The sequence below is a fragment of the Diadema antillarum genome, unplaced genomic scaffold (genome assembly GCF_040938485.1).
Source record: "Diadema antillarum isolate AM-2024a unplaced genomic scaffold, OU_Dant_1.0 seq00000507_RagTag, whole genome shotgun sequence".
NCBI classification, from domain to species: Eukaryota; Metazoa; Echinodermata; class Echinoidea; order Diadematoida; family Diadematidae; genus Diadema; species Diadema antillarum.
In genome coordinates this window covers 114,867-224,510 of record NW_027271462.1, presented here as the reverse complement: position 1 = coordinate 224,510, position 109,644 = coordinate 114,867, and the positions used below count along the sequence as shown (strand labels likewise).

General features: G+C 38.8%; 3 protein-coding genes across 3 annotated transcripts; 1 reads left to right on the top strand and 2 right to left on the bottom strand.

Annotated features, from left to right (window-relative positions):
* Window positions 1–8,972: 8,972 nt before the first annotated feature.
* Window positions 8,973–38,313, top strand: LOC139733990 (ribosome biogenesis protein BMS1 homolog). The gene is made up of 25 exons (XM_071644797.1): window positions 8,973–9,161; window positions 10,321–10,511; window positions 11,303–11,382; window positions 12,174–12,362; window positions 13,136–13,278; window positions 13,757–13,878; window positions 14,621–14,820; window positions 15,528–15,887; window positions 16,487–16,546; window positions 17,479–17,550; window positions 17,866–18,178; window positions 19,176–19,277; window positions 19,747–19,916; window positions 20,615–20,696; window positions 21,430–21,716; window positions 22,761–22,847; window positions 23,498–23,599; window positions 24,273–24,453; window positions 25,149–25,207; window positions 30,281–30,403; window positions 31,025–31,172; window positions 31,963–32,138; window positions 33,452–33,634; window positions 34,742–34,840; window positions 38,215–38,313. The coding sequence occupies exons 1-25, from the start codon at window positions 8,986–8,988 to the stop codon at window positions 38,311–38,313; spliced, it is 3,804 nt and encodes a 1,267-aa protein (XP_071500898.1). The 5' UTR covers window positions 8,973–8,985.
* A 9,307-nt stretch (window positions 38,314–47,620) lies between these two features.
* Window positions 47,621–50,565, bottom strand: LOC139734032 (uncharacterized). The gene is made up of 2 exons (XM_071644839.1): window positions 50,381–50,565; window positions 47,621–48,895 (listed from the first exon to the last, which is right to left on the bottom strand). Exon 2 carries the CDS (start codon window positions 48,814–48,816, stop codon window positions 47,725–47,727), a length of 1,092 nt encoding a protein of 363 aa, XP_071500940.1. The 5' UTR covers window positions 48,817–48,895; window positions 50,381–50,565; the 3' UTR covers window positions 47,621–47,724.
* Window positions 50,566–55,473: 4,908 nt separating this feature from the next.
* On the bottom strand, window positions 55,474–70,864 carry LOC139733989 (mesenchyme-specific cell surface glycoprotein-like). Its single transcript, XM_071644796.1, has 11 exons — window positions 70,636–70,864; window positions 67,329–67,547; window positions 66,191–66,392; window positions 65,039–65,183; window positions 63,684–63,804; window positions 62,364–62,540; window positions 61,471–61,536; window positions 59,256–59,509; window positions 57,604–57,818; window positions 56,327–56,448; window positions 55,474–55,562 (listed from the first exon to the last, which is right to left on the bottom strand). Exons 1-11 carry the CDS (start codon window positions 70,850–70,852, stop codon window positions 55,474–55,476), a joined length of 1,827 nt encoding a protein of 608 aa, XP_071500897.1. The 5' UTR covers window positions 70,853–70,864.
* Between the last annotated feature and the right edge of the window lie 38,780 nt (window positions 70,865–109,644).

Genomic DNA, 109,644 nt, shown 5'->3' with positions numbered 1-109,644 from the left:
ACCCCCCTTATAGCATAAATTTAAAAAAGGAGGGGGTAAGAAGCACCGGCCCCTGCCACCTCCCCCCTCCTCCCCCCCCCCAAAAAAAAAAGAAAAAAGAAAAGAAAAAAACATATTTACGTTTCCATATTCATATAATTCTTAAAGGGTTGGTGAGGTTTCGGTTGAGATGGGGCTTCAGGCTATCAACGTGGGGTTGTTTTTTATGATGATGATTATGATATATCGAGAAAAAGAGAAACCTCTTATGAAATATGAAAGAGCAAAAGAGGAATTCAGAGTTTCTTTGATGAAAATCGGCTTTGAAATGGCTGATCGTATAGCCAAAATAAAGCGATCCTCGTAAAAGTTGGGACCCACCTTTTATTCGGATCGCTTTGTTTTACTTTGTTTTTGGATACCTCCGCCATTTCAAAACCGATTTTCATCAAACAAACTTTAATAGAATTCCTCTTTGAATTGTATGCTCTTTAACATTTTATAAAGTGGTTTATGAGTATCTTGCAAAAAGTTAAAAGCTGACTCCTAAACTCAAGCAATACAATACCATCCCTTTACTTTTGCTTTTACTGTTATTTATGTGTATGTCTCTCTATTACTCTCTACTGTACTGTTCTAAAGGAAGCATATGATAATTGCGCTTTGTGCGCTCTCTTATCATGACCGACGAGATGTCATATCTCCTCACGTCATGACTAAAAAGAAAAAAAAAATCCCAGGAGGCAAACACACACACACACACACACACACACACACACACACACACACACACACATAGACATACACACACTAAGAAGTCAGAAAATAAATGAATCGCAAGGAAACCCTTCGATCTATAGAGCGCTCCAAACAATATTCTTCCCATGGAAGCAGGGGTGAGCTAGAGAGCGTTGACTCATGGCCCAACCAGGTGCACTAATTTCACCTGGACCCCCCCCCCCACCCACCCACCCACACACGCACACACACACACACACACACATTACACTTAAAAGAAGAAATCCACCTCAAATCCATAAAAATAAATAAACCTCAAAAGAAAGAGAAAAATATTCCTTACAGAACGATAAGAAATGACAATCGGATGGCAAACGAGAAAGATGTGACATTAATCTTATGGAATTTCACATTTTTATGAAAAATATTTTCTTGACCAGTCCTTATGAATATTCAAATGAGCGAGTTGATGATGTCATACCGTCAGAATTGTTCATGTATGCTATATTATATGAAATTCGTAAAAATTGTCATTTTTAGCTAATACAAGTAAGAGCATTTTCTCATACCAAAATATATCAGAGTTAAAATTTTTTGTTCTTTTATAATTTGGGTGGTTTTAAGGCAACCTTGACATCTATACGACTGAAATATGAGATTTTTGTCATTTCTGTATAATAGCAAGTGAATAAAAAATTATGAGAGCATGACATTTTCAACTTGCTCATTTGAATATTAATAAGGACTGGTCAAGAAATGTTTTCCGAAAAAATGTGAAATTTCAAAATGTGATATTTTCCTTATTTCTCATCCGATTTTTGTCATTTTTGTATCGTTCTGTAGGGAATATTTTTTCTCTTTCTTTTGAAGTTTATTCATTTTAGGGGTGGATTTCCTCTTTAAGAAAGCTCCGCGACCCCTGGGCCATAAATACATGCCGTAAAATGTACCATCATTGTTACCATTGCAGTCTGAGCTGCATGGACATGGTCCACATTGGTTTAATAAGTGTACCGCTGCATTTCTCTCTTTTTTTTTATTTACGGATTTTAGTTTTCATATCAAAGCCTAATGATTCTAAATGTTATACTTGTCATTAACTCTTGGATTTGGATCTTTTAATGATGTATTGTTATACGATGTATTTGAGTAATTTCGCTGTTACTGCATGAATTTCTGGTGTTTTAATAGTCATATGCCTTTTGCCACGTTTGCTGTGCTGAATAAACAAATGAAACATGTTTCAGTGTTCGATCGTATTTTGTGTATGCGTGGCAGAACATTTAAATCTCCGGACGCACAAAACGAAATCACTTGACAACTGCATTATATGTAGGCATGTTTTTATTCATAGATGAATGGGAATATAGAATTATTACAAATATGCGATTCAGTTTGAAAAGAATTTAATTACATATGTGCTAAGAAAATGTCCTGCATGACAGTTATTAGGAAGAACTATTTTCAGATACAAATATCACTTACTATCTCTCTTTTTTTCTCTCTCTTACTGTCACACACACATACACACACGCACACACACGCACACACATAGATATGTATATATGTTATATATACATATATATATATATACATATCGCGTGTTATTTACATAAGATAAAGCTATAAATACCTCTTTAATTTTAAAGGTTATCTCTTTAACTTTATCCGAACTCTTAAAAGCTATTTTGTTTTAGTTCTGACCAAAATGCCAACAGGATGTTAAGGTTATCGTTTCATCTATACATCACTCAGGGCAAAGGAAATCAACAACTTCGTGCAACTACCAGGATAATTTGCATTTGATTCAATCAATTTCTGTACACGGAGCAGAAATACGAGAAAAAAAATGTACGCTAGAGGTACAACAATGCAGCAGTAATAACTGGCAAGTCAGAATTCATCGTGTCAGTTTGCATATACTCAGCTGATATTCATACAATCTAAGCCGCCCTTCAGTCTTTTTCCAGTTTAGTTCAGCTTTGTAGTTAAGTGCTACTTGCATGTGACAGCAGTCCAATACAGTTGTGTTATAGGGGTAAATTCTTGTCCAGCCATAGATTATTACTGACTTGACAAGTCCATCACATACCATTATAGCAATGTAACATAAAAAAAATGTCCACAAGACACATGTTTATATCAAAATGTAATGCATTATGATGTAGTAAAGACGTGATGCATAATATCTTGAACAACTTTGTTGATCTTAAAGATACCCAGTGCCAAATTTGAAAAAAAAAAACCGATCCTGTGCTTTTGTATGATTATGTACATCATCGACATAATTATCTTTTTTTTAAGTTATATTAATTTCTTCTTTCACGTGTTATTATATGAGACAAAGTGAACACATTGATGTTTGAATCATAACATGTAATAAACAACACATAATAATCAATAATTGAACCATGACAACTGCAGTTGGAATTACCATTTTTAAAGTTTGTAGATATAACCTATAATAGAAACAACCCAAAAGTATGATTGTAATGCTGAACATGACATTCAATTTCATTTATTTATTTCCATATCCAAATGATACAAAATTATTGCTACGTAATCATGATAATAATGCGTGGGGAAAAAATGAAACTCTCACAGATCTCATTGACCTTTACGTGGGAACAATCTTTTGATACATGATGCGTATTATACACTGACATGATAAGCGTGAACAATAAAAGGAACACTAATCTCTTCAAATTGCAAACACCACTTTCTGATGGAAGGCCTATTATGTTGCATACAGATACAGGGGCAATGCATGGCAACATAATTCTAAAGGAGAACGCAACAAGAAAAAAAAAAGGCTGCTTTATTTATCAAAGTATGTATGGTCAACTCTCGCTTTCTTATATAGGAGTTAAATTGTGGAACGCTCTGAAAAAAAAAAAAACAACGTATAGGGGAAATCAATACCAGGAAATCTTTCCGAAGAAAACCAGCAAAACACATTGACTGTATACACAAGGTACTACAAAAATCGTTAACGTTAGAAAAACATTTTGATAGATATTTATGTAACAAGCCTAGTGAAAAAGGACCCACACTTACTTGCATTTGTGATTTTTCTTGATTATTTTAGCTACCTCATTGTGTACATTATTACCATCAATCATATGTTAAATGAAGCTCTCTTTTGACAAGCAAGTTTAGATTACCGATTCATTTATTCATCATGATTTGATATGTTTATTAGATTGTTTAGACGGTTAAGTGTGCTGTGTATTAATGTTGATGTTAACACAAAAGTGTAGTGTTGAAATACAATCATGTGTTCAAATTTTCTTATGTTATGTTGTTGCCATGAATAGATAAACTCAAACAAATAAACTCAAATAAACTCAAGTGACGGAAGTCCAGAGAGGTTAAGAAAACCTCTTTAGGAAAATCTCACTTTTTGCGCATCACGCTTCGCTCTCGGAGGCAGCCACAGCGGCTTCGTGAAATCATATCGTCGTGACGTTTCTAGAGGGCGTACACAATATTATTCGTTATCGTACTCGGCACTGCCAGCGCTAATGTATTTTTTGATTCTCGCCGTGTGTTTTCTGTTCGACACATTCGACTGAAGGGCCGTGGTGTAAATTAGTTGTTTGTATCGAGCACCTGCACAGCTGTTCTGGGCTGAACTGACATAAATTCATTCCCGAGGGTTAAAAAGGAGGAGAAGCGACTTAAATTCGGGAGGGGAAAAGGGTCAGGAAGGACAAGCAGGGTGCGAAATAGAAACAAATTACCTTTATTTAGTGTACCCGACGATACTGTCGACAACACTTCTTTCAGTTGCTTTCGATGATAAAAAGAGATTCTCCGGGTTTTTTTTCTTTTCTTTTCAAAGTGTTGCTATATGTAAATGGGGCACGTACATTACATTAGCCAGAATACTAACCTCAATTCCCGACAAATTAAATTGATTTGATGTACCGAAGTTATTACACACAAGTTCTTTCAGTTCACAGTCGTTGATATAACAGTTATTCACATTACACTCTAAAAAAAAAAAGTCTGCACGTCATTCATTCGGGTGGCTGCTTCTAAATAAGTGGGTGCATACATTACGTTAGTCATATCATTGACCTCATTCCAAAAACAAATTTATTTGATTTTATTTGATTTATCATAGTGCATCAATAATAGATTCTTTCAGTTCACATTTCTTGATATTAGAAATGCTCACTTTTTTCTTCAAAACTGTTTTCTTCCCATTCATTCAGATAAATGCATCTGAATGAATGGAGTGCAGCCATTTTACACAGTGACTGGCAGAAGTATTGGCCTCATTTTAAATCAAATTATCAACAATGTATAACAGACAAGCTCTTTCCGCTCGCGTTCCTTCATTGAGAGCTTCTTAGATTTTTCTTTAAAGTGCATCTGAAGACAACTGGAATTTGAGTTCAGTCATTACGATAGACCTATGACAGACAGATATGACAGTCCTCATTGTTTTTAATCGAAGGGAGACGGGAATTAATTAATTAATTAATTAATTAATTAATTCATTCATTCATTCATTCATTCATTCATTCATTTGTTCATTCATTCATTCGTTCATTCATTCATTTGTTCGTTCGTTCGTTAAATTCATTATTCATTCATTCATTCATTTATTAATTTATTTATTCATTTATTAATTTATGTATTTATTTATTCATTCATTCATTCATTCATTCATTCATTCATTCATTCATTCATTCATTCATTCATTCATTCATTCATACATTCGTACATGTACATTCATTCATCCAACTAAACTCTCATTTTTATTTGACTTGTTTTCCTTCTTCAGTACCGAATCATTGCAATGAAAATTAATATTAAATTTATGACAATTCATGTAGGGCCTATATGGGGCGGGGTACAGTCATGATGTTATGGCACAAAAAAGCACAGCTCTTAAATTGGGCACCTCTAGTCACAATAATTATATAAAGTACAACACGTGTGCACATAAGCAACAAAAACGACAACAAAAAGCCAGAAGTGGAGATTTACCCTCCCCCACCCCGCTTAACTTTCGAGGAGATGTGATATTCTATACACAAAAAAGAAGGAATGAATAAAAATCAAGTGATAGCTGCATGGGTCCATTTTGAAGATTTAGAAAGGGCAGGGCGTGCAATCGCTGGAAATAATTAAATTATAACAGTATGATACTCCAACCGTCAAAGCCGGCACTAGCGGGAATGCACGTACACCCTCCTTCATTTATATACTAGCCTCCGGCCATTTTGACTTTGTCCTCCTTATGAATTGCTACTGTGATCATCAAGATCATTATTATCAGAACCATCATCCTTATCAAACTATCCACCAGGAATGTTCTTCACCATGCCCTGCGAATGGTGAAAACATCGTACAATGCGAGGATGAAAACAAGGATCGATGCATGGCGAGGTCTGTACATAATGTTTACCTATTTTATAGATAGGCCTTACACAATACACGTACACTACATCCCCCACACTTCCCTGAGTATATCATACCTTTGTTGTTACAGTTTTGATGGAAACCAAAATTGATTAGGACCTACTTCATTAGGCTAGATAACTGAATTTCAAGCCTGAAAATGCAAAAATCCGCAGTCCCTCGTGTTGAAGATGGTATATGCCCCTCCCACATCCTCCCTTGCTCGATTTCCTGAATAGGGTCCAACTGCTTTTTATTTTGCTTACTCTTTTGACAGAAACAACAATTCAATATCTTACCCAAAGTGTGCACTATTATCTCTGAATTTCAGGTCTGAATAAGCAAAATCTCTCTGGTAATAAGAAGCAGCATATCCTCCCTCCCACACTGTTTTCCTGCATAATTCCTGAATGTGAATGTTTCTTGCTTTTTTGACGGAAACAACTCAAATCGAATCCATCTATATCACCAAAAGTGTGCATCAGACCTCTGAATTTCTAGTCTGAAAATGAAAAAAACTCTGCCGAATGGGAGAGGGTGTATGCCTAGATGTCCCTCCCACACCCTCCCCCTGCCCGTTTCCCTGAATACTTCTTTACATTTCTTACTCTTTTGATAGAAACATTTGACTATCTGACCAAAGTGTGCGCTCCTGTATCTCGGGGATGATTGTTTTAATTGACTGAATGCAAGAAAATTAATGAATCCCAAAGAAATACAAAAAAAAAAAAATCTTCTACATATTTTGTTTTAATATACAGAAATGAAAATCCATACCATCTTATTTATTCATTTCATTTCATTTCATTTTTGCACGTAGGGGGCCTACACATCACGCGCGTGTGTGTATCATGGACTTGTATTCGTGCTATAGGCCTAGTGTTACCAATGACTGTGATGATCGACTATCGCCGATCATCACCCCCCCCCCCCCCACACACACACACACTCCTCGGATTTGTTGGTACGAAATGTATTCATGAATGCACAAAATACCCATTCGCAGTCCACTAAGCTAGTGACCGAGAGGGGGAGGGGCAGAAGCATGGGATGGAGGTGGGAAATTGTATTCCTACCTCCCTGGGGAGAAGTCTTCACCTTTCATTTCGTTTCGTTTTGTTTTACAATGTATTTTGTTCAAGCAGACTCTGCTCGCCTGCAAGGGGATTTCGTTCGAACCCCTCCCCCTCCCCTCCCCTCGGAATCCCCTGCCCCCTCCCCATTCAATCCTTGCCAGTTGCACTCTCTCGCTCGTTGTACAAGTAGATCCTCGTTAGGTACCCTAGTTGATGGCCTATCAAACACGCACACATTGTACACACAAGCGACACACACACACGTGTACTTTTTGTCGGCGATCGATCAGTGATGTAGCAAGCACAGTTTATAATTATCGTTGCCAGTTGCACGTGGGACATGTTACGCGACGTATTAAGGGAGTTGAGTGTTTGAGATCAAAGTAAGTTGAGCAGTTACTGTTATGCATTTGAATGTGTCTTGTCTGCAGATCTGTCTCACCTGTTTTTCGTCAATTATTTGCCCTTTCAGTTGAAATATCGCAAATGCGAACGGCGCCGCGCTGCTGCATGCTGCACTGACTGTTTACGTTGTCCAGAGAGGCCTCTGAACAGACCCATATACTTACATCTGTGTCAGGGTCGAATAGACCATTCGAAAAACTATGTCCATGGCGGCATCAGCCCATGCTATTTTCTATAGCTAATTTATATGTAACCGTTAGACGTACGATGTATGACCGATGTAATAAAGACTGGAGAGTGTACACAGCAGGCTACGCAGTCACGCACGCAGTGGAAAGCATCAGTTCAGTTTGATTAACAAGATAGCATAGCACTTATTATTGGAATATTAGCAGTAGAAGTCTAACGCTAGAGCTTCTAGATGATTTTGGTGTACGCGTACGGTTTGTAACACTGCCACGGCACTGGTTATAAATGACTATGACATCTATGTAGAGTCTAATGTTACACAGATAGAAATGTTTGCAGTGTTTGCACATCAATCAACATGCATGTCATTCACAGTCTCACACACAGGCCCTGCAATTATGATCCCTTACTTGTTGATCATACCTAACGTTAGCAGTCAGCATTCTGCATTAAACATATTCACAGAGCAGAGCAGAGGCGGGACTCTTTGTCTTCACTTCTTGTTGAAAATGTGCTGTGCCTCTGTGTCATTTTTATGGCTAATTGATATAAATTTAAATGTATGTACAAATGTTTGTTTTTTGTTGTTTTTTCATGTAGACCAAGGAGTTATCTAGGTCTTCCACCATAATGCAATCCAAAATTCAACCACCGACTACATGCAATACCTGCTAGGCCTACATTGTTCTTTTGCTTGCGGTCAGATTTTGGTTTTGGAAGTCGAACCTTGATGTAGGTTTTTTAGTCTTTATTATTATCATACAAACTCTGATTTAAGTCACGATTTCCTTCACAAGAGTTCAGTTTTGCTCCTGTTTTGAATAACAGATATTTTGTTTCAATTTTAATGCATTAGTGTGTTCTACAGTGTGATTAAAGTCACAAGAAAACCTCCTTTACCTAGGATCCCATTGACCACTCTTTCCCATTTCTCTGCAGCTGTGCATTTTGCTTGTATGCACAGTGAGAAAATGTGATGGAGTGTGTATACCCAATATAATAGATGCATCGTGTTTATGTATTTACAATATATATTTTTTGTGTGATTGTAATGCTACATTATGTAATAGTGTCTCATTCTTGATGGACAGTGGCTGAGGAACACGCTAATTAATGCTCTTCATTTGCAGAGGGGGAGCAGCAGATTTTCTTTTGAACAGTGTAGGAGCTTGAAGCTTGAGACATGGCGGACGAAGGCACGGCTCCCCACCGGACACACAGGGAACGCCAGGCGGGTCGCAAGTTCGAGAAGAAGAAGGCGAGGACCAAACCCCAGGATGAAAACTTGACAGCCAAGCAGCGTAACCCCCGGGCGTTTGCCATTCAGTCGGTCAACAAGATGGCCAGAAAAGTGCGGAGGTATGTCAAGAAATGCAAGAACACCAGTTTATTCTGTAATCTATTATTCTTGCAATGAATATGTTCTGAGGGTCTATACATGTAGGCCTTTAAACATCCATAAAAATTCCCTGATCACTACCAAAATTTAATCATCTGTTCTTTGTGACATTGTCAACTTTCCCTGCAAGTTTCATCCAAATCTGTCCACAGCTTTTTGAGTTATTTTGCACACAGACAAACAAACAAACAAACAGACCAACAAACAAACAAACCAACACTGATGAAAATATAACCTCCTACCTTGGCAGAGGTAATGAATAGAGTTTATGTAATCTCCCTAATCCCTTTTGGGTCACCATGGCCTTCCTGTTGGACTGAGGCACATTGCGACACCTAAGTTGACTGGCTCGCTTTACACGAGGTGTACTAGTAGTTGGGATGAATTACCGAGTGCTGATGATATGGTTGTGCAGCTTAGAGTAAGATTCACACAGAGTTAGCAGGGCATATAATTGATGCCTCATAGATGTGCACCGACACTGGTAAGGGAATGGTGTCCATTGGGCTCAGCATTCCGTATGAAAGTTGAAGAAGTAGACGGGTTGGATCTGTAGAATGCTGCAGAAACTAGGTAATCATACAGTCAACCTTGCCTAAATCAAATCTATTTGGACTGAAGAAATAGCTTCGACCTAGAGAAAATTTGACTTATGAGGGATAAAAATCGATAGAATATATAGAGAAGAGGACTAGAAAAAAATCTTGACTTACGTGATTATTCAACTTATGCAAGGTCAACTTAAGCAAGGTTTACTGTACTTAGATCATGTCTCATATTTTGCCATTTAGAATTATGATAAATAAAGAATCAGAGCCATTAATGCACATGGATATCCAGGATTAAACTACTAAAAAAGGAACCAGCAAATTATCATTGTCAGGATATTGAGAGGTATCTGATGACAGGTGAGCCTGATTTAGGCAAACAGATCAAAACATTTCATCCTCACAGCTTCAAAATGCTTGCCACTATAGATTTGCTCTCGCAAGCCTATTTCCAAAGCAAATTTCTTTCTCTATATTGGAGAATGCTTGTGACCTGCATGGTTAAAAGTCAGTGTGAGCATTTACTGTAAGAGTGAAGATGTACTTTGTACTTGATCTGTGCCCATCACAGAACTCTGGACATCAAGGAGAAGAAGCACCACATTCCAGTGGTAGACCGCACCCCTCTGGAGCCACCGCCCATCGTTGTGGCTGTCGTTGGTCCTCCAAAGGTCGGAAAGACCACCCTCATAAGGTGTCTGGTCAAGAACTTCACCCACCAGAACTTGGGCACCATCAATGGCCCAGTCACCATTGTTTCTGGTAAGAAACCATCTCTCATATGCTATTGCATCATTATTAACCTGTTGAGGACGGGCTGATTTTGCCACAGCACGCATTTCCCATAGACCCCTGCCCGAGTATGCTCGGGACGCGTCCTCAACAGGTTAGGTATAATTCTGTTTATTATTTGTGTTGTTACTACTACTACTACTACTACTGCTGCTGCTGCTGCTGCTGCTGCTACTATTACTACAGTAACTACTACTTCTACTGCTACTACTACTACTACTGCTACTGCTGCTACTACTACTACTACTACTACTACTACTACTACTACTACAACTACTACTACTACTACTGCTGCTGCTGCTGCTACTACTATTACTACAGTAACTACTACTTCTACTGCTACTACTACTACTACTGCTACTACTACTACTACTACTACTACTGCTACCACTACTACTACTACTACTACTACTACCACCACCACTACTACTACTACTACTACTACTACTACTACTACTACTACTACTACTACTACTACTACTAGTACTACTAGTACTACTGCTACTACTACTCTTACTTTTTTGACTACTGCAATGTATTATATCTTTTATTTCATTGATTGGCATGTAGGAAAGGATCACCTACTGTACATGCCACTGGAACAAATTAATTTCTTTTCTATGTGCTGATGTTATCAGAATGCTGTCCTCATCTCCGTCCTTGGCTTAGGCACTATGAAGATTGTTGTGATTGTTAAAAGTTTAATCTTACACTGTGATTCACATCTCTTGGATATTTGTTCCCTTTTTTTCCCATCACAGGCAAAAAGAGGCGCCTTACTCTTATTGAGTGCAATAATGACATCAACAGCATGATCGATATCGCCAAAGTTGCTGATCTGGTGAGTTACAAGTACAGGGAATCATTTTATTTCTCAAAATTTGTTAAGCAGTTTTGATCAATGGGAAGTTCTGTACAGTCCTTTGGAACAAACCTGCTACACACAAGAAATTTTGTATGGCAGTCATATAAAAGATGCATAGCAAATTGCGATATGAAAGCAGGAAAATTACTGAGTATTCCCTGCAGTACTGCTCTGGGTGTCTTATTGATTTGCATAGATGCACAATGCTGGTAGATTGAATAGAGTATGACTTGTTGCATTTTTGTATTTGAAAAGTGGCTAGTGTTCATTGCATGTTTTAGAGCTCAGATTTGAGTGGACTGAAGCATATTTCAACCCTGATGACATTGCTTGTGGCAAAAAAAAATGAAGTTTTACTAAAATATATATTTTTTTCCCTCTGGCCCAGGAGACGAATGTTGTCAGAAGTTTGCGTACAATGAATACTCTTTTCCCAGTCCCTACAATGATTTTCCTCATGTAAGAGGCATAAATTGTAGGCAAGAGTAGAAGCAAGTGTGTAGCCTTTTTCATATTTGAGAGACTGGGGAAGGTTACAATAAGTGCAGATCTCATAGTGACACCTTCAAAGTTTCATATCTGATTGTTTTGTGCCTTGCCCTCTACTGATGTAGTGCTAGAATTATGATCCTGTTATGGGAATTTGTGTCCTGATTTAGCAATGAATGTCACTTGTGGTGGACTTTTCATCCTAGACAGGTATGCTGCCATTCAACCCTCTATTCTCCCATTTTTTGTTTTCTCCCACCTCGCCCATTTCATTTTAGGCCCTGCTGCTGGTTGACGCCAGCTTTGGGTTTGAGATGGAGACCTTTGAGTTCTTGAACGTTGCCCAGGTGCACGGCTTCCCCCGCATCATGGGTGTCTTGACCCACCTGGACATGATGAAGGACAACAAGGCGCTGAAGAAGACAAAGAAGAGACTCAAACACCGGTTCTGGACTGAGGTCTACCAGGTGGGTGGGGTCATATCTATAACCTGTTCTTTGAGCAAAATAAAAACAATGTCAAATAGGACTGAATGACATTAACCCTTTATGTGTTACGTTTGCACACCCAACTCAGTCGACGGCATGCCTAGTTTGCATATTCTGCTCAAATACACAAATTCGCCCAAACTGATCGATAAATCACGCAGCTTGATTTTATGTGGTAATTGACTAACAAACAGTGTTCCTTACTGGATTTGTGAGCAAATTCCACATTTCTGTCATTGTTTTGTATGCACAAGTCATACCTCTGCTGTATTGTAGCTTCTCATCATTAGAAAGAAAAAAAAATCAGGGATTTGTCATACAATTCACATCAAACCAAAGCTTGGCATTTCTCAACAACTTTGCTTATCACATGTCCAGGGTAACACAAATCTAGAAAAGTTGCATAGATTTGAAAAACACAATGAAAAACCATAATTCTCACAGCAAAGATTCTTCTAAGTTTGTATCACTGATTGACCTAGTGTCCTGAATTCCTCAAAAATTTTGCAAGTTGCTCAAAATGACTGTACATCTGTTCATGCAGTGTTTAATGACACTGAAATGATTATTCACATTACATAATCATAGGCTGCATGATAGCCACCTTACTGTCCCTCTCAGCACCTTAAAGTATGTAATAAAGCAAAAAAGACATCTCTCAAACTACAAGAGTCGTATTTCATATGGGAAGCCAGCAAAAGGAAATCCCACAAACTTACTCAAGAGAGATAATCATCATTTTCATTCTCTAGGGAGCCAAGCTGTTCTACTTGTCGGGAATGGTCCACGGTGACTACCAGAGGAGAGAAGTCCACAACCTGGGTCGCTTCATCTCTGTGATGAAGTTCAGACCCCTCGTCTGGAGGAACACACATCCCTACATTATCGCTGACAGGTGAGCTGCCATTTTTGATCGGTTGTTTGATTGCTATTTATTTGTATATTTGGGTTGACTCAACCCTCTGTACTTTCTGACAAATGTTGGATCAGAATATATGTTTGAAAGACATTGCAGTACAGTTGTCATGATGTCGTGCAAACCTCAATGGAAAGGACAGACAAGATTTGTTTATCCACACTAAATATCATGTTTAGTCGCTCTGAAAATAATTTGATGTCATGAGACTGTGTTTTAGGCACCTAGAACTTCAGTGTTAATTCATTGAAGACACATCCCAAAGTAATGTGGAATAAACAAACGAGAAATACTGAAACACAACCAGAAGTAATTGGGTGAGGGAGAAAGCAAAAGTGGGAGAAAAATAGCTGAGAGAAAAACAAATCAAAGTGGTGTCATGTTATAAGTTTATAAAATATGAAAGTAACTGATACAATTTCTTCCTTTCATGCTGTGCCCTTTCTTTGTCATGCAGAATGGAAGACCTGACCAGTCCCGAACTCATCAGACAGAATCCCAAATGTGACCGCAATGTCGCCCTCTATGGTTACATGCGAGGAATCCCACTCAGGCAGAATAGCTCCGTTCACATTCCAGGTAGGACTAGGGATACTGGATTCTTGTTTGCAGTCAATAATGCCAATTACAAGTTTAACCACTTGATTTGGTGCTGTTTCCAATGGATGATTGGAAAAGATAATTGAATGCCAATTTTTGAAAATAATTTGTGCAATAATTTTGTCTGTCTCTTTCTATCTTTCTGATGTTTTCAGATTCAATTCAATTCAGTTCAATTCAGTTCAGTTCAATTCAATTCAATTGAAACTTTATTTTCACTTTTTCAACGTGCAAAAAAAAAAGAGAGAAAACCTTGTAAAATGTATTCACTGGTACTCCAGTAGAAAATACAAGAACCTAACGCAAACTTTATTTTCATCGTTGTTCTGAAATTTGATATTGAGGAATATGAATTTGTTTTGAGATGAACAGAGAAATCACGCATGCACCAGCATCCCAACTACACAGGAGGTGTGTTTATACGTGTATGCATATGCAGTATAGACATAATTTCAAACACACACGCAACACACTCACACACACACATATACCCAGATCACGCTCAATGTAGGCATACTATATAAAAGGTTTTCAGAACAAAGTTTTGATTACTGTCAAGTAAAGATTTTAACAAAATCCATGTCTTATGAGAATTCATATACAAAAATTATCTAAATTTCTCTTTTCATCATTAAAATTGCCTCCTTCATGTTTACAAGTCATTTCATTGTGATGTTACTTCTACTATGTCTGCTTTTTAATTTTTTTTTTTTTTTTTTAGGATGTGGTGACTTCGGATTGAAGGATGTTTCCTTTCTGCCTGACCCTTGCCCCCTGCCGAACAAAGAGAAGAAACGCTCCTTGAATGAGAAGGAGCGACTCATCTATGCACCCATGTCTGGAGTCGGCGGGATCGTCTATGACAAAGATGTTGTCTACGTGGAGTTGGGCAGCCACAAGCCACATAGTCAGAACGTTGAGGTATGATGTTCTCCATGACTTGTACATCTACTTGCTGGAATATTGTATTCATCATTTGTAACTAGAAGCTAATGACTCACTTGAAGGAATGCAAGATGATTGTTGCATACACGGTAGTTAGCATTTTTTTCTCACTGCAATGTAAAAGTAAAAATAATCTTGCTGTACCAGCATATTTCATTGCGTTTTATCAATCGTTGACTTATGTACCTTCTTATACACAAACAAGTAGAACTGTAGGATGATTTGTATTCTATGTCTTCTCTTATTTATTGTTTACTTATTGCTACTTTCAGTAACCCATTTCATTGGCATAGATATCACTCATGTATGATGCACACATGGAGGTTCAAGTTCAAGTTCAAGTTCAAGTTATTATATTTTTCTCCATCTCAACATAATCAATAACATATACCCAGAATACACATGAAAGTAAAGAAATATCAACGCAAGCTATCTATAAAAAAAAGGGGTACATTATATTTTTGATGGGAATTGCAGAAATTTCTATTTTGGTGATCAAAAATTAGAGGATGGAGACAGGGTACCCCTTGAATATTGAAGCTTGTAAATTGTGGGTCTCGCCACATTTGTGCTGCTGCAATGCCATGCTTATTTGCTAGTCTGTAGATAGTACTACATTTTAAGTTGTTCGTACCACAGTTTTATTATTTCTTTTTATTATTTTTCTTTTCAACTAATGACAGGATGAGGATCAATCCACCAACGAGTTGGTCTCCAGTCTGATCGGCACCCAGAAGACTCTGGACACCAAGATGGCTGCCAGCAAGCTGGCCCTCTTTGCTGACTCCAAGCCGGTGTCCTCCGAAGAGGTCGCCATGGATACCAACTTTGCCCTACCGGAGGAGGAGCGCATCACCGCGGAGGACGGGAGGGTGAGGAGGAAAGCTGTTCTTGGAGGAGGAGAGGAAGAGGGAGAGGATGATGATGAGGAAGATGGAGATGAAGAGGAGGAAGAGGAGGAGGAGGAGGAGGAGGATGATGGTGACAGCTTTGAAGACGATGATGAAGAGAATGAGGAGAAAGAAGAAGAAAGTAAATTTAAGGTAAGCCATCAATTTGTCATTGAAATCAATCTCATGATGAGATGTAATTCCTTGTTTTACAGAATGCCCCAAAGTTTCCTATTTCTAGTGTTAGTGTACTGTACTGGTATTCATAATAGTATGAAATGCCCAGAGTGTGTATTTTGCAATTTATGGTGTTTTAAGAGGGATCTAGCAAGAGGTATAAGATACACTCATGACTTGATTTCTGGAATGTACATATACATACAACATGTAATTGTGTAAACAGCTTATCCTGTCTTTAAATCAGAGCTCACTTTCATATGCGCAGTGACAATGCAAAATGACATGGAAAAAGATATTTGGCTCTTCTAGTGTAGCTGTCAAAAAATGGATATTATTTACTGCTGCTTGATTTCTCTTGTCTGCAAATATAACACTGTGATAAAAGGGAAATCTTATGAAGTGAAGGAGTTGTCATTTCACTGTATTTCAGTTTTTGATTTAAATGGATTGAATGCAGTGTCAATGGTCAAGTTTCATTTAGAATGAAATAAACCTTCCAACTGATGTAGTGATTTTGTTTGTATTTTTGATACATTGTGTCTTTGTCATGTTTATTTGTGTGTGCATATCAGCATCAGAAGATCTCCCTACACAGTACTGGAATGGAACAGAGGACTAAAAAGGCAAAAATGGTATGGTAGTATTAATGTCACAATGATGTTACATTGTACGTGTATGTGAAAAATGTGTGTACAATATCAGCAGTAGATATGGAGGGAACAAGAGTATCACTCTTCTGACTCAAAATTCCTTCAAAATTCTAATGTTTCCTAAAAAGCTGATATGTTCATATTTATGCGCTTGATCTCGGTTTAAAGGCATAATTTACAATTTGCAGATGTAACAAAAAGCCAGCATTAGTGTTTTAAGATATATGTAGTTCTAAAATGTGAGTTCGGGATAGAAACAACCACTGTAAAAATTTGAATCCGTATAATCGATGTTAAGTATTGTTAAATACACAAAAAGTGAACAATAGTTATAATAAAAATGTTTCCTGACTAAACCATCTACAGTTATGGTTTAATGAGAAAAATACTTATATCTCCTTAAATATATTTGGATTTATTGTGAAAATTTTATACGGTAGGATGTTTTGTGATACAACAGACCTACACATATGCATCAAATGTCATATCTTGAACATTTTTAAAATCACTGCTCCCAAAGGTAAACAGGACCTGTAAGGTACAACCAACTGTAGCATAGTGAAATGCATTTTGCATCAATGAGTTGTACTTTTAAGCCAAATATGTGCAGACATGCCCTTTAACAATGCATTGTCTTAGTTTGCACTAATTCATTTAACCAGTATTTCTGTTTTGTGATATACAATATGTTGTTCAAATTCCACACATTCTAGTTTACAATGTTATCACTGTTCTGAACCATATTTTGTAATTTGTCAATGTTAGAATGGAGGTACAGCCTGTAGTGACTGAAAGGTTAACTCTTTGCGTGCTTTGAGTGCTGATTGTCACAGAAAAACCCCATAGCATTGTACACACTGTCCAAAATCCCTGGTACAGAGAGGGTTAATAATTTTATTCATTTTGTTATGCAGGATGTGGAAGATCTTGCCTTTGCAGACAGTGATGATGAACTGGAAAGAGAAGATGTGATTTCTACAAAGAAAGTGAGAACTAAAAATGCTTTAGCAACAAAGTCATCACTTCAGCATAGCAACAGGACAAAAGCTGGCAGTGATGGTGATGATGATGAAGACAGTGATGATTATGATGATGATGATGACGACGATGATGAAGAGGAGGAGGAGGAAGAAGAGGAGGAGGAAGAAGAGGGGGAGGAACATTTAAGCAACAGGAGAGGCAATCAGGTGAAAATGAGCAGTGCTGAGGACAAGAGGACTAAAACTGTAATCTCAAAGACCATCCCAAAAGGAAATGATAACCTCGCATTACCGAGAGACTCCAACCGTTTATCTGAAGAGATGGGAGACCAAAGAACTAAGAAAGGAAAGTCTGTGCAGGGAAAGGGAAAGGAAGGTGACAGCACTCGGTTCTTGGAGAATGACTTTTCTGACGAGTCCAGCGACGACGATGATGAGGAGGTGGAGAAAAGAGACCAGAGCAAAGATGAGTTTGAAGAAAGAGAAGAAGACAGCGATGAGGAGGAGGACACAGAAGATGAGGAGGATGAGGAGGATGATGAGGATGATGAGGATGATGAGGGAGATGATGAGGGAGATGATAAAGAAGGAGATGATGATGATGAGTCTGACACCAAAGAGGAAGATGAGGAAGGTAAATATATTGTATGTATCTTTGTATGATTTTGACAGGAAAAATAGTGATAAAAGCTTGTTTTAACATCTAAATGTTATTGATCCTTTACCCAGTTTTTATCCTTATGAAAAAAAAAAAAATTGTTTCTCTAAGAATGAAATCTTTTTTTGAGAAAAGTGTGCATTGCATTTTAGATAGCTGATACCAGTGTGTGATTGCAACCCGTAGTGAGGTGGCGGAGAAAATAGTTCTCAGGCCACAAAGCTGGCATTGGCATGGGCATGGACGGAAAGACTGCATACAATATTCTTACCCCATATCTACCTCTCATTTCATCAAATTTATGCTTTTATAATAATAATAATAATTGATATGATTTATATAGCGCCAAATCCACTCTGCAGAGTGCTCGTGTGCCCCATATTGTAGTGAATCTTGGAATTATCAGAGAACCGGAGTTGGATGAGCGTAGAGATCTAGCAGGGATGTAATTATGGAGTAAGTTTATGTTTATATAGCATGAGAGAGTATCCTGCAAAGCAAAATTGGGCCAAAAACTTCGGAATGTGTTGAAAGTCATGGTGAAAGCTGAAAATTTCACTAAGTCTTGTACGTCTAAAATGCAGATTTAACAGCAGAATTCAGCACTTATGATGCGTAGATGATGATTTTAGGACAGTTTGGTAATAAGGTACAGAACAGATATTTTAGGGGTCAAAGGGTATACTGTATGACTTACAAGAAGACTACACTCCAGACACTATATTCTACTAGGTTCTAAAATTGTCTGGTTCTCTTTGATTATAATGTGTTGTCATTGTGAATGTGGTCAAAGATTTCATGTCTATCGCTACTCTTTGTATTCTGTTGCAGAGACAGATGTATAGATTTAAAAATTGCCTTCTTTGATCTTACTTGTATTGTCTTCTGGAGTATGGTGACATATGGTGTGTCTAATTTAGTGGGAAGTATTTTGCTAGTGGTTTTACAAGTGTTATCTTTCCCTTGGGTATAGGTCACCTCAAGTGGAAAGAAAATCTCGCCCAGAAGGCTGCGCAGGCCTTCCTGAGACAGCAGTCACAGACGCCCAACCTCCGTAGACTGGTGTATGGGAATGGTGAGTGCTTCTCAGCTACAAAATGTATAGGCAGAAAGAAAGGGGTGGTGGGAGGGCATGAGAAGGAAGAGATGAGCTAACTACAATGTACAATAGGTCGGTAGCATGTGTAGTTTTAGATGGTAGGACTAGTCGGGCTTTTGTCGTGATGTTATCCCTTTGGGTTAGAGGCAAACACTCTGACCCTTGACAGTGGACTTTGAATCAAGGTACCTTGTTGCAAGACAGTCATAACTCCACATTTGAAAGATCCCCCATCATGTGACATTATAATAATATGACATCTCAGTGTTGCTATCTGTCAGATGATAAAACTATTGATGTATACTATCATAGCAGAATTGTTATCCTGTGGTTTGAAAGTATGTCCTAGGAATATCAAGGAAAGCCTTCTGTGAGAAAAGTGCAAGAAATGAAAGTAAAAAATATATCTTTCTACACGTAAATTACAAAGAATTTTTCTCTGTAGTGGCTGAGGCGGCATCTTCTGATGATGAAGAAGGAGAGGAACTCGGAGGACTCTTCTCTGTTGCCAAGACGACCGCAGACTCGCGGAAGAAGAAGCTACGGAAAGGGATGAATGACCTGGACAGTTCAGCCTTCCCCATAGAGGTAGTACGGGACTGGACTTCGCAGGAAGTAAGTCGTAGAAGGAGAGAGTAGTTTAAAAAGAAAAAAAATACTAGTCGATCAATGCCAGTAAAATTATGCAAGTGATAATAAGGTTCTAAAATCCTAAAAAATTTTGTTTCTACAATTGGTATTATCCATCACATTGACATGTAATTTAGATTAGGCAATCAAAACGTTACCTCAAAAAGATCCTTGTAACTTGTGTTGGAATCTACGTACATTTCCTTTTGATATAAGAATTGAGTCGCAAAACTTGCAGTTGTAATATTCACATCAAATTTTAGGGGATTTTAATGACTTTTTAGGGGAGTTGTAGTTGATGTTATTGTTGATAGCAGGTATTTAATACCTAATCTTATGTATGGACATTTATTCTGTTCATAAAGTTTGGACACTTCATAATGAATACTGTAAAACGAGGAATGTTCGCGTGCATTTTAATTTCGCGAATTTTGCGAGCGCCAACATTTGCGAAATTAAAATGCGCGCGAAAGTGGCAATTCGCGAAAATTTCATGCTGCGAGAAAGGCCGACGGCTCCATTTCGCGAAATTTTCATGCCGCGAATATATCATGTTTTACAGTAAACTTGAACTACTTTCTGGTGAAGTAAAGCTATATATTCGATGCTGCTGGAATAGTTTGAAACCAATAAAATAGTATGCTTTCTCCCTTATCTTTGTTTGTTGCCCAATCTTTGTTCAGATAAAGAATCTCATCGCAGACTGTTTTGTGACTGGAAAATGGGAGGAGGGAGAAGACGCAAAGACTCTCCTTGATCAAGATGGTAAGGATGTCACCTGTAGAGGGCAGTATTTCATGAAAGCTCATGATAATTTTGCCTGCAAAATGAATCTATCTTTCAAAGATTTAATGTGTAGAATTTCCTTGCTTAGATGCTGTTTTGAAACTGCTTTTCAACTTAGGAAGTTGCACTTGGGTCTAAAAAAAGATCTGAACTTTTTTGTCCTTGATAAAAAAAAAAAAAAAAAATCTTGAAGTAGCTACAAAGTCTCAAAGCCAGCTATTTTGTGTATGTGTGACTAATTAATATTGTATTTAAGTTCAATAAATGACAAGCATTGTCACATTTGGATATATGTATGTTCACTTAGCAAATGTAGAAACATCTTCATCTCAAGAGATTAGTGTACTATTTTTTTTTTTTTGCAAATGAATGAAAGTTCCTCTTTGAAAGCACTTCAGTCTTGTTTAGGGAACCATGTCAAGAGGCTTACAATGTGATTGCCCAGTACAATGATGTACATCTTGCAAATCACATTTGTTAAGATTCTTGGGAGTGTTTGATTTTCTCATCTCAAAATTCTGAATTTGTAAAGTTGAGCAGTGCCCATATGATTAACAATTTTGAATGTAAACTTTTCAAGAAACAATGTGTATTCAGCACTGTCATTTTGTGTTTTTCTTGGTATGCCAAATAATCCAGATCAAACTGCCAGCATGGTTTATAAATGGCAAAGTACAGAAATTAACCATTCAGTTTTGCTCCACTGTCACAGATGAGCTGTACGGTGACTTTGAGGACCTGGAGACCGGTGAAGTCCACAAGGGGAATCCTGCATCAACAGTCGATGATTCCGATGTCGACGAGAGCAGCGACGAGGGGAACGACGACGACAATGAAGTGGTGGAGGAGAAGAAGAAGGCCAAGCGAGACATGACCTTGGCAGAGAAACGAGCCGAGAAGAAGCGCAAACTGAAGGAGCTGTTTGACGCCGACTACGACAACAAAGGCGGCGAGACGTACTTTGACGAACTAAAGGAGGAGATGAATCAACAGGCACAGGTGAGGAATCTTTATTTTGACCGTGTGCTGGTGCCTGCAGAATGGTTTTGATAGTTATTCATTAGACAATAGAAACTTTGTAAGATTATGTTCCATGATTTTGTTTTGTCCATATATCTGGGTTCTTATAAATAAGCCAAGGAAGGAAAAACAAAAACAGAAAACAAAAACAATCTGTATATGACCTAAAGCTTTATTCTCCATCAGGGATATATGTGAGTTGAGAGAGAGGGTGGTCTCTTGAAGCTGTTCTGTTTGCTTACAGATTATGAAATGTATGCTGCCAGGAAATCCTATCAATAAAAGCTTGATCTTGAAGGAATCTCCTCTTGTAAACCTAGATTTGAGTGTGTGTTATTGATCACACATCACAGCTTTCAAATTTGTTTGTTTTAGTTCTCCACTTGTACACAAGAATGAAATCATTACAACAAAATCATCAATTTTCACATCAAAATGTTAACATTAGTACTTTAAAGATATAGGTATGATTGAATGTATGAAAATTTCATTGTATCTGAAGGTGTACAGGATGTAGAGTTTGTGTAGTCCTTGTTAGCAGCTAACAGATCTATAGACTACATATTTGGACGACCAAATGAAGTGAGATATATATGTACTACAGCGAATTTGACGTTTCACTTCTTGTTGTTTATTCTGCCATTGTTGTTGTTCACTTACATTTCAGCAACAGGGGGTGCTAGACCATAGCGGTGATCTACTACATTACACAGGTGAAGGAGACTGTTATCGATAGATAATTTGCTTGACTGCAATAACAGCCTCTGAATGAACATCTAATAATTTTCCCTTACTTTCAATTGAGGGAGCCTGAAGCTTTGATATTTTCTCTAAGATGTCAAGTTCTTTGCTCTCACTCCCATGAATGATAATCAATATGAAGTGAATTGAACACTTTGTATCTTATCTGTCTGTCTCTCTTTCTCTTTACTGTCTTCACGTCCTTCTACTTACCAAATTTTTGTGACTTAAAGGGAAAGTTCCCCCCACCCAACTAATCAGATTTTTCTCTGACTTCACCAGTTAAACCGGAGTGAATTTGCTGACATGGACGACGAAATTCGCACACAGTACGAGGGCTTCAGGGCGGGCATGTATGTTAGGGTGGAGGTAAGTTTATACAAAAAAGAGAAGAAAAGTGAAATTAATGATAAGAAGATTGATTAATGGTAAGGGAAAGTGCACTGAATGAGAATGATCATCTTTAACAGGAGTCATTTAAAGGAATGAAATGGGTCAGAAATATTTAAGTAAAACTGGGCAAATGGTTCAAGAGGGAAGAGAATGAGGCTATGTGAACACTCCAACAATGTCATAGTTCCAATTTGTACATCGCTATGGGTGTCATGTATCATGCGCTTTGAGTATGTCACTAATTGAAGATATACATGTATTTCAAGATGAAACCCATCTACATTGTACTGTCAGATTTATGAGATTGCTTGCTTCTCAATTCCTCTAAGATCAAGTTATTAGTCTTGGAGTTTGGGGGGTCAAGCAACATCTAGCAGAAGATGAAAGAGTGTCCCATTCTTACCTTGACATAAAAGAAATTTGAAACCTGTGTGAAGCCTTTGATTTTTCCATCTTGCACAGTTCATTTAGCTGGAATATAAAATGTTAAGATTGACAAATATTTGATATTAGTTCAGCTTACCTTTATGTGCAATTTAAGAGAGGATTTTCAGAGATGTACAGATGCTTGCTATGAATGATTATTTGACCAAAGTGTACTCTTGCATGTATTTCCCTTTGCATAGATTTCCAGCATGCCCTGTGAATTTGTGACGAACTTTGACCCGACGTATCCCATCATCCTCGGCGGTCTGCTGAACAGCGAGGAGGCAGTGGGCTACGTACAGGTGAGATGATAGTCCCCCACTTGACACTGTCATCATCTCTGGTATCTGTACTGTGGAGGATGTCAATGGTACTTTGAGGAAGTAGGAGAACTTGTGTTAGTGTATTCCCAAGAGTCTTCGAGACATGGACCTCACAGGTGTATTACATCAAGCTACGTACTATTTATACCACAAAATATGAATAACCACTTTTGAGCCTTTTTTAGATGAAATGTTTTTCTTGTGGAATAATTCTTGAGAATTGTGAATTTCATCATCTACTGTATACGCCATATATTTCGCGAGTTTAAATTTTCGCGAATATGGACTTCCCAACAATTTCGCGAGTGGTGAAATTCGCGATCGTGGAGTCCCGTACTAAACGGAGAAGTGGACACGCATACGTCACATTCACATCGGGATCAGAGTCAATATTTTCGCGTGTCTTTAATTTCGCGAATGGCACCTGACTCGCGAAATTCGCGAAAATAAAAACCTCGCGAAATATTCGGCGTATACAGTATATAATTATAACATTCTTATTATGTCTCTCTATTTCCTTAGTCGCTGCTCTCTTATGACTCTGCTTCTTATGTTAACAACTTCTTTCAATCAGTGTTTCTTTTTGTCTGTCTGTCTGTCTGTTTGTCTGTTTGTCTGCTCATCTGCATGTTTCTGTATCTGTTCCTTTCAGATGCGAGTGAAGAAGCACCGGTGGTATTCCAGAATCCTGAAGACAAGGGACCCCCTCATCTTCTCGGTGGGGTGGCGCCGCTTCCAGACGATCCCTCTCTACTCCATCCAGGACCACAACGGGCGGAACCGGCTCCTGAAGTACACTCCTGAGCACATGCACTGCCAGGCCATCATTTGGGGTAAGTAGAGCAGGAGGGGGTGGGTAAAGGGGCATTGTATGTGTAGGATGAGGGCAGTGTGCACATCTTATCTGAAATATGCACTGATGCCCAAAAAGACATTAGAATTAGTCAAAGTAAATTCACATCTGCAGATCTATCCATGCTTGATTAAAACAGCACGGAGGACCAATCATAGCTGGAGTGGTAGCAAATGTGTCTATAAAAGGCATATGGTGTGATGTGCTATATGTGAGATAGCCATCTTGATGACATGGCCATGACATGAATTTTTACTAAATTCTCTGATGTCGTGGAAGCAAAGTGACAAAAATAAGTGTGTGTTTTTATTTTTATTTTTTAATTTGTGGGTTCAGCTAAGTGTTAAAATGTATCTTGAGTTTACTGTGCACTTTTTAGAGTTCAAACATGTTAATAGAAATGATGTGACAATGATATTGTATGTGGGACAAGGGAAGGTTGAGGTTGTTTTGCCATTTTTGTGATAGGATTCATTAAATGTTCTTATTTTGTCATTTAAATTGTATGATATAAAACCTTTATGGAGGTCATTGCTCTGAGACATTTTTTCCCCTCTTTGTTTTAATACACATATAGGTTGGCAACATTTGCTGAGATAATTTTCAGAATTTCATTGTTGTTGTTTAATAATTTAATAAAGCTGAGTTGTGATTGGTTTTATGATCATTTTCCAGGTCCAATCACACCACAAGGGACGGGTGTGTTGGCTGTACAGTCTGTTTCTGGGAGGATGGTAAGAATACTGAATTTTGTTAAATTTTGCCTTACGGTACATTTTAAACAAATCAGAAGGCAGCAATGCCTCCTCATTGTACATATGTATAATGTACATGTATGTTGTCTACTCTGGAGCCGAGAGCTGGAGCGGTGTGCCGCAGCACGGGTCGCCCGGCAGGGCCGCGGCTAACTTTGCATGGGCAGTGCTTTAGTATTGGCACAGGTCCGATTACTTTACACCCTTGTTAAACCATGGGGAAGTGAATGTGAACGATATTTGAGCAGTGATTGATTCCAGTTTACCATACCGTGGCTTGAAATGCGTGTAGAGGTGTAATTCTGATTTACCCGTGCCCGTAACTTTCCCCCTACTTTCCGCTTTGAAAACTCAGCAGCTTCATCCATACCCAGGGCTCGTACGTGTCAGGGAATTTCTGGAAAATCAGGGAATTCAAAAATACTTTTTCCAGAAGCAAAAAGTCAGGGAAAGTCAGGGAATCCATCTATTTCTTTGGAAAGTCAGGGAAAATCATTTTTTCGAGGTATTTGTTAAAATGGTATTTGATTTCTATTATCAACAGAGGAAAAATAGTTTGTCAAATTTGTGGTTTCTCGTATTAAGACCGTTTTCGTAATAAACTCCACGCAGATACTGTGTCTATTGCGCGTCCTTCATGTGCGGTGCACGTGTACTTGTGTGTATGACTATCGACTTGCAGAGGTGCCGTGGTGCCTTTGTGTAGGTGCCTTTGTGCACACATACATGTATGTGTGACATGAGTGCTGCTGGTGATGTGATTGGCATTAATTGCGTGCATGATCGAAGCGTCAGTCATCTAATAACACATATGTATGATTACTTTTGGATCGAGATAGTGCTTTGATTTTGATATAAAATTTGAATTAAAGCATTTTACCACAGAATATTGACAACACAATCATTTCAATGTAAATAATTTTGCATCATATGCCACTCATGTACACGTGTTCTTATTAAAGAACCTCTCAAAAAAAAAAACCTCTCTCGTGTCTACTTAGCTTACTCGACGGACGATATCGCAACCTCGTGGTTGCTTATTTCCAAAGGCGCAATTATCGCAAGTCCGCATTTAGGCTGTGCATGCGAGCTCTAGCTAGCTTGCGCTACTTTGCTGCAGTGCGACCGGCCTATCTCTTGGTTGTTTTCCGCAAGTCTGCCTTTTTCGCGAGATACGCGTGAGTGGCGTGATATTTGTAAACAAAAACTGGTGTCTCGTGATTTTGACAGTGATTTATTACACAATAAAATCTTATTCGACTTAGGCACAGTGAATTCAATGGTTTTTCCGTAAAAGTGTTCTTGGAATTTCATCGACTTAGGCGAGTATTCGACTTACAAAATTCGACTTGTGAGTGAATTATACACGTAAGTCAATGGGGAAAAATCTGGACTTTTTAAAATCATCGACTTGCGCGATTATTCGACATATGCGACGTCGACTTAGGTGAGTTTAACTGTATATTTTTAGCTCACCTGAGCCAAAGGCTCAAGTGAGCTATTGCGATCGCCCTTCGTCCGGCGTCCGTCGTGCGTCGTGCGTCGTGCGTCGTCCGTCGTCCGTCGTCCGTCGTCCGTCGTCCGTCGTCCGTCGTGCGTCGTGCGTAAACTTTTTACATTTTCATCTTCTTCTTGAAAACCCCAAGACCGATTTTTTTCAAACTTGGCAGGTAGCACCCCTAGGGGGTTAGGAACTCAATTTGTTAAAATGGGCACCATGCCCCACCCAGGGGGCCCCCAGGGGGGCCCAAACCCCCCAAAATTAAGGAATCTGTAAAAATCTTCTTCTCTAGAACCAGAAGTGATAGAGCTAAGTTAATACTATGAGTTAGTACATTGATGACTGTAGTTTCAAGTTTGTTCATGGCAGAATCAGGGGTGCCCCCCTTGGGACCCAGGGGAGGGGGGTGGGGAAGGGTTCTAATGGGGCCTAAATTGTACATTTTCATCTTCTTCTTGAGAACCCCATGACCCATTTTCACCAAACTTGGCAGGTAGCATCCCTAGGGGGTAAGGAACTCAATTTGTTAAAATGGGCACCATGCCCCACCTAGGGGGCCCCCAGGGGGCCCAAACCCCCCAAAATTAAGGAATCCGCAAAAATCTTCTTCTCTAGAACCAGAAGTGATAGAGCTAAGTTAATACTATGAGTTAGTACATTGATGACTGTAGTTTCAAGTTTGTTCATGGCAGAATCAGGGGTGCCCCCCTTGGGACCCAGGGGAGGGGGTGAGGAGGGGTCCTAATGGGGCCTAAATTGTACATTTTTATCTTCTTCTTGAAAACCCCATGACCCATTTTCACCAAACTTGGCAGGTAGCATCCCTAGGGGGTTAGGATCTCAATTTGTTAAAATGGGCACCATGCCCAACCCAGGGGGCCCCCAGGGGTCCCAAACCCCCCAAATGAAGGAATCTTTATAAATCTTCTCTAGAATCAGAAGTTATAGAGCTGAGATAATATTATGAGTGAGTACATTAGTGACTGTAGTTTCAAGTTTGTTCATAGGAGATCCAGGGGTGCCCCTCTTGGGTAGGGGGGGGGGGGGGGGGGGTGGTTGGAAGGGTCCAAATGGGGGCCTGAATTGTACATTTTCATCTTCTTCCTGAAAACCTCATGATGGATTTTTGTCAAACTTGGCAGGTAGCATCCCTAGGGGGTTAGAAACTCAATTTGTTAAAATGGGCACCATGCCCCACCTAGGGGGCCCCCAGGGGGCCCAAACCCCCCAAACTTAAGGAATCCGCAAAAATCTTCTTCTCTAGAACCAGAAGTGATAGAGCTAAGTTAATACTATGAGTTAGTACATTGATGACTGTAGTTTCAAGTTTGTTCATGGCAGAATCAGGGGTGCCCCCCCTTGGGACCCAGGGGAGGGGGTGAGGAGGGGTCCTAATGGGGCCTAAATTGTACATTTTTATCTTCTTCTTGAAAACCCCATGACCCATTTTCACCAAACTTGGCAGGTAGCATCCCTAGGGGGTTAGGAACTCAATTTGTTAAAATGGGCACCATGCCCCACCCAGGGGGCCCCCAGGGGGGCCCAAACCCCCCAAAATTAAGAATCTGTAAAAATCTTCTTCTCTAGAACCAGAAGTGATAGAGCTAAGTTAATACTATGAGTTAGTACATTGATGACTGTAGTTTCAAGTTTGTTCATGGCAGAATCAGGGGTGCCCCCCTTGGGACCCAGGGGAGGGGGGTGGGGAAGGGTTCTAATGGGGCCTAAATTGTACATTTTCATCTTCTTCTTGAGAACCCCATGACCCATTTTCACCAAACTTGGCAGGTAGCATCCCTAGGGGGTTAGGAACTCAATTTGTTAAAATGGGCACCATGCCCCACCTAGGGGGCCCCCAGGGGGCCCAAACCCCCCAAATGAAGGAATCTTTATAAATCTTCTCTAGAATCAGAAGTTATAGAGCTGAGATAATATTATGAGTGAGTACATTAGTGACTGTAGTTTCAAGTTTGTTCATAGGAGATCCAGGGGTGCCCCTCTTGGGTAGGGGGGGGGGGGGGGTGGTTGGAAGGGTCCAAATGGGGGCCTGAATTGTACATTTTCATCTTCTTCCTGAAAACCTCATGATGGATTTTTGTCAAACTTGGCAGGTAGCATCCCTAGGGGGTTAGAAACTCAATTTGTTAAAATGGGCACCATGCCCCACCTAGGGGGCCCCCAGGGGGCCCAAACCCCCAAACTTAAGGAATCCGCAAAAATCTTCTTCTCTAGAACCAGAAGTGATAGAGCTAAGTTAATACTATGAGTTAGTACATTGATGACTGTAGTTTCAAGTTTGTTCATGGCAGAATCAGGGGTGCCCCCCCTTGGGACCCAGGGGAGGGGGTGAGGAGGGGTCCTAATGGGGCCTAAATTGTACATTTTTATCTTCTTCTTGAAAACCCCATGACCCATTTTCACCAAACTTGGCAGGTAGCATCCCTAGGGGGTTAGGATCTCAATTTGTTAAAATGGGCACCATGCCCAACCCAGGGGGCCCCCAGGGGTCCCAAACCCCCCAAATGAAGGAATCTTTATAAATCTTCTCTAGAATCAGAAGTTATAGAGCTGAGATAATATTATGAGTGAGTACATTAGTGACTGTAGTTTCAAGTTTGTTCATAGGAGATCCAGGGGTGCCCCTCTTGGGTAGGGGGGGGGGGGGGGTGGTTGGAAGGGTCCAAATGGGGGCCTGAATTGTACATTTTCATCTTCTTCCTGAAAACCTCATGATGGATTTTTGTCAAACTTGGCAGGTAGCATCCCTAGGGGGTCAGGATCTCAATTTATCAAAATGGGCACCATGCCCCACCCAGAGGGCCCCAGGGGGCCCCAATCCCCCCAAATTAAGGAATCTTAAAAAAATTGGGCCCTTATTGTACATTTTCATCTTCTACTTGAGAATGCCTGGTCAAATTTTAATTTAGATTAGTGACTGCGTGAAAGGTGAACTTGCGATACTCAGGTGAGCGCTAGACCCGCGGGTCTCTTGTTGAAGTTGTGTTCCAAAAGATCAGTTAGGTGTTATGTATACAAAAAGGGGGACAGTAATCATATTCTCACTACTTTCAAAACATATTTTGACACCAAACAGCTTCTCTGACTTAAACCCATTGAAGACAAACTGATTTTACCATAACACACATTTTCCATAGACACCTATCTGAGTATACTGGGGACTTGTCTTCAATGGATTATAAATGACTTTGATGAGGTTTGATGACAAATCAGCATATAACTGAAATCAATGATACTGTCAACCTTTGAATTACATTCTTTACAAGTGATATAGTGGAAAGAAAGTACTGTAGAAGTTGTTTATTTTGCATACAGATATTTTCTGGAATGACGAGGTCATAGAAATTTTTTGCGAGATGTTTTCGCAATATCACACTGATGCTATGGTTCACTCTGCTGCTTTGGCTGTACATGACTATAATTTCACATGTTGTTAAATTCACGAAAATTAAACCCTTGCAAAAATAGCAGCTTTTACAGCAACACTCAGTGAGACCATTCAAAGTGAAATGTTTAATTGATCTCCTCTGTAGCCTGGATTCAGGATAGCGGCAACTGGAGTGATTTTGGACCTGGACAAGTCCATCAGTATCGTCAAGAAACTCAAGCTGACTGGCACACCGCTGAAGATACACAAGAACACTGCTTTCATTCAGGTGAGTTCTGGAACTGCAAAAGATTTAGAGGGATGATACTTGGTAGCAAATTTGGGTCAAATTCACAACTTTTTCTAGATTATTGAAGAAAAGGGATATGTAAAAAAGGGATACGTAATAAAAAGGATATGTTACCATGATTGCAGTCACTTTAGAAACATTTCATTGGTTACAATCTATCATGGTTTTTAGAGTTATTGTAGTTTGCAAGTTTTCCAAAGTGGTTTACATGCAAAGGGTAAAGCTTAGACAATTATCTGTCACAAAATTCAGCTACCTTCTCTTGATAATTGATATATAATGTGTGGTTGTAAGCGTGGTTGTAAGTCTGTACTATTATTTGTGAATGTCACTTGTAAACAGTTAAATTAAAGTTATGTGTTGTTTGAATTAAAGTTGTCATTCACTTCTGTTATGTCTTATTCTTTGAGCATTTGAATGTGAAGTATTATCATAGTTTTTGTTAGTTTTGTATCTAATGTACTTTGCAGTGTTCCAACGATTTGAAGGCAAGCTTGCTACAATCATTGCTTACGATAGCCTAGGGCCCTTTACATCTGTTTTCAATAGATTTGTCTGACAGAGGTTTATTTACCTGAGTTACATGGTTACTCTTTATAGGGAATGTTCAACTCGGCTCTCGAGGTGGTGAAGTTTGAAGGTGCATCCATTCGGACAGTCAGCGGAATCCGCGGTCAGATCAAGAAGCCCCTCAAATCACCACCAGGTGCCTTCAGGGCCACATTTGAAGACAAGATTCTCAGAAGTGGTGAGACTCTTAGGAATTAAGTTTTGCTGATGACAGCAAATCCCATGAAAATGTACAACATTTATAATGTGTAAATCTGCTTCTATACTTTGCATAGAATTGTAGGTCCCTTATTTGGGGGCTTTACAGTGGTAGTACTGAAAAGGGTACCCTGCGTACAGACAACCGTCTTTAAAGGTGCTTGGTCCCCGTGTTTTAGTCAAATGCGTACGCAGGCGCACGGCGCAAGTTTCCTATAGAGACCTACGCTATCGACTCCTCTTTAGCGCTTACGCTTTGGCCCACTTCCCCGAGTCCGAAGAAGTCTGATTCACTGTAGTCAGTGGTCGGATCACAGTTCGGCTCATTATTCGGCTGAGGGAGATGACAGCTTTAGCAAACTTCTTTTGTGATGTCATAATAACAAGCATATATACACACACCCTGGCATTACTACAGACTGCGCGATGCGCAGAGAAGACAACGAAGGCAATGTTACTTAGCAACAGCTACGCACTTTACTCTTGATGACAGCTCAACTTCGGTAATCTTCGTATCAATGCTAACGGTGATCGGCAGTATCATCAACAGCGCCCTCTACACTACCGGAACTATGCACCTTTAACCCATTGAAGACTAATCCTGGGTATACTCAAGCAGGTGTCTGTGGTAACATGTGTTATCACAAAATCTGCTTGTCCTCTATGGTTAATTATCATTATTACTCTCTTTTTTTTCCCCCAGGGCTAAAGTATTGTGTAATTTCCATGTTTGTTTTCTGGTGTCGAACTTCTCCCACCCCACCTTGCAGATATCATCTTTGTCCGCACGTGGTACCAAGTGGCAGTGCCAAAGTTCTACAATCCAGTCACCACACTGCTCCTGCCACTGGAAGAGAAGGGCCAGTGGGCCGGCATGCGGACTGTGGGGCAGCTCAGGCACGACGCCAACCTCCCGGTGCCCCGCCAGAAGGACTCGGAATACAAGGTGAGACAGAATAGGGAGTGTTGTTAAAAGTATGCCTTCATGTGAGATGATTTGGTTTACACTTTTTAATAAAGTTTTACATCTTGTAAACTTCAAGACTTTCATTTTTTGTGCCTCTGCCACAAAGCGTCGCTGGAGATATTGTTATTTTGGTTTTTGGAGAATGGATAATGGAAACATTTCAGTCATGTAACTCAGTTTAATTTACAAGAGTCTTGAATCAAAACTAGTCTGAAGGCTCTAACCAATCACAATTGAAGTAGAGGAAAAGTGAAATAAAGCAAACCAGTATCATGTTTGTGCTGCACCCTCTGAGCATAGGAAAATAGATTCAACAATTATACTCAATGATTATATTGGAGAATTCAGGTAATTTTATGAAAGCTACCAAGGCAAATCAACTGATCCATCCCACGATTCAGATAAAAGAAGAAAGATAGTTTTATTGTTTAGGCACCAATGTGATAATGAATATTTTCCCTTATTAGCATAGTCATTACAGATGGTATCAGTGACCCTGATTGGTCCTGTGTGCTTAAATCTCCCTATTGTGTATAAATGTTAACATGTTTTAGCTACTGATCTTGTCTGTACGCTGGTCATATGATATTTGCAAAATGAATGAGGTGATCTTACACACCTACATTCAACATACTGAGCTCAAGTGTGGTCACACTTTTGGTGTCAACTTCTGCATTTCTGGTTAATATGTGGAGTTGCTGTGCAACAAGCATGGGCAGAGCATTATATTACATCTAGTTTTCCCCTCTTTACCATGACTAAAATATTGTCACTTCACAAGAGAAATGCCTTCTCAGAGGTTATAGCTTCATATTTCTTTTCCCAACATGTAACAATTGCCAAGAAAATCTACAAAACTATGGTAGTTTGGAGATAAAGAAAGTACTCCATGTTTTGCGTGTATGATCAAATGGAGCTCGTGCTGTGCATCCCCACAGCGTTGTCGATATATTGTTACAGAAATTGAATAGTGCCACCACTGTTTTAGTTTTTACAGTTATGTGTGATAGGGAGAATTACTGTATACGCCAAATATTTCGCGAGGTTGTTATTTTTGCGAATTTTGCGAGTTAGGTGCTATTCTGGAAATTAAAAACACACGAAAATATTGACTCTGATCCCGATGTGGACGTGACGTACGCGTGTACATTTCTCCTTCCAGTACAGGACTCCACGAATGCGAAATTTACCACTTGTGAAATCGTCGGGAATTCCTGATTCGCGAAATTTAGACTCGAGAAATATATGGCGTATTCAGTGTTCTGTTTTAAATGTTTGTTTGCTTCATCTAGACGATTGAGAGGAAGACAAGGCGCTTCAATCGGCTGGTGGTCCCCAAGGGATTGCAAAAAGAGCTACCCTTCAAGGAGAGATGTAAGCAGGTGGGACTCAAGAAGACCATCAGGAGGGGTAAACAGGGCAAAACTTCGATACGAGGGGCGCGGGCCGTGATCAGGGAGCCCCATGAACGGAAGGTCAGTATGGGGCTATGGCAGGGGGGCTGTTTGTTGAGGGCAGAGATGTTGTAAAGCACCTCACTCATTTGGGAAACTGAGGATAGCAATCTTTGTGATCCATTTTTGCTTCATTCCCTTTCGCAGACCTCCCAACCATTCTAAATTTGAATGAAAGAAGCTAGATTTTAACCATTCTAAGCTCTTTTTTTTCAGTAGGATATTGATATTTTTCTTGATGATTTGACTACACACTCCTATGGGAACTACTCTTTCTTTCCCGGTTTTGAGCCAAATCATCCCTATTTTTCAGACAGAAAAATTAGGATTTCTGCTTTTGCTCAATTATTCAATTTTCAATTTTTGGAAAAACTTCCGTAAATAATCATGTCTCAATATCAAAATGACTCAATATATCAACTTTTTATCATGCAGCAGCACTATTTTGTAGTGGATATGGCCTCAGTCTGTTGATATTCTGCCTTCAAATCCTAGCCCAAGCATTCATCCCTCTACAAGATTTTTTTTCCCACCATGTCTCGTTTGAACTAGGTATGAATATGGAGGTCTTTGGCAAAACTCAGATCAGTCATAGCAGAGCTATTTTGGTAGAGAAATGTTGATACTGAAGAGGATACTGTAAAAGTGAAAATTTTCATGCTGTGGAAATTTTTGTGCATTTCGTGCAAGCAGAAGCTAGCACGAAAATTTCTAGAAGCACAGAAATAATTCTATTTGTCGCAGTATTGTATATTTGATACCACTGAGTAATGTCTTGAATCTGTGGAATTATAAACACACAAAATTTGTGTTCCTCAGTCTACTGCACGTAATTTGTTGTGTGAAAGTATAACAGTACCTGTCTTTATAATGAAACCATTTTGATTTTGCCTATTATCAGTACACAAGTCATTTAAGACAACATTTTGTACCTGGGTTTCGGGATTGCTCCCTAGTTGAGTCCGATTTAGATAGCTAGTACAGATAATTCCTTCTTTCCCCCTAAATACCACAGATGAAAGAAGTGAGAAGATGTGTATTATAAGAAAAAAAATGTGTGGAGTAATATTGATCATCCAGATCTTCAGGGTTCTCATGCTTCTCACCACTCTTGTTCCCTTCTCACAGGTTGTGGAGCTGATGAATCAACTGGGCACACTGTACAAGGAAAAGCAGAGAAGGGAACGACAGGCCATGGTGTCCAGAGTGGAAGTGCACAGGAAAAAGGTGTGTTGGACTTTTTCGCTATTTTTCTTGAAGTTTGTTTGGGTTTCTTTTTCTTTGTCAGTGGATATAGTGTCATTGGAGTGGTCAAGGTGCTTGTGTGTTATAATGCATGGAAATGAAGAGTTTAATTGCAGAACGAGTGAACTCCATTCTTGGTAATTTTGGATATTTACAATTAAAGTTGCTAAAAAGCATATAGAAAGATGTGGAATACTTGTAGTCATAACTTTCAACTGCTACAAGCCAGTACGCGGAACACTACCATAGTACAACACTGTACAATCCACAGGGACAACTTGGCCCCGCCGTCAAAGCGGGGCCGAATTTTCCCCGAGTCCAAGTTAGCCTGACCCAGATTGGGAAGTTTCTGAGATGCAAACCTTTTTAGTTAATATTTCACATTTTTGTTGTTACCCAAATAATATTTGTCCCCGCCGAACGAGTTCGAGCAGGGGACTATGAAACGGGCTCCGTACGTGTGTGTGTCCGTCCGTGTGTCCGTCCGTCCGTCCGTGTGTCCGTCCGTGTGTGCGTCCGTGTGTGATCAAAATGTTCAAAATGCTACTCCTTCGCCATTTCTAACCCGATTATGATTCTGTTTGCTTTATATGATAGCACTACATGGGAGCTTTGAAACTTCTATACAGAATTTCAATTGTGACCTTTGACCTTGACCTTTGACCTATATTGTACATTTTGCTTCAAAATGCTACTCCTTCGCCATTTCTAACCCGATTTTGATTCTGTTTGCTTTATATGATGGCACTAGGTGAGGGCTTCAAAACTTCTACACAGAATTTTGACCTTTGACTTCTTTGACCTTTGACCTTGATTTTTGACCTATATTGTACATTTTGCTACAAAATGCTACTCCTTCGCCATTTGTAACCCGATTTCAATTCCGTTTGCTTTAAGTGATGGCACTAGGTGAGGGCTTCAAAACTTCTACACAGAATTTTGACCTTTGACTTCTTTGACCTTTGACCTTGATTTTTTTACCTATATTGTACATTGGCTACAAAATGCTACTCCTTCGCCATTTCTAACCCGATTTCGATTCCGTTTGCTTTATGTGATGGCACTAGGTGAGGGCTTCAAAACTTCTACATAGAATTTTGACCTTTGACTTCTTTTACCTTTGACCTTCATCTTTTTACCTATATTGTACATTTTGCTACTAAATGCTACTTCCGGCGGGGACATATATTACGCACAGCGTAATTTCTACTTTTCCTTGTTTGAGCAAAATTTGACAGTTCTGCTGGGGTACAAGAACTGTGTTTACCTTTAACCCTATTCTAACTGGGCTATTTGAAACCAAGTTTTTACAGGGGGGTCAATATGACCCCCCCTTCAGATCTCGGCCGCCGATCGCGTGATCGCCGCAACATTTTGCCTGCAGATAGAGCCGGATGTCAACTACAAGATTACATGGTCATACAAAAGAAAAATATTGGCTTTCTATTTTTAGTAAATTAATTATGCAAATTTATGCATGAAATCATATTTTCATCTATAATTCCATTAAAATGACTGAAGGATCCCTAGATTTTTGTGTCAGAGTTCCTCAAGACACATTGGACAATTTTCTTGTAAAAAAATAGCGAGATCAAAATCAATTTCTTTTAATTTTTATTGTTTTGTTAATTTCTTATGTATTTTACTATTTTTTCGACCTCTTGTTTTCTATTGTTTTTTTGCCAAAATTTGTTGCAGGCACTTTTTCAAGCTTATCTACATTAGAATTGATTAATTTCAATGGTTAAAAGTTGAAATAATCTAATTTATATCAATTTAACAAAAAAAAAAAACACAATTTGCATTGGATTTGCACACGATATCATGAATTTGAGCCGTTTTTGGGATGACATGCATATGCAAAACATTGCGTAACTTCAGAACAGTGTACCCGGACGTCGCAATTTTGGTCTCAAAATATGCGGGAGACTTCAATGAAAAAAGTCATGAAATGGCGCGGCAAAATCTTTGCGCGTTGCGGAATCGTGGCACGAAATGTCGAGGGGGGGGGGTCAATTTGACCCCCCCCCCCCCCCCCCCCCCCCCCCCCCAGTTGGAATAGGGTTAAGACCAAAGAGATTTTCCGCAGTGACTGCTAGAGTGCGGAGTCTTCATACGCCCTGTACTATTGTTGTGTGAGCGCAAGGAGCACTGGATGGCAATGAAGCGGTAGGCTCACCCCTCGTGCTAACACGCTAGCAAACGAGCAACCGAGGAGCAGCCAAAATCAAGTGCGTACTCGCGTAAAAGTTCAGAAGTTCGCGTAATACGCGCTGTAGAAATGTATACTTAGTACACAAAGTCCGCCATTGTTAAGTGGAACAATGGCGGCCCCCATGAAATCACTGACTCCATTGTAGAGTCCGCCTCTGGTGGTGGGGAGGAGAAAAATCTCTTTGGTTAAGACTTGGTAGTGTGGGGAAACATGGGTGGCCCAATTGATGCAAACTTCATTCACTGCCCACCAAGGTATGTTTGAAAATCATGAATAGCGCCCATAAGCCATGTATCAGCGAATATGTTCATCGAAACATTCACTCGTCAGTAACGATCGACTCCATTCAAGATTCTTCGGCTGTGTGTGTACATACATAGAGATCTGCAATTAAACTGTACACGATTCGTTATGGGAATTCTCAGATATATTCGAGCCAGGCCAGCCTTCCCACTCCATGGTAGCCCCATTCTACCGAGTCCAGGGGAAATTCAGTTCAAATATAAGTTAGTCTGATAAAAAGAGTAAAATCTTATGAGTTCAATGGGAAAAATTGAATGAAATCGGATGAAAAATAAGGAAGTTATGACATTTTGAAGTTTTGCTGTTTTCTGCAAAACAGTTCTTGTACAGTGGATATGAATATGCAAATTAGTGAGCTAATCATGTCATAACCTCACAGTTTTCCATTGATCCTGTACAAGAAATGATGCAAAATCAATGTTTCTGTCATTGAAAGCTGAAACATTATCTTATTCCTGATTGAATAACTTCAGAATAGTGAACAATTGGATATACAAGGATTTGAGCCTCGGGCATAATTATGTTCAAATGAACAACTGGAAATTTCAAAATTTTATGAACGAGCTCCATGGCAAGTTGTGAGGGTATAACATGCTCACTTTGCCATTTGCATACTCATATTGACCGTTCAAAATCTGTTTCCTGAAAAATTAGCGAATCTTCAAAATGTCATAACTTCCTTATTTTTCACCCGATTTTGATAAAACTTTTACCGTTGAACTTGCAATAATTTAGTGATACTCTTTCTTATCAGACTAACTTACGTTTGGACTGGATTTACCCTTTAAGTGCTATGAGCAGAAGCTGTGACTATTATTTCTATTCACTCATCTTACAGATGTCTGTCATGGAAGCCCAGAGGCAAGAAAGGCAGAAGAAGGCGAAGCGAGAAGTCTACAAACTCATGGGTCAGATGCAGAAGAAGAAGAGCAAGTGAAACTAGATATAAAAATCTATCCCACGATTGTGCCTTTAAAAATGCTGTCTCTGCTTGCATTGAAAGAGCAACCTACAGGAGACAAAGATGTTTGACAGTGCATCAACTCCCAACAAAAGCTGCTTGCATCTAACTTGAGAACAGAGAATTTCAAACATTCTTTTGTGTGCTTTTTGTCTGGTATCAATAGATGTCCCTGACATTCTGTTTACACGTGGAGTTTGCTTTAACTGTGGACTTTGCATGTTTGTTATTCCAGCGCATGACAAAGGTTAAGGGCATATTGTAAATCACAATTCGATGCAAGTATTCTGTGTAAAGTTATTTTTGAGAATCCACATACATGACAGACAAATGGGTTCAGAGTTTGCCTACAAAATAAAGGTATAGACTACTGTAAAACAAGAAATTTTCGCGTACATTTTAATTTCGCGAACTTTGCGAGCGCCAAAATTCGCGAAATTAAAACGCACGCGAAAGTTTTTGTCTACACTACATGCATTGAACACCAGTGGCAATTCGCGAAAATTTCATGCCACGAAAAGGGTTGTCAGCTCCAATTCGCGAAAATTTCATGCCGCGAATATATCATGTTTTACAGTATGTTTGTGGGAAACGTCTAGACTTCTACTTCTTGTCCCAATAGATACGTAATTGCTAAGATCTATTCAAATTGATCCAACAATAATTCCTTTGTATAAGTATGACATTCTCGTTAGGATGCAGTGACTTTGTATTAATGATGACTACAAGGTAATTACAGGAGTTGAAGTTAAATGGAAGAAGTTATACAAGGCTGTAGAACAACTTCAGAAGAAAGAAAAAAATCTTAGAACTGGTTCTCTGATGAATTTCAAATCCCATTTTCTCATAAAGCTTGTCTAGATCTACCTGTTTTGTTAAACATGTACTCTCAGTTGTTGTTTTTTGTTGATTCATTTAGTTTGTCATTTTTGTTTTATCTTATAGATATCTTGTACATGTCAGAGCGATTGAGAAGCACATTGTCACCAAATGCTTCTATTGTCCCTACTGGTTTTTGTCGCAAGTCTTCCAAAGTGCAATTTGTGGCGCCACACATGCAAAGGGTGTTTTTTGAACACTTTGGATAAATAATATAAAAACATGAAGACATGACTGTGCACAAGTCAAACTGATGAATCCACCTAAGGAGGCCATGAATTGTGCTATGGTTGCAACTCTCCCCAGAAAAGTCGTATCTTAGAGTTGCAATTATTTTTTACAAAATAATTGTATGTTCAAAACCGTGTGCTTGATGTGTTGTAAACATGATGTGATATGGTACAGACATGATAGTTTTCCACCCATCTGCAGCAATAACTTAATTTTTTTTTTTTTTTTAGAATCAGAGCCCAACTGCATGAATATGTATGTTTTCACTCTGGCATAAGAAGCAAATAAGAGGACGCGACAAAATCAAAAAGGAATGAATGAATGAATGCATGAATGAATGAATGAATGAATGAATGAATGATGAATGAATGAATGAATGAATGAATGAATGAATGAATGAAGAATGAATGAATGAATGAATGAATGAATGATGAATGAATGAATGAATGCATGAATGAATGAATGAATGCATGAATGAATGAATGAAGAATGAATGAAGGAAGGAAGGAAGGAAGGAAGGAAGGAAGGAAGGAAGGAAGGAAGGAAGGAAGGAAGGAAGGAAGGAAGGAAGGACAATATTTCTGATTCCCCGGTATTGATTAATTTGCATTTCAAAATGATGCCTACATATATTACACAGTAGGGGTTCAGTGTAGTGTAGTGGATACGATTACTTTCAGTGGAGGTCTTGAGTTCTAAGCCCCTTGAGTGGTTTTGTCTGTGGTTGAAGTGGTTTTTAAACAGAAAATCTGTCTTGAGTTGGGTTTAAAAGTGGTTACTCAACAATGCCAGGGTGTTGATGATGGCAGGGCCCTCTGGTAGAGCAGTGGCAACGCTGAAGAGACCTCCTTGAGAGGATATGATTATGATTGTCGTCAGTAGTGGGGGGGGGGGGTGAGCTCCCCTTTCATTTTGTTTCTTTTTTTGTAATTTTGCTTGTCAGCTGATGAAACTCAGAAGCGGCACCTTTGCTTTGTGCCCCCCCCCCCCCCCCTTACAGAATTCCTGGATCTGCCCCTGGTCATACTCATTATCATTAGGATGCAGAAGAATGAAATCTGATGGTAGAGATTGCTTGTCATCAAGCGTGGTCATCGCTTTGTAATGTACAGTTCTCGGAACTAATAAAATGAGAGGTTCAAATATGTAAGATATCACAAAGACATTATAGTTTTGCTATTGATGTGAGCTGTGACAATATGTGAATAGTGAATTTTCAGAAACCTGTTTGTTTGTATGATGCCTGTATGCAGGGCTCCACACTAACTTTTCTTTTTGGTGGCCCGATCGGGTCACCAAAATCATTGATATTTATTTTTCGGTGGCCCGAAAGTAAAATCTGGTGGCCAAAAAAAATCAAGAAAAACATAAGAAAAACTAAATAGGGCCTACTAAACATAGAAAAATAGATATTAAGCGTTACTGAAGTGATACAGGTACCCATGTCTAAAATAAATGAATAGAAAATTCAATCATCTTAACGTTATTCTGAGTTCTAAGATTTAGCAAATTTAATTCAAGCACCGTATGGAGCTGAATCTTACCGTTATTCTTTTCCAAAATGAAAAGAAAACATCCAACATTATTTTAGCATCTTACGGAGCCGATTGTTCATTTCCATAAGGAAAGGCAAACATCCATTTTTTTTTTTTTGCTGGCCTGATTGGGCCACCAAAAAATCGTCATTTCTGAAATTTTGGTGGCCCGGAGTGCATTTTTGGTGGCCCTGGGCCACCGGGCCACCATTAGTGTCGAGCCCTGCTGTATGCATGGTAGATGGTTTCATTTAGTGCTGTTTAAACTATTAATGTCACTGCCCGATGTTCCAGGGTGAATCCAAAGTGTAACAACATAGTTCATGGATGACTAGGCCCCTATGATTTTTTTTTTCCGTATCCTGTAGAGTAGTGACACCCTGAAGAATACTCCTTGAGCGTCATACATGTATCTTTTGCATTGATGTTATCCTTTTATTGATTGATTTCGTGATTTCATCACATACATTTTGCGTATAGAACCTTTGGGGGAGGTTGCAAAGGTCATTGACCTGGCAAGGCTGCTCCCGATAAAATACAAGAATGTCACGGTTATGTCGAAAAGTGAAACAAAACTTAACAAAACAATGCAAAGAAAATGACTTGATATATACCAGCAGTTATGATACATTATATCTATAGACTGATTGCAGGAAGACTTGATTACAAGTAAATACACTGTAAATGTACAATATGTTATGCAGGGTTGATGTTTTATCTTGAATGTAGACAGAGAATCACGTCCTTAATAGGTTTTGGGAGACTTTTCTCATTACAAAATGTGCTAGGTCTTCATGCCACATAGGGCATTGCAAAAACTTGTAATCAAAGAACAGTACAGTATTTGTAGCTCTTAATTCTCCACCTATCTTGTACATTCATCTTTTCTATACTTTGCAAAGTCAGGTTCAAGAGAGGATGATATCATACGTACATATTTCTAAACAAATACGTGAAACAAGTAGTTTGACTTATCAATATACCCTATTTCTTTTTTTAAGATTAAAGGGATCTATAGTTTTGGTCGAGACCTAATTTCAGGTTTCTAACATTTTCTTTTTGGTGAGATAATTAAATGAGAAACCTCTTACGAAATATGAAAGAGCATGTAATTCTATGAGGAATTCAATGTTTATTTGATGGAAATTGGTTTTGAAACGGCTGAGATATCCAAAAAAGAGCGATTCTGATAAAGTATGGGATCCGCACTTTATTACGATTGCTTTGTTTTACTTTGTTTTTGGATGTTTCAGTCATTCCAAACCCGATTTTCATCAAATAAACTTTGAATTCTTCTTAAAATGGTATATTCTGCACTATGTCATAAGTGTTTTCTTCTTATCTCGCAAAAAGTTAAAAGCCCAATTCTCACCTCCATCAATACTATACCATCCCTTTAAGCTACCTAAACAAAGGGATAGAATACGACTACGAACATTGATTTGTAGTAATCTTTTATTGCACACTTTTGACGAATTAAAAGGCAGTTATGAATTTAACACGATGCACAGTTCACCCCCAAACAAAGTCACATTACATCCCAACATGTAAGGTGTAGATCCTATCTACTTGGCGAGATCAAAGATTGTCAAGTCTAAGTAAAGTTCTTAAAGGTAGGGAATCCCATTTGCATGCCTTAAATGAAGAGTTGTATAAATACAGTGGTATGTTGAAGAGAGTATCATTTTAGAAACTTCCATAAAGTATTGAAAGTGGAAGGTAACATTTAGTACATTTTTATTGACCGTTAGATTTTGAATTGAATTTTTTTCGGGGCTCACCGTAAATTCCAGTACATTGCTAGGCTACCTTTGCAGACCCATGCACTGCATGTGTGTCCATCATGTATATTTTGTGAAGAAAGTTCATCAAAACTTACAAACATTTCTATATACATTCTTCTTCTCTTCTTCTGATTAAGTCTGCCTCCTTCAATAGACTGAAGATTCTTGCAGACTGGTGCTATTTACATTATAATACAATTTATTTACAGATATATACAAGCACATAGAAAATTTGACGAAAATACTAGCCACTGTGATCAACCGTTAGACGGTTTCGAAATGATCCCACAGATGGCGCTGAAACAATTTCTGACGACAGGGAATTCCAGTTCCTTACAGTTCTTGGGAAGAACGAATGGCGATGCGATTCAGTTCTCGAATATGGTACCTGATAGGAGTGTGGTTGCGAGGCTCTCGTTAACTGAGTAGCCTGTTTGATGATATAGTCCTGTGCTGAAAGAGGAGTGAGATTATTGTGTATTTTGTACATCATAATTAGCCTGTCATTTTCTCTGCGCTGTTCCAGAGTGGTCCAATTAAGTTCTTGTAGCATTTTGGTGACACTCGAGGTGTTATGGTAGCGATTTAAAGTAAATCGCGCAGCTCTTCTCTGGACCATTTCCACTTGGTGGATTAGATTCTTGGTAGATGGGTCCCAAACTGTGGAAGCATACTCAACAATTGGTCGAACCAACGTTTTGTAAGCTGTGGCTTTAACATCAGAAGATTTTATGTGAAGATTGCGTTTTAGAAATGCAAGCACGTTATTGGCTTTATTGACAGTATTGTTGATGTGTTGGGTCCACTTCAAATCAGAAGTGATGGTTACACCCAAGTACTTCACGGATTCAACAGATTCAAGAGGGGCGTTATTTAGATGATACACGTGTTGCACCTTACTTCTTTTCCTGGATATTGTCAAAACCTTACACTTATCTGTGTTCAAATCCATTATCCATTTTTTCGCCCAGTCACCAATTTTGTTTAGGTCCTCTTGAAGATTTTGCGTATGATGTTGATTGTCGATGGTCATGTAAGAAATTGCATCATCGGCAAAAAGGCGAACCTTTGACGCGAGACCATCAGGCAAGTCATTGATGTAAAGTAGAAAGAGGCAAGGCCCAAGAACCGACCCCTGAGGCACTCCAGATCCTACCGCTACTGAAGAAGATTTAATACCATCCAAAACGACCCTCTGACTTCTTCCATTGAGAAAACTTTGAATCCATTTCAGATTTTTCCCCCTGATACCGTAGTAATCCAGTTTACGTAAAAGCCGCTCATGCCCAACCTTGTCAAAAGCTTTTGAAAAATCCATGACTATAACATCCGTTTGACGTCCTGCATCCAAGTTCCTATGTAAATCGCTTGTGAAACCAAGTAATTGTTGTTCACATGACATGTTCTTACGGAAGCCATATTGCTGGGGAAAAATGATGTTATTTTCGTCCCCGTGCTTCATAATTTTGCTGGCTAAAACGTGCTCCATTAGTTTACAGCAAATACATGTCAGCGAAATGGGGCGGTAGTTTACAGGAGTAGATCGATTACCTTTCTTGTAGACTGGTACAACATTTGCTTCACGCCAATCATTTGGTATTTCACTTAATTCATATGACAACCGGAATATATTGCAAAGAATTGGAGCCAGAATTTTTGCCAGCTGCTTCAAGACTCGTGGAGTTATACCATCCGGTCCAGGGGCCTTACATGTCTTCAAACCACAAAGCAACTTCTCTACACCCTTTGATGTAAACAAAATATCCTCCATTTCTTCAAAGTCTGCGGTTTCCGGTAGTAAGTCATTCGGTATGGGAGTTTCCTTGGTGAAAACACTTTTGAACTGTTGGTTCAATGCTTCAGCTTTTGCAATTGGATCAGTGATCGTAATACCATCACTTTTCAGTTCTCTTATTCCTGTATTATCAGTTCTGTTGTGTTTGATGAAGCCCCAAAATCTCTTCATACTCTCAAATTCTGTGGTATCTTCATCGATAGAAAAAAGAGATTCCACATAATTCCAATAAGCCCTCCTTAGCTCCTGTTGCAGTGATTTCTTAACTGCTTTCAACTCTTCCTCCAATTGAAAAGGGACTACCCCGTGGTTTCTCAATTTCATGTTCCGACTTTTTTTGTTCAACCTATCTCTCCTTTTGATCAACCTTTTAATCTTGTTTGAAATCCAAGGACTATATGTCATTCTTTTTGGATGTCATCTTATGTGGAACAAACTCTGTCATTCCCTTCTCTATTCCATTCTTGAACATAACCCAAGCCTCATTCACTGAGCAAAAGTCAAGCTTATCTTCAATTTCCTTGCCTACACCTTGCATGAAATCAGCAAATTTCTCCCAATCCGCTTTGCTGTAGATGTTAATTTTCCTTCTTACTAGCTTCTGGCGAGTTGGACAACCAGCAATCGTGAGAATTGGGCAATCATGATCTGAAATGCCTGGTACAACTGAGACATCAGTGACTAACGTTGGATTATTTACTAGGAATAGATCAAGGACGTTTTCTTTCCTGGTTGTTTCCGTAACTACCTGCGTTAACCCATGGTCATCAAGCATAGAACCAAAAGCATGATGAAGCGCTGGGTGATGACATGCTTTCACCTGTCTTGTTTCCCAATCCCATCCAGGTAGGTTAAAATCACCTCCTATGACTACCATATGATCGCGATTCAATTTACAAAGGGATCGTTGAAGCTCTGCAAGACTCTCTTCGTCATTTTCATGAGGCCTGTAGTACGCAGCTATATGTAGAGTCTTAGTTCCCGCCATATTTAATTTACACCAGAGAATTTCACAATCTGTTTCAAGTTCAATTTCTCTTGTAGCTAGAAGTTCTCTCTTAGTAGCAATAAATACTCCACCATGAGGGTCATTAGGTCTATCTCTTCTCTCAATATGATACTGATCAGTTGGGAATACCTCATTATTATTGACTGATGACGATAACCATGATTCAGTACCAATGACAACTTCTGGATCATGTATTTGCATCAGGAGATGGCGCGAATACTTTGGCAGTTGACATTGAGGATCTTAATGGATCGGAAGTTAGATTTCCTAGGTCTTACAACTTTTCTACTGGGTGAAGACATATGAAGTGGTGAACCAATATCACTCTGTGTGAATGACGTATTATTGACATCATATGCATTTTCTTCCTCCTCTTCTGAGCCCGAGTCGAGAGCATCAAAAGTGTTATCGTCAGACGAAAATCCCAAGATATCGCTACCAATCCCTGACGTCATACTCATTCCAATGTTATGCATTCCGCACTTATTGCAAATCCATATAACGGAGCTATTCCCTAAATCTATATATTCATGGTAGTTTAGATTAATACAATGCGGATGAAACCATAACTGGCAATTTCCCTCACACTGGATACCTCCTGTTTTCCCTGTAACTCCTTTTCCACATACGCCACATACATCTTTAACTTTCCCCATAACTGCTAGTCTAGATATGAATAGGCCTATAGAATTCTACATGAAGAGAATATAGAAAGATCTTACTTGATGCATCCTGGCTTGACATGTGATGCAATGTTGATATGAATCTACAAACCACAAATCCCTCTATCTAGTAAATACAACCGATGAAATCCAATCGTTGCCACACACTCTATATGTTATTTCATCAGCTCTTATACTTTTAGATTTGTGTTTATAGAAAAAAAATACAGAAGACTGCAACAAATAGGCTTAAGTGTGGCTGACACAGAACTACTGAGTAGTTGAGTTTTGTGCATTATTCAAATTGTAGATAACTGTTGACTTCCAAATTTCTCAGCAGTGGCCTAAACAAGTCCCCTGAGGTTCATATTTAATGTTTTGCTGCATTTTGGGAGGTCGGTAAAAGGTATCCCCTACCTTTAAGGTGGGATGTGATTAAACTTTTTCGTAGCAGCAATTGCCTTGCGTTTTTTCACACATATAACATCAAATTTTGTTCATTCCACGTTGATTTTTCATCAGTCACAGCATCTACGGATTTCACGAATGATTTATCGAAATTGATTTTACAATTGTTTGTACGTAGGCCCTGCATCAAATTCCTTAAGAGTTTACACTGCCTAAAAAAGCATATTTTTCCTCAAAAATATATCAAGCTCCCACTGGCCCTAAAGCAATCATTAATTAAACAAAAGTACATATTTGAAAATTAACAAGGATCAATAGCGTCACTGTGGACGCATGAAATATGCTACCATTATATCTGCAAAGACAATTATAAGAAACTCGCAAATTGCAAATTATTCGCACACGTATATATTACTGTCCATGTGAAAGTGGCATCCACATTTGAAATGACGTGATAAAGATGATACACGTGTACTAAGGGCATCGCATTCAAGTGTGACATAAAAATGCTTAAAACAATGACGGTTTCTTCATGAGCGACGAGCCCACAGCAGGGTCACAATGCTGTACAAAATTGTCCATGGATTCATCGCCATTCCAGGTTTACTGCCTTTCTCGTACCCTTCTTCCGACCAAACCAGAGGACATCACCTTTAGTTGAAACAACAACACTGCGGAATCCTCTCTTACCAGCACAGCTTCTTTTCTATCGTCATCTGCCCGTGGGATGGTTTCCCCGCTACAGTGGTTTCGGCTCAGTCGATTGACTCTTTCCGGAGACGCCCAGCCCCACCACCTGTCCTTCATTGGCTCTTCAGTGGAGATGCTTTATACTTGCACTTAGTTTAGTTCGTGTTATTCTGCACCCAATTTCTCGTGATACGCGACATCACCAATGTACGACAATACTCTACAAAGAGGAATGTACTGTAGCGGAAGAAGAAGAAGAAGAAGAGGAGGAGGAGGAGAGAAGAAGAAGAAGATGGAGGAGATGAGAAGAGAAGAGAAAAAGAAGAACTGGATGGCCTACTGAACAGTAATGAGTTAAACTATAATACACAAAGAGAGAGAGAGAGAGGAAAGATTAGAAGTAATTTGCCAAGTCATCAAGATCCATCTCCTCCATGATAACTTCTCGATTCTGATAATCATTGTACGGGTCATATTGATCAACGTGGCGTGATGGTTGATTAGCACGTATGTCCTCACCAGTCTCATTTTCCCGCCAGTCATAGCCGGCGGCGTCATCATAGTGGGACTCGTCGACCCGTCCGCTACCAGCTCGTACGGATTCCTCGTGCGGGACGTTCGCATAAAGAGTCTCAGAAGCCGGTATTTCTTGGTATACTGAATTCGCAATGTCTTCGTTGTCGGCGAGTTGAGGTTGTTGGTCGTTGTTGTCTTCATGCTCCTCCTCGTCCGAGATGGCATTCCCGGATAACTTCTGCAGCTCCGTGAGGATATCGTCCTGGTCCGCCACCGGCTTATCGTCTGGGCGTTTGAGTGCTGCAATGGCGGCGGCGTTCCAGTCTTCTGCAATGCTGCCCTCTTCGTCGCTCCGGATGAACCCAAAGTTGTGGATTCCCGCGTCGTCTTTCTTCGCCAAGTCCGCCTGCCCATCGTCGCTTTCATCCAGGGCGTCCAGGGAGAAGGTTCGCTTCTCCGCCCGGGGCCAAATGAACTCGATGATCCTCGCAACAAGGAGGGCGAATACGAGCCAGAGTGTGCAGACAACAGCAAATTGAGACTTAGTAGTCCATGGGTCGTACAGTGTCAAAATGTCGGTACAGTTTTCAAACAAAATGTATAACTCTGTAGTTTCGTTCGTGATGATGAGCATAGTTTCGTTCATGATGGGTATAATGCAGCTCTCATAGCGCGTCCAAGGCTCAGTGTCCTTGACTGTATAACTGTTCGCAGTACCGTTCACTTCTACTGTCTCAAGCAATGTCCTGAAGGAACCTACAGTGTAGGTGGAGATGTTGAAACCAGCGGGTTCTCCCTCATCGCCGTCCTCCAAGTAGTCCCAGGCCCACTCGAGGGTGAAGGTGGTCGTACCGATGTTAGTGACATTGAGTTCCGAGATAAGATAGAAGGCTGTCACAGAGGATGAGTTGAATAGAAGGCACATGCTGACAAAGACCCCGACACACAGGATGCCGTTGAGGGACGACATCTTGAGATCGAACTTAGCGGCTGCCGTCCAAAAATTGTTTCTTTAATATCAGGACCCCTATTTCTTGAATCCGTGAGACCTACAGATAATAAGGACAAAACAGTATCACCAGTGATTGTATGATTTCCCATGTTTTCCCTTATTAAACTCTGTGTACAACAGGCTCTAGTATGATAGGACTCTGGTTGCTAGATTATTCAGGACTGCCGGTACAGTAAAGGATTGACTTTAATGTCAAGGATTCTCTGCAATAGATCTATTCTTGTCCGATATCATCGAAAATAGAAATTCAGGGTAGGCACCCTATACACTTAAGTTCAAGGCACCAATGAGGGACTTAAAATGTGTGTGTGTGTGTGTGTGTGTGTGTGTGTGTGTGTGTGTGTGTTTTGTAAATTCCCGTGTGTCATTGGTCTATAAGGTGTCTTCTGATAAATGTTTCATGATCGTGCCAAATCTTTTATGCTACTATTTATGCCTGTGTGGCTTACATGTCTTAACCTTGTTATGGCGTCTGCTTAGGACTACTCACTGCTACTCATGAACTACCCCCTATTTCTATAAAAACACAGAAAACCTACTTTGGAAGAACAATTATATAAGCCCAACGCCCAAGTCGTACCATCAAGGTATGGTGGATATGTGTGACTGAGAAAGAAGTATTGGTAGAAATAATTAACCTAATGATACTTTGATAATCATATAATTATGTGAAATATGTTTCTGTAATTTGAGTCATTGCGCACCGCAAATTTCCTGGCCTAATGAATTGCTGCCGCAAGGCTGAATAAGGTCAAACATCAATTATTTGAAGCAATGGACTGACAATCAAGCTCCCTTTCCGTGTCCCACCTCAATTTACAACATCAATTGTGACTAGACATCTGTGCGTTATTCCAAGAAAATCCGATTTGCGTTTGATCATGGCGCAGCCCCATTTATTCTTGAAGTTGGATGGTGTAACATCCGCTGATCTCTACACCATAATCTACAGCGCCAAAGAGTGTAGACAATGGTCGAGATTAGGGTCTGTAACAGTCCGCATTAAAGGACAATACGTTGTCGCCATTTTTGTCTGGTGAGCTCTGATCAGGTGTTAGAGACGGAGGTATTAATAGTTAAGAACAGATCATGTTTCCGAGAAATTTCTCGTCGTTCTTCATTCCATACTTAGTTCCTGATAGCTGTGCTGTCGATAGACATAATGATACGACAGTGGTTGATTTCATGTCATCTGACGTAAAACAAACACAAAAATATTAAAAAACAACAACCCTGGAATGACGTACATACAATGTGAACAACGGTCAAATCTGCTAGAAGACAGACATCTAACGGCGTTGCTGGTAGAGATAAATGGTAATTGATAATCTCTTGACAACTTTTCGAGCTTGGTTCGAGTTACCCTCCCCTCCCCCCCCCCCCCACACACACACACACACGCACACGCCAAACCCTTTCGAAAACAAGTCGACTGTCCATCAACGAAACGAGTATGGATTGAAATCGTTAATAATTTGTTACAGCATCTGAAAATATTGAGGTCATATCAATCTTGCCTTACCAGATGTCACCTCCAGCTCGTCGACATTGCTCAGAGAAGCGCTGTATCACAATATTGTTCCCTTTATTATATTGTCTCTTCTGTGAGAAACAGAAAATTAAAAGAAACGTGTGAAGGCAGAGAAGGCTGTAGGTTTGTATTGCAACGCTCACTTGAATAACTCCACCTTGAATACCAAAGCATTTTGTGCGTGCGCAATGGAAGATACTGTAGACTAATGTCTAATTACTCTTCGAACGAAACCGGACACGCAGTTTATATTCTGTTTGCATAATGCCGTACGGCTTGTCCAAGGTTCAAGATATGACAAGATAACAGTATTATCTTAGGTCAGAGTTTATCGCACAGGACCGCAAACATTATTGTGTCTATACCTGACAAATATGGAAATGAGCTGATCGATTGCCGAGAAGTCGTTTCAATTAGTTTAGGGTAATACAGATATCCGGGGACAGATATCAGAGATAGATGCTTGCAAAGCTTGTACGCCATCACGTGAAAATTACACCGGGAATAAAGGGGGAAGTCCCAAAGAAAGGAATGCCTCTTTTATCATCAACCATAATTCACTGAGACAACAAATCTATTCCTTCGCGGCATGATCCTTAAATAAGGTCGGCAGGAAATCTCTTTCTCATCTTTCCCTTGTAAATTCATATCAACTTGTTGTCTTTAAACAATCCATTCGTGTCTTGCTATTATATTGATGTTTTCAAAGTGTACGAGGAGCCTCAGAGAGAGAGAGAGAAAAAAAAAACCACAACAACAACAAGAGGTAGCATAGCCGGAATATTCTCAACTGCATCCCCCTCCAAAAAAACAACAACAACAAGAAACAAACAAAAAGAACAAAAACGAGAGCCTCGTCTTTGAGTTAACCTGTTCCATACTGAATTCTGAAATCCCCATAGACAAGCCACCAGGTTCCCGTATGGAACGGGTTAACTCGATTAGATTTGCGGTAATACCGCACGTTTTCGCTATACCTTCATAGGGAACGTTTACATATCAGTGTTTTACGCTGATCTTCAAGGGGGCCTCTTCGAATAGTCAACGGGATCATGTCACCGAGAAGACGACATGTCGAGACCAGTGAACCAGCCCACTGATCTCTGTTGGAGGTATCTGAATATCTCATTGGAACATTTGCGCTGTACAAGAAAGTGAAGCCGTGGTGGCGCCGCCGTCTGTTAAATACCAGGCACACAACTCTACAGTATGCCCCCCCCCCCCCCTCCCCAATACCATCGGATTCTTGCATTAGTAACTTCAGTGTGATTGACTGTCTGTATGCTCTTTCAGGGTCTAAAAATATAACGTCATCTTACCTACATTTTGCAGAAAACCCCATTCAATTTGGTTAAGTGGTCACAGAGAAATGTGAATCGTTATGAAGCATGTCGTTGATGTGATTCTTCCAAGTTTACCACTTGGATGCTCTTGGAACTGCATACAAATGTCTGAACAGTGATTCCTGACATGCTCTGCAAAAGTCCTCATTTCTCTTTGACCACTGAAGCAAATTGAATGGGATTTTCTGTAAGATGTGGGTAATAAGTCATAGTTTCGTACCCTGAAATTGGATTTGGATTGATTCTCTATTTTTAAAGTTATCATTGTGGAGGGTTCCGTTGTATTTTTTTTTTTTGTGGGGGGGGGGGGGGAGGGACATACGGTTTGGGGATTTGCATGTATACACGCATTTTCCAGTAGAGACTGTCACCGTCATGTGATGACTCGAGTGCGGTGCGCGTGGTAAGATGGCGGCGCCGTGGCTTCAAAGCGGCTGTAACAGTGTAAGGGCCTGTGGGATATCCAGATACATTTGTACCTCCTTTAGAGATCAGTGAACCGGCCGGTTTTGGGTCTGAGAAGCCGAGGAGTCTGAACAGTCTGAACTCTCGACTGTTTGACTTCTCGGGTCAAAGAAGGCAAGAAGGCGAGAAGGGAGACCTTACCAACTCGACCTTCACCCTTGATAGGGATCATTAAGCCGCCAGGCGAGATGAGATCTCGTCTTCTTGCCTTTAATTTTCGTTACTGCAGGGGGCGTTGTGTGTTGTTCAGCCTTGAAAAGAATGTCCGGTATTAAGAACACCGAATTTCGTCGATTTCGTTCGGTCCGTTGGTTTATTCCTATTTCTCCCTCTGTAGGGTGTATCCATCAGGGAGATTTAAGATCTCTCTTCCACCTCCCTGGTGTATCCTAAATGTATATGTATCATGAACGCTCTGGTCGGCATTACCACCTGATCACAACCGCGACAACGGCTGATAACAAACTAGTGAGGGGTAAAGCTTATTGTCCCTAATAATGTTTTATTGGCCGTTGCAAAGATTTCGAAATGAAGTGCATAATTGTTAATGTACTATCATTACCGTCTTTGTTAATACAGTATTTCCATTTTTTCTCTGTCATTAATCAGATGTTTTGATTGTCTAAAATCATTATTTTCTCAAAATGGGTGTTTCGGTCTGTATACCAACCAAAGGCAAATACTTTTCCCCCAAATATGTATTATTTCTATTGTATGTATCTGAATTATCGGGTGTGTTATTTACGGTAGACACCTAACCGAGACAAACTGATGCCAGTGCGCGCGCACACACACACACACACACACACACACATACACACACATTTACATACATTATTTATGTGTACGTATGAAAGTTTGATTGCAAAATGGGCTAAGCATTACTTCTAAGCATTTTAAAGTAAGTCCATCATCAGATAGAGCAAAACGAAACCTTGGTAACTCACTTGTCACATAAAAAGGAATATTCTTGAAGTTATGATTGAGAATATATGGCCTACAATAATTATTTTCTTATCATTTCCTTTGTTTTTTTAGCAGCTTTAATTGCAAACATCTGAACTTGACAAGAATAGAGTCAATTAATTTTGCCATCGAACTCTGCACACTCGCACACACACACACGTCATAAACATATATTACTATATAACAATATATATATATATTATACATATATATATATATACATACATATATATATATATTGTATCTGTTCATATACTGTATATAGATATATGATATATATAACATATATACAAATACATATTTGTATATATGCATATTAATTCGTAAACATGTTCACGTTGTCATGTTTATTTAACCACATTTGCTGACATCACGGACAACATGGACGGCTTTGGGCTAAGAATTGATTTTTGGTCTCTTTTGGCTTGCGTTCTTTGGGTGTCTTTTATTACAATGTCCAATCTTATTACCAATCATACAATTCTATCATGTGCACAAATAGGACAAATATATACAAGTGGGTTAAATCACGAAATTTTTACTCATCAAGCCCAACCGCATTTATACCGGCCTTCATACATGAAAATCATAATTACTTTGCCGCGCATATCAATACCATGGTAGCAATGCCAACAGCATGATGATATAACAATAACAAAAGGAGAAATTAGTACTCTTATCATTGAGAAAATGATATCTTAATCTACGTGTAAACAACGGTTATTACCTATTGCACAAAATAATGGTCAAAGGCTTGCCAAGGAACTCTCTTCATTCCGATGAGAGGGTTTATGGTTAATATTTTTGGTACAAGCTAATAATGTGCATACAGCACTCAGTTCTTAGTAACAAGACCCAACTAAACTAAGACTTGTAGGAAGTTACGAGCTTTAGTTCAATATTTACGAATAAAAAAAATAAAAGGCGGGATATATCGCTTTATTGGCTGAATCACACCTATGATATGAAATGAAATGAAATGAAAGAAAATCATCATTTCATTTTGATTCATTTCATTTCGGTTCATATCATAAGTGCAGTTCAGCCAAAAATCTTTTCGCAGAGTTCCTCCCATACATTTGCAATAGAATGCAAAACCAACTTTGCAGTTTACATCGCAGGTATACTCTAAGTCTTTTTGGCACAGCAACGCGTTCATTCAATGTTCAGCGTCTCTGTATCTATCCCCACATAACCACATGACACTCGTCACTGTAATTCTCATTTTGCACATTTTCTTGCTTTTTTGGAAGAAAAATGCATAAAACGATACATCAATTCTTATCAATTTGAGATACTTGAGACTGAAACTGCTGAACACAAAGAAAATAATTAGAATATATGTGATGAATTTGATTACATCTTCAAAAATATTTCTGGTCATGTGAGGTCAGTGCAGTGTCATTGAAAAAATTTATCTATTTTGTTTATGTTTAATCATTTCGGCACCTTCGTGTCTGCCACTCCGACAAACAATAAAAACAACATGTTGCGATCAACAAAGAGAGAAAGAGAGAGAACCCATACAACAGAAGTTGTTTTGCTATTCGTACATTCGTCTATATTTGTATTCTATGTTAATTGTGATAGAAATTGTTGCATTTAGTTAACATTGTACATCTGTTATGTTTTCAACAATATTTTCAAAACTCCTTTGAGAATCTTTGCAGCGTTAACAAAGGAGGGACTTCTATGATCCAATGCAGAAAATTGAACAGCATTCTTTTAAACCAAGTTTAAAATCACACGCGATTTTGATCAACAACATAATCAATAGGATTATTGATCACATCATAACCCTAAGAGCACTTAGGGCTCCGCATTGTCGATTTGGTTTTTGATTAGTTTCACTTCCTCTAGATATGTTTGAAAGATTTTAAATGTTAATCAAATTAATTTAGATAATTAAAAGGTACACTGTAATTTCATAAATTTCCCTAATTCCTATCGAATTTTGATCAAATCTTTATTGCTGCACTGATCTGATTTTATTCTTTATTTGCACAATAACTTTCGGATGGACCAGATTTTCCCTTTAAGAGAAAGCCAGCCCTTTACATTTCATTGATTATGGTCACCACACAGAGCGATTCTATTTTAATTCGACAATACTTTTCTCGGGCGAAGAGTATTGTCAAGCCAATAGAAGACGTTGTTCAGGAATAAGGGAGGACCCTGAACTGAAATCGAGCCATGGAATGGTGCATGTTGCTCCCTCGGTAAGTTCTGGGGAACAGATAATCTCCAATTTCTTTTCTCAAGGAATCGTAGTTTAGCATGCAGATTCGCAAAATGTTGCGTCCGAAGTGACTAGCGAAGCAACACCGCCACCATCGTCAGAAAAGTGAAAACAACAAACGTAGATGGCGCCGTCTGTACTCCTTGGCCTCTTCCGTCACCTGTAAAAGCAACACAAAGACAGACAAAGTTCGAATAAAACAAACTAATACTCCGTATTACAATGACTTATTCATTTGCTCTTGTTTCAAGAACTTTTATTTAGTTAGAATAATATCATGTATATATTATTGACCCTGTCCTCCACTGCTAGAATCAAACAGAAGCAAGTTGATATCTCATGGATAATGGCATAAGTCCTAATTTCAGTAATTCATGCAGTAGTAATATGTTGGGAATGTCTCTCAGAATAGTTCACAGGCAATGTAGACTCGGGTAAAACACGCCAGATTGGCCAACAATGTGTAATGTATTACACGCTCTAAGTTGAGTTTTCGACACTTTTGTCAGCAGTTTTCGTCGTATAACTGCAAACGAAATGTTGCAGCTGATTTACTGATTGCTCTTCATCGATGTAAATACACACTGATTATTTAGTGTTTTAGTCGTTTCCGTGATGAAACTCAGGGGAATACATACTAGGGCTGGACTCGAACCAGAATCCTCCTGACTGCCTATACAGGTCTGAGGTGTCATATTCTCAAAACATTACCGACCTTCTGTCTGATAGCCAATTATGGTTCTGATCCATTATAGCAGCGGGTACTACGTATTTATTCAAATACAGGTGTAATGATTCTTGCACCGAGTTGTTTTATTACAACTGATTGACAAAATGCCCATTATCTTAAATCATGAATAAAAGATAATTTCGCCGCAAGGAAACTGTCTAATTCTGACCATCAGAGGGCAGCACACTACTTACCATGCTGAGTAGAATTCGCGTCTCCATCTGTTGATGACTTGACATTGTAAAGAGAGATGGTGCCACTAGCGGCCCCTCCTACCATAAGTCTGGCTGGCTTTCCGTTGGCAGCAGGTATGAATCTGGGACGTGCAAAGGTCAAATCAATGCAATTTCACTCGATCTCATCTTTTCTGCTTTACTTGTAACTTAATTAATGACCATCGAACTTTAGCAGATCAGGTATAGAAGTAATATCATGTTTGAGATTCTGTACAACTATCCCCTTTACAATCAGAATATTGATATCCAATTTATCATATGTTCTTTTGTTGTTGTTTTATTAACCTTTTTTTTGAGGAGGATGGGGGACCTTCTTTGGGAAGAAAAATACCAATCAAACAAAACATGAATTAGACGTAAGCAGCCTAACACATGAAAATATCATATAGAAAACTGCATTTTTTTTTTCAGCACAGACACAGTTCAACTTTCTTCCATTGGAGCAAAGAATTCCTAAAGGGTCCAGTTAGCTCTTCTCGTTCAGTCAAAGAATTCAGACGATTTATTATTTAAAAAAAAAGATACTACGTGTAGATTGTCAAAAGAGATGAATGTATCACACATGAGCATCCCAAACTCTGAAAGACTTCAGGTTTAAAGAGAAAAGAGCGCGCGCACACACACACACACACACACACACACACAAACAGGCACTCAAACAAACAAACAAATTACACTGCAAAAAGTCTCTGGTGCTAAATAGAAACTCTAATCTGGTGTTAATTTCCGGTGCTCATTTATCGTGTTAGATTAACACCTTTCGCGGTGTCATTTAGAAATATATTTTTGTTTTGATAGTTTCATAGTTACTATTCTTCTTGTTGATTTTTAACTTCAACAAAAGATGATCAAGAATTTTCCGATAAAGTGATTGAATTTTGAAATGAAGGTGTGAACACATTTACACCACAGTAACACCAGTTTGTGTGGTTCCCTATTGAAGCTGGACGGGTGTTATATCATTGACAATAACACAAGCAATATCAAATCAACACCATGCAGTGTCATTGTTGAATTTACATCATTGTCAAAAATATCTCCAGCTGCAGTGTCAATTTAACACCACGAAGTACCAGGTGAACACTTTTCAACACCATCACAACCAAGACAACATACTAGTATTACTTTCTTCACCTGTAGGTGTGGTCATCTTTTGATACTTGATCGGTTTTAGATTTAACATCCATGGTGTTAATTCTAACACCGATGCTTTTGCAGTTTAACGAGGAACTTACTCGATGTCCTTGGGATCCAGATCCCCGAGTCGGCGCTCCCTGAAGAGTTTTTCGAAGGTCCGATTCGTCCAGCCGTGCTTGTTGAGGGATTCAAAGCTGGCCTGCCCGTTCTCATTTACCTTGTAAATAGCGATCACCGAGGCGCGGTCGACCCCGACAAAGAGCACGGTCTCTCCGCCGATCGTACCGACCTCAATGGTCTCACATTCCGGTCCCTGTCGAGAATTCACAAATGCACCTTCGTTACCAACTTCAGCAGCAACAACAGTAATATGGTAAGACGAGCATTTACAGATATAGTAATAATAACAGTTTTCATAATAATCAGTCAAAATCATGTCATGGGAATCGAGATAATGAATGCTATTCACGTTTTCTCTGTTTTTTGGCAATCATGATAATGACGACGACGACGATGATGATGATAATAATAATGATAATAATATTAATAATAATAATAATAATAATAATGATCGATAATAACAATAATAAGCAGAATACGAATAACGATAATAATGATATCAATAATAACAACAAAAATACTAATAACATTCTTGTTTTAACACCTCTCCACATTTTTATTATATTACAACATCTTTATAGTGTGGATTTCTTTTTTAAATAATTGCATACATAGCTGCATTTATTTTATTAATGATCCTTAGGGGTAGAATTTGTTGATCTGAATGCCTACAGGCAATAGTAGATGTGTTTACTTTTGTATGCCCTGACCCACATGTTGCCAGCATCTTCACCTATCATTCTTTTTTTTGTTACATGTATTGTGCAGAGTATGCTTTAGTTAGTATGCTCACTCTAGCTTTTGTCTTATGTTTGCATTGTTTATGATATGTGTTTGCTCTTCATCTGGTCGAATGAATAAATCAATAAACACATGAATAGGTAGATACTCGAGTAGATAGATAGATGGTCGAATAAATAAATCGATAAACGCATCAATAGTTAGATAGGTAGATAGATAGATAAATAGATGAATAAATGAATAGATATATAGATAGATAAATAGATAGATAAATAAATGAATAAATACATGAATGAATGAATGAATGAATAAATAGATAAATAAATAATTAAATAAATAAATAAATAAATAAATAAATAAATAGATAAATGAATAAATGATCTATTCCAAATCAAAGGAGACATTCTCGCAAGCATTTCATATTTTGAGGGCCGCATAAGGCTTGTCCTCGCATGGGAAAAAAAAAAGTTCAACTAGAGACATGGAGAGAGACATTGTTGACAAAAGCATGACTCTCAGATGCTCTCAGACAACAGTTTAAAGACAGCGGCTGCCATGATACTTCTGAGGAGTTACAATTCAGAACACATCAACCCATTTTACAACTTGATTATTCGTCTTGTCATGCTTGTAAAGCGTCGCAGAATATCATCGGATATAGCATCCATATCGTCATGATTATTATCAAAGTTCGAATCCTTAACCGTGAGGCTGAAGTGCTCAGTTCCACCAGCCCACGACGCCTCGGCTTGGTAGATGGTAGGCCGAGGATTATTTAGAGCGGTTACAATTCTTGACGGGAGGAATTCCCGGAGAAATTATGATATACAGGAACATGAACAGAAAGAGAAGCAAATTCAAATCAACAATTACTTATGAAATGACTCACCCTATTATCCGATCTCTTGTCGACGAGGTCACTCGGTAATTCCCTGTCCTCCTCATCTGGATACGTTTCCGAGTTGAAGACCTTCGGGAAATACTTCATCACTTTGTGCTCGATGTCGTCGCCGCTGTCGTAAACGCGCACAAAGTCGCTGGTTCGTATGATGGAAAACCCGCGTCCTCCGAAGAAGAAAAGTTCTTCGATCTTGCCCGGCTCCGTTTCGCTAAGTCCGTCCGTCACGCTAAACTCCAAGCGCCCTGCAAAACGTTGCATGAAACCGCATTATGACGCTAAACTCACATGGAGTATACTGCATAATTTTTATTGAAAACTCTTTTCCATTCTTCAGCGTTCGGTTATTTTTTATTCACAGATGTCACTGTAAAGAGTCGTGTAGGCGATCTAGTTGAACTTTGTGAAAATTGTCACAGAGTCAGTCCTCTAAGTTTGACAATACAGTAACATAATCATGATCAAGGAAATGGGGTACGCATTTTTCTTCAATTTGTCTCCCACTGTAGAAATGGAATTTGTAAGATCGCATCTGCTGATCTACATTTTTAACAAACATGTCGGGAAAAAGGAACCAGCGGGAATTAAACCAGCTATCTATACTGTTTTCCGGGTAGCGACACTACCACCAGGCTATCCCTGGTTGCTAGCAGTGACACGATTAACTTCAAACAAACACCCAAGCTCTGATATTCCAACATTGTTATGTTAAGTAGTCTAAGTCGGACAAGGCGTGTTAAATAAATGAAAGCAAGTGATTACTAAATGATTCCTTTTTCTCCGACATGTTTTTTTAAGAATGTAGATCAATTTCAATTTCAATTTTATTTTCCTATTTATTTTCTCGATGGAAAATACATGATATATAACAAAATATAATGATACAGAATGTCCAGCTTGGATATATACATAAAGAAATGTATGTAGATTAGTAGCAAAAGAATGTAGATCAGTAGTTGCGATCTTACAAATTAAATTTTTACAGAGGGAGACAAACTGAAGAAAATCATACCCCATTTCTTCATCTCTGTACTTACTAATCTCTTGCATTCATGGTCAAGGATGTTTTGTAGATGACTTCAAATATGTGACTTGCTGTGCGGGAAAGAAACTGTAATCTTATTTCTGTGCTTACTGAAAGTCAACAAGGGACTTCAAAGTCTGTCAGACACTTGTCAAAAGGAGACAGCTAGGCCTATGCAAGATTATAATCGTCTGCATCAGAAAAGCTGAAGTGTATTGCACATGCCATAAATCGGAAAATCGACGTTACCATGGTTACTGTTGTCATTTCAAGGATTGCGTCCTTTAAGAGTCAACGGTTGCCCGGACGAAAATATGACATTTATTATTACCAGGTAGACGACATAAATTATTCTTATGGAGAGAAAGACAATGAATGAGCGAGTAAGAGGGAGAGAGGGGGGAAGAGGGATATATTTCCTTGCGGTACTTGATTACATGCATCTATTTGAACAGCTAGGCAAATATTGGCAAAATGAGATCAGCGCTGGAACGGGAATACTCATGTTATGATTTTCCGAGACTCGGCAGAAATAGGCCTATGTGATTTAGAGCCGAGGGTAATGTCGAACACAGGTTAGCTCAAGGGCAGTGAATATTTACCAAGTTAGATCATTGCTATAAATAACATGAACACTTGCGGCAGTTGAATAGTTAGTCATTTGTTTTAATAAACGTTTGAGAGTGCTTACTAAAGTAATGTCGAATATTTTAAATTCTTCTCCGTTCTCTGCCCCAATTTCTCCCTTTTCTTCTTGATAATCTTCTCCACTCTCATTGTCGTGCGATCCGAGACTCACGCCACGAGTGGGCCATCTGTAGCTGATCATGTATCTTTTTGTATTATAATTTGCACCATGATTGAAATCGTAAAGTGGAATCGTGGAAGTATCGTGATGATCGTATGCAGATCTTATTAGATCTTGAGGTCAGTTATGGCAATCGTGTTGATCGTCGACAATTTGAATACTGTAAATCTTTTCAACGATCAACGAGATTACCACGATTTACCTCAATATCTGACAAGATCTGATACGATCACCACGATCACTCTACGTTCCAGACCACGATTTCGAGTGACACAGACTGTGATAGACATAGATAAGAAAATTCCACGATCAGCTACTGCTGGCCAATCGTTCAGTACGAAGTGGATGGTAAGAGAGTGGAAAGGAGGTGTTACCTAGCTCGGAATCGGTGGTAAGGGCTCGGCGGAGGCTTTCGGGGACGGTGCTTGCCAACTTGCCATCTGATGGAGAAACAACAAAACCCTGGCTATAAACATATGTTAAAAATGTGTGCTGTAAAGACGTATTTGAGACGCCATTCTAAATTTTGAACTGTACAGGCCCTTGCAGGTTTTATACGAAGAGTTTGGCTGCAAAGTGCTTAGGTGCCGTTTGTAACTATTTAAAAGTAAGTCCATAATCATATCTTTCCAGTGACACGTCAGCAATATTTCTGAAGTTATGAGTAGAAATATCTCATACTTTCTTATCATTCTCTTCCTTTATCAGTTTCAAAGGCCAACATCTCAAATTAACGCGAATGGAACTCAGTCGTTTTGCTATCAAATTGTTTATTTGTATACATACAGTTATCATTACACCAATATCTGTGCATTATTAGTGTTCTGAGACTTTTGAAAATTATCTGTTCAGTCCCACGTGGGTGAGCACACGTTAAGACAAAATGGTAAATTTTCAAACGTCACAAGAGTCCTTTATGTGGGTCTGTGATACATTAAGTTTCCGCTGAATGTTTAAGTGCTGGGAATGGCTATGTATTCAACCCTCTTATGACGGCAAAATTCATTCAGTTTTTCGAAATAATTGACATCGGATATTTTTACCAACATGTACCAACACATAATTTTCATCATTTTCACTAATATCATCATCATCATTATCGCAATTATTGATAGGATTAATGTACATATGTTATTGATCTTTTTGTCATTGCTATTATCCTCCTTCTCGTTATCATAATTCTCAGTATCTGTATACACATGCCATTCCTTTTCATAGACCAAAAAGGACTAACGGGTTTAAGGAAGAAAAGAATGCAAGCACCAACCTCTGTGAATGTACCGGCCTCTGTCGGCGTCGCCCCAGTATGAGTTGTCGAAGCGGTAGTCGAGGTCGCTGCCTTCGTCAGCAGTCGCTAAATAGCCAACGCCGTTGATCTCGAAGTATTTGATGGCGTCGGGCATGTAAAAGCTCTTGATGTCGTACCCTGTCTGAAACGCTATCGCTAAAAGAATTTTGGGGAAAAATACAAGTCACCTTTCAGTGACAATTCATTTATCTCCCTATTTCATTTGCTCTTACGACTCAGTCGGGTTTTGATTATTCATTACATTGCATAAACAAATAAGAACTAAAATATAGCAATGCCGTAATTCAAGCGGCTTATAGTCGCACAAAATCTTTTAGAATAATGACGGTACGAAGTCTTTTCTTGGTTTCTTTCGTATGATGATCCCGAATATCACTGCTTTTAGCAGAGTCAACTAATCTGCAAATTCGACACTTAAAAGGAACTACTCTTATTGGAAGCTAAGTCATAACTCCATCATACAATGTGGTTATAGTAAATATAAATCAATTTGATATTGGGGTGATCATACTCATGTGAATGGAGAACACCAACTGAAACAAGGTCTCTAGCCTCGACAGTATATTCATGGTATTTGTGACAAGATCCATTCAATTGAATTTAATTCAATTCAAATGTATCTGCTCGCTCAGTACTCTGAACAAAACGGATGATATTTTGGCAAATGAGTGTTCTTGTTTTCGGAATGTTCTAGAAATGTGTTAGAATGCTTTAACCCTTCTTGGCTGGTCAATTTGTTTTCACCGAAGGTTCACATCACGAGCTCGGCAGCATCGTGTAATACAACCTACGAGTCATACTGCCCACGAGTCATACTGCCAACGAGTCATACAACCCACGAGTCATACAGCCCACGAGTCATACAACCCATGAGTCATACTGCCCACGCGTCATGCAGCCCACGAGTGATAAAGCTCACGCGTCATGCTGCAGCCAACAAGCCAGACAGTTAATCGTGAACAAGGCCAACGAGCCCGAAACGAAGTAAAACTGGCTCCCAAACTACACGGTGCACAAGTTAGACACTATGCAAATAAGGTCCAAGTGCTCGACGTTTAATGCATAATGGGTTTAACCCTTTTCGTGCCAATGAATCAAATGTGCACGAATTTGACACACAGACCTAACATGAACAGGTATATTATGATGTAGCTCGCAGAGGGTTAGTTTAAGTAGAGTCGAGCTCTTGGGCCTTTTGGATGACTCCTCATCTTATAATCGATAACAATGACGAGCAGTACGTCACAATGCTTTTGTTTTGCTTGTTTGGTTTCTTACCATCGTCTCTGTCGCTGGGATCCAGCTCCAGGTTCATCCATTCTTTGACACCAAGGGGGACAATCTCGGTGAAGAATTCCCTTCCTTCCGCCAGGTCGAGAATCGCGATAGCGTTGTTTTCCTGTCAAAAATGTATGGAAGCAAGGTCTTTCGAATTCAAATGTTGTTTTCTGTGTGTGTATGTGTGTGTGTGTGTGTGCGTGTGTGTGTGTGTGTGTGTATGTGTGTGTGTGTATGTATGTATTTAGTATGTACACTCGCATGACTTAAACTAGTGATAGCTTAAAGAGGCACTGTCATGAATGGTGTAAAAAAAGTTTTATTAGCCACCTGTTTCAAAGAGCTGATAATTATGAAAATGGAAGAACTTCCCTAAACCATTCATAATTCTCATGCCCTTGTTTTACTACAGACAATGCTTGATTTCACTCAAAGTTGCAGCCATTCTCATCAAAACTAGAACCCATGCAACAGGATGACAAAGTGCTCAACATTGACGTAAATAAGTACCCAGTTAATCAGTGTTTCAGTAGTAGCCCTGATTTAAAAAAAGAAAAAGAAATCATGGGCATGTGTATGCTGGATTCGAACCGACGACCTCCTGATCACAGGTCAGGCATCTTATCCACTGGGCCACCGAGCTTCCGCTCAACAGCCAGTTCTAATCCTTTACTAGCATGCAGCAGGTAGTAATTTTTGTCGATTTAGGGCAATTCGTCAATCAGTTGAAATCGCAAGAATTGATTAATTTGAATAACTAGAACCTTAATAGGAGATTCTTGTCTTACATTCACGAAGAAAAGCAGTGTAGATAGAAAATAGTCCTGCCGGGGAATACAGTCAAAATCAGTTTATCCCCTCCATGTGCAAAGTGCCTGCCATTCATAAAATCCAGTTTGCGTGCAATTGTGGCAACTATGATGTAATATAACAGGCATATCCTCTTGTTGCCATTGATGACAACCTTTGAACATGAAGGTGGAAATCCTCTCTAGTTTTGATATCAAGTTATGATCAGGGGCCTGGTTCATAAAACTTGTTATCAGTGACAACTGCCACATTTCTATGACAAATTTGCTCTCAGCCAATCAGATGCAAGGATTTCAGTAGCTTGTCACATCTATGACAACTTGTCACTGATGACAAGTTTTATGAAACGGGCCCCAGGACTGAAGTGTATATTAGTGGACGGGTATTCTATCGGTATATAATTAGTGTTGGCCCTGGTGGGACACGATTTTCATGACCGGAGCATCCGGTTGCCTGGGATCAGCCTGCCTCTGGCGTCAGGTGTGGCAACCAAATGGGATCAGGGGTAAATCTTTACCTCATGCTACTCTATGGAAGAACTATACCTGTAGGTTGACGTAAGCCACATTGGCGGTCGGGTTGATGGCGATGTACTCTGGTTCAACACTCTCGGCCAGGGTCTGGGTCGTCATGTTGTTGTAATGACCGTTGTACGGGAAACGCACTCCGAGGTCAGCGTACTTTTGACGCCTGTGAGTGTATCATGGAGAATAGTAAGATACATACGAAATTAGAGATCGATACACACTAACGCACACTCACACACACACACACACACACACACACACACACACACACACACGTACCAGTATATGCACATTGACCTGCACGCATATAGATAGACACAGTTCAATTACTGGAAGTATAAACACAACTTTCGAACATTCAGGTATTTCATTCATCAAGGCTCCAACAGTTACACAGCTTGGATTAAGTTTTAAAGGGATGGTGCAGTATTGGTAGAGATGAGAATTTGGCTTTTAACTTTTTGCGAGATACCAAGAAAACACTTATGATATAGTACAGAGCATACCATTTTAAGAGGAATTCAAAGTTTATTTAATGAAAATCAGATTTGGAATGACTGAAACATCCAAAAACAAATTAAAACAAAGCGATCGTAATAAAGCGTGGGTCCCACACTTTATTAGAATCGCTCTTTTTTTGGATATGTCAGCCATTTCAAAACCAATTTTCATCAAATAAAAGTTGAAATCCTCATGGAATTACATGCTCTTTCATGTTTCATAAGAAGTTTCTCATTATCTCACCAAACAAAAAATGTTAGAAATTAGGTCTCAACCAAAACTATACGATCCCTTTAAACTTGGCGACCCGTGTTTGAAGATGTATTCCCTATCAAAGTCAAGAATCTGCCTATGATAATAGTCTCCTCAACTTCTGTTGCACTTAGATTTGCAGCATGTGTTTCTTGAATAGCAGGGACGTGACATCCAAAGTTTTTTTTTTTGACGTAAAACGAAAACAGCTCGTCTTTAATCTGTATTATTAAGGAAAACAGTTTTGTACATTAAATCAATAATTTACTCGTTTCCATGAATTTGTTTGCACTGTTCAAATGTTACTAAATAAATTTCTTTAATTGACTTTGTGTTGTATTCTTGAAAGAAAAGAGGCAAGCAGAAATAGAATCACATCAAATCAAGCCAATCAAAAAGTTTCACGCGGAAGCTTACTTCCGGTTGTAATCCGTGAAGTTGACAGACTTGACGCCGAACGCCGGTGGATCGCTCTCGTACGAGACGCTGATGATGGACACCCGACCTTCCGGGTTGAGGAAAAACTTTTCCGTGGCATCATCACCGGCAGTCCCCTCATCGGCCGTGAGGATTTTACTGCAATCCGGTGTGAAAGTTACCATTTCCGGGTGGCTGTTCACTGGGGGAAAAAACCAGAACAATGCCGTTATATTATGATCCTATTTAGGCCTACTAAATAAGGCTGTGACTATCTCTATGGCGAGTAACAATGTTCTCTTATTGGAATCGCCTCAGGCATTATCCCACCAACACCAGGGGTCTGTATCATAAAGATTGAGCGTAGGTTGCGATCAATCGCAAATTGCGTTCACAAACAACTTTGCGATTGATCGCAAAGCTGCAGGACTATTACTCTTAGTATCGAACTTATGCTCGATTCACTGAGTTACGCTCAATAAATCGAGAGTAAGATCAATCTCAATTCTATGAAACAGGCCCTAGATGTTCATACAAACCCCTGCGTCAAGAGGGTGCCATGACATTTGCTCTAGGGACAATATTGCTCCCATGAAATATCTGCACGTTTTTAAAGGCAAACATAGATTCTGCTCACAAACATAACCCTCACCCTAGTCCTAATCATCACAGTAAACTAATCCTAACGCTCTATTACAACCCTAAAGCGATCCCTAGGTCCTTAGAGAAAAGAAGACCGGAGTAATTGTCGCAGGAGATGTTGAGATCTTGTTCTTCTTGTAGAAAGGCGCATGCGCAGCGCAAGTTTACGAGCAGGGATTCTTTGCTAGAGTATTAGAAATTCACTCCAGGGGCCCGTTGCATAAAACTCCAACCGGATTTTTTTCCGGTTGAAATCACAAAATTCCGGTTGGAAGCTCCCAACCAGAGTTTTTATGCAACGGATTTTACCTTCTTAGGTTAGCAACCTTAAAAATTTCAGGTTGGGCAAATACCAACCTGAATTTTTTAAGGTTGTTAAAAAAGTTTTATGCAACGGGACCCAGAACTTCCATCGATTTTAACATATGCTTCCAATTACTTTTAATTCACTCTTGATTTCCTAAATGAGGTAAAATTGGACGCTAATGGTATATACCTGTTGTCTCAAAGAGCCTCTCGAACTTGTCGTTCATCCGGTCATATTTCTGGTAAACGTACAGAGACCCGGGATCCTGCGAATCCGATCCCCGAAGGACGTATGCGACGAGTTGGCCGCAGTGAGCGATGTCGTTGGCGCTGTGGGGGAGCAGGTGTTTGTAGATGATCTCGGGTTGCGTTTCTTCCGTGAAATCGATGATGTGGAGGTAATCGTCACCTAGAAAACAGCAATGATGATGATAATTGTGACAACGATGATGATAACGGTAACGAGAACGTGTTGGTATCAAAACTATTACCTTTATATGGTCGTGAGCAACATACAAAGTGCGTATACCGAGATTTCTACCAACGGCACGACCAGTGGCGCGCAAGTTTTGTTCAAAGCATTTAAAAAGTGCCACAGCAACAGCAATCTCCTTAAAATTGAATGTGGAATACTGAATACAGATAATCGTGGAATAATGATATTATTTTGATCAATCACTTGTTTTAACGGTACTAAATTACTTTGTTTATTTGACTTTGTGTTACATTATGATACACTTATGTTTGAAAAATAAAATAAAATTAATCAATCAATCAGTTAATCAAGCAACAGAACAAGCATGGTGAGAAAACGGTTGTGATTAAAAACTCTGATAACTGTTTGCAATGATGACAAAACTGCTCTGAACTTAGTTCATTCTCATTTTGATAGTTTGTCATTACAGGGCCCAATCAAAAGTTATGGGCATTGAAAGCTACAAAGTGTTTTGCGATCGATTTCAAGCAGATCGACATTTAAAGGGGCATTCCAGACAATTTTCATAAGTTCACATCATGTAGTACATAAATCAACAGCTCCATGTATAGATTAGTGGAATTTATTGTGGGTCTTGAGCAGAGAAAAAATACTTTGAAAAACCTTTAAGAAATTACACTGAACAAGGATGATGACATAGGAGGCTCACATATTTCAGAAATGTAGCAGTGTAATTCCATTACAATACCACTTGCTTGCGAGTTCACCTGTGTATAATCTATGCATGCCTTCTTCCTTTGTGCTGCTACCTTGAGCTCCAACTCATGCATTCTTATTGTGACTCTGCCATGTCATCATCCTTGATCATTGCAATTTGTTATAAATTTCGAAAATATTCTTATTCTTCATCCCGATTATCATAAATTCTGAAACCCTGTCCTCAGTATAACTAATCTATAGTTGTTCAAATGTAAAAATCTAAAAATCATCCGGAGGTTTCCTTTAACCTTGTGAGCCCGCAGCTCTGAGTGCCCATTGGTACTGAAAAATCCAGTAGCGCTATGCACACTTAATGTCCGTAGCATACAGGCTTAATGTATCGTACATGCTACGTTATTATACTATGCCATTGCATTTCTGTGAGCATGATAATGAATATCACTTTCAAGAATTTCTTGATACTATCAGTACGATTATACTGATGATAATAATGATCTCTATACTCGTCAGTAAACCACTGACACTATTGCCATTTTTACGTCGGTGTTGCCATTGTTTCGTCATGATAATGGAGTGGCTGCGTAATAGGACCACGATTCCATTTGACCCTGCACTTGATATCTATGATTGAATTTTGTACATTTGGACGGTGACTTGCCTGCTCTGGCAACGAACTTAGGCCGAACCGATGATTGAAGTGCACTGTATGGCAATGTGTTGTATAAACAAACGATCACACCAATTAGCATACAGGCTGGTATACTGCTGCTTATATCAGAAACATATTCCCAAATCAATCTCACTTATCTGTATTTTCCTCAGTTTATGCGTCTGTGTGTTGTCATAAAAAAGAGATGAAATACATTTAATTTTGTTCATGTGATACACGTTATCCGATCTCCAAGTATGAGCCACCTGTGTACTCTTTATAGTTTACGATGTGCCGCTTACATTATCAGTTTGTCACTATAGAATGAAATAATAACAATGTTTATTTTGTTTTGTTGAAAATGAAAGAAATTTGAATTTGAATTTGAATGTGAAATATAATGTGTTTGCACTCTCACAGTGATATGTAGCTTCCATGATCCAGGCTTGACGAAATAGGTGAATTGAGCAATGCATGAACTTCTCTTGCCATGGTTACCATGGTTACCACGGTTACCAGGACTACTATTTCCACCCTGGGAGGAAACACAGAAATTGGTGCAAACTTCCCTGTCTAATTCCAACGGAAGGAAGAACACTCCGTTTGTAGGCCAGCAGATCAGTTGCAGATAACAAGATATATCTTTGTTAGTATTGTGCTGTTCGTATTGTTTAATGAATTGTGTATTGCTTTTGGGTGCCGCATTGTTTGCCGAGGACACATGCAACTCCTATACGAGTCAAGTTAATATCATTGTCTTTGGAATATAAAAGACCCGGGCCCTGTTTCATAAAGCTGTTCGTAAAGTTACGAACAACTTTCGAGCGACTGGTGATCTGGTTCTGATGTGCTATACTTATCAGAATTTCCATAATAATATTGAGCACAAGAACTGATCACCAGTCGCTCGTAAGTTTTTCTTACCTTTACGAACAGCTTTATGAAACTGATACCCCCCGGGCCTTGTTTCATAAAGCTGTTCGTAAAGTTACGTATGACTTTACGAAAGACTGTAGTATGAGGTGTCAATATGTGTGCCCATTTCTTTCCCTTATGTTTTAACAAAGTACGACTGTATGTCGATATTTCATCTCCATTGGGGCAAATATACATTTTCAACTAAAAAAAAGTGTCTTTAACATGTAAAAATAATCATTATCATCTGCAAACTTCAACTTTAGCTATTGAAATTAGCAATAATTAGGAAACCCACTTGGATTGTCGTTCGTAAAGTCGTGAGTAACTTTACAAACAGCTTTGTGAAACAGGGCCCTGGTAGTGTGGGAAATCATGGGTTGTGCGATCTGCATTAGCTACCAACCGGGTTACATACGAAAACAACAAATAAACATAGATAAAACATACACACAGATATCGGAAGAGGAAGCAACGCTGGCTCGTAACTGGGTTAACCAATCACGCTCCCGCAAAGAACCCCCATTTCAAGGGTTTCGACCAATAGGGAGCATTATGTTGCTCAGGACTTTCTTTCTCATACACACACTCTCTCTCGAACACACATTATATCCTCCATGTATTGTTGTTGTTGTTGTTATTGTTGTTGGTATTTTGATTTTTAAGGCGCGTGTCATTCATTTGATCGTAAATGGGGGTAGCCTTTTGTCAATGCCCTGTCTTGACAAAAGGCTAAAATGGGGAGGGGGGGGGGGGGGGATGAAGGCGTGATCTTACCGACTACGTAGGCCAGCGCATCCTCGGCATCGTAGGCGAACTGCTCCATCGAGTCTGAGTCGATCTTGACCTTTGGTTGGTTCAAGTAGGAGTAAGGCACGTAGATAGATGATACCTGTTCCAAGTAGAGGTAGGCCTCAGAGACAGCCGCCATCGCCAGAGCTGCCCCGATGATCGCCGCCACCAACACTGACATATTTCTAATCGTAGGTTGCATTGTGGGCGAGAATTCTGGGAAGGACACCAAGTACATAAATCTATTAATATTTCATTTTTTTTTTAGTTCACTACATCATTTCATTCATTCTTAGTTTTATTTATTTATTTATTTATATATTTATTTATTTATCTATATATTTATTTATTCATTCATTTATTTATCTATCTATCTATTCATTTATTTATCTATTTATTTATTTATTTATTTATTCATTTATTTATTTATCTATTTATTTATTCATCGTTGTTTATTTATTTATAATTCATTTATTCATTTCTTCATTCATTCAAGTATTCATTTCTTCATTCGTTCATTCATCCATTTATCTATTGTTCCATTAATATATCAGTTTAAGTCGAGTATTCTAGTAAGCCACTATATCTTTGCATCAGTCTTAAAATCATTCTGTGTGGTTAATCATTATTGTTGCACACTGAAAAGAGAAAGACAAGATACCATGCAGAGAGCAAGGTGAAAGGCGGACATACAGACTTAATTAGACGATGACAAGGGACGCACCAAAGCAACGTAAAACAAAAACAAAACAAAACACGCACACTACAAATTTATTAGCTCGCACTTTGCTGGACTTGAAGTCAAGAAATCTCATAAAATCATTTCTTTCATTGCCGTTAATTAGAACAAATAAATGATATGCTATACATACATGCACTTCATGAAGAGAACTTTGTTATCGTAGTGTACAAGAAGGTAATATATCTATATATGCCATTAGTGAATTCACACGTACACGAATTAGCGAGATACAGATCTCGAGATTTCAAGAGGGATCGTCATCCCGCTATTTTGTACATGTGAATGCGGCTATACTATAGTCGTGTTTGCCGAGGCGCGCTCTAAGTACAGCGCTACGCGCATGGTGACCTAACGCACAACCGAAATATCGTCAAATGTGAGGACGCTCATACACAGTAGCCCTTTTTACACTTGCGTTTCTTAACCCCGGACTTTCTCTGACCCAGGACTATCGTTAGTCCCGTACCAATTTTTTCAGCTAAGCCCCCCCCCCCCCCCTTAGCCCCACCGTTGGTACGGGACTAAGCAAAAATTTACAAGTGTAAAAAGCCCTATAGTGTGGACGAGTGGCAGTAAAACAGCGGCGAAAGCAGCAACAACTACAACACACAAACAAACAAACAGACGACATAAGACATCTCCGAACTGCCTCTGATGAACAAGACCTAGACTGAAACCAGGGGAAGTGACTCTGTCAATGCCTTGGATTTAATCACTGGTTTGTGACGCGAACAATAAATTTTGGTTTTATAGTTGGACCACCTGATCGTCTGGCCATGTTCACGCGTGGGTGGAAGATTTTAACATGTGGGTGATATTAGTCAACCAGCGAGTTTGATGCCTGGATAGTCATTTCATCCCATCTAACCACATGATATCAGCAGTCTCTAATGAAATAGAACAAGCAGGTAGACGCCAAGTGTAATGATGAGGTTTGATAAATCTCTAATTCAATATCACAACTAAAACCCAATGGTTTGTGGTGATGATTGTGGCGGTGGTGGGAATAGTTTTATGTGTGTGTGTGTGTGTGTGGGGTGGGGGGTGGAGTGGGGAAGGGGGTGGTATAAATCATAACAACCCGTATAATCGTCTGCCAGGATTCATTTTCTATCGATCAGGGGTTAACGTTGGGCAGTGAGTTGGCTCAGTCGGCAGCGCGTCTGCTTCACGACCCTATACATGTATATATCATATTATAAAGAAATATCAAAATTCAACATTTTCACCCTAAAGATCGAAAAATTCCAGAGGGCTCCTACTCTAATATTGTTTAATAGTCTTAAAGGAATCCGTATGCCAAATTTGATACTTTTATCCGTCGTGTAACGGTAATTTCACTAAGCGACCTGAATAAAGGACCCGGGTTCGAACCCGAGTCTGGACTGAGCAATGTTGTGTGTAAACATACCGTCCCCTGCAGCAAGAGGCAAAACACTCTGTCCATCGGATAGGACATAAAATAGAGGTCCCGTGTATGAGAGAGTCACAGCTCATGCACGTAAAAGATCCCGCTTCATTCATTCATCGCAAAGAGCAGGGTGTTCAGCCAAGGAGGTAAATTTTCCTCCTTGGTTCAGCTGTGTTTAACCCGGTGAAGTGGTCCCATTACCTCACATCCTACTGGACCCCATGCATTTGCCATGGAAGACAAGCTTAGCATATCTGAATATGGCTATCCAGCCATCTTCTAGCTCAGATGGACATGAACAAACAACCTAGGCCTACATGTATGACTAAGTCCGGATACCGCAAAGGTTTTGATGGTTATTGTCAGTCAAACATTTTGAATGTCTGGCGACAGGTGCTTTCCTTTGTTTATGTTCCTTTGCTTTATTCTTTGTTAGTTTGATTATGTAATATGGTGGTGAGATAGCAAAACAAATAAAATGATAAGATGTAATCCAAAGAATACAAAATGAAATGCAATTTCAATGAAACGTCACTATGCTGACCACTGCAGGGCGATGCCCCTGTGTATGAGTGTAATCAACCTTTAGGTCACAGAAATTAAATTTCTTTGACCTATATTATGTGGACAGCTGCAAATGAATAGTAATACAGGTAATCTTAAATTTGACTCTTGTCAACCAGTGCAGGTGAAAGTATTATCGAAATTAAAGAGATACGATACAGCGATCGAGGGTGTGATGACGATTTAACGCTGATCCTACACATATGAAGAGTTTTTATTGCAAAAGGGCCTAAATTCACTTAGCTAATTTTTTATAGTAAATCCAGGGTTTTTTTTTTTAAAGTATTGACACAATTCTATTTTCCGTTAAAGCTGTCAGGTGGTTCTTCTTCTTTTTAAAGAACCATCACCAGAGATAACAAAAATGTCAATAAAAAACAACTTGCAGATGACTTGAATCTTATATGACTTAGTCATATCAATTATCATTATTGTAATCATTTTCCAACATCACTATCTTTATTCATCATAATCATTATTGTCATCATCATCATCATCATTACCGTCATCATCATCATCATCATCATCTTTGACATGAATGACGTAAAACATCCTGACACAGAGTATTCTGCTCAGCTGGTTTTGTGTTGATTTCGAGTGGTCTGCAAAGCTAATGATGGCTTCGCTTTAGCCACTCAGGATACATAGAATTTAATATGGTTATAGGCCCTTTGGCAAGAAAAGCGTTTTGGACTTAAACCCTTTTGAAAGAAAATATGAATTTGATATCAATTTTTCAACAAACTTCCCGAAACCTTTAGGAGTTGGACTATGGCCAGTTTGATGCACATGGTGAATGTCTACTCGGCATACAAAAAAAAACAAAACAAACAAACAAACAAAACACAAGAAGCAAAAAAAACAAAACAAAAAAAACAAACAAAAACAAAAAACAAAACTACCACATTATTGAAAACTGATTCAGGCCCTTTTGTAGGTGATTTCTTCACATAATAATTTTATAAATCCCATAAAAGGTTAAACAAAAATTGAAAGGTACAAAGCACATACGTGGCATCGAGTAATATATAATAATAAATGTTAAAGGAATTGAAAACAGTTAGAAATATTATTATCATGTGATTAAAAAAAGAAGAAACAAATCTTACCTGAGACCTGTTTTTCACCAGAACTACTGTGCACTGTTCATCAACCTGTCGCAGCAAACGCCTGAAGTGACAGCGTCTGCAGCTGTCAGAGCTGTCATGTTATATGGTTTTCAGCGACTAAAATGAGACAAGACCGGATATTAGGCAAGCAATCGAAACCAGGGTATGCAGTGACTTCCGATCCTAACGACTTGTGGTGGGTTGACTTGGGTCATCAACGCAAGATGGTAGCTGATTGTTGAGTTGAGTCAAGCAATTGACATTGGTGCACGCTTTTGTTTTGTTTGTTTGATTCTTGTCTTCTTCAATAGTAAAAGTGAGATCATACAATTTTGATAACCAACAAAGTTATTATTGTAGTGTAACCCCTCAGGTGATAATGCACTTTCGATTTTACTGCGCTTTACCACTTCCTGGTATTAGGCCTATAAATTAGATTGTGACGTTTAAAACAAAAACACAAACGGCGCTTTGTTTTGGTTGAATATCAATATAAATTCTTGACAAAACTTGAAAAAAAAACACGAAACAGACAGACAAACTTTCAGAACCCAGTGAGCATTTATATCATCCATGACTAATATCGCAACTCTCGTTACTCAAAACTTTTGTTAATATCAAATCTGGTAAAAACAACACAATATGACGAGAGATTTTGAATAACACAACTGGGTACCAACAAGGAGAGTTTATAGGGCCGCAAAGGTCAAAATTGTCAATGATCTATATAATAGAAACAAATGATAAAGTTCTTTTTATTATTTCAATTACAGCAAGTCATCCAATACATCAAGTATCATACACTGTCATAGGAGTTATGTGTTTCTTAAACTTCACCTTAGTTCACTCTTTCTGAGAACAACAACAAACAAACAACAACAAAAACAACAACAAACAAAAACAAACAACAAATAACAACAAATAACAAACAACAACAACAACAACAACAACAACAACAAAAGACCTCCGTCCAGAAATCATCCATGTCCTTTGAAGATCATTGAGCATATATATAGTGCTGATGCTTTATGTTTGCACAGACAACGAACTTGGATTCCTTCATATACAGACTGGGACCAAAAAAAAAAATATTCAATTTGCGCCGTTCAGATTTTGATTCATTAAAACACTATAGCGGAAATCTATTTTGTTTGTTTGTGTTTGATTTCTCACTTTCCAACCTTCCAATCATGATTCGTCACTTTATACATGCCATGAATTAATGTGAGGGCGTTCATTTGTCTATATGCTCTTACTCATTAATCTGTGAATTGTATAAAGTCATAGAGATATAGCCTTTTCCCATATTTCGTTAGCTACGTCATTAATTTTAGTTGTATGCCTTTTCAGTGGAGGGACTGAATCAATTGCAATAAAGTTTCTGTCATGTGGTCTTGATAAAAGTTTGGACCCACCTATTTGTTACGAACACAATAAACTTTGAATTCCTCCTTTGTTTTAGGCTGCATGATACAACTTCGGACAATGCATTTCCCCTCTCTTATCTGTGAATGAGGACAGTGCACGATTGGTACCACAACTGAAATACGGAAAAAAAAAAAAGAAAAGATACAATTGTAATACCATTGTATAGTCAATGTCGTTAGTCATCGATAATGCCTTCATCATGTTCATGTATTGGTTGTCCGTTAAATGCTCAGAATCGTGTCTCGATGAGGTTTCCGGTAGAGTAATGGTGTAGGTGGTAAGCAGCGCGATTTAAGCATAGGTCCTATAACAAAATGTCATAAGTCATTTAAACGGTTCATGGTTAACGGCCGAGAAAGAATGTGAGTAAAATCACAACTTCATTGTTTACGTTTTGTTCAGGTACAGATTTCAGGGGACCCAGAATCATCTTGTTGTATCTCTTTCCTTTGAAATGCTAATGAGACTGTGGCTGAGACGTGAGTGTGTATGTTTGTGTTTGTGTTCGTGTTTGCGTGTGCATGGGGTGTGTGTGTGTGTGTGTGTGAGGAGGCGGGGTTGTTGTCGGGGCAACGCCGGCTCAAGGAGGGCAAATTTCAGATGTCTTTTTTTCTGTTTGTTTTCAACAGTGTAGCAGGATGTGTGTGTGTGTGTGTGTGTGTGTGTGTGTGTGTGTGTGTGTGTGTTTTATATTTTAAAACATTTCTCTTTCACGGCAGAAGAAACTTTAAGTATAAACTCGAAGTTCATATCGACGTATATATAGGCTATCAGAAGAGTCAGTGTATTGATTTCTAAAGATAAAGATGAAGTTGAGGGATATGGACAAAATGCTGATTAAAGAAGACTTATCCCTGTAGAGAAGATGCTTACAGGATCAAAATCGTACCAGAAAGATTGCCAAGTTTGGGTATCATGCCTACGTGTAACGATCAGTCTGTTGTCTTTATGACGAGATTTTTTTTTTCACGTGATAAGATGTAGGGCTTAGTTTGAAAAAAAAAATCTCATGTGTATTCCCAAAAGTATGGAAATTTACCAGGATGTAAAAGATCAAAATAACACACAATCAATCAAACAAACAAAAGAAGTATTGGCACTCCAATAGCTGCCAAGGTAAACACTGTTCTTGTTTCCCTGAACAAAGACTTACACCTCTACTTTGAAACACAATGTATGTTCTTATGTACACGTAATTTCAATTATTCATGTAAGTCCTATCTATAAACTCTCCTTTGTATTTTGATGAGAATATTGTAGTCGATTAACCATAATGATTTTATTTCTTCAAATCAAGATCAAAACAAGGTGATGAAACCCAAACTGAAACGAAAGAATTCGGATATTCTTAAGCGGTGTTTTTTCTCTACTTGAATACTTCAAGGCGTTAGTGTGATTCATCAATAAATTACTGTTATGATAAGTAGATAAAAATGGTCGGATTTATCTTATTTTTAACCAAACGACTTGATACGAGACAAACCTGGTGGAGACAGGTGGAAAAAAAAACAATCATTGCCTTAGGATACAGAGATGTGATGTAAAAGTAGACGTTCGTTTTCATGGGAACGGCTCGAGTGTTGGCATTGGACTTGTTTGCATTTCGTCAGAGTTAAAAGTGGATATCGAGCAGGGTGAAGGGTAAACGTATATAACGCGCATTTTTTTTTGCACTTTTTCGAAGTATTACTGTTTCTACCATTCGTGTTGAAGATCAGGACTTGATAACGTTCATCTACTGTGGCTCTCAGAAGGTAAGTCTTGCTAATTGCTAACAGAGAGGGTTGGGAGAGACGACAAAAAGTATCTGGTTCTGTCTTGAAATGATTATGTTACTGTACTGAAATGATTACCGAACTGCTGCTTTATTCTTTTATAAAAATGATAATTTTGATGATATTGTTATAATACTATACTGCCACCGATAGTGATACTTACACTTAAGTAATGGTAATACAGGGGCGAATCCAGGAATTCTGTAAAAGGGGGGGGGGGCGCAAATAATATCTCTGGTGCTGCTTCCGGGTTTCATTTCATTTTTTTCTTTTTATTTCTTTTGTTTTTGGCGAAAAATAAAGGGGTGGGGCGTGCGCCGGATGCGTCCCCCTCTGGATCCGCCACTGTAATAGAAACATTATTGTTACATCTCATTTTCTATTGCAGCACCAGTAGTGCTATAGCATCAATCATTCATTATCATGATTACCCATGACTACATTGTTATGAGGTTCCACTCTCAGCACTGAAGTCAAATGAGGACGTAGGTGGGGTATAGCATCATTTAACCCCCTCCCAAAAATGAGCAAAAGGATGCACCGATATAGGCCTATATTTGACTTCGAGAATTTCTCGTTCAAGTGTACATAGACATTAATGATACTGGATTGCAGTGTGTGATGAAAAAATGACATAGGCTTCATCCATTTAATCATATCCTTATAACCATGTGAACGTATTTTATGATATCTTTGTTCGTACATGTTGACGTAATGTCGTCATCATGCTGACTGTCCTTGTTACTCTTCTAAGTCCAAACAGAGATAAAGTAGTGTACCATTAAGATATTTTTCTATACCCGCAAAGTATTTTGATGTAAGATTGACGCACAGAGAGTATGCTGTGGGTTAAAATATGATTTCGTTTATTATTTCCTTAAAAGGAAAATTGAGGAAAATCTTATATCATTCCTGCAAATATAAAAAGAATTGCACGAGTAAATATCATTTGAATTTTTCCACACGTGTAACTCAATTATATAATAATTTTATGAATGTTCAATAGCATATAAATATCAAACAACACCGCCAACAATTCGTCATATTACATTGCTCGACGCAACATACACACACACATACATAATAATAATAATAATAATATATATATATATATATATATATATATATATATATATAATTTACTCTAAACATGAAAAGAAGCTAATTTACTATTGTGTTTAAATTTTCAATGTTTTTTTTTTTCTCTAAGGATATCATATAAGCAATTCGGCCACGAGTACATACTCGATGCCTTTCGATACTGTTAGTGCACTTTGCATGCAATAGTCATTACCAAATAAATATCTATTTTGTTAGGCATATTGCCCTGCCTTGAATACGAGTTGCCAATTTGATGATTCGTTCTGACGCGCCACCTGTCATATTAAAAGTCGTCTCGGCTCATCCACTGTGGGCTGTCACTTCCTTCCTCTGTATCATCGTGAAATTACCTTAGCTCGGTTTCTATTGACTTGTCTTTATTACGTCACGGTCATCAGTGAAATCTCTCACTTAATAGGGTCTATCATAATATATAAGCGGTGCATGATCTCTATGATGCACTATACTGGATTGCATTGCACTCCCACTAAAGCCCACGTGCAGGGTTTTTTTTTTTTCACCGAGGTCTTAGGGTGAGTCAGGACTATAACGAAGGGAGTTTTAGCTCTAGAATGGCCAATGGCGGCGCTCTTACGTAGTAGCGAATAAAGTTCATTTACGCCATTGACTACCCATGAAAGTAGGCCTACTCGTGGCTACAATGCACGGACGTGTGATAAAACAAAAATAACAGAATAAAACAAAACAAAAAAGTAAATATCACTTGATAATAATCCATCCAATCATGAGATACGAAGTATATTATGTACATCGTCATCAATGCATGCACTACTCACTCTACAAAAATATTGGGCTTGTCACTTTCATTTGATGTAACAGTTCTCCTCAGTGAATGACACTTGTGCTTCCCACCCCCACCCCCCCCCCCCCAAAAAAAAAAGATAAAGAAAAAAAAAAGAAATCCTGACGATTCGGATATGACACCTTATGTGCTCACTTTTTATGGATGTGAGTGTAAAAAGGTAAGACTGAATGAACTTAAATCAAATCAAAGATATCATGTCACATAATACGAAAAAGGAGATCCGGTTACCCTGAGAGTAGAGACACGTCAGAATGACGTCTATTTCACGTCAGCGCTGTCGTAAGAAAGACGTCGTAAACTGTCGACAGAAATACGTTACTTTGCTCAAATGGAAGACGTAAAAAAGTCATATTTAGACGTCAGAAAGGTGTCGTAATATGTCGTCTTAACGACGTAAATGAATACAGATAATGGACGTCATTTAAAAGTCTTAGACTGACATCAAAATGTCTTGTCTTTGCTCAAATGGAAGACGTAAAAAAGACGTCTAGGTGGTCGTACAAAGACGCCTTAATCATGTTCAAGTTCAAGTTTCAAATTTATTTTCCACATCTCATAAAAAGAAAAATGAAATCAATGTGATTTCATGTGAGCATAACAAAAATGAACACACAATCAATAACAAAATAACGCACATGTATAAAAATCAGAGTTTGTGACTCGGGATATGTGGCGAGTGTGGAGGGGAACAGCAATAGGCCATTGACCTTTCGAGGCCGAACCCCATAGACAAAAAATGAAAAAAGAGAGTCATTTAAAATAATGATATCATAATTAACAGTTATCAATTAAAGCATTACAGAATAATTAACAACAAGCACATAAAACAATTACAAGTACTAAATGCACTTACAGAGGACAAAATAAGACACAAATTACAAAACAAAAACGGTCTACAAAACGGGACATTATGTAGCACTAAGCCAGATCGGACTACACATCTATACAATAATTTGAAATAAGCTGTAACTTATATTTTCTTCTGAATGATGCAAGAGATGGACTTTGTTTTAAATCAATGTTTAAACTGTTCCACAATTTTGGACCTAAAAATCTTATACTACTTCTTGATATCTTATATCGGTAAAATGGAACGTACATATTGCACGAATTTCGGGTTTCATAAAAATTTATAGATCTATTAAATGCAAAGTAAGAGCTGAAAATTTGAGGTAAATAACCTTTAGAGTGTTTATACATAAAACTGGCTACTTGAATCAAATAAACATCATTTACTTTGAGCATATTCAACTTCTTAAAAAGAAAATCAGTAGATGTTAAAAAAGCTGAATTCGTTATAACACGGATTGCACGCTTTTGCAAAATATATACTCTGTTCAATAAATACATTGCACATTTCCCCCATGCACAAATACAATATGAAATATGTGGTAATATCATAGTATTATATAAATTCACTAAAATGCGCAGTGGTAAAAAACTTTTCATCCTATTCAAAACACCAATAACTTTAGATATTTTACAAGATATATCATTGATGTGATATTTCCAACTCAAATGCTCATCAACTATGACACCTAAAAATTTAACATTCTGAGCCTCTGTTATTCTATTTTCAAACAACATTATATTCAATGAACTAGTATCTATTTTGACATTGTTTGGTCTGAATACCATATAAACAGTTTTTTCGTAATTTATTGTAAGTTTATTGACTATAAACCAATCACACACCTTCTTTAGTTCAGTATTCAACAATGCTGTCATATCATGTATATTTTTGCCAGATAAAAATAAATTGGTGTCATCTGCAAACATAATTGGGTTTAAAATATCACTCACAAAACACAGATCATTTACATATATCAGAAAAAGCAATGGTCCTAATACAGAACCTTGAGGAACACCAACATTTATAAAATTATATTTCGAGTAATGATTATCAATAAATACATATTGTTGTCTGTCTGTTAAATAACTTTCAAACCACTGTAAAACATTTCCCCTGATTCCATAATGATACATCTTCTTTAAAAGAATCGAAATATTAATAGAATCAAAAGCCTTTGATAAATCTAAAAACAAACCCAGAATTATTTTCTTTTCTTCAAATGCTGTAGATACATTATTAACAAACTCTAAAAGTGCCATATCTGTACTAAAACCTTCTCTAAAACCAAATTGTTTATTATACAAAATATTGTTTTTATCTAAAAAAGCTGTCAATCTCTTATGAACAAGTTTTTCAAATATTTTAGAAAAAACTGACAAAATTGAAATAGGTCTATAATTTGAACATGAATATTTATCTCCCTTTTTATATACGGGTATCACTTTTGCTAATTTTAAATCTGTGGGATATATACCTTGTTCAACTGAAGTATTAAAAATATGTGACAAGGGAAAAGAGATAAGATGGGCACATCGTTTTAAAACAGAAGAATCAACGCCATCATGGCCAGGAGATTTGTTTGCACTTAAACTCATAATAACAGATACAATATCTCCTTCACTAATTGGTGTAAAAAACATAGATTGAGAAAAATTATCTTTCATATAATGTGAGAAATCTTTATCTAAAGAAGAATGCGGCAGATTATTCATTAACTTAGTTCCAACACTACTGAAATAATCATTAAATGTATCAGCAATACTTTTCTTATCATCAATTGCTACACCATTATGCTCAATGTAATCACAACTATCTTTCTTACAATTCTTATTCAACAAATTATTGATTACTCTCCATGTACCTTTTAAATCACTCTTCACTTTGTCAAAGACATTTTGATAATAGGCACGTTTAGCTGCACGGATCATATTGTTAACAGTATTTCTATATTGCTTGTAAATGTGTTTACGATATTGAGTGGGATTTTTCAAATATTTTTTATACAATATATACTTTTTATGACACATCTTTTTCAGTTCTTTAGTAAACCAAGTTTGACAATTATTATTTTTCTTAATATTTACTTTTTTAAAAACAAAACATTCATTATACGTATCTAAAAATGTGCGCATAAAATATTCATATTTCTCATCAACCGTAGGAACTTCCACAAGATTATCCCATTTAACAGACTGTAACAAACCAAGAAATTTCACTATATTTACCTCATTAATAACTCTTCTGTATATATGCTTATCATCATCGTTATATACTCGACTACCATTATACACAATAAAAGGAGATAAGTGATCACTGACATCTGAAATGATGTTTAGGTTACTACTTGAAAGACAAAATATCACGTTAGAATAATGTCATAAACATGTCGTTTACTTGTCAATTTACGACCTTTTTTCCTGTATTGAGAAAAAAGACGTCATAAAGACGTGATTTTCACTGAAACAAACAAAGAAAAAAGACGTCAGTTTCACGTCGTTTTTAAGAGCCCAGATACATTAATCACTATGTTAAGTACAAGATTTAACAAAGGTGTGGGCATCTTCAGATACAATCCTACGAATCTAACCGTCTACTCCTAAAATCCTAAATCCTATTCCTATGCCTATTTGCCTACCACCTATTCTTATAGTTTGAACTGAACATGGTTCTCGGGATTACGTAATGGTATCAAGGTACACGGCGTGAAGTTAGCATCGCTCTTCCCGCCTCCCCGCCTGTCTAGACTTACAGATCTTTGGTATTTGGTTAATGGCTTTTTCCTCGGTGACACAATCAAAGGTTTACAGCATTTATCTTCGTGTTCAATCCCACAAATAGTGCGCTAACTGATTAACGTTGTGGGGCAGGATAAATATACATAATTAACATAAACTGTTATGCGCAGTTTTCTACACATAACATCCGTGCGTGATTTTTTGCGTTACATTAAAAGCATAACGATCATGTTTGATGATTATAACTATTCACCATGCATGTGAAATCACCTCTTCTAATGTAACAGTGAAAAACAACATGCTTACTTCTGCAAATATCATGTCATATATAAGTTTGTTCGTAGAAACAATAAAATAGCCAAACCGATTAATATTGATATGCAATGATTTATTATCTACACTTTATTAGTATTTTCTCCAAATATTGACCATGTTCTTTTAAACAGTCTTTTGCAATGTTTGCTTTCCCCAGAAAGCAATTAACGCGTTGCAGAATAATGAGAACGAGGACCTCAAGCAAATGATAGCACACCTGACGAATTATTTTTGAATGCTAATTTAAACGAGTGTGCCACATTGTAGGTCCCTATGTGTGTGTGTGTGTGTGTGTGTGTGTGTGTGTGTGTGTGTGTGTGTGTTTAACCCACGCCGATGAAAATCGGCAGGGGGTTATGTAAAGAGTTCCGTATGTTTGTTTGTTTGTGTTTGTTTGTTTGTTTGTGTACAAGATAACAAGAGAACGGGTGAACGGATTTGCATCAAATGTTCACGGAATTTTTGGATAGTGAAGGAAAGAATCGACTAGATTTTGGTGGTAATCGGTTGACCTCTGCAAATTCTGTGTGACCGTGTAGTTTTGACCCCATAGTATAGTATTGATGGGGTGACCACTCCGAACATTTTCCAGTTTCTAACTTTGCACATTTACCGCTACCATACGAAAACAGAACTCCCAGACAACGGACTTCGCTGCTCAATCCCTTACAAAAAGTCCTGTGTACTCCTGTGGTAATTACCACAGGACAGTACCAAAGGACAGAACCACAGGACAGTACCACAAGAGAGTACCACAGGACAGTACCACAGGAGTTGTCCTGTGGTATTTTGGGACGTACCACAGGGCAGTACCACAGGGCAGTACTACAGGAGAGTACCACAGGACAGTACCAAAGGACAGAACCACAGGACAGTACCAAAGGACAGAACCACAGGACAGTACCACAAGAGGGTACCACAGGGCAGTACCACAGGAGTTGTCCTGTGGTATTTTGGGACGTACCACAGGGCAGTACCACAGGGCAGTACTACAGGAGAGTACCACAGGACAGTACCACATGACAGTGCCACAGGAGAGTGACCACAGGAGAGTATCACAGGACCAGTACCACAGAACAGTACCACCGAACTGTTCCTGTGGTATTTTGGGACATTACCACAGGACAGTACCACAGGAACAGTCCTGTGGTATTTTGGGACATTACCACATGACAGTACGACAGGTCATTACCACACAGCATTCCCGCAGGGCAGTACCACACAGCAGTACCATGGTACCACAGGAGAGTACCACACAGGATGGATCGAGAAAAAAAATCTGGGAGAATCAATAGTCACATATCCAGGAATATTTGTGATAGGCGAGTGATGGATTTCAGGACAAACATGGCCCTACTTAATTAACCTGTCCTACTCCTAACAGAACCTCAAACAGCAGTCTCATATGGCCTAGTGTCATTCTAGTCCTATATAGATCTATATAGTCATCCTATTCCTAGTAAGATTACACTTTCATAACATATTTATGATGTTGGGAATAACGTAACATTATTAGACAATCTTTAGTAGAGTTCAAAGTAAGTCCCATCATTAATACTTTAAAATCTAGATTGCTTATTTTTATGAATATTCATGAGCTATGTAAAAATTTGTACCACAGGAGTACCACAGAAGTACCACATGAAGTATCACATGCTTTACATCAGCACTTTCACTTAATAGGTAATACTGTAGGAGTATAGGACAGATTAAGTAATGATGGAAAATCAATTGCTATAATTCACAGCATAACTCATCTATCAATCAATTGAGGAATATGTGGTGCTTTTGTTTTTGTTTTTGTTTTTTATTATTTCCGTTGGTTCTGCCTTCAGATTTTTCTGTGTGGTACTCCTGTGTGGTATTGCTGTGTGCTATTCTCCTGATGTGATAGTCTTGTGGTATAAAATGTCAAGAAAAAAACCTACCAAGAATATCCTGTGGTATTTTTCTGTGGTACTTTCTATTGTAGGCCTATATGTGTGCTTTTGCCTCGTGGTATTGTTGTGTGGTATTGCTATGTGGTACTACTGTGTGATACTATGCTGTGTGGTACTTCTGTGTGGAACAGTACCATAGGATCTTCCTATGGTATTTTGGGACATATACCACCGGACTACCACAGGAAATATCACACAGCAGTTACTGCTGTGGTAATGTCCTGTGGTTCTGTCCTGTGGTAATGCTGTGTGGTACGTGTTATACTTTCCTATGATAACGTGTGGTACTACCCTGTGGTAGTAGTGTGTGGTAATGACCTGTGATACTGTCCCAAATTACCACAGGACAGTTCCTGTGGTACCCCTAACAAAATTGTCCTGTGGTACTCCCTGTGGTACTTGTCGGTACCACACAATGTACCACACAAAACCAATGTTACCACAGGAACTGTGTGGCACTGTATTACAGGCTCTTGTGGTACTCCCTGTGGTACTTGTCGGTATCACACAATGTACCACACAAATATATGTTACCACAGGAACTGTGAAGTACTGTGTCACAGGCTCGTGTGGTACTCCCTGTGGTACTTGTCAGTACCACACATGTACAACACAAACATGATTATGTCAACACGGGCATGGATGGGTGGTACAGGACGTGGATGGTATTTTAGGACGTACCACAGGACAGTACCATAGGACAGTACCACAGGGCATTACCACAGGACATTACCACATGACAGTACCACAGGACATTACCACAGGACTTCACCACAGGACAGTACCACAGGTCCAGTACCAAAGGACAGCACCATAGGAACTGTCCTGTGGTATTTTGGGACATTACCACAGGACAGTACAACAGGTATTGTCCTGTGGTATTTAAGGACGTACCACAGGACAGTACCATAGGACAATACCACAGGAACTGTCCTGTGGTATTTCGGGACATTACCACATGACAGTAGCACAGGACATTAGCACAGGACATTACTACAGGACAGTACCACAGGACAATACCACAGGACTTTACCACAGGACATGACCTGTGGTGCTGTCCCAAATTACCACAGGACAGTTCCTGTGGTACTGTCCTGTGGTACTGGTCCTGTGGTAATGGTATGTGCATGGTACTGTCCTGTGATGATGTCCTGTGGTACTAGTCCTGTCGTAGTGTCCAAAAATACCACAGGACAGTTCCTGTGGTACTGTCCTGTGTTAATGCTGTGTGGTACTGCCCTGTGGTATCGGTATGTGGTACTGTCCTGTGGTACTGGTCCTGTGGTAATGTTCCAAAATACCACAGGACAGTTCCTATGGTACTGTCCTGTGGTACTGGACCTGTGGTACTGTCCTGTGGTAAAGTCTTGTGGTACTGTCCTGTTGTACTTTCCTGTGGTAATGTCCTTTGGTACTGTCATGTGGTAATGTCCCAAAATACCACAGGACAGTTCCTGTGGTAATGTCCTGTGGTACTGTCCTATGGTACTGTCCTGTGGTACGTCCTAAAATACCACAGGACAATACCTGTTGTACTGTCCTGTGGTACTGTCCTTAACCACACATCAATGCCTGTGGTAACATATATTTGTGTGGTACATTGTGTGGTACTGACAAGTACCACAGGGAGTACCACACGAGCCTGTGACACAGTACTTCACAGTTCCTGTGGTAACATATATTTGTGTGGTACATTGTGTGATACCGACAAGTACCACAGGGAGTACCACACGAGCCTGTAATATAGTGCCACACAGTAACATGTGGTAACATTGGTTTTGTGTGGTACATTGTGTTGTACCGACAAGTACCACAGGGAGTTCCACAGGACATTTTTGTTAGGGAATTATGAATGAGTATGCCAGTATGTGAAATGGTGTAATTTGCGTGTGCTGTGACAGTAGAACTCACTGGCTGGTGATAAGTGATTAAGTTACCGAATTCCAGTAGGTGACCGAATACTGGTAGGCTTACCCTATGTCAAGATCACCGCTTCGCACTCTTTTTCATTACCCACGCAAATTCTATGTGACCTGGTAGTTTTAACTCCATAGTAAAGTATTGCAATTACATTCTGTAGAGCCACTAAGGCGTGGATCTGCCACCTTTGACGGCCCCTCTAGTTTCTTGTTTTTTATGGGGGACGGGGAGGTAATATTTTAATGGAGCGATGGCAAAATTCAATGATGTCAAAGATGTAACGTTAAGAGTGAATATTTTTGAGAATGATCCCTCACCTCACTGCACACAATATTCTTCAAATGCACTGAAAGGGAAAAAACAAGAACTAATGAAAATGAAAGGAGCTCTATGCAGTTTGGGGGCATCTCCTGAAGTCTACTCTTTTTCGCTTTGTCTGTTTTAAAGAATAAAATATAAAGACATTCCCATTCAAAAATTCCAAATTCAGAGAGGCATGACCTGGGATACATTCAAGGGACGAAAAACTGGTGCTCGTGCAGCTTACGTGATATACAGGTGTTTGTGCCGTGACAATCACCCCGCCACGAATCAAAATAGGTAGACTGCGTATGTAATGTCAATGTTTGATCAAGGGATTGTGAAAAGGAGGGTGGTAAAAAAAGGGGGGAGCAATTCTATGCCCCTAAACTCCCGTTGATGGTGTCTTTTTGGTTGCGGTGGTCATTATTACTATCCCATTTTTGTTTCACTCAGTAGATTGTGCGCTGTGGGTTTTCAAATTATAGGCATTTTACCGAAGTATATCCGTGTTTGCATGCCTGACGTTGCCTGATAAGGTAACTAAACTTCGAAGGAAACCCGACGTTTATGAATGTGCATGAACTAGAACGTCGTAATCCGTTCATGTTCACGATGTTAGTTCATTATCGGCACGAATTTTGTAAAGTGTCCACACTACCATTCACATCATAATGGTAATTTTGTAATATTGGTGGTCCTACGCGTTTGAAATTCAAGGTTTAACATATATACTCTTGTCTTTCAATAAAAAAAAGAAACGAAACTCGTAATTTCTAAAACACGATATTGACGAAGATAATTTTATTTATAATTTGGCCTAAAACAACAACTAAAATCCTCGGCATTCTACGGCTGACAACAACAACAACAACAACAACAACAACAACAACAACAACAACAGTAAACTGTTGCTTGGTATAGGTTGCACAAAGCTCCCCTCCCCTCCACTGACAGTACAAACATAAAGACAAACAGACAGACAAGAAGAAATCTCACACAATTTCAGTGACCAATATTAGCCACGATTTGATGAAGCCCAATGGGCATAGAGGAATATAATTGGAAGACAAACAAGCAAACAAACAAATAGCAAATGACATTCATTTACGTGTACCATGTCCATGTTGTAAAACGCTTCTAATGTAAATATAATGGTAGCGTGTCATTCGCCAGAGGGACTTCTTTCGAATGCTAAGAAGCAGGTTTACATTAATTGACTACTCAATCGATTTTGATTTGGCATTTTTTTTTTCATGCAACAAATGTCATATACAGTCAACTGAACAAAGTTATATCTCTCAATGTTTGAATCTATATACAGCCGTTTGAATCTAACGGACATCTAATTCTTGGTCAATTGATTATATGTCACAAAATGACCCTGCAAATTTCATGACACAAAATTGTAATGTGGTTTCTCAAGAGTTTACTTGTGATTTAGCATGGATTGTTCAACGTACAAGTTATTTGATCTCCCCTAAATCAACTCCCCCGGGCCCTCCCATCCCCACCCTATCCCCCTGCGTATATATTAAAAACAAACAAACAAACAAACAAACAAAAAAAAAAGCTTGGCCCAGTTGCATAAAAGTTACTATTGTGGTAACTTTGCCATCCAATGGTAACTACCATGGAAACAATACTCAACAGCCAATCAAAATCAAGAATTCCATGGAAGTTAACATTGGATGGCAAAGTTACCATAATTGTAATTTTTATGCAACGGGGCCTTTGTCTCGCCACGTCCTTCGCGTCAGTGTATGTGCTCCCGTGTGTAAATCGCATGCGAGCATTTCAAAGTAGCAAAGAGCCCAGCGCAGTCTACTATGGAGTACAACTGAAAGCTTTCCCAATCTGTCCGTGGCTGGATGTCGACTGCGCAACAGGCGTCTCCGTTGTTCTCAATCACATAAACCACTCTACACAATTAGGTAACTGGGCAAACGGCCCTTTCCTGGCCTGAATCACCATTTCTGTCTTTAGTTGGATTTTGCAACGGCTTTGCTTTGTCCAAGTTCTCGTGCGATAGTTATTGCAGGTAAGACCGACAGTGCTCGTACGTGTTTGTTTTCATTTATATGCCACAAATTAATGATCACACACAGAGAGTAAAATGTTACAGACCAAAGTAGATAAACAGATAATGTTTAAAAAAATACACGAAGACCTCTGTTTGCTGTCAATAACATGAGTAAACGCGCTTTCACGGATCTAGCAATCCATTCGTTTTGAGGAGTATCGATATCATGATTAGTCCACCTCAAAATTGAAGATTATAATACCCGGCGCTCAAGAACCCGAGTTGAGAGACACTTTCCATAAAATGCGTATATCATTTGGCTAAGTGTTACCGCTGGGTGCAAAGGCCGGGGTAACTGTAATGCAGTAGTTTGAACAGCGATGGGCCATATAAGTATACCATTACAAAAAGTCTACACACGTCGGCGGACAAACTCTTAATGAGGTATGATGTCATATTTTCATTAACATACAACCAATTGAAACCCGTTGCTGGTAGTGTATAATGAATATTCATTAATTGATCACGCGTTGACCTCATTTGCATACAAACACAGGTCAAAGATATTAGCCAATCACGAGCTAGCGCTGGACGGCTGGCTAGCGTGGTCGCGCTCCGCGAAATACCAGCATGCGATGCGCGCAGCTAGCTGTATTATGCATGCACTGAGGGGATAGCTAGCTAGCTAGCTGTAGTAATATAGCAAATGTGACTAGATGTAGTTGTATTATACGTATGCATGCAACACAAGAAAGTGTTAGAACTTATTTCATATTTGGACTTCATCGAGTAGGGCCCTAGACCTCTATTCTACAAGTACGAGACTACTTCATTCTGGAACCAATGAATGAACACCCAACCCAAAGACCAAGGAGAAGATGTGCTTCATATTGCATCGGACATTTCAAAAAACTTCAAGAACTTCCAGAATTAGGCCTACCGCGGAGACCCAGGAGAAAACAACTGCAGTGCCAGTGGAACAAAAAGTCAGCATTTGATGTCGAGGTAGGCCTAACGTTAAACTCTACTAAACATCATTCTAATATTTTGAAGCATGTTTAAGTATTGTCTCATGTAACTGTTAGCGCCGATGTAGAATATAACGAATCAAACTAGTGTAATTTATAGAGGGGATTAAACTAGTAAAAGTCAAAACTATTTATGCATTCATCAAACAGTCACTAGTAAAAACAGTCAGTAACACTAACAGTGTAGATCTACTGTAAGGTATACACTCTAGTCTGTAGTGTACTAGCTATAGAACAAAGTTCTAGTAACTAGTAGTAGTAACAGCACCAACCGTAACCCGGTCCACCAGGGTCAGTGAGCGGTAATTAACACGAATGAGCCTTTTTCTTGCGTATTCAGCGGCAGTTAAATAACGTCCCTCAATTGTTCTAGCCAAGTTACAGTCTCGGGAGCAGGCCTCAGGCTTAGGGTGTAAATTAGGTCCCCCAACATGGACCATGTTGTCAGGAAGGCGGGTGATATGAGCGCCCATCTGGGGGGCGTTTCATCAACAAGTTCGTCGGAGGTTTTCACCGACAAATTTGCTATCAGCCAATCAGACGCAAGGATTTCAGTAGCTTTCAACATTTGTCAGTGTATATCACTGACAAAAAGTTTACCGTTTCATGAAACGCATCACGTCCTCGACCACGTAATCGTAACACCATGATTACTTCCTGTCTCCCCCCCCCCCCCCCCCCCCCCTCCCCCCGACCCGGGGGAAAAAATGGAAAAAATTGGATGAATTTTTTTTTTCATCATTTCATTTTCATTTTCATCGACTGTTAATCTGACGTTAGTGTTTAATAACTGTCAACCATATTAAAGCACTGAAGCACAGCAGTATTTAATAAAAGTCCCAGTAAAAAAATAATATCGAACAGTTTAGAGACAGTAGTGCGTGGGTAGCTTTTTTCTTATTTCCGTGAGTATTATACTATACTTATAGCACAAGGTGATAGCTTATTAAGTATATTGTCTAGATTGTTCATCTCATTCTAGAAAATCGTTTTCATCACTTCATTTGATAACTTATCATAGAAACTCTAGTTCTTACAATTAATTATTGATGCTCTGTTTATTTTTACATGAAAGATTCTGGAGGAAGATGATCACACTCACAGGGTTTTAGTTCACTATACCGGATGGGGGGATCAGTGGGATCAGTGGCTGGAAAAGGTAAGATGTATTTTCCAAAATTTAAACTATGGTCAATGGAAAGCCAAATGCCTGTTGACTCCTGCTGATGTGCATGGATGCTGCATACATCTCATTTTATTGTGCTACTTATTCATCTTCACATGTACTTGAATAGATTTTCAAACATTTTTGTCATTTTCTCAAACCTAAGCTCAAATAAAGATAAAAAATACTCCAGAGCACAGTCTGGAGAGGACATCACTTGCCAAACACAAATCAGTTCAACTAACAGGAACGTACAATAGATACTGCAATGTTGTCTTCCCAGAGCTGATCACTTCTTCATAATTATATACAATACCAGCATAGAAGAGAATTCCTATGTCAGAAATGCTGTCCATCTCTTGGAAAATGAAGGCACTGTGAATGTGTTGTACAAAGTCCCTAAAAAAGTCCTATGCTCCAAAAGCTCTTGGGAAGTTAAATTCCACTGTCAATTGTAGAATTTAGTTTAGCTGACTTGCGTTTGACAAATGATGTCACCTTATAGAGTGTGATCTGGAGGGTTGTTTATATTTATATTTTTGTTTTTAGGGTGAAGCTTAGATTTGAGGAAATGATATGATTGACAAAAATGTTAGAAAATTTGTCATACATTGTATACAATGTGAAGATGAACAAGTAACGCAATAAAATGAGATGTATGCGGTATTGCACGTCACCAGGAATCAACATGTATAATTGGTAGAGATGCTTGTTCTTAATTGTGTAACATAATTCAAATAATCTATCAGGAATCTTCAGTCACGTGTCTTTTCGTGCTTACTTGAATGCCCTATGGTATATGGAATCTAAATAATGTTTTTACTCTGTAGATTTCTCTAATGTGAAACTGAATGCCCATTATGAATTTTTTTTTGTTGCCCTATATCGAAATTGAATGACTCTCTATACTCTTCCATGCACTAATACGAAATTGAACAGGAAAACGTATATTCCTAATCATGTAACCCATGTTTAACATTAAACTGCCGAAGGGATAAAGCCATTGTTATAATTCAGTTATACATTGTACATGATTCCTTTCTACCTACTTATCCTTCGTGTGTATACTTACCACTTCTCTAATAAATGATGGGTGCTTAGTATTACCATCTTTGATTTACAGAGAGATTGTATGAACTTGACTTTTAATTTCAGGCGGATCTCATCACCAAAGAAGATTTTTCAGGCAGCTGCGGAACAGCAAGTGATGTCAAGACTGCGCTCAGGCTTGCCATAAAGGAAAAACTTACAATCAGCATAAACCAGAATCCGGAGTGCGTGGCACGTGTCCCTGTAGATCCACTGGTGTTCGAGGAAGTATTTGCACTTTGTAAAAATACTCAAGACCGTAACCTAATGAATGAGCTGAATGCCATCCTCGGACCCGACTGGAACGTAAGAATAACCAATATGGCAGGGGATTTCGCATACGTGAAAGAAAAGGGCCTTTACCTAAAGCTCAGGAAAATGAGACCAATTACCGAATTTGTGGAACGTAGTGGTACCCTGCAAGAACATCACCTGGAGAGAGGGCACTATCTGATGTTGAGGTTCATAAGGTCGTATGGAACTCGAGAAGAGTGGAAACAACAGAAATGAAGTCAAGACACAACAACGTTTTGTTTCAGGGTTGTTTAAGAGTTTTACAGTTTCTTAGTTTCAAAGTTATTTAGACATTTTACACTCACACGTCATTTCCATATTTTTTATGCAGTTTGATTCATTCATGAACTATGGCATACTTTTTTTTTAAATGTAGATTTGGCTTTTGTTACTGAAGTTACAAAGTTACATATGCATAAGGGTCCACAACAGGTTTCAAACATTGTGTTTTCTTCTATATGTCAACATTATTCTATGAATATTTCTTCAACTCCTCGTCTACTGAATGCAATAAAATCGTATCTAATCAGACCTAAAGGACTTTTTTCTCGAATAAAGCAGTCACGACGTGGAGGGAAGCAGCGAGCTCTGTTCAGTAAGTGGCTTAAAAAGACAAAGACATGGCAGCTTAAAATTTTGCAGTCAGAATGTCCGCAAAAAAGTCTGCTTGATACCATAAAGAAACTGAAAAGAAAAAATGAGAAGTTGACAGACATAAAACAGAAGCTTGAAAAAGCTTTGAAAAAGAATGAACGCCTTGAATTGATCAGGAAAAAGTACAAGAAACGTGCTCTGCATCTCTCTATGTTACTGAGAAATAGACAATCAGGCAAGCGATCAGCATGGATGAGAAAAGAACATTACTCAAGGAGACATGCCAGGAGACTCTCAATGCATCTCAAAGAAGAGTGTCGGACCAGGTTGCAATTTCTTGATTCGTGGGGAGTTCGTGTCATACATATCACTGTAACAGACACAAACAGTGGAGAACTGAAGGATATTTCTCTGATTGAAGATACAGAAGAGTTGTGTAGCATGACAGGATGTAATGAAGAGGACATTTTACAAAGGGTAAATCTCGCCGTGCTAGTAAAGGATGCTCATGGCATCTCAGATGAGTCTTGGAATGCACTTGCGTGTATCAGCAATATCCCGAATCTCAAAAAAGTAAAAAGCCACATGACAATCACTGAATGCGAAATGGATATCCCTTTGTCCAAAACCAAGTCGTCTAACCCAGGAGTTCAAAGAGATATAAAGGTACTTTTGAAAAAGAAATTGAATGTCTTGTAGACAAGGGCATACTTGGAAAAGGTAAGCAGAACGTAGATGTGAAGATAACTGGAGATGGCACAGTGGTAGGCCATTGGCATTACGTGAATGTCACATGTACAATTCTAAACGATGAAGCCAATGCAACTTCCGCAAGTGTACATCATCCCATAGCGATACTTTGCGATGAAGAGAAATACAGTCAGTTGAAAGAACACTTGGTGGATATAGTGCAGGATGTAGCTTCCTTCACAAGTGTTGTCATTGACGAGTTGGAGTACACTATTCGATATCATTTATCAGGAGATTACAAGTTTCTTCTAACCATCTGTGGAATGGGAGCGGCCAATTCCAAATATCCGTGTATCTACTGCCTGATTGATAGTCAACATTTGCATGTTACAGCTCCAAAACAGCCCAGGAGAATCGGTGAAAAGGGATATTCCTGTGTACGAGATCCTATATTCAAGTCGATCGGAACGGAGAACGTAGTTTTTGATACGTTGCACATGTATCTTAGAATCACAGACAGGTTACTGAAGAAGATTATTCAGATGATCAACGAGCTTGACTTGCAAGAAATTGGATCAGTGAGTAGGTGTTATGCTCCTGAAAAAATGAAAAGATGCGCTAAGATGGAAGACATCTTGAAGAAAGCAGGTGTGCGTGGTGCTCCTCTGGCTTATGACAAAGATGCCAAAATGGTCAAATGCCGGGATCTGAGAGGACCAGAAAAACAAAAAGTTGAGAAAGTCTTGGATGACATAGAAAAGCTTGTTGACTCTCATGCACACGGACATGTAGTGGTAAATGCATGGCGCAGGTTTAGGGTTCTGTATGACGATGTTCGATCATTCAAGAAGGCTGAGGCCATGTCTCCTGACAGGCCTGCCAAATTGACAAAGTTGAGAAATGACTTGGTTGAGTGGTATGACAACCTGGTAGATGCTTGCACTTCGAAGATAGCAACCCCCTACATGCATCTCTTTGTAGTACATGCCGCTGATATCATAGAAAGGCTAGGTTCTATCCACATATTCAATGCTCAGGGACTAGAAAAATTAAATGACATGACAACAACGGAGTACTTTAGAGGTACTAATCATCGAAGAGGAGTTGAGTCACTAGTCCAGATCATGCGAAGGAGCAATAGACGCCTCTACCGTGCACACAAAGGCATAAAACTTCCACGAAAATCCTACAAGTGTGGAAAGTGTGGCAAATATGCTGGCCATAATAGTGCTACTTGTCAAATGTAGAATTATGTCACAATGAATCATAAATGGTTCATGCACATCCAGTCACCCAGACCATACAGAAGCAATGAAAAATTAATATGGATCTTTATGTTCATCGTTTTGTATCATAGTACAGAGATGTTGTTGATGTTCAAGATAGTATGCATGTCCAAAAAAAAAAAAAAAAAAAGGAGAAAAACGCAGGTGTTTAAACTTTGGGGTACTCTGCCCTACTTTGGGTAAAGGAAGCAATTGACAAAACTGACAGTTATTGTAAAAAAAAAGATAAATGTTTCTGTCATTCTTTATTGACGCCAATGTAATGTCATGATGTCTTGCCCAGCACATCACTTGGTAGGATGAGTGTCCATGCACAAGAATTGACTACTAAGAGCGCACTAGATAGAGTATGAAAATATCACTAACTCAGATTGGATGGTATGTCATTTGCTTACAATTGCCAAAGTAGAGCAGTACTGTTCTGATGGAAGTCAACTTTTTGAAACTTAAAAATTACCCTTTGAAGAACATTGCATAATTGTGTATCTTTCCTGAGAATATAAGGGTATAAAGTTCTATTTTCAAATGTCACCGTTTCATGTTTAATAATGTTACTATGATGGATGTACATGGCAAACTTTTTATGCTTCCGCCAGAAGAGGTCCGAGAAGTTTTCGGGTTGTCCGTCCGTCCGTGGATCAATCAAAATGCTACCAATTGTACATGATTTAAAGAATACAATGCCATCTAAAAAGCCCGTAAAAGAATCGTTGATGTAATATGCATTAGCTTCTATGATCGCAGGTCTCAATTACTGGTATGTCTTGAACATTATGTGCACTTCATTGAGCCGTAAGTCTTTACGCAATAATCATGATAATGACAACGGCTTGCAACTATGCAAACTACTAGTATTTCTTCAACTTTATTTTGAAATAATTTTTAAAATGTTTATATTTGATTTTTTTCAAACATATCTCACGTTTATAGAGTACAGCTGTGGGTCAAATTCTACTTTTTATAACAAGGTGTTCTGAATTTTTGCAAATGATAGTGCAGTATCATTGTTAGGACCTATTGTATTCCTTCACAGTACATGCTAAAGTGCTGTGTCGTGCACACTTAAAAAAGTGTTCATAATCATATCCATGTGTATCAGTTAAACGACTTAGAAGCAATGAACACATGGCCCAGTTGTTCTGAAATAGAAATGAGTTTTGGATATGGATTCCTAAATGGTAGTTCTGAATACATGCACTCTGATACAATGATGATACAAACAGGTAATACATTGTACTATATTAGCAACTGAAATTTTCATGATGTTCCTTGTTATCGTTGCAGATTATGAAATTTATATAAGGTTATTTTTTTTTTTTTAGGGAATGTGGTGAATTATAATGTAATTCATTTTAAATCTTTCCAAACCTCCGTGAAATGTATAAATTGACTCTCTCATAATCGAAATATCCTAAAGATAAAGTCATCAAAAATATAATTGTATTGGCTGGAATAGTTTAGCTTATGAGTCATGCAGCCTGCTTCACCCGAAAGCTCATCAGCACTGACCAGTATTTTTGCATTCAAAAGAGAAGACGATACAACCCTTCGTGCCGTCTTCTTCCCTCATAAATGAAAGAAGCAAAACAAAACAAACAAATGGTCAGTCACTGATGAGCCTTATGGTGAAACATCCTGTACGTCTCATTAGCTAAACCATTCAAGCCAATGCAATTATACACACAGCTCCCCTAGTTCAGCGCTTTTCCAAACTTCAGTGTATTATGTACATACATTACACTATATTCGTATAAGCAAAAATATACCCCTGTTTTTTTGTTACAAGTTTTACGCGCAAAGGTACAATCCTGCCATGAAATTAATCCGTACATTGTTGACACAATGACTTGTTATTCAATTTCACACGCGCTGGATTCTTTTCTAAACCGTCACATAGTTTTGCAGATATCTACTACCTTGTAGGACTAAATATTTAATTGATAAAGACAATAGATGATTTGTACCAATTCTGTCTCTTGTTAGAGCATTTGTACCAGTTCTGTATCTTGTTAGAGAATTTGCACGTATTGTAATTTTGCAGATGACTAAAAAAAAAAAAAGACTGAATAAAAGCAAATGGCTGTTGGTCTACCGTCATATATACACTGTTTTGTGTTTATGTCCAAAAGGTTTTGTCAGTGTATGACATGTGTATACAGCATGTGCTTGTGTCGATTTTGCTGGGTAGAGGTGTGCCTGTGTGTGTGTGTGTGTGTGTGTGTGTGTGTGTGTGTGTGTGTGTGTGTGTGTGTGTGTGTGTAAGAGAGAGAGAGAGAGAGAGAGAGAGAGAGTGGGGGGGGGGGGGTGGCGGGGGATCGAACTCAACGGAATCAAAAAGTAATTACGACAGTGCAGAGCGCAGTGACATACAAGTACATTATGCAATTCAGCCACACAACGACATTGAAAAGTGATTAATAGTTCGAAGTTTATTCATAGCCGTACACAAAAATCTAATCCGAATGATTAAGTGTCAATTCTGTAATGATCAAATTGATATTTTTTTTTATATTACTGATGTAATACTTTTCTAGCTGTGCGAGCTGTCTTTAATATTCAATGGGCATATATACCGTATTTTGATTTTGTCATACTCTACTAGTACGAGTAGTAGTACGAGTAGTAGTAGTAGTAGTAGTAGTAGGAGGAGGAGGAGGAGTCGTAGTAGTAGTAGTAGTAGTAGTAGTAGTACGTCCAAAAAAAAGTGTATGGAAGGGATTATAGAAGGCAGGAGATGCAGAGCACGCCAGTGCAGTGTGTGGTGTAAATGAGTGGACAGGAAAGAGTGTCGATGTAGTATAAGGCGGCCATGAACAGTACAGAGTGTGGAGGTCACAAAGTACACTGTATCCGATCGCGATGCAGCGAGATCATTATTTTTGAATCTGAGGTTCATTTACATGAAGCCAATCACAGCGATCCAGTGGCGTGAGTAGTGATGAATATTAATGAAATGATCACGCGGTGACCGATTGCCCGAAAACCTATTAGCCAATCAGAATGCGGTATCCTAAAGTGCGGCACGCGTTAAATACAGTGTATCAGAGGCAGATTCCGTCAGCAGCTAAGGAATATGAATATTGCAGAGGTACCTATGGGAAAGTTTTTCCAATTGGCTAGATATGTCACATGAATATTCATTAGAATATGATTATTCATTTTAAGGAGTTACTTTTTGGTTGTGCGACAGGAATAGTGGTTCTTTTACGTCTCGAAGTAGGTCATTCTGATGGGACCTCTCCCTGCCTGTTCGCGCGCACCGCGCCGTTCATATAACGCGCGAAAATGTGTGTCCTTATGCGGAGTACTGAATCCTAAGGTGAAAAACAGCTAATTTTCAACTCAAAAGGTACCTATGTAAAATGTGTACAGAAATGTAAAATTTCTGCATCTACTCCTTGTGTACGACCTACATTTCCATTTTGATGAGTTACTTTTACTTCCCGAGATATTACTGCGCAGCTTTGGGCTCATGAACTAGACTTTGCGTGCATTAGCCCTATACCTGTCTATGCACTCAGATGAGTGCTTTTTCAAAACGCGCTCTGCGTATGGAAGATGTCACTTTAGAAATTGTAATGCCTAATGTACTCAGTGTATCACTTTAAATGAAAAACAACAGGCTGTCTGTCTGCCTTCATTGTATCATTGAATCACCTGGTCTGAACTTCTATCCGTTCTCCGTTTCTCTTTCACAATCATTTACTGGGGGTCTTACAGCAAAACGTGCTTGCTTTCATGTAGGTCCCGTCATACTTCTTTTTGTACACTGTAAAAAATGCGACATGCGACATGTTTATGAACTAAACACAGTGTTAAAAATCTAAACACTTTGTTTACCATCTAAACACCCGGTGTGTATAGCACGTGTAATGTATTGAGAGTTAAAGTGTTTAGCTTGGAGTGTTTAGTTGGAGTGTTTATTCTGGTCACGCTATGTTAATCTCAATATGTCCATATATATATGGAGAAGTGTTGGAAATGGTGTGTAAATTACAATTTCTAGTTTCCTTTTATCACGAGAAAGTGGAAACTGTTACGACATCAAGATGCACTATGAAATAATTCATGTTTTAGGCCTTTCATAGAAATGCCTAGTCAATAACGAAAAAGTATAACCTAAAAATATGTAATACAACTGTAATAAATTCATATTTTGGTTTCTCATGTACAGTCCTATATTTTAACTGCTAGAAAAAAAATGGGAGTTGCCTTTGTTAATGATTTCGTTCATGGTTTAGGGCATTACCCAAATGTTTGTTGGTTAGGCCTAAACACTTCTACTGTCAGGGTAAACAGACGCGTTTACATTTAGAACGCCTCGTAAACACGTTCTAAACACCGCACATGTTTAACATAAACACTGTGATACTCGTACTCTACAAGTCAGCAGCGCATGTGACATGACGGCCGCGGCCACAACGCACGCAGTGGTATGCCCTGTGCGTGCGCTTCTAGCGCACACTCGTGCTATGCATAATTATGACCATAATCAATGCACAATTGGCGGGAAAGGAGATGTGCGCGTACGTACCTATACGGATGGATCTGTCTGATTGGCTGGCTGGTGCTGCCCTAGCAGCGTGATGTGCGTAGGCCTACAGTACATGCGCATTCGTTCTAGGCTTGGTATCGTCCACTACACTATACTTGCGACTCGATCGACTGCACTGCGTCTGGGTCTGTGTTGTACTGCTGCTGAGCTGCATAAAGCTAAGGAGCGGATCTAGCTAAGATGGCGTCGAAGCGAAGTTCTAGCCTGGCCGGCCTGCATGAAAGCGGTAAGTCTGCTAAGTCTGCTAAGTCGGTGAATAACAAGATTTATTGCAAAATTGCCCTCGTTTAATGTAAAACTGTTGTAGGCGTAGAAATAGGCTACGCCCTGAAAGATTTTGCTCGTTTGTTTTAGTTTTCTATTTCTAAATCTAACGTTAGAACGGGGAACGCTCTAACTGTAACGTGTTAGTGTTGTTAACGTTTACAATAGGCCTACACTCTACAGATTACCGGTACCGTAGTTATAGGTAAACTCGGCCTAGCGGGTAAACTCACTGTATCTTTAATTTTACGAAGATATCAAGTATCTATCATGTGAATGACGATGGGTTAGTGACTATATTATGAGTGAAATTCAGTTTTGTTCCCTGTAAATTCTTCATAACTCAACAGGTGGTGAAAATTGAATGTAAAGCCCATGGCATTAGGATGTCTTGGAAAGGGATGCCGATGGCACCAAAGTGGGTGACGATGATGTCCTGACGACTGTATACATTCTGCAAGACATTACCTCTACTGGCAGAGAACGAGGCATGGTGCAGTCAGCAGAGTAAATCAACTGGGGATAGAACATCACTGTATACTACCCATGTGGAAAGTGGAAATCAAGTAAGTACTCAAAATTGCAAAGCCAAATCAATGAATATTATGTACTTAAAGGGCATGTAAATGAGTTTCTATAAAATGCAGATTTTAGAAGTTCTTCTGTTTGTTTGTTCGGTTGTTGTTGTTGTTTGTTTGTTTGTTTGTTTGTTTTTGTTTTTTTTTGGGGGGGGGGGCCGGGAGAGGGGGGAGATTACCTACTCCCGACTCCCGAATCCAATCCATTAGCTAAAATAAATGTGGAAAATTGATTTATTGCAAATATTGCTGAAAGTGTAAATTACAGATGTGAAAATCTTCACCCAAGAGACAAAGGATACAGTAATGGTCGTAATTCTGCTTGATAATGATGGTGAATAAGAAAGAAGCAACAACAACAACAACAAAGACTTGAATTATTTCCAGAAAGTTCAGCAAAGTACACTGTAAGTAAAAACTGACGCAAGACACTAAGTGCTAATGTGATGAAGGGATTCTGTCATTCCTTTTAATTTGAACTTGCTTATGGATTCAGTCAACTTCTTTGCTATCCCTGCATTCATTGTCAGAATCTATGGGAGCAGTTAAGTCCATTGTATTGCAAAGCCAACTGATTTGTTTTCCTTGTGTAATAATTTCTTTTTACCAGCACCAGTACGTCATGGAAGAATTGATGAGGGATCACGCCAAACCTGTCTGGATTAGAATGAAAGATGCATGCGCCTACTTCTATACAACCCGTCTAAAAGTGCAAACATCTGAGGATTACAAGGACATCGCAAGATATACTGATATACAGTATATCTATAGGCCTACATGCCATATGAAGGAAATGAACCATGGATAATAATTTTGAATGTTAATAATCTTTTTTCCCGCTAGCCATGTGATGTCTCACATCGTCAAGATGCACTACAGACCTATTAGGAGGCATCCTACCTGTTAGAGCAACCTTTTTACTTGCGTAAAATTGTAATTTTATCTAATATGTAAAGACACTTGCTCGAAATCGTTTTGCACTATTAAGAAAAACAGTTTTATTCACTTCATTTTATTCATCAACCAATGTCCTTGTAATTCACTGTTAAGATATTACTCAAGAACTTTGTTGGATTGGCTTTCTGTCATATTCTTGTGCAAAAGGAATATTGAGAAATCAAAACAAATCAAATCCAAATATCAGCCATTGCATTTGTTTTCCTTCAGGTGCTTCCAATACAATCAGCAGATATTGGACGCAAATAAGAGGCCAGTAGTTGCATTTGTTTGGAATTCTTTGCAATTTCCTTGTAGACCTGATAGGAAATGCAGTATTCGGTAGTTGATATTTTCTTTCTAAGATATTCTTGAAATCGGTCACATGGAGAGAGGTATTAGAAATGAAGTACAACATGTATTGAGAATAGGGAGGAGTCTTGCAACTGACTGACAAATTGACAAGGGAGGAGTCTTGCTGATCACCTCGCGTGTTCATGACAGCCTTGCATACCCTCCCGCCTCCAGTTGTAATGCATTATTTTTTCTTTGTTCATATCCTCTTGTCTTTACCAAAAATTCTGCTGTGTCGAGATTGAAAGTAGCCCTCCATACCATGATTATGTGGAGTATGATGAGACTGATCAGACTCTAATAGACTATTAATGTATAACCATTGAGTTTGACTTCTTTCTCCAAGGTTCTAGCAAGGTAGGATGTTTTCTCTCACTCACCCCTTGAAATGCACTAACATTCTAATATTTCTCTCAAAATAGCAAAAGTGAAAAATCCATACAGTACTGTTAGCCTACATGTACTTTCAGTGATCGTCGCAGTGAAAAGAACAATATCATGTATGTATTCAAGTGCCATTATTGGTACTGATCAGGGAGTGCAGATGTTCACCACAGGCTAAATACAGTGAAAACATTTTTTTTTTTTGGTCTCTTTATGATGGAGTGCATCATCTACACTCCCTGATCAGTACCAATACGACCATAGCGTTGTGCATGGTATAATTTGCCGTGAGCCTAATCTGGTTCGGGTACATCCCAAAGCACTTTGCCAATAATTGATGCAATCTTTAAGGTCGGCATGGATTTGTTCACAGACTGTGCTGTTCCTAGAGGTGTTACATACACGTCAAGCTTCCGAAGCGTTGCGAGCTGCAATTCACAACCAACAAGTTTATTAGTTTGTTTTACAATACTAAGAATTAGTTCTGAATACAGTAGAAAGACGGCAATTCTTGAAAGAAGGCCAAGAATTACATGTGACTGAAAAGTAATTGTTAAATGCAATATTTTTTTCTTCTCCAAAATGAGTTGTGTGCCATTTCCTGCATACACAAACTTTACTGTGTGTATAGGAGAGAATTTCATTTACGTCTTCGTGCACAGGCCAGTGACTCCCAGGTATCTTGCATTTAACTCAGTATGGTGTCGTATAGCAAAACATGGCAATTATTTAAAGGGGAAATCCAGTCCAAATACAAGTTAGTCTGATAAGAAAGAGTAAAATATTAAGAGTTCATTGGTAAAATTTGATCGAAATCGGATGTAAAATAAGGAAGTTATGACATTTTGAAGTTTCGCTAATTTTTGAGGAAACAGTTCTTGAATGGTTGATATATGCAAATGGCAACGTGGGCATGTCATTCCCTCACAACTTACTTAATTTCAAGTTTTTCATTCAAACGCAATTATTCCCGAGGCTCAAGTCCTGATATATCTAACTGATCACTTTTCTGAAGTTATTCAACCAGCAATACCATAATGTTTCACATTTCATTAACATAAACATCGAATTTCATCATTTTTTTTTTTTGTACACGATCAATGGAAAATTGTGAGGTTATGGCATGGTCAACTCACTCATTTGCATATTCATATCCACTTTTAACTGCTTTGCAGAAATTAGCAAAACTTCAAAATTTTATAACTTCCTTATTTTTCATCCGATTTCATTCATATTTTTACTGTTAAACTTGTAAGATTTTACTCTTTTTTATCAGACTATATCTTATTTATTGGACTGGATTTCCCCTTTAAAGGATTGTAACTTATTATTCATCAGATATTGCCCAAGTTTTGACTGATGTTTTGATAACTTGCATTCAGAGAATTGCCTTTGACTCTTGTAGCCAAAATGTTTGTGAAAGCTATCCCAGGTCTTCCCTGGTATTATGCGATGTAAGTGTGCTGATGATTTGGTACATACTGGGTAGATTCTATATAATGTTGTGCGTTTATCTCATTCCATGCAACAAAAAAAAAAGTGGAAACAATCCACTTTACATTAATAAATACATGGGAATTAACATGCATGATGATATGTCTCATTTAAACACGCAGAAATTAGCATGTATGAATGTATGATGTGTAAACATGTCTCATATAAACACGTGGAAATTTCCATGTATGATGTGTAAACATGTCTCATATAAACACTCAGCATGTATAAGGTGTAAACATGTCTCATATAAACACTGAGAAATTGCGATGTTTAATATGTAAACATGTCACATGTTTAGTGTATGCAATTTTGTGATCGATCTAAAAATCAGACATGTGTTCTGAGAATAAACACTAAGATGGCAAATAAACATGTCGCAGTGTTTTTAATCTGTCACAGCGAATAAACATGTCGCAGTGTTTATATCGTAAACAGTGCGACATGTTTATTTTTTGGTTCAGTGTTTAGATCTTAAACATTGTGGGTGATTATGTGACTATGCGGTGTTTAGTATTTAAACACTGTGAGTGATTATGGTGTAAACGTTTGGTGTTTAGGCTATAAACAGAGCAGGTGTTTAGTTTTTAAACATCAGAACCGTTTAAAACATAAACATGTGTGTGTGATAAACACCTAGGGTGTGCTGAAAATAAACACAGCATGTGTTTAGTTCCTAAACATGTTTAAAATATAAACGCGTCGCAGTGTTTTTAAACTGTCACAGAAAAGTGTTTAGTTAGGTGTTTAGAAACTAAACAAATTTTTTACAGTGTACAGTCCGATTTCGAGTTCATTAGTTTCTGTTTGTTTGTATGACCAGGCACAAGTAGTATTGATGGGGTCATCCCATGAAACTGACACCCACGAGTCATACAGCCCGGGAGTTCGACATTGAAAAAAGGTCCATGATCGAGTCATACTAACAGTCCACGAGACATTAAATACAACCCATGAGTTCGACACTAGGCAAATATTAAAGTCCAATGAGTTTGACACAAGACAAAAACAGGTCACGACTTCGACAGATGCAACACGGGGCCCTATGTGTCGGCTCCGTGGGCCTTATTTTCTTAATGTCGGACTCATGGGCTTTATGACAGTGGGATGTATGGCTTGTGGGTGTCGTCATATTTACATGATTTATATATATTGAGAACTCATGTTTCTGATGTGAATATGTTTGAAATTGTCATACTTATTTTTGTTTTACAAGTGGAGAAATAAAATTAACTTACTCAAACTGGAACTGCATGAAACTGTGAGAGTGTCTTTGCTTATTGACGTGGACTTGAGCACCCAGAGCTAGTTTATACACTATCCTACATCCATGATTAGCAGTTCGTCATGAAATCATAACTACAGTAAACCTCGCATGAGTCGAAGCTCTCGGGACTGACAAAAATGCGTCGACTTAAGTGAAATTCGACTCTCGCGAGAGTCGATTTTTTTTTTCGACTCACAGTTATGTACATGTATTATAGTACATTTGCATGCATGTGTGTGTGTGTGTGCGTGCGTGTGTGTGTTTGCATTCAAATTTGTCTGTTCTTGAAGATAATGTTCTTATTTTGTTCTAAATTGAACATGGAATTTGTATCAATACTAGTAGTTAAACGTAGTTCTGAGAATGTCTGCGCTAATGTGGCAATGTGCATGTGCTATGTCTATGGTGCAACATAGGTAGCCATCTCTGTCAACCTACCTTGAGACAAACACTCTCCCAGGCCCATCCCACCTCCATTGAACAAAAGTATACAGCCAGCCGGGCACGCACAAACAAGCTCCGCCCACTTGGCCTGTCACTAAAATATTAAAGCAGCGATTGGTTGACCAAGGAGTTCTGGCTTGACATGGATAAAGTACAGTGAAGTATGGATGTGCTGTGTGTATGGATAAAGTATATGGATCGATGTGCTGTGTGTATACATGTATACATGTGTATGTATTTGACATGCGTGCAGAGCGGTACGGTGAGTGTGCATGCTTTCCTGCAGCAGGCCAGGGACGGGGTTCTGCGACATGCCCATTTTTTTGTTCTCCTCTAAATGTAATGAGAATGCCAGACAAATCTTCTTCGGCTCAAGTGATGTAAACTACGTGTATTTTGTACAAAAGGGACTGAATGTTTTACTTCGACACAGCCGAAATTCGACTCTCGTACTTCGGCTTATCCAAATATTTCTTAGAGAAAATACATAGGGAAAAATCGGGACTTTTTATTTTGCTTCGAGTTAAGTGATTTTCGACTCACTCGACGTCGACTTATCCGAGGTTTACTGTAGGTTGAAAACGCTTGCAAAAATACTCGCATCATGTTCAAAATTCGCAAAAGCGAACCTGGATTGACGTAACGCGATTTTCCTGGTGATTTATGCCTGCTGATTCCAAACTCTTGTGCTACAAAAATGATAAAAAGACGACAGTAAAACGGTTGCTGTAGTCAGTTCGAAAATGTTGCTGGTAATATGAACGGCAAATATATAAAAAGCCTTTGATGGGACCATATGGTGAAGAGTGCAAATAATCATATTGCTATCATTGCTTGTATGTTTGTATTTTTGTATTATTTTGGATTGAATCTTAATTTTCCCGTAAACCGTGCGCCTTCAAATATCCGTATGAAGCACCAAATGAATGTATGATAATGATGATGATAATAATAATAATGATAATAATGATAGTGATAATGATAATGATAACAATAATAATAATAATAATAATACGAATAATAATAATAATAATTGTTATCATTATTATCATTATTATCATCATCATAATTATATATATTAATACAAGTGTCTTCTTTATTCAGGGTAGCTTTGCAGTATTGCCACAGCTCTAACACAAAGCCCTGTTATTATCTTTACCTTTAATACTGCGTTACCAGGTACCCATTCACACACCTTGGTTGAGAGGGATGATGGTTAAAAGCGTCTTGTCAAAGTAGGCTACTTATAGGCACTTGACTGCATTCGAACCGGGGACCTCTGACTGAAAATTGAGAGTGTTTATATCTACTATGTCATTGAGTGTCTCCTAGAATCTCCAGTTTCAGCATACATGTGTGATAGACCTAGCAGACGAGCTACCTGTTGTTCTTCTTATTATTTTTGTCTTCAGATAGAATATACCTGCCATCACAAGATAATTATATATACAGTATGAAGAAACTGGGGATTGCCCGTTCAGCCAATTTTGCAAAAATAAGACGGTTTTATTTTATTTCAACAGGGTACCACACTTACAATACTTAAAGGGGATGGCTAGTATCTGATCAGTGGGAATCAGTGGGAATGCTGTGGGATGATTGTTCCAATCCTTGTGGGATTCATTTAAGAGTACATTATGTATCTATTGTTGTGTGAAAATTATTTGCTTTAGAATGGTCTCATATTCAAATAATGTGCAGTTCAATGTTTCCAGGTAAGCATGTCTGTACAGTGACGGGGTGATTAAACTGCACATTACCTGAATATCAGACCGTTCTGAAGCAAATAATTTTCACACAACAATAGATACATAATGTATTAAATTAATCCCACATGGATTGGAACAATCGTCTCTCAGCATTCCCACTGATTCAAACTGATCATTTACTAGCCATCCCCTTTAACCCTTTCTTTTAGTTACTCGCCGCCAATTGGCAAAGAGAACTCAACAGCATTGTACACACTCTCCAAAGTCCTTGGCACAGTAAAGGTTAACATGCGCTTATGGAAAATCAATTCTAAATGGCAGTTTGCTATCAGATCGAAGACAACGGTTTAAACGCAGACTACATGTAAGGACAACTTATTGACATCTATACAGTATTAAACAGGAAAAATCTCTCTCGACGGTTTGCTGCTGTTTCAGTCACATTTCAACGATTTTCTTCTTTCCTTTTTTCTTAATCCATCCTTTATCAAACAATCCTGGACGGAATTATCCAGTGTTCATCAAGGAACAAACCAATGACATGATACCTCCCTCTCCCTGCATTAATTTTGTTAATTAATTGGTCAACAGTTCCACATACTAATTATCTATTTCCTTTACAACACCAACAGTTGATACGTCATATTGCACCTTCCGACTTCCTCTCATATACCCCCCACGTTTTCATGGCGTGTAGTGACATTTCTTATAATTGCCTTCTGATTTCGATTATACTGTAGGTACTTTGATATCCCAACCTGAATTTTTTAAGGTTGCTAACCTAAGAATGTAAAATCCGTTGCATAAAAACTCTGGTTGGGAGCTTCCAACCGGAATTTTGTGATTTCAACCGGAAAAAAATCCGGTTGGAGTTTTATGCAACGGGACCCAGGTTGAGAAGCGAGTGTGTGCGCGTGTGTGTGCGTGTGTGTGCGCGTGTGTGTGCGTGTGTGTGCGCGCGTGTGTGTATGTGTAAGGCCGTGTCACACCTTTCCGGGCAAGCTACACGGGCTTGTTGCGAGTAGGGATTTTCCAGCACGCAGGAGAATTTTCTGCGGGCGGACAAGAATGTTTGCGAATTTCGCACTTGTGTCTTACCTGCTAGACGCGTGCTACCTACTTTCAACTTGCGTGTAGTCCGTGTGACCTGCGTGAGAGCTTTGAAACCGAAATCCGCATTCTGTTACGAGCGATTTATGGGTACTGTTGCCTGCAAGGTGCTGCCGGTAAGGTTCTCCTACTGGTGTTCTGCGTGTATACTGCGGGCAAACCCCGCGAGTCACTCGGAAAAAGTTGTGAGCATGCCCAAGGCCTTGTCATACCGTATCTGGGGAAGTTGTGCGGGTTGACTTTCGGGAAAAAAAAATTGATACTCGGAGCTCTCCGCAGTTGGTCCGCACCTGACAGTATCTAACGCGTATCTCGCCCGTAGTTGCCCGGAGGTGCGCACACAAGTCCGATTTACCAGCAGCCAAGTTTTGAGCATGACCAAAACTTTTTCCGGGTGAGTCGGGGGGATTGCCCGCAGGGGTCCACGCAGAACACCATGGGCCCGTTGCATAAAACTTACCGTTGAATTTCAATGGTAACTACTGTCAAAATTAGGCGTCACAGCCAATCAGCATCAAGGATTACAAAATTTACCGCTAATTTGAAGACTTACCGCTAGAAAAGAGCGGTAATTCCAGCGGTAAGGGTTTTATGCAACAGGGCCCAGATGAGGCCCTGAGCAGCGGCACCTCTCAGGCAACTCCCATGCAGGCACTTGGCAGTCCCCATATGCGGCCAAGATAATGACATTCTGTGGGACTTCTGCCATTC

What these genes read in the sequence shown, in the direction of transcription:
- LOC139733990 (XM_071644797.1), top strand. Translation starts at nt 8,986, where the DNA reads ATGGCGGACGAAGGCACGGCTCCCCACCGGACACACAGGGAACGCCAG. An exon ending in CCCAGTCACCATTGTTTCTG is followed by an intron (nt 10,512 to 11,302) that starts GTAAGAAACCAT and finishes TTCCCATCACAG; the next exon opens with GCAAAAAGAGGCGCCTTACT. An exon ending in TGGAAGTGCACAGGAAAAAG is followed by an intron (nt 34,841 to 38,214) that starts GTGTGTTGGACT and finishes CTCATCTTACAG; the next exon opens with ATGTCTGTCATGGAAGCCCA.
- LOC139734032 (XM_071644839.1), bottom strand. Translation starts at nt 48,816, where the DNA reads ATGTCGTCCCTCAACGGCATCCTGTGTGTCGGGGTCTTTGTCAGCATG.
- LOC139733989 (XM_071644796.1), bottom strand. Translation starts at nt 70,852, where the DNA reads ATGCAACCTACGATTAGAAATATGTCAGTGTTGGTGGCGGCGATCATC. An exon ending in TTCACGGATTACAACCGGAA is followed by an intron (nt 65,184 to 66,190) that starts GTAAGCTTCCGC and finishes ATACACTCACAG; the next exon opens with GCGTCAAAAGTACGCTGACC. An exon ending in TACCACCGATTCCGAGCTAG is followed by an intron (nt 59,510 to 61,470) that starts GTAACACCTCCT and finishes AACGTTTTGCAG; the next exon opens with GGCGCTTGGAGTTTAGCGTG.